Consider the following 105,414-nt stretch of genomic DNA (forward strand, 5'->3'; position numbering starts at 1 on the left):
TAATAATAATAATAATAATAATAATAATAATAATAATAATAATAATAATAATTTGTATCCCGCCCTTTTCCCAGGACTGGGACTCAGAGCGGCTTCACGGCATTAAAAACAGTACAATTAAAAACATAAAAAATTAAATTAAAAATAAAAAAGTAAATTAAAAGGAATTAAATTATTACGATTAAAACGATTAAAAGAATAAAACTTATTTAAAACAAGCTAAAATACTATCAAATAAGAAGAATAACACCCAGAATCCACAAAACCTTAATTCTAGGGCCAACCCTAAATGCGCAAAAACAGACACAAGGCGAGCTTCTGAAGCTCCATTGACAAAGCTGGCACTGTGTATTCTTGGCATTCTTGTCCCTGTTTTGAGGATGATGGGTGCTGTAGTACTTTGACATACGAATATTGCCAGGAAAACGCCATGATGAGGTTTGCCTTCTTCGGGGCCCCATAAGTTGGAAAGGACACGTGTGCATTTTATTTGGCTGAATGAAGGTATCCCTGCTTTGTGGATGATGGGTGTTGTTGTACTTTGATGTACAGCTCTTGCCTTTGGGTCACCTAAGTTGGAAATGACTCGAAGACACACAACAACATTTTTGACAACAAAGAGGTTTCCTGGAACAACAACAAGAGGCAGAGAAGGGTAAAAGACAGACAAACAAAAAACGCACTCTTTGAGAAATGTCCCTCTCCGGCTTCCCTCCGGGCCGCCAACGCGGTGGCGAGCGCGTTTTCCTATTCTCCAGTCTCCACTTGTCTCTCTGGGGCTTCCGTAGCTCTCTCCTCGTCGTAGCTCCTCCTCCTTTTAGTCGCTGGGGGAAAAGGAGGCGGCTCCAAAATGGCGGCGGCCGTGGCGCGCTTTCTCCTCTAGATGTCCTTCTTGAGCTTCCGTAGTCACCTCGTTGGAGCTCCTCCTCCTCTTCCTCTCTTTGATTGCTTGGAGACTGGTCCAAGATGGCGGCGGTTGTGTGGCGCTTTCCTCCTCTAGATGTCCCTCCGGGGCTTCCGTAGTCTATGGTTGTAGCTCCTCCTCCTCCTCCCTTTGGTTGCTTGGAGATCCTCCTGAGGGGAAAAGGGAAGGAGTCCAAGATGGCGGCGGCCGTGGCGGCTGAGGCGGAAGGGAGCGCGGCGCCGGGAGGAAGGAGCGCCGCGGCGGAGGCGGCTGCCGGAGGAGGAGCCTCTCTGCGGGGCGAGTGAGGCAGGCCTTTCCCTCCCGCCTTCCCTCCTTCCCTGCCTTGGTCGTCCAGGATGTTTTCCGCGCTGAAGAAGCTGGTGGGCTCGGAGCAGCCGGGCGCCGCGGGGAGGGAGAGGCCCATCCCGGCGGGGCTCCAGTCCATGAACCAGGCCCTCCAGCGCCGCTTCGCCAAAGGCGTCCAGTACAACAGTGAGTGGGCCCTCGGGGCTCGAGGCTGGGAGGGGATGCTGGGAGCTGTAGTTTGTTGTGGGCCCGGAGCGGAGCGGACTCCAGTTCCCAGAGTCCCACGCTCCTTACCTCTCCCGAAGCAACAGCTCAGGGCTGCTGGGAATCGTAGGGCTTTGTTGGAAGCGCATCTCTCTCTCTTTGACAGAGAAGCCTCCAAATCGCCTGGCAGGACTGCATTTCCCAGAATCCCCCGGCGCTAGTCAGCTCTGCCTTTATTCAAGAGTAGTGTTATCGTTCAGCCTTGTTTCTTTAGCGCTGTAGACTCCAAGGAAACGGGGGAAAGAGAGCGGAAACAGGGAAAGGCAAAAGACTGCCTCCAGAGACCGAAAGGGACCCTGGGGCCAGGCTCGCTTCAGGCGTCTCAACGCTGCTGCTCTCCTTCATTACCAGCCCTGATGGAGCTTTACTTAGAAAGCCCTGCAAATTCACATTCGGCTGCAATGGATAAAGCAAGCCTTCCTATGGCATGCATTCTACGGAAACAACCTAAAATCACGCGCATTGATGCATCCTTAGCGTTCAAACAATGAAACATAGCAGTCGGTACATTGAAGTGGCATTGACTAACATTGGCATGATGCCTGGGAACGCTTCTCTGCTGGGTCCCCCCTTTTCTTTCTTGGCTTGGTTTATGCAGGAGAGCGTTCTCCGCCGCGTAACATTTTGCAACAGGATGGAAAGCCTCCGTTGCGTCAAGAACAAGGAGAGCTTTGTGCCCCTGGCCTCCGCAGCCCTTGGCTTAAGAGCGCCTCCCAAGAGCCCCAAAGACAAGGAGGTCCGTTCATTTGGCCCCGACTTGCGGCAGACCTCTGCCTCCAGAGAGCTTTGGCCACGGTTCCTCACAGCTCTCCGCAGGCTTTAGTCCTGTGGACTCTACAAGGCAGGTTTAAATGCATGATTGTACGCCTTTGGTCCAAAGCACACCAGAAAGAGTCCACTTTGAGGCCACTTTAACTGCCTGGGGATCTTGGGAATCGTAGCTTCCTGTGGCACCAGAGCTCTCTTCCCGCCAACCCACTTTCCTTCTTGAATGCTGTGAGAGATTCATAGAATCGTAGAGTTGGAAGAGACCACAAGGGCCCTGATCCAGTCCAACCCCATTATGCCATGCAGGAAATCACAATCAAAGCATCCCCATTGACAGATGGCCATCCAGCCTCTGTTTGAAGACCTCTAAGGAAGGAGACTCCATTACACTTCGAGGGAGTTTGTTCCACTGTCAAACAGCCCTTACTCTCAGGAAGTTCTTCCTAATGGTGAGCTGGAATCTCTTTTCCTGCAGTTTGCATCCATTGCTCCGGGTCCTAGTCTCTGGAGCAGCAGAAAACAAGTTTGCTCCCTCCTCAATATGACATCCCTTCAAGTATTTAAACAGGGCTTTCATATCACCTCTTAACCTTCTCTTCTCCAGGCTAAACATCCCCAGCTCCCTGAGTCATTCCTCATAGGACTTTATGGTTTCCAGACCCTTCACCATTTTAGTGGCCCTCCTCTGGACACAGGGCTCCAGTTTCTCAATGTCTTTTTTGAATTGTGGTGCCCAGAACTGGACACAATATTATTCCAGGTGGGGCCTGACCAGAGCAGAATAGAGTGGCACTATGACTTCCCTTCATCTAGACACTATACTTCTATTGATGCAGCCTAAAATTGCATTGGCCTTTTTAGCTGCCGCATCACACTGTTGACTCATGTTCAACTTGTGGTCTACTTGGACTCCAAGATCCCTTTCAGACATACTTTCATTCAGCCAGGTGTCCCCCATAATCCTATATCTGTGCATTTCATTTTTCTGCTCTAAGTGCAGTACTTACATTTCTCCGTGTTGAATTTCATTTTGTTAGCTTTGGCCCAGCTTTCTAGTCTATTCAGATCATTTTGAATCTTGATCCTGTCCTCTGGAGTATTAGCTATTCCTCCTATTTTGGTGTCATCTGCAAATTTGATAAGTATGCTCCCAATTCTGTCATCCAAGTCATTGAAAAAGATGTTGAATAGCAGACTGGGCCCAGGACAGAGCCCCACTGGACACCCCACTGGTCACTTCCCTCCAGGATGAAAAGGAGCCATGGCTGACCATCCTTTGACTTCGGCCGGTCAACCAATTACAGATCCATTTAACAGTTACTTTGTCTAGTCCACCTTTTACAAGCTTGTTTGCAAGAATGTCATGGGAAACCTTGTCAAAGGCCTTACTGAAATCAAGATACACTACATCCACGGCATCCCCTTCATCTGCCAAGATAGTCATTTTATCAAAGGAAGAGATCAGATTCGCATGACTCTCTCTTAGGAAACTACTTCTGGGATGAAATGTGTGCTGCTTTCCTGTTTTCATTTCTGAGTTGGAACACTGCAGACTGTTGACTGAAATCAGGGAAGGCAGCCCTGTTTGTTCCTCTCCTTCCTCTGCATTCAAATATATAGCTGTGTTAGTCTGCAGGATCAGTACATAGAGAGATCTGGTGACACCTTTGAGATTCAGTGAAAGGAAGAAGTTGGCAGCCTGAGCTTTGCTAGACTGAAGCCTACTTCCTCAGATGCATTTGGTGGAGTGGAAGCCAGGTACGTACCAGTGGCATGTATGTGTCTGTACCTAGCTTCCACTCCACCAAATGCATCCGAAGAAGTAGACTGGAGTCTAGGAAGGCTCAGGCTGCCAACGTCTTTCTTTCAGTGAGTCTCAAAGGTGCTACAACTCCTCCGCATTGCTTATGCTGGCAAGGACTGATGGGAGTTGAAGCCCAGCATCTGGAAGGCTGCATTTGCAGAGCTTCAATCTGTATAGCTTGAAAGGGGCTGTTGAGGGTGAATGAGTGAGTTACTGCAACAGACATACTCACAGCCTCTGGCCAGGCCTTTTCAGGAGCAAACTCCAGCCATCTGGATAGAGCCCTGAGAGCATTGTTCCAGGTGAGTACCCACTTAATCCTGGGCAGGTCTTACGGTGGAGGTGGCTCCTGGCTCCGAAAAGGGCAGGAGGTTGTTGCTGCAGGAGACCCTTCTCCACTAACGTCTGACATGTCTATTGCTGCCTAAACCTTCAGTTCAGTGAGCCCAAAACTTTGGTCCTCCAGACATTTTGGACTTCAACTCCCAGAAGCCCCAGCTAACTTGACCGACAGTCAAGAACTCTGGGAACTGAAGTTCAAAACGTCAGGAAGACCAAAGTTTGAGAACCACTGCTTTAGATGCTAGTTTCTTTTGGGGTGGAGCAGAGTTTGCGATGGAGGAAAATATCTTTAAAGGCTGGGGCTTAAATGATGTGAAGTATTTCTCCAGCTCTGGAGAAGGAGGTTGGTCAGGAATCGGCTAAGAGCATCCATCTCCTTCGCAACGAAGGCTGCCTTTGCAGAAGTTGCCTCCCTCCTATCGCTTTGCTGCTGCTGCTGCTGCTGCATTTCCCAGTTCCTATGCTTTAGGTTTTGCTGCATTGCCTCCAAGAGTGTGTCTTGCTTGCGGGTCATCTTAACAACACTTGTGTTCCTCCCAGCTGCTATTTTTAACCTCAAGCCCTCCATCTCTACTTTGGCAAGAAGCTTTCCCATCTCCATAGTAACTGTCAGTCCTGTAGCTCAACCAGGTCCAGATGATACGAGTGCGATTGGTGTTTGGTTTTGTTTGGGAATGGGCGGAGTGAGGGAGAGCTGGTCCTTCTGGAGGTGGTCAGTGGGTATCCTGGTGCCCTTCTGTAGAGATGGATATCCAGAATGTACCTGACAAGGGGCAGCCCAGGAAACTGAGCCAGCCTGTTGTTCCTCTTGGGTGACAGGTGAGTGACAGTCAGGCAGTCCTGTGATGGGGGAGGCCCTGAGAACGGTTGCCGGTCTGCGCAGACACTGGCAGGCTAGGTGGGCCCACAGGCTGGCATCTTGACGTTTTGGGACCCTTGCCACACCAGAAGCCCAGCAGCGCTTCTGCGTCGGTGGACTAGACTCTTAATTGCTGCTGATTGTGATCTGCGCATGTCAGATCCCACCCCCCTGCATCTGTCAATTAATCTGTCAAAGCTTTTGGAAGTTGTGGGGCTGAAATGCCAGAGCTTGTCAGTATTTGCAGTTGGCCTCATGTTATCTCCAGCTTCATTGGGAGAGACCCTCAGTGCTCCTCTTTGCTCACAGGGCAACATTTCTTTCGGCTTCCCTTTTGGCTCTTCCCACTCTTGCACACATACTCTGGTTGCAAGCTGACTTTTTCCAGCTTTGGCTCCGTAGGTGAGACTTTTCAGATTCCTCTACTGCATTTTCAAAGGCGCCTTCTTCTGTCCCTGTCATATCTGGAATAAAAAGGTCTGTTTCCTTCACTAGGTAACCAGAGTGGCAGAGTTTTCCATACAATGCTGCCAGAAAGGAGCCCGCACCTTCTTGGCATAAAATCCTTTGCTAGGCCTAAGCAAACGTGGAGACTTTGCCAGGAAGTCTGTCGCCTGGGTGGGGTCCTGATAAACTGTACCAGCATTAAAACAAAAGCAAATATTAACTGAGCCATTAGGGGTTTTATATATATATAACGAGTGTGTATTCCTCTCCTTATGCATCTGTCTTTGCTGACATGCTGTGATAGGAATTAAACCCCACTAAGGCTAGAAGATGGTCCCAGACCAGGGCTTTGATGGACCTTTTAAACCAGTGGCAGTATTTCTTTTGGCAAGAGTATGCCAGAGCCAGGGCAAGGCAGTCTCCTCCAGCATTCTCTCTGCCTTATGGCCGATTCCTGCCTATTAGAAAGCCTTTTGATCAATGTAGCTGAGGCAAGGAGAGGTGGCAGAGGGCAATGACAGTTCCCCTTTGAGTGGTGGGCCTTGGCTCCTTGAATGGAGCATACCTGTTTTGCAAGCATGAGCTCGCAGGTTTCCTAAGGCCAATATGTTCTCTGTAGCCCTAAACTGAGTCTGAACCGTGATGAACTTCTAGGGCAGCAGACACAGAGTTGTCTTGTCGCTCCTGAATATTTCATGGCTCTCGGAGGAATGGAGGTGGCATCAGTTTCCATCAGTGGCTGCAGGGGATGAAGGTGTTCAGGGCCACTTTTTAGTGGTTTTCGTTCCTATCTGGATTCAGCCCACCTGAGATCTGCGAGTCTCTTTTCTGAGCCTTTTCTCTCTCTCCACGGGGTGAGGATTGGGGCAGGCTTGCCTGACAAATCCCTCTTGTAGTATCTATATTCAGCTGTGTCCACTGGCCTCTCTTCTCTTTGGGAAAGCCCAAGGTAGTGAAAATGTTGCCCCTTGTCCCTTAGAGGACACATTCGAAATACACACACACACACACAGAGAGAGAGAGAGAATGAGTGGGTTTTTTCCACTTTAGGATTCTTGTATTATGGCTTAGCCTTGAAGAGAGTGAGCTTTGAGTTGGATGTTCTACATCTTCATTGAAACCATTCAGCTCAAGCAAGTAGCTTTGCAAATTATTGTTCACTTCAGTATTTTCTTTCCCCTGTTAGGGGAATGAGCATAGTAAGACTGCTTACCTGACAGGCTTGTTGTGCCAGGGTGAAATGTTTTGTGAGAGCATTATCTAAAGTAGCATCTGCCTGAAGCTCAGCTTTCTCTGCCGGTCCTACCTCTGTTTCCTTGCATGCAACAGTAGCCTCCTGTTACAAGCAGGAGGAAAGCGATGGGAGCCACACCTGCAAACCGTTTTTGTGGCTTCTGCAGAAATAGCAAAGTAGAATCAGCAAAGACAAACTTGGCCCAGATCTTAAACACACGCACACTGAGTTTTGGTGCAGCCTGACAAAAGCATGTGGGTGCGCACACCTTTGCTAGTCTGTCTGGAAGTACTGTTACATGTCTGCAAAGGCCTCTTGTCTTCTATGTTGCCTCAAGGATGACTTGTTTGGAAGATGAGGCCTAAATAGCCTGAGGCATTAAATACGGTGCTGCAAAGAGGTGGCTGCATGTGCTCCTGCTTTGTTTATCATTTGGCTCCTGTAAATTTGATCTATTGCAGAGATATTAAACCTGGTTTTCTGTATTCTGGAATGGTGGCCGCAGATCCCTTCCCCTGATATAACAAGACAACCTCCTAGAAGCTGAGATTCTCTCCATCGCTTGGAGAACTGTCAGCCTGAAGGAGGTTTTGCTCAGTCTCTGGGCATGAGCAGATTCATCTCTGCTGCCACTTCTGACAGTTGGTTGCACACAAATTACCACTCTGAGGCGACCATGGAGCGTAAAGTGCTGCTTAAAAGCAATTACTCTCTGAATGTCTAGTCAAAGATTAGCTAAACAAAGATGTTTGCTACTAGATTACTTAAGTAGTTGGCTAAAGGCAGAAGGTACACTAACGTTCCCCTTGCTTTCTCCCAGCTCAGTTTTGTCAGCCAAGCAAGGTTGCCAAGCCCAGGGACCTCAGCTTGCAGGCTGCTGCTCCTCATTTCCCTTCTTCCTTCTCCTTTTTCTCCTCCATCAGTGAAAATTGTCATCCGCGGGGACAGGAACACAGGAAAGACCACTCTGTGGCATCGTCTTCAGGGAAAGAAGTTTGTTGAGGAATATATTCCGACTCAGGAGATCCAGGTCACCAGCATCCACTGGAATTATAAAAGTGAGTTGGGTTGGAAGCAGGAGAATGTGTCTGGCTGTCTTCTGCTCCTTCCCTTGTTTGCTGTCATACTTTTATCCTGAGATGATCCCACTTCATTGCCCCTTGCCCCAGCTAAAGATGTGCTGCCTGAGGCACCCACTCTCTGTGCAGAGACAGTCACTTGTGCTCTGCCACTGAGGCCAGGCAGGCCATGGTCAGGGCTCTCAGTCACCTTCCTTAATCATGTGGCCCCTTTTCCTCCTCTTGTAGCCACTGACGATATTGTGAAAGTTGAAGTCTGGGATGTTGTCGACAAAGGTAAGGTTTCCTTTTATTATTTCAATGGCACAGTTGTCCTTTCTCCCACTTTAGAATAGAAGGGGCCCTGTTTGGGAATGGAGGCTCTTCTCTTCTTCTTTTCTTCAGTTGCTAAATGTGCATCAAAGTCAGCTTAGCAAAGTAATTTTCAAACTGTTGGAGTAGTAAAGGATGCTGTGAGCTCCAGAGCTACCCCCCCGGTTCTCCATGAAGGCTGCCTACTGCATCCCTGAATATGTCACTGCTCCATCCTTGTCGCTTTTTATACAATCATAGACTCTTACAGTTAAGGGGCCCCAAAGGTCTATCTAATTCAATCCTGCCATGTGGGAGTATAGAACTAAATCATCCCTGAGAGATGGCCACCCCATGTCTATTTAGAAACTTCATAGGCATACCACCCTCTCTCTCAGGCAGTCCATCCCACAGACAAGACATTCTTTCCCCCCCAGTCCTCCTTTTCTTGAAATGCCCGGGTGTGGGCTCCTCGAGGTGTGTGCCAATAATGCTTAACTTTTTCATGCTCTAAAACTAACCCATTTTAGGCATGTAAGTAAAGTGTAGTTCCAGTTTTAATTCTGCTCAAGTCCCTGTCTCAGAGGCATAGGAACAGAGTGGCTTAACAGAATCCAAAGAGTGCGATGTTTGTGTAGCAGCAAGGGTGCTCAGAAGTATAATTTCTTACAGAAGGGCGTCTCATTCTCTAGCTCTGTTGTTTAATGCTCTTCCATCTCATGTTTGTTGTTTTTTCATTTGTCTTTTTTCTCTTTCTCTCCCTCACAATCCAACATGCTCAGGCCAAAAAGTCAACCTGCGTGACTCCTTGGGTGAGAGAGCAGCTTTAGATGAGATCCCGGTCCTTCCCTAGCAAAGCTTCCTGAGCCTTCGTAGTTTTGAACCTGACCAGGGCCAGGATCCTTGCCTCATCCTTTTCTTTTCCTTCCCTGTGTGTTTTGTGGTAGAGTTTCTACTGGCTTGCTGTGTGCTCCTCTTAGGCTTAGCTTGAAAGCATGGGTTGCAAAGCTACATTGAGTATTTCCAATATTCAAAAGCTCTCCCTTCTGCCCTGGAAGAATATGGGCACATCCACACATCACAGTCCAAAGCCCTGCTTTAGGCTAAACGTAATTGGTTGTTTAAACCACAACAATCCATGTCCTGTCTTCTTCATCTTGGGTGTGTTTCTATCCTGGCCTCCATTTTTTTCCAGCTCCTATTTCAGGAGTAGGCAGCTAGGGAAACCAAACCACGGTTGCAGGTTTGGATATCATGGCAAACCATGAGTTGAAACACTTCAGAGTGCATAAACCAGTAACAAGCCGTGGGGTCTTTTTGTGATTCATGGCTGGTTAACCATTATTTGTTAGCAGAGATTGGCTCCCATGTCACAGGAAGCCAGTTTTCAACAGACCACAATGAGGTTTGCCTGGTGTTCAAACAAGGTCCATGAATGTGAACCTGGGAACTCCCAGAGTATTTTGGCAGCCCTTTCCTTACAGACACACCTGCTCTTTGGCTGTAACTGGACACCCTCCTGATGTTGTACAAATTCCATTAAATTCAAGGAGGTTCCTGTGAATGATGATTGCCGAGCAGCAGTTCTTATAGGATTGCTGCCTTTGCTTTGTTTGGGGTTGGCTTTGTGTGAGTGTGTGTGGGAGGGGAGGGGAGGGGCGCACACCAAGCATGGCTCTTGGCTTGCTGGGAGTTTTAGTCCCCGTAACTTTCTTGTGAAAAAGAAAGCAGGGGAGTGGGAGAGGACATCAGATGCTGGGGCAAAAAAGCCAGTGTTTCCCCAGGCCCAATACAGTTTAAAACAAGTTGGCCTTTCCCCTCCTTCAGTACCTAGAGCTCTCCCCCCCCCCCAACTGTGATGCTCCACCATTTGGGCTTTTTTGGTTAAGTGTCTTGTCTTCATGACCAGGAAGGAAAAGCTTGAACATGACAGGGAATAGAGCAAATGTCAGATGTCAAAAGGCTTCAGAGAGCTGTCAGGTGGCTGTGCTGTGCCCTTGTGTGAAAACATGAATAATAAAAGAAATAAAACTCTGTGACAGGACAATCAAAGTGGCTTACAACACGTTAAAATCCACATTGACAAATGTATATCCCAAATCCCCCCCTTAAAACGGGAGGAAGCTGTCTCCTGTGGTGACATGGGGCCAGAGAGAGGTCTCCCCCATCCCTGCTACTGACAAAGCTGGGACCTTGTCTCTGCCACTGAGCTATGGATCTTTGGATCAATGGAGCTCTGGAGTGTTCCTTGAACCCAGGACTGTTGTCACCAACAACAGGAATTACCAAAGGATCCTCTCGGTAGCTACTGAGCTGTGATTTGCTTAGAGGAGATGTTGCCCTTGATTGCCTCTGGCTGTAAGGAAAGGCAGTTCTTTGGAGTTTTGTTCTTCTTTCTCTCCTCCTGCCAGCATGTGTGACCTCCTTCCCCTTTGAGCTTGCGAGGCAAAAAACATAAGGAGCGTGAGGCATCCTAAATGAGGCTGCAGAAAGAGAGCTGCATGTCCTGGGCTGCCTTTTCTGTTGGTTGTTAGGTTAGTTATGGAAGATGGCAATCTCTCTTTATGTCTTTTTTCCTTCCACCTTTTTCTTTAAACAGGCAAGTGCAAAAAGCGCGGAGAAGGCTTGAAACTAGAGAACGACCCTCAGGAGGTGAGGCTTCTTGGTCTCCGCTTCGTGCTGCAGCTGGAGGAGACAGCAGTCACAATTGTCTGAACACACACGTTTTACACTGTGGAGTGTTTCCTTTGCCTAGTGAACCCAGGGAGATGGTGACAATACTTCAGAGGCTTCTTTGGAGGAAGGGGATGGGAGGCTAGCATAAGCATTCGCCATCTTAGCAGAGGGAAGCTGTTGCCACAGTTCTGAGCCAAACTTAGGTTCTGCTCTTTTCTTCCTCTCAACAGGCAGAAGCAGAGATGGCTCTTGATGCTGAGTTCCTGGATGTTTACAAAAACTGCAATGGCGTTGTGATGATGTTTGATATTACCAAACAGTGGTAGGAGGAACCTCCCTCTCTCCCTCACCCTTGCACCTCTCTTGCACCTTGCTTCAGATCTTGAGCTTTGCCCTGAAAATAGGGTCTCTTCCACCAGGAAGAGTCACTTCTTCCCTTCTTGGGAACTTGCATTGGCTTGTTTGGTACATAGGTTCCCAAGAACAACCAGGGAAGTTCCCTAAGCATTTTGGTGTCATGTGGGAAGGGGGGGAATGGTGTTGTTCTCTCAGTGTTGGGATTGCAACTGGCCCTAGCCAGTGATGAAGAATCCGAGAAGTTGCAGCTCAACAAGCTCTGGAGGGCCACATGATTCCCACGGTGTAACACATGGCTATGCCTCCCTTCTGTGCCAGGAAATCCAGATTTTTTTTAACAAGGTGTGCTACTCTCACTGGAAGTCATACCTAGTGTGAACCTTCCCACCTGTGTTTGTGTGCCTCGCTTTAAAAATCCTGTATTAAATGCAATGCTTGGCATGCTGGACAGGGGATTCTTGGTGCTGTAGTGCAAACAAAAAACTTTTTGAAGCTGTGAATGGACATTAGGCACCTTCCGTTCCTCCTGGGGGACAGCTATTGTTTGAAGGGCCTGTAAATTGGTTGTAAGAGTTAACCCCTGGCTTTTTGTTCCCTCCAGGACTTTTAACTACATCCTGAGAGAACTTCCCAAAGTGCCGACCCACGTTCCAGTCTGCGTGCTTGGGAACTACCGGGACATGGGCGAGCACCGGGTGATCTTGCCGGACGATGTGCGGGAATTCATTGACAACCTGAACAGGCAAGAAGGAAGGCCTGAGAGGGATGGGGGGGGGTTTGGCTCTCCTTTCTCCTTCAAGCTCCTTCGCCTTCTAGCCTTCTAGCTGGGCCAAAGCTTGCAAACAGTGCACTAACAAGTAACAAAATTACCTTTAACAAATTGCAGTTGTTGTTGTTGTTGTTGTTGTAAAAGAACCAATAAACTTTGAAACAAAGTTATTGGTGTGACAAAGAATTCCAGTCGCTTTAATAAAGGGCAATTCTTTTTGTAAAAAAAGAGGCATGTTAGCTAGAGTTTTTCATCTTTTGTCATTTCTAAATGGCAAACATTGACCTTTTCAATGTTGTAATGAGTGAGGGTGAATTAACTCTTTGAAGGCTTTCCTGAGTAAGTATCCAACCTCTGGGCTAGATTTCAGCCACCAGAAGGGAAGGATAGCCTGACATTGGGAAGTTTTTACCCGTCTCCTTTCCATCCCATTCAGCAGCTGCTGCCTGCCAACTTCTCCAGCAAAGGGGTGGTGATGGGGAGGCATGTATTAATTTTCCCTTCAGAAGAGCTGAGAGTGGCACAAACCCGCCCCTTGCTTGGTGGCAGCGTTGGCCGTGATTGCAGACTTGGGAGCCGCAATGAGCAGACTCACAGATCAGCAAGTGCCTCTCCCTTGTCTGCTTTACTGAGGTGCCTTTCCTTTCCTTCCCTTCTTTCGGATGCTGGACAGGCCTCCTGGCTCTTCATATTTTCGCTATGCTGAGTCTTCCATGAAGAACAGCTTTGGCCTCAAGTACCTGCACAAATTCTTCAACATCCCCTTCTTGCAGTTGCAGGTAAGACTGGCTCCCTCTACTTGCAGAGAGCCAGGGGGAGATTGCAGATGCAGTGGGTGGGTGGGGGGCTTATGCCAGAAGATGATATATTCCTAGCACGAGAGTGCCTCTTGTTTGCAAATGTCACAGTGGCAAATTGGTAGGTCATTTTTCTGTTGAGAGCACAGCAGAGCAGCTGGGCTGCAGCTATAAAAAGCTGCTGTCCTGCTTCCTCCTGGCCTGATGTGCAGAAGGACGGGTGCAAGGATGGGCAGGAACAATGAGGCCTCTTTGGCTCAGCTGGGCAGAGGCCTGGGGCAGCTTTTCCTCCACCAGATCAGGAGGGTGATATCCGGCTGCTCTGTGCTGCTCATGGCATGTGACTGTCAGAGGGACAAACTCTGGGAACAGCAATGAGTTTGGGCTGGAGATGGGTTGGAGATTTGGGGGGGATTGGAAGAACGTTCCCGAGGGGCTGCAGAGGGAACTGTGATAGTGTAAATTGGCATTCTCAGCACCCTTCAGGTTTCTTGGTGAGAAGGCCTGGTGGGTAAACTAGTCCAATATGGTCTGGCTTCTGCAATGTGGCTGGGCCTTCCCTGCCACTTTCTCAGGTGTCTCAAAGTAGTACAAGAGATAGATCATTTGTTTTTTAAATTCTACCCAAGAATAGAGCAGCCCTGGTTGTATTCAAGGCGGAGTGGTGCAGCAGTTCAAGTCTGAATCTGGCCATGGGAACCCACTCAGTGATCTGGGGCAAGTCACACACTCTCAGTCACACATTGGGCAGCAGCTGGGTCACAGACCTGCTCATATTGAGTAGCTCCATTAGCCACACCTTGGTACTTTCTGGTCAGTCTGAGAAGGTTTTTCTGCTTTCCCTCCTCAGAGCAGAATAGGCCGTCTCTAGCTGAGCGTCGAGTTTCAGCTTTCCCTGTTACTTACTTATTTAGATTATTTCCATGCTGCCCTTTTGCCAGAGAGAAATCCTCAGGGGCAGTCTTGGGTAACGCTATCAGCCAGCGCAATTCCTGATAAAAAGGTTGCAAAATCTAGGTCTTCCTGGTAGCAGAATTTGTCTGGGTGGATTCCAGACTACAAAACTAGTGGCCAGGCCCTTCCCTTGCTATGAGACTCAGAAGATGCTCTTGGGAACTTGGCCTGTATAGGCAAACCCTTTACAATATTAATGTAATTCATTTGGTTTGGATCCAGTTTTGGTTGAATGCCATTGCCATTTTCTCCCCACTCCGTCCCCCTCTTTTTTTGCTGAGATTCCTGACACATGTCCACAGACAGAGATGCCCCTTGCCAAAATTCATTGGTGGAAGCTGCCTCTTCCTCCTCTCCCCCTTCTGTTTTCCTATGCTCCCTTCCTATGGCTCAGGGCTGCTGTTTAATTCATGCTGCTCTCTGCCTCAGCTGCCGATACCCACCCAGGACTGACACCAGATCTGCCTATATCCAGCCAGCCAGTTTCCCTTGCAAGGGATCTATTACACCTTGATCCTTTCTGATCTCACCTGCCCTCTCTCCTCTTTCCCCCTCCCATAGCGAGAAACGTTGCTGCGTCAGCTGGAGACCAACCAGCTTGACATCGACGCCACCCTGGAGGAGCTCTCAGTCCAGCAAGAGACCGAAGACCAGAACTACGAAATGTACGTTTGACAAAGCCCCTCCCCAGAAAGCCACTTGTGGGGGCTGGCTGCAACTGTGGGGCTCCTTGCCACCCCATCTCCCTCTTGGATTATCATCTTGGCCTCAAATATCAAGAATGGAAGAAAAGCCTTGAAGCTGGAATGGGCCAAACAAAGCCTGCCCCACCCGTTCTTTCTCATTCTCCGTCTACCAGCCTTTGCTTTCCTGCAGCGGCCAGCCAAATGACCCTGTAGAATATCTCTTAGGATTAGCTGCCATTGGTATTTTTTTCTTCCAAGTGTTTCAAGATTGTTCTCTCTGCATTGGGCCCACTGGGCTGTGAGCTGGGTTTGTGGGAGAGGCCACATACCTAAGTCATCAGCTGCCTTGGCAGAACAGGGTCCTGTTAGTGGGGGCCTTTTTCCCACTTATTGCCTGCTTTAAAAAAAAACAAAAACTTGGGACAGAACATCATTTATTGAGTGGCAGCATGTTTTCTGGGTGTTTGGATCTGGCGTGGGCTTTGCCAGCAGCGTTCTCTCTGAGTGCCCCCTTGTGGCACTCAAGGCTATCCGCATGAATGTAGTCCCTAAGCTCACCAGGCTCAAGCTGTTTGTTTTGTTAGTTGCTTGGTTTTTGCAGGAATGGAGGGCTAGTCTAATGTTTTCATCTCTCTTCTTCTCATGCCACCCTCCATATCACAGCTTCCTTGAAATGATGGAGGCCCGAAGCCGCGGGCACACCTCTCCTCTCGCAGCCAACGGGCAGAGTCCATCCTCAGGCTCTCAGTCTCCGGTGGTCCCTCCGGGCAATGCCTCTGGAAGCTCCAGCCCCAGCACCCCCCAGCCTCCGTTCCCCTTGTCCCAGCACAGCCCAGCCAACCCAGTTGCCCCCCCAGAACCCCTTGCGCCTCAGACACTCATCCTGCCGCCAGAGAGCCAGCCGCCCCCCATGGCCAGCCCTTCCGTGGCAGCAGCCGCTGCACCGCCTCCAAAACGCAGCATCATCTCACGGCTCTTTGGGATGGCATCTACTCCAGAGGTGCCCCCGCCACCTCCAGGTAAGCAGGTTTACTGGTTTCTCTTATCTTCCCTTTTGCATTCTGTTTGGCCAGATCATACCATTTTAAAACTAATTTTAATTGGATTTTTAAAATTATAATTACAAAGGAAAGGAGGATAAAATAAGGAGGGAATCCATAGGTTACGAATATGGGCTAGGCGTATGCATTACTACACACTGGCCATATTTCTCAAAAATACCTTTTCTTGAAGTTGCTATTTATAAAGTTCAAATTCATGCTTAGTAGAAGCTGTCCTTCCTTCTGCCCACTGGATGATAGGCGGCGAATGTAGTTTTCCATAAGTCTTCTTCTTACATACTTTTTAGAAATTATTTTGTGGTAGTAAATGTGGGAGTATCCTGTCTTAAACGTTTAAGACAAGATGCTCTGAGATTTACTGCCACAGAATCATTTCTTGGATTGAAAAGTGAAAATGAAATGACCAAGCCAGGGAACATGGAGGGCTGTGATGCAGGAGATCTATTCAGAGCTGCCATGTCACACTCTGCACATGTGCAGAAAAGATGCTTGAAAGCAAGTAGCATCTCCAGACCCACATGGGACTCCTGCGTTGTCACCATGATGTGTACAGAATTATCACACCTTGAATGTTTCATGCTAAACTCGGGCTGAACTCAGGATATGGTCTTGGGCACAGGCAGCATCTCTCCTGGGTTTGTGTCCAGCAGCTCCTCAGCCTGGATGGGTGGGTGAGTGCCAGCCAGGTGGGTGCCAAGGTGAATGGGGACTAGACTCAGCTGGCTTGGCTTCTACCCTTGTTTGTAGAGATCTTTCTCCTGTTTGAAACTGTCTCACGGTTTGTAGCAAGGGGTAAGAGGAGGAGAGAGACTGCTAAAGCTCAGGTCATGGTGTGCAGGGTGTCTGGATTTTCTCTTCCTGCCCTCAGGTTGTGGGGTTATTTCTAGTCTAGGTAAGAGATTACACCAGGGTGGAAGTCTGTTTTGCAGCGAACGGCAGGAATTCTCTTTAGTCCTATTCCTTCTAAACCAGGTTTCTATCTCTGGTGCCATTTGTAGAGAGACTAGGCTGCTTTGGGTCTCTCTCTGTTTTGGACCTGAGGTGTGAATAGAGAGGAACTCTCTCTCCTGTCCAGAGAAGGTCAGTTTGGTGTTGCGTGGGACTAAGGGGCCTCTTTCTCACCACTGCAGATCCTGCCCTCGGTGCTCCTGCTGCTGGTGTCCCTCTGAAAGTGCAGAGCGTGGAGGACTTTGTTCCTGAAGAGAGCCTGGACCGCAGCTTCCTGGAGGACCCTGCCCCACAGAGAGACAAGGGGAGGCTCATGGCAAAGGCCCCTCACGGCGATAGCGACAGGTGAAGAGAGGAGATCCAGGCGAGCAACCAGTCCTTGGAGCCACTGTTTGTGTTGACCCAAGTGGAAGCACTTTCTGGGCGTTCTCGCCTGTGTTCCTTTGCTCTGTCCTATGGAATTCTGGGATCTGTGGTTTGTGGTGTGTGTGTGTTAGAATTCTCTGCTGTAGTCCACTCTCTTGAAATGCAGTTCCCACAATGCTATGAGTGCCTACATAATCGGTCCTTCTTTTTCCAGGTTCCCCTGGTACCTTCTAAGTATTTCACTGAACTATAAATCCCAGGATTCTCTTGGGATGGTTCCTGGGCAGTTAAAATAGGATGAATGATATTTCTGATAGTTATATCTCTGAAATAGACCTTGTGTTCTTTCGTGGAACGAAGGGAGCTGCCTCAGATTGAGTGAGGCTGTTAGTCTCCATTTCGCCCAGTATTGTCTGGCAGCACATAATCATTTTGTGCAGAGTAGAGTATGGTTCCCCAGTCTGAACACTGAACACTTCGGAGAGCTCAGAGGGAGGAATTACTTTTTTACTACAGCTCCTTGAACTCTCGGTCACTTGGAGGGAGTGTTGTCCAAAAAAGTAAATTCTCCAGTATCTGGTTCGTCTTTGAATCCATCATTTCATGTTCTAATCTCTGGAGCAGCAGAAAACAGGCTGGCTCCATCTTCTATGTGACATCCCTTCAGGGATCTAAAGATGACTCTCTCATATCATCTCTCAGGCTTCTCTTCTCCAAGCTAAATATCCGTATCTCCATCCCTTCTTCCTCACAAGCCTTTGTGGTTTCCAGAACTTGGATGGCCTTAGTCTCTCTTTTCTGGAGACCTTCCAGTATCTTGCTATCCCCACATCACACACCCCTTTCACACACACTCCCTGCAAATCCCTGAGGACTGTTGGCACTTTCTTCCAGTGACCGGGATGCTCCTGGAGGGAACCCACTTGTGGCAGGCTTCCAGGATGACCTGGACCTAGATGACCGCCTCTCCGGCAGACCCTCTTCCGCCCCAGAACTGGTCCCAAGCAAAAACATCACCCTATCGAGTGAGGAGGAAGAGGAGGAGGAAGAGCAGTCCAAATTCACCGTGGCTGTGGATGAAGACGTTGGTCACGAGGAAGAGATGAAACGGTACGGAGGCCATTTGAAAGTGCTGTGGGCAATGCACATGGACAGCAGTCCTCAGCCTTTGGCCCTTCAGGTGTTTCAGGCTTTGATTCACAGATGGGCCCAAACAGCATGGCTGGTGGCCTAGGATTCTGGGAGTTGGAGTGCAAAACAACTGGACCACCAAATGTTGAGAAACTAGTATTTTATGGGGCTGAGTTGTATTGCGAGACAGGCAGCTGGTAGCCTGCTCCCTGTTTTAGGGGCCTTTTTGAATTGAAGTTATCTTTTTCTTCCCCTGCATTTTAGATCTTCCAAAAAGTCCTCAAAGCCCCCAGAGCCAGCAGCCTCTACCAAAGCATCTGACCCGAAGGCTCCCTTCTCCACGGCCCAGCTGGGGTTTGAGCAAAATAGCGGCAGCGCCTTCTCCACAGCCGTTCTGCGTCCAGAGGTTGCCCCTGCAGCAGCGTCACTCCAGCCTTTCAAAGCCCCTTCCCACAGCAAGGTCTCTGCTTCCAAACAGAAGGGGGACAGAGTCGAGGAGTCAGAGAGCGACCCTGAGGGGCCCATTGCCACGCAGATGCTCTCCTTCGTAATGGACGATCCGGACTTTGAAAGCGAAGAGTCAGACAGCCAGAAGAAGAGAGGGGTAAGGCTGCCCCATCACCATCCAGGCAGGTCTGCTCTGGGTGGGTGTCCATAGCAGTTGTCCCCCACAGTTCATCTCCTTCTGAAAGATCAGTTTGGGACTCAGGAGACCCAGTGAGAAATATAGGAAGGTGGAGGAGGGGTGCACGTGGGGCCTGATCTTTTCTCTGTCCAGCAGGCACTGGGATGCCCATCTGCATGGGGCAGGTGTCTCGTTTTTAGGTGTAGCCATTCCCCTTGATACTGGAGGGACTTGAGGTCCCCAGGAAGAAGTCTGAACTGTGCTTTGGGAGATTACAGGTGTTCTTACCTGTGAAGGGGGTTCTGGAAGGAGAGCAGAGCCTGGGAAATTAACACCACATTTGTTTGTTTTTTATTGTCCCAATTTGGGCATAATATAAGTTCAAACAAAATGTAGCTAAGACAATACATAATACAAAACTATTAAACAACCAGTTAAAGTATTCATTTAAAGTAGTTAAAAATACATTGAAAGCATAGAAAATACAGCACAAGCCATTAAAAATCCTTTTGCCCCAAACCTTTAAAAGCCCGAGGGCCTGTTTAAATAGAAAGGGGAAAGAGGGAAGGCTAAACAGGCGAATGCCATGGCCTGGGATCTGTCCCCCAAAAGGCTCTGTTTTCCTAAATCCTCCCCAGACAATCTGAGAGGATGGTGGGGAGGAAGAAAGAAAACCAAGACTCAGGCAGGCTCAGATGAGGAGAGACAGCCTTTCTGAGAGTCTGGGCCCAAGCTGTACAGGGCTTTATATATCATCGGCACTTTGAATTGTGTCTGGAAAGGGACTGGTAGGCAGTGAGGCTCGGCAGGGATGACTCTGTGCTCTGCATTTGCCCGCTTTGTGCCAAGCAGCGTGAGCAGCAACCATCCCATCCTGCTTTTGCCTGTGCCTGCTGGCTCACGTGGCAGAGCAGCTGGTGATATTCTCTCTCTCTCTCTCTCTGGCCACGATTCTGTTGCTGCCGAAAGACAGGAGATCAGCAGGAGTTGCTGGCAAGCGCTGCATTGCAGAGGGGCAGCTAGCTGCCCCTTGGCACAAAGAGTGAGAGAGAGTCTTCTCTGGTAGTGCAGAATGTTACTTTGAGCCAGGTTGCAGAGCCTTGGGGCTTTTCATTCAGAGTGGAAGCAGGAAGAGGGAATGGGGGGAGCATTATGCGGTGGCTGTGGAAAGTGGGTCACAGCGGGAGGGATTGCCCCGCTTGCCACATTTCAGCCAATTTCTCGACATCTCGCCTTTCCAGGGAGCAAGGCAGGCAGGTTACTGTCCTCCTTCATCCCTGGAGGGCTTAACAGGCTTCCCTCTGATGGCTGCACAGTGGCAGTTCTTGCCACATCCTGCAACCAATAGGCAGAGGGAGATGCTGACGGATGGCAGTGCACACTTGCTTTGCTCTCTTGAATGGTGGTTGGTTTATTGGTTGCACTGTATTTTGAAAGCACTGAGGCACTGAAAGGGCTTTGGCTAGCAGGCAAAGTGGCAGATGTGCCCACTCAAAGTGACCTCTTTGCAAGAGTCCTAATCTTAGGGAAAAGGTTGGCTATAAATGGACATTAATGATCAGCCGCAAGTTCCACTCTGTCAGCCTCAGAGGCAGGCCTCCTCTCTAAACAGATCTAGTCAAAGAGAGGCTCTGGTGGGTTGCAGTGGGTCGGGAGTTGGGGGAATGAGTTGGTGCACAGCACCAACAAGGAATAGCAGTGTGCCACCATATGGGATCATGGAGGATGCAGTTGTTTTTGACTGATGCTGGATGATGTTCATTTCATGCTCCATAGGAGGAATTTCCAGTAAGAGAGGATCTCTCGGACATCTCTGACGAAGAAACCCCTCCAAAGCCCCCACAGCCAGCCAAGCCCATAATCCACAGTTTCAAGATGAAGAACGACTCCGATCTCTTTGGTTTGGGCCTCGGCGAGCCTGGTCCCAAAGAGAGCAGCGAGGAAGGTGAATTGGGTGCTGGGGGAGCGAGGGCTCTGTGACACTCTTCTCATGGGAAAGTCTCTTGACCAGGTTTCTCCTGCCAAAGAAACTGGACCCAAATGGATGTTCAGTCTGCAGGATAACAGCTTTATAGTTAACACAGGGCTCTTCTTCTCAGTTGCACAGCACACAGGGGAGCCTTTGGACCTTTAGTTGCCCACAGGCTCCCCTGATGCCAGGCAACACTGGCTCTTTCCTTTCCCTGGATTGTTGCTTGCAATTCAGTCAGCCAAAGCTGCCGCAGAGGCATTGCCTTACACCCTGCTAGACCTGTTGGCCTCCTTTTGCAACCCCCCCCCTCTAGTTTTATGTTTTTCATCCGGCAATAAAGAAATCCAACTGTTAAGATAATAGGTTTCGACAGCCGTCAGTTCTTTTTGCAAGAACGGTCATTCCTCTGTGGCAACAACAGAGTATATTAAAGCGCTTTTGAATTAGGAAGGTGGGCACCCGGCACTCTAGCTGGACAAAAAGAAGCTTTTAGGACTGAGGTTTGTTTAAATTGGGGATTTTAAGATGGGACGATGCTGTTTTAAGTACACCCTTTTAATGTTCTGTGTGTTTGGAACTACGTTGTACTCCCTTTAATTTATAAGCCGCCTTGAATCCCAGCTTGGGTTAAAAGGTAGTCTATAAATAAAGGTGATGGTGATGATGTCGGAGATTAACACTGTGGCTGTACATACTGTCCTGTGATTATATCAGCTGTCTCAGCTGTTTTCTCATTCCTTTCCCACCTTGCCTGGTTACAGATAAAGAGAAGCAATCTTCCAAAGAGAAGAAGAAGAAAAAGAAGCGGAGCAACAAAGAGGTACGCCACACCCATGTGTGCATGTGTGCATGCGTGAGGAAGGTCCACAGTCGCTCGTAGCTGGTGCTTCCAAAACGGTGTGTTTAAGAAAGGAAAACAGGGATCAGGTCAGGGAGAGCAGGATTTTGGCTTAAAAGACTCCCCTCAAACCATCAAGAGGAGCAGGCAAGAGGCAGTTCCTCAAAGCCCAGGGGGACACAAGGAGGGTCTTCACTTCTTTAGAGTATGCAGCAACATAGAGCAACAATTTCACACATGGACAATCTGGAGTTTGGGGCAACTGCTGAAAAGGCCCTGCCCCTTATAGCATCCCCCCAGCCTTCTGTCTTTAAAGCAGGAGTGTGGGGAGCCCCAGTAGATTTAATTATTCTGAGAGGCACTGGGAAGCCCCCTCTCCCACACAAAATATCAGCCTCAGTCCTTGTCTTGCTTTTCTGGGGCATACAGACCTCCCCGAAGCCTCCTCCTTCTCTCTCGAGCTACGTCTCCTTAATCTTCAAATCCAAGCTATCAGTAAGTGTAATTATTCCTGATTAGTTTGCCTTTTGCCTGACATGTACCAGCTGTAATTGGCACTTTGTCTGGCACATGGTCTGGCAGAGGCTGGGAGCTGCCCAGTGCCAGCCAAGTTGCAAAAAACGTTCATGACCTCTTCCTGCCTCCAAACCCTTCCTTCTCCTCACCCCAAAAATGCTTCCATTGACAAACATTATTTAGCATCTAGACTTCTCTGCCCCTTTTCCTTTATCCAAGTCCACATGCTCCAATGGGTTTCATACTGTTTTTAAGAAACAAGAATTTTTCTTTCTCTCTCCTCCCCACCCTCCCCCCCAAAAAAAAACCTTGGTGCAGGAGGAAGAGAAAGCGGCGGTCAAGAAGAAGAGCAAGCCGAAGAAGGTGAAAGAGAAGGAGGAAAGCAAAGAGGAGAAGGAGAAGAAGAAGAGGAAGAAGCGGGGCAAAGAGAAGAACAGTGGCATTGACGAACTGGAGGCGTTCCTGGGGGGTGGTGGGGCCGGACCCAGCAAGCAGCGCGGAGGAGGAGACTATGAGGAACTGTAGCCCCTCTGGACAAAAAGACCCTCAGCATATCTCACACACCAGGATGATGGCCGATTGTGACTGAGCCAGAGTAATATGGAAGGGGGGGGGGATGAAGCTGCTGTGGGGTTTTCCCCCCGCTTTTTTTCCCCCCCATGGGACCGCCTTCCTCCCCCCCCCCCCACCAGCAGCAAGACTTAATTTTCTTCCTCTGGAGGAAGAGGAGGAGGCGCAAAGGTGGTGAAGATGAGGCAGCCACTTCCTGGGGCAACCTGAGTGGCATCTCCTCCTCTGGCTGCTTGGAGGCTCAGGCTCCTGGCCTTGCCTCTTCCTTGTCAAGGAGGGGGGAGCAGGCACTGAAACCCCCCAAAATGTGGAATCATGTGCCCCCATTCCCAGAGCCACAGAGAAGGGCTGATGGTGGAGCTGCTTTGGCTCTTCATGTCCCAGAGATCATCCCCCCTCTGAATTATGGATCCTCACTATTTTTGTACCCGAGAAGCGGTTATGGAGACAATATGGATACGGTTATGGAGACCATATGGATATGGGTGGCCTTGCCTGCTGCTCTTTGCTTGAGCTTTGTGTGTTGGGGTGAGAGTTTTCTTGATGACTGGAAGGATGGAGATACTTCCATTGTGCTGCAACTGGGAAGGGGTTCCCAAGGTGGACCCTCTGCTGGTGTTGAGTCTCTCGGGGGTCTCTGGCACTGCTTGCTGGCTGCTGTGCAGTTTGGGGAGAGGAGTTCCTACTTCCAAAACCTCCCCTTTGCCAGGAGTGTCAGCTTTTGCCCATTCTGAGCCACCAGCAAAGGACCTCTCGGGGACTTCCCTTTGGGTCGGGGGAGTTGCAGGGATGTAGTGTTTAGGATGGATGGTGGTGGCGTTCCTTTTTTGTTGGGATGTAATTGGAATGTTTCTTTAAGAGGACTCTTCCTCCCCCAGCAACAGTTTATGAGGAGGAGGAGGAGGAGGTGAGAGCTCTCTTTTCCTCTCTTCCCAAATAATTCCTGGTTGTGTGTGAGCCTGGCAAGTAGGCACCCTGTTCTTTTGCCATGTGAATCTTTGGGGGGTTGGGTCTTTTTTTTTTAAAGGGGGAAGCCTTTTTAAGCCCCCCTTCCCCCCCCCCCCCCAAATTGCTGCATGTTTGGACTGTGCAGATCCTAGCCAGCTCTGGATACAGGGTGAGCTGTCCCACTGTTCTCCCCCATAGTGTCTGTTCCCTCACCAGCCCTTCCTTTGCGTATGTGTTTGCATTGTGGTGTCTGACATCCCCCCAGTTACGCTCATACACACACACACCAGTATACCTTGCCTCAAGGAAACCTCTCTGCTCCTGTGCTGCTGCCGCTGCTGCTGTCTGGATTGGATTTGGGCTATCCTACCCTTTCTCCAGCCAGCCACCCATGGGAGTGAGGTCTGAGTGGGGCTCTCCCTTTGGAGTCCAGACCTCTCTCCAAAGTGGCCTCCGTGGAGAGGAAACGGCTCCTTCGCTGCCTGTCCCTCTGTCCCCCTTTGAGAAACCCCCTGTTAGCAGACCCAGCTGCCTGCAGCGTAGTAATGTTAACTGCATGAACAGATCGTCCTCCTCATCTCAGGTATTCTTTCCATCTGCCCGTCCTGTCTCTTGTTTGGTCCAGTTCTCATTTGGGGTTGGGGACATTAAATTGTCAAACAAGCCCTTGCAAGAGGAGAAGCATCCCAGGAAGACCAACCTCTGTCCCCTGACATCCAGTCACTCCTGTGGGCCTTTCCCCCACAACTGCAGCTGAGCCTGACCCAAATTCCATGCAAACAGTTGTGTTCTCTTTCTCTTTCCCTTCTTTTATTTTTTGTGGGGGAAAGGGGAATTCAGGCTGGGGGAACAACCCAAACAGTGTGCTCCTCCATTCCAACTTATAAAGCTCTTGGTTGTAAGGCTCTTGGTACATTGTGCTTTCATTAACGGATCAGGGGCTGAGGGAGAATTTGGGTCTGGGGGCACAATTCTTCCCTGACTAATCAGAGGTTCCCCTGGCGCTTGGACTTTGGAAGCTACCCAGATTCTTAGTCAGAGTAGTAGTCCATCCAAGCAGTACTGACCATAAACATTATTGCATCTTACCAGGCAGGAACCAATTCCCAGCTGTGCCTGGAGATGAGCTGCTGCAGATTGAACCCAGGACCCTCAGCGCAGGAATGCAGGGAGCCACTCTTCTCGCAGGGTGCCCAGCTCAGCTCAGGAGTTTGAACTTGAGACCTTTAACGCAGAAGCATCCAAAGCCACCCTGAAGGCAAGTCAGAATCTTAGTCAGTTCAGCCCAGTGTTGCCAACTCTCATAGTAGCAAGGGACGTAACTCTCCCTCCTGTATTGCCAAGTGACATGCCAGCTGGTTGTGCACTTGGTCGTCCTGCTGCCTGTGGTAGTGAGACCGCATACTCACCCCAGTGTTGCCCGTTCTCCATTTAACAAAAAACGTGCCACTAGTGAGCTGGCAGGATAAGGAAATTCATTGCATCTGTCAGTGCCCAAGGGCCTCTGAACTGTGTTGGGCAGCTGCCCAGTTTGTACTCCAAGTGCTGAGGTGGCAGAAGGGCACTAGGGAGGGTGGGCTGGTCATCTGGCATCTGGTGGAGGAAAAAGATGGTCCAGGAGCTGGGTGCGAGGGCATAGGGCTGACCTCTGGTCCTGAATAAAGAATCTGGAAAAGGGCAGGGGTGGCAAAACGGATGTTCTCCCTCACCTTTTTGTGTTGTCTCTGCAGAACAGCAAAGCCAACTGATTAGTAATGTTGCTGAATCCAAACTAAACTCTGGCAAGTAGTGAATAGCTCAGGGTTTGGATCCACTCTGCTGAGCCACTGAAACCCCTTGTGTGACCTCAGGCAAGTCATGCTCTCTCAGCCTCAGGAGAAGGCAGAGATAGCAGTCGTGAACGCTTTGTCAGGAAAACTATGATAGAGTTGCCATATTTTTAGAGCCAGCTTTGTACAGTGGTTTGAGTGTTGCACTAGCCTCAGAAACCCACTGGTTGAGCTTGAGCATGTCTCACTCAGCCTCAGAGGAAGGTAATTGTGGCAAACGTCTGGAGGAGTTGTGCCCAAAAAATACTAAGATAAGGTTGGCACAAGTCCACTTGAAGGTACTGTACACAAGAGAGCCAGCATGACGTTGAGGTTTGACTGTCAGGCTAGCATTTCTGGAAGACCAGGATTTGAATCGCCTTTCAGCCATGGAAACCTGCCTTCGATGAGTCGCACTTCAGATTTTGAAGTAAGCAATGATAGACCTCTGAGTACTAAACCTTACCAGCAAAACCCTAGGGGTGCCTTGAAGGCTCCTAACAGCAAGTTTAAAAGCACACGTTTCAAACAGTTTAAATCACGTTTAAAGGCGAATCTGTACTGTAGAAATAATGCTGCTTGACAACACTTTAACTACCATGACTCCATCCTACAGCATCCTGGGAGCTGCAGTTTTGGGAAGCACCAGCACTCTTTGGTCAAGAAGGCTAAAGGCCTTGCAGAACTACAACTCCCAGGGTGTGGATGCACCTTAAAGCCTAGCAAAGGTGATGTAAGAGTAGCACCCTCTTTGGCTCAGTGCAGGCTGCATTCCCTCATTCCCAGCCCTGCTTCTCCATGTTTAGGGAGTGGATGGGGAAGGGGGCTAGGGTGACACTTTGGGGGAGATCTTCCATGGGGAGCAGGGAGGCTCCCTTCTTTGCCTTTAAAGGTTTCCCCGTAAGTGATGCGCACCCACATCCCACCCACAGACTCAGCTGAGTTGCTGTGGCAACCTGGCAGGTAGGTTGCGGGTACCAAGAGGCTTCTCAGCATCATTTTTTGGGCCTGGGAAGCAGCTGGGCATTGGAGATGCTAATACTCTCCTCTAGCGGTTCATGTGTCCCACATTCTGACTGGGACAAGTTCCTTTTTTTTGGACTACGATCTCCAGAATCCTCCCCCAGCCAGCTTTGCTCAGAGTAAAAACAGTTTCTTTAAAGGGAATCCAGATAGAGCTTTTCTCCCACATTTTGTGCCATTCTCTTATCAATCCAAGGAGTCCCCCCCCCCAAATGTGACAACAGAGCAATCAATGCAATGGATTGCCCTTTAAAAACATTGTAATGAGTAACAGCCATGAAAAGTACAAACTGTCTCCAAATGACTTTTCAAAAGGGATTTTTTCAAAGGGCCTGGCTTGGGAAGCTAATAGCTTGACCGGGTCTATGGTTGCAGCCTCTTCTGAAATGTATCTAATCCACACCCCTCCTCCTAGAAGACAAAACATATTTTTAGGTACCATGTGAGCGTCTCAATTTTGGCAGGTCCCCTTTTCCTCTGCTGGGTGAAGTCAGTCTCTCCTCACCTGCAGCACCAATGGAGGGGGGGGGGATTTGGTCTGGTTCAGAGGATGCCCAGGTGGCTGGTCCTGCACTGGGGAGGACCCACTGGCCAAAAGGCCTTGTCCCCTTCCAGCCAGGCCTTCTAATCCTGCGGGAGGCGTGTGTCACACCAGGGGCAAGCCCCAGCTTGTGCGTTGCCAGGGGACTCCCTGCAGAGTCCTTCCCGTCTCCATAAACACACCTTGGAGTTGCTGCTCTTTGCCAAGTAGAAATGGCTGTGTGTTTTCCCTTTGATCCTCCAGAAATGGGAGCTAGTTTGAAATGCAGCTTTAAAGGGTGTTGGTGGTGAGGGTCAAGGCTGACCTGACTGCAGGGCAGGATGAGGACCCACAGGTGTCTTTCCTGGTTAGTCTTGTGTTGCAGTGAGTGATGGAGAGTCCATTCCAAGGCTGGGCTTTAAATGAGAGAGGCCAAGCCTGAAACCTAGTTTGGTGGCAAGGTCGCCTGCCTTGGAAAGCCCCTATTGACCCTGTGACCACTACAAAAAGAGCATGGTGGTGTGTGGGTATGGGGCTACCCCACTTTCTTGAGAGAGAGGCCAGCATGGGCCAAGCATGCCAAGTAGGCAGAGTGACCGCTGGACTGAGCAGGGTCCTTCCACCTCCATCCAGGAAGGACTGCTTGACACCCCCATCCCACACCTTGGGTGACATGGTGGCAGAGGCCACATTATGTGTTTGTGTGTGTATTTGTATGTATACATTTGTACTCCTTGACTGTGCCAAGGTGCCCACGGTGCCACATCATCCTTGCTGCGAAAAAGCATTTCCATTTTTGCTCCTCTGCTTCTCGGCTGGGCTGGAAAGAGGATACTAATGTCTAATGGCCAACGGAGCCTGGGGGGTCTCTCAGGGAATCCTAGCCCCGCTTTTTCTCCTCCTGAGAGATGGAGGTCAGCAGGCCTGCAATGCTGCTATTCATTCCCCCCTTCCTCTCTAAGAATTGCAGCTCCTTGGCTCCCCTGGGCAGCACCAGGGGCCTCCTCTGGGAAGGGCAAGGGGCAGTTCTGCCTTTCCAGATGGGTTTCCCATTGCCCTGAATGGCAGCTGGGAGACCCCCATGATGCCAGGGCAGTGGGGAAACCCAGGCTCACCAGGAGCTCTCCAAGTGCTGAAGGCCTTTCAATAGGATCAGTGTGCTGGAGAAGGCCTTGCCAGCCCCACAAAGCCTGGTATGGGCTTACTGCCCTCTTGACATGGAGGGAAATCTGGGGAGGAGGAAAGCATGGCCTCGGGAATGCCAGTGATCCTGCGCATGTGCGCAGACACGTCTCCACTCACACAACATTCACACGCACACCCACAACAAAAGTCACACAAAAGGTTGGACCTGGCTTGGGGAAAGGCATTTTTGGGGGGTGTTTTATTTTTGAGTGGAATCAGGTTGCAAACGTTCAAGGGTCCTTTGGAGGGGAGAGGTTTTAATGCCCGCTCTCTGCAGGGAGGCTGCCAAGAGAAGCCTTGAAATCTTTGCTCACGGGAGGAATATTAAGGAGATATATTGTGTTGCGTTGCATTATTTATCACAAAGCTGTGCCTGAGTCTCTCTCTTTCTCTTGCAAAGAGAAAAGTGGGGTGAAGAGATCTTGAATAAATCAACAGCCCAAACAATGAAGCGCAGGCCTTGAAAGTGTTGTGCGTTGCAGTCAGAAAGTAGACGCAGGGGCCCAATTAGACCGCAATATTCAGTCGTGTGTAACGTTTTCCTCAGTGCTCATACAGTACCTTGTTTGTTGTGTATCTTGAAGTTGTTTCTGCATCCAGGCTATGCTGGCTGGGGGATTCTGGGCATTGTAGTCCAAAAGGAGGGAGGTGGCTTGGCCAGACATTGGCACAAAGTGAGCCTTGGGCATTCTTGAAATATCCCTCTCCTTCCATTACTGCTGTTGTTAATCCATTTCAAATGTTTTGTCACCGAGAAGCATTTTGGAAAAAGCCGTGTTTCGGTTTCTGCCTGGTCCTGATGATGACCGTGGCCACAGTAGGCCTAGATCCAGCCGTGCAAAGCCACAAGAGAGGCCGGTCTTTCTTGGGCCGGCTAAAACACACAAAGCACATGATAGCAGCAGCTTGGGCGTTTTGGTGGCACCAAACACATGACACCAAGGTATTGGGGTTGCCCAAAACACACGATGCAAACTTGTGTGTTTTGTTTGCGCAAAATGCATGATGCTGCCAACTTGGGTTGCACAAATGCCAAGGTGGGTACTGTCAAACAACACACATGGTGGGCCTAAGTAAAGGTGGTTATCACTTGTGGATCTGGGATGTAGGAGTAGTAGTAATAGTAGACATTTAGTATTATTATTGGCAGTGAATGGACTCCTTCCATGTCTCCCACCTGAAGCGGGAGCTGGGCCTGAGGGTCTTCTCCCTGGCTTCCCTCCTGCGTCCAGAAGGGGGCGCCTGGGAGCCGGCGCAGAGGCTGCCCTCTTCCTCCTCCTCCTCTCTTCCTTCTTCATCCGCGCTGGACGCGGCGCAGGTTCCGCGGCGGATCCGCCTTTGCAGCGGAGAAGAAGAGGAGGAGGAGGAGGTGAGCAGCCCAGAAGGAAAGGGGTGCAGGCCCCAAACACACCCCCAGATTCCCACATTGGTGGGGGTTTGCAATGTAACGGGGGCTTGCAAATGCGAGCTTTGCAAGGGGAGGGGGGAAAAAGGGGGGGAGCAGAATTTGGCATCCTTAGGGAAAAGGGGCTTTTTATTTCCTCTTGTTGGGGGGCAGCCCTTGAACCTCAGGATGGGTGGGGTGGGGGCCATGCATTTGCAAAGCGTCCCCTCCTTTGATGGCTTCCTCAGCCTCTGCAGCTGGCACCATCCTTGGCATCAGCATCAGGGATGTGCTTGGCATCCTAGGCACCCAGGTGGGGTGGAGGGCTAAAACAGCTTTTGGGGGCAATGTAGGCTTGAATTGACCCCACTGCTGGATCGTGGACCCCCCTTTCCACCCTCCTTCATCCCTTTCCCCTCTTCTGCATCCCTTTCTATCCCTCTCCCCCTTGCTCCCCTTTTTTGAGAGCAACGAATGATGTCTTGGAAGCAGGGGGACTCCCCTCTCTTTGTGCCCCCCCTTGACTTGCCTTTCCCAAATGGGGGGGGCATCCAGACCCCCTCCCTTCCAATGCTCTTCCCACCCCTCCGTTTTCCCTTGCCAAATTGGGTCTGCCAGCTTGAGCCTTGGCAAATGGTGGCAGGAGTGGAATGGCAGGAGGAGACTGTGGAAGGGGGTTCTGTGGGATCTCTTGCACCCCCACGTTGAAGGCAATAGGGACCCCTCTGGCTCTTAACCCTGGGGCCTGAGATTCCCTGTCCAAAGGGGGCAGAATTGGGGGAGGCAAGGACAGGGACTCTCGGGGCCCAATGGCCCCTAATAGCAAAGCCATCTGAAGGGGCTAAAAACTTAGAGAACTCCAAAAGAGGGTCTTGCACCCCCATTTTGGGAAAGCGAGATGAACCCCACCTTCGTTGGAAGCACGTCTTTTTCATACTGTTACAGGTGCCTAAAATGGATATTTATACATGTAGTGGATATATGTTGCCTATAACACCGATCTGTACATCTGTAGATAGATCTAGATCTCTAGTTCAATCTATCTACCTATAGATATATTTAGATATAGCTAGATGTAGATTTGCTGCCTGTATAAAAACTGCGAAAGCAAAAGAGGAAAACAATTTTAAAACACAAAGCCCAAGTTGCAGCGGAGGATGGGAGAGGAAAGGACAGCCCCAGATGCTCATCGCCAAGGATGAAGGAGTTGCAACAGAAAGCACTCTGCACATGCTCTTTTCCTTGCCTGAGTGGTGTCCACTGGCCTCTGGGTGTATGTGTGTTTGTATTGGTGTCTAAAAGGGTTTGAGGGCTTGGATTGAAGCAGACACACGGGGGTCTCTGTGCAGAAATGGCATAGCAAATGGGCCTGAAAGGAAGCCCTGGCATCAACCTAGAGGAGGCCTTCTCTTTGTAAGTGAGTCCGATGCCAGTTGGAATCTAGGAGGGAGTCGATGTCTTCATGCCCCATGAGTCCCCACAGCTGGGGATGATGGGACAGGCTGTATTTGTTGTGAGGATGTTGCTTTGGAGGGGTTACGTTGGCTTGTTTCTGGGTAAACATGCTTCAGGTTGCACAGTTGCTTTGTGTCAGTCTCTCTCCTTCCACCCTTTATTTTTGCGATGTAGAAGTGGCATTACAGGCCTACCTGTCAGGGTTGTTGTGAGGTTTCCTTGTTGTGAGAAGAGCCCAGTGTGTGGGGACTGCAAGGCCTGGAATGACAATGTATTCGCGGTTGATTGGATTCCTGTGTTGCTGTTGCTGAAAGTTATTATCATTATCATCATCTCTGGCTATGGAGATAATTCAACAGGGACAGCATTCCTAGCCAGGAGTTGCCATACCAGAGGAAGAGAAGGGTGCCATCTTACTGTGCCATTGTATTTAATGCGACTTGCGGATCCATGGGGGTTTCTGGGACCAAACCCCAGCAGATACCAAGAACTCAGTGTAATAATAATAATAATACTCTATTGCATATAATGGGACTTGAGTATCCATGGATTTTGGCACCCGCAGGGAACCAAGCGGATATTATGAACATGGACAATAACGTTGATTTTGTAGAGAAGCCGTGGCCAGATTAACCAAGATCCTTTTCATTGCTCTTTCAGTGGAACGCGATCTTATTTTCCGCCCGGCGTGCCCTGGATTTGTGGCTGGCCCTTGGTCTTTTGAAAACCTGGCAACGTGGCTGTACCTGTCGGCGAAGGCGGTAGGCGGACATTTCTAACCAATGTGTGAATAAGTAACTTCCCCAGGCTGCCCTTGGCCTGGCTTTGCTCTTGCCAGAGAAAGAGAGAGGAGGGGGTTGCCTCTGGGGCAGCTGCCCACTTCCTCCCTTGATTGCTTTCTTTCCTTAAGATTCCTGATTAGCGGAGCAGCATTTCCCCTCCATCAATCTTTCTTTCTGAGTCTCACCATAATCTTCTCTGCAGAAGAGAAGGGCTGATTTCATACAGAGAGAAAAAACACCACGAGGATGAGGAAAATTTCCCCCCATTTATATCTCCCCCTTCTTTATATACAAGAAGGGGAAAAATCCCTCAACTTAGGAGCCTTATTTCCAATTACAGCTGCCTTTCTGAGTTTGTATAGAAAGAGAAGACACAGAAGAGCATGAGAACTCTTCCCGATCACAGTTGGTTTGCCCATGAAGAAACATGAGAGCATTTCCCCCAGTTACAGATAGGAAGCGAGGGGGGAAACCCCATTACGACATGAAAAGCCATGAGGACTAGAAGCATTCTTCCCAATTACAGCTGGCTGAGATTGTCCAGGAGAGGAAAATAGGAATAAAACACATGAAGGCAAGGATTTCCCCCCTAATTCGAACTGCTACAGAAAAAGCACGAGGCATAGTTGTTTGAGGCTGAATATTTGGAATTGAATATTCCACATTAAATGGAGAAACATCGTATTCCTTGCGAGGGGATCTTTGCGCAGGGCTGGTTCCTTTGCCCAGTTACATTCCCCTCCAAGTTGCGCAGTCCCTTTTGTGCAGAGATTATTGCATTCCCCTCCGAACGTCTGAAGCTGCCTCTCTTTTGCCCGGCGGGCTGCAAGACTTTTCAGTTAATGGTGGGGTTCATTAATTGTCTTGTTCAGTTTCCTAAAGTGGTTCTAGCTGAGCCCTTGGGAAGAGCGGAGGAGCTGGAAGAGGGCAGGAGGGACAGCGAACGAACACACGGCCGGAATGATAAACGGCCCCAAAGAATCCCAATGCTAATGATGTTGGCGTTGTTTTGTAAGAGGGGCATGTTTTTGTTTGCCAGAGGAAAGCACAGCAGAACGGAAACACCTCCAAAAAGCAGCCTTGTTCTTTGAAAGGAGATTCATCTGACGGAGTGATTAATTTGATTTGCCTTCCCACCTTTCTCCCAAAACTGGACCCGGAGCAGCTTGCGAGAGAAGTTAAAATAAAATAGCTGAAACAGTATGTTTAAAAAAAGCCTTCAACAATAAATCCCATTAAAACATAACTTTTAAAAAGAGCCTTAAACGATGACTTCCGTTCAAACGTAACTTTCAAGACACTGATTTAAAGTAACCAAAACCCGTGTCAAATACACGTTAAAAACTGCCCGCCTGATGGCCTCTCCCCAGTTGAAGGGATGAAGTCCTGTTTAAATAGGGAGGTCTTGGCCTGTTCTTCAAAAGAGAGCAAAGAGAGGCTTAGAGATTACCTGACCCACTGGTTGCAGCTTCCCAACAATTAAGGGGCAGCTGAGACCCCCAAGAGACTGGTCACCTCACGTGGCATCTGTGGCCACATTGGCATGGGACTTGGGTACGAATTCATTTTGGAAAGGGAGCCAGACTCTAGTTCCTCCTTTCCCTCTTCTTTCCTCTTCCCTTTCTTCCTCTCCTTCCTCCTCCATCTTCTCCGCTTGACCTGGGCACTGGGTCATGGAGATCTTGAGAATCTTGGTCTGGGTCAAGCCAAACTCCGAAACTTCCTTCCCTCTCCATCCCATCCATGGTTAGTGCCTTGGAATTTCCCAGCATGCATTTCTCCCCCTTAAAAGACATCACTGTGTGTGCGCATATGCGCGTGTGTGCGAGGGGAACCATGGCAACCATGTGCTCATCTCTCTCTCTCTCTCTTTCTCTCTCTCTCTCTCTGCATTTGCTCCCTGGTGGGTGCTGGCGGTGCCAATTTTGTCCACAGCTTTCACACACACACACACACACACACACACACACACATACACACACACCAGGAAAGGAAGCAGCTGGAAATGTAGGGTTTGCCAACTGACCAGAAAGTGGTTCCTTCTTCCTGCAGAAATGGGGCAGACCAGTGTGGCGTTTCCTTTCTTCTGCACCATGGTGACTAAGCACCATTCTTCATCAACCAAGGAGGCTCTGTTTAAAAGGCACGACGGCAGAGGTACCGTGGGTCTGGTCAGGGAAATTGGACATGCTAGATTGCAACTCCCATCATTGAGAGTTGCAGCCTGGCAACATTTGGGAAGAGGGGCCATAGGTCTAGAGGACCCTCCTTTTGGTCCCACATGTGCTTGGGGCAAGTGAGAGGAAAAGCACTCTGCCCATGTTTTGGACAGTCTTCTGGCCCTAATAATGAGGCATTGACAACTCTTCCCCCTCACCTGCCCACCCTTCATGGCATCTAGCCTAAAAATGCACTTGATATATACAGGGGAGTTCTGGAAATGCTGGCAGCTGTCTTGTGACTTCCCAACTGCTAGTCTGTCTCTGGGCGATGGGTTCTGTAGTCCCAATGCCCCTGGAAGCCACCAGGTTGGGCAGCCTGGGTGATGTAGACCCATCTGGTCAGCTTTGTTACTTGGAAGGTCTTGAAATGAAATGGCTCTCGGTTGCAGACTGGCAAGGATTTGCATGGCACAGGAGTGTATGTTTGCAGATGGGCAAGGATTTGTATGGCACAGAGGCTAGGATTGCACATAGGCTGGGCTTTTTTGGTATGCCTTAGAACTATTGCACTGTGGCATACCAATAACCCCACTTGCTGCTGGTGCTAAGACCCTTCTCCACTCCTGTATTATCCAACAGTCCCCACCCAAGCCCAAAAAGGACCCAGGGATTGCTTGGGCATTGTGTGATGCATGTTTTCTTTATCTGTTTGCAGCTTGGCATGGAGCCGAGAGGGGAGCTGTGGCCAGCTTTGCCCATGTATAGACCAGCTGCCCCAAAAGCAGGTAGGTGACACCTTGGGTCTCATGGAAGGGGGTGCTCTCTTCATGCACAATGCTGGATCAGGGTCAAAAGGCTGGCCCAGGAGGCCTTGTGCCTTTGGGGAAAGGGCATAGCCCAGCAGGTGAGCCCTGGCAGCTGAACCAGAACCTGCCTCTCCAAAGGTCTCCCAGTCTGGGCTCTTCAGGTTACCCCTTCCCCATCTCCCTCCTCTATAGGTTATTCACCCTGCTCTGAAAGGTTGAAAAGCCTCTTCATTACTGGTAGCAAGAGCTGTAAGATCAAAGCTTATCTTTGGCCTTTCCCTCCCCAGGACAGGACCCTCAACAACTTCTCTAAATGTGGCCCCAGCTGAAAAAGGTGCTCCTTCTTTGCCTTAAAAGGAAACCATTCTTTGCAGCAATGTGCCCCTGATTTACCTTCCTTGCTTGACTATAGACATGCAGAAAGTAGACACACACACCCCATGCATCCCCCATCGACACCCCTAAAAAACCCATTCCTCTGCCTCCTCCTCTCCTGTTTTTCTCGTTCCAGGACTCATTTTGGACTGCGCTGAGATGACGATCTGAGGCCGATCTGGAGGGAGCAGAGAGCGGACTCTAAAATGACCCGAACGGACCCGCCTGACCTCCTGGTATCAACGGTGTATCAGGATATCCGCGTGTCTTCGGTCACCCCCTCCCACTTTTCTGCCGGCCCACCCGCCAGGCCATGCGAGACCTCCATGTCTTCCTCCCTGGAAAACCAGCCCTCCCAGCACTTTAACAAGCGCCACTGCCGCAGCTTCGACTTCCTGGAGTCCCTCGACGACCCACCAGCCACCCCACCCGCTATGGAACGGATCTCCCGGAGACCCCCAACACCAGAGCCCTCCTCAGTCCCTGGGGGCAGGAAGCCGTCTGTCAGGGCGGCCGCTTTGGAGGAGTACGTCGGCAAGGCCCACTCCCGTGGGAGGGAGGCCCTCAGAGAACAGGCTGCGCAAGTGGAACCCAAGAGGCGGGCGCGGTCCAAGAGCGCCCCCCGGACCAAATCCTCCTTCATCCCAGTCGCCATCCCCATCTCCTCATGTTCCCCGCCAGCCCCGGCTCGGAGGGGTCGGGAGACGCACCGCGTGCCCAGGGAACTCGAGCGGATGGAGGTGTCCCCTCGCCGGGACGGCAGCTACGCCTCCATGAAGGCCCTTATGAATGAGGTGCACCCTATCAAGCTCCAGCCTCAGCGCAGCAGCGGCAGCCGCATCTCCCCACTCTGCGTCTCTGGCACCAACTGCTACGAGGCCGGACACCCGGCCATGCGGCCTCCACCTCCAAGTGTCCATGTCAAGCGGCGGGTGGACATCAAGCCAGATGAGGCCACCGTCATGCACGCTGCCCGCAGTGCCAAGCCTTCCCATGGGCATGGGGAAGCCCCTCTCGCCTGGCCACGTCCTCCAGGCACTGCCCACAGCCTGACTGTGCCCAGCAGCCGGCAGGTGTCTATGTCTCGGACACCCACACCCAGTGACACCTACAGCGGAGACCATCGGGTGCTGCCACTGTATCCCGCTGACCTGTACGACGGGGGTCCTGCCATGCCGGAAGGGGGCTGCATCCCCTATTCCCCATACGTGCCAACTAAGTTCTTCTATACCGAGGAGCCAGGCAGTGGCTTCCCTTTGAAAAGCTCCGGCTACGAAGGGTACCCAACCCATTATGGGGCCCCCGTCCTTCCTCCTCCATCACAGCCCTTTTACACAGATGAGCCTCCGCAAAGCAGCTTCCACCCTGTTCCTGGAAGAACGTTTTTTGTGGAGGAAAACCGGACGCATTATCCTGTCCAGGAGGCCCCCACTCGGACTTACTACAGCGATGACCCCCATTTTTACACCCCCCGGACTGTTCCCTTGAAGGCCGTTTACACTGAAGACCCCCGAGCCTATCCCGCTGTGGCAGCCAACCCCAGAGTCTTCTATGCGGAAGACTATGGGAAATACCACGAACGGGAAGCCATGTCTCGGACATACCCACATCCTCGGAGTGTCCCCCCTGTGCATTTTAATGACTGGTATTGCCCTGAGAGGGGGACACCTCCCTACCAGACGTGGCAGATGTCTCGAGTCCCTCCCCAGCAGCCTGCGCCCCATGCCATGCTGTCCTCCTGGCATGCCAGCTACAGCGTCAGCCCTCCCCGGCTTGGTGTGGACACACGGCACTACTCCAAGTCATGGGATAACATCCTGACCCCCCACGTGCGCCGGGAGGATCCTCTGTTGCGCGGGCGCAGCTATGAGAACCTCTTGGCCAGGGACCCACATCGTGCCTTATCCCCTGATGACCGGCGGCAACCCGTGGTGGTCAACCTCTCCAGTTCACCCAAGCGCTATGCTGCCCTCTCACTATCTGAGAACTCTCTTCTGGAGAAGATGCATGCAGATGGTGGGCGCCATGGCTGGTTCGTCACCCCAGAGATCACCATCACGGACAACGACATCCGGGCCAATGGGTTCTGCAAGGGCGAGAGGCGATCGGCCAGCTGGGACATCCTGGATTCGGGAGACATGCGGGAGAGGGGCTGTGGCCCACCACAGCCTTACGTTCTGGACCCCGGTGCCAAAGAAAGTGCCGCCCGGCAGCGCAGCCTGGAGCAGCTGGACGAGCTCATTACCGACCTTGTCATAGACTATAAGCCCCCATCCTTCTGCCAGCCCAGCGAAGTGAGCAATTTGGCCGACCAGCTCCGGCGACTGATCAGCGACGGCTTGGCCCTGCCGGCTAAGAAGCCGGAGTCCTGGAAGCCGCTGGAACCCCATCCCACCAAGGAGCAACCTGGGCGCAGCTCTTTCCATGCTGAGCTGCGCAAGGACCAAGGCCGGCGCTCGGCTGATGCCCCTGCGCCCACGGCCGGAGTCTTCGAGAAGCCCCCGGAGGAATGTTCCCCGGACCTCAGCGCTGATGAGGACGATGTGATGATGTGCTCCAATGCCAAGTGCCGGCGGACGGAGACCATGTTCAACGCCTGCCTCTACTTCAAGTCCTGCCACAGCTGCTACACCTACTACTGCTCCCGCAACTGCCGCCGCGAGGACTGGGACACCCACAAAGAGAGCTGCATCTACGGGCGGATCGGCAGCACCTGCCGCCACGTCCTCCAGTTCTGCCGGGAGAACGGGGAGGTCCACAAGGCCTTCTCCCGCATCGCCAAGGTGGGCTTCCTCTCTCGGGGCCGCGGCGTCCTCTTCCTGGGCTTCCCCAACTCGGGCTCGGCAGAGAACTTCCTGCAGTTCGGCCTGGAGAGCCTGCTGATGTCGCCCACCTACCTGTCCATGCGGGAGCTGGAGGGCTATTCGGACAACCTCGGGGAGTACGCCCGGGAGCTTCGGGAGGCCGGGCAGCAGTACGACCCGGAGGAGTGCTTCCTCCTGAACGTGACCGTGGCAGTTGGGCAGAACGTCCCCGAGAGGCCCTCCCCCAAGGTGCAGGTGCCCACTGTCCGCAAGTACGCCAAGGTGGCCTTAGCCTCCTCCAGCCCCGAGAAGAAGATCCTTAAGAAGGAGAGGGACATGGAGACGCTGATCCTGACGCCGCCGCCAGGGACAGCCGACATCGACAAGGATGGCGAGGAGGGGCGCAAGGCCCGCGAGGTCTGCTTCATCAACATCCAGCGGGAGCTGCGCATCCGCGGGGTCTTCTTGCGGCACGAGTTCCCCAAGGTGTACGAGCAGCTCTGCTCCTTCGTGGAGAGCAACAAGCGCTTCACGCCCACCACCATCTACCCCATCGACAAGCGGACTGGGAAGCAGTTCATGTGTATGATCATGGCGGCCTCCGAGCCGCGCACGCTTGACTGGGTGGCCAGCCCCAACCTCCTGGATGACATCATGTGATCTCTCCTTCCTTCCTTCCCTGAATCTTTCCCTCTCTTCCTTTCCCCATCCTGCCAAGGATCTTCCGCTGATCACCCTTTTCTTAGAAGTGTATTTTATTATCAGAGTACAAATGTGGTTGGTTGGTATGTTCCTCTTGTCTCTAGAAGTCACTGTCAGCTGGGTAGCGAATGGGTCAACCCAACAGGGGAGGAAAGTTCCTTGGGGGAAGATCGTGGTTGGGGCCCCTTGCACACTAGCTGCTCTAGGATACTGCCAAAATAGGCGTTCCTCATCAGATCAAAATTAGAACGTGGGACTTAGAAATGCACATTACCTTCTAAAAAAATTACTTTAAGGAATCAGTACTTTTGACGTTTTGGTGGCCGGCTGTTTTGTTGATATTGTTTAAACCTGGACCCTGTTTCTTTCTTTCTTTCATCTCTCCTTTCCACCCCTCCAGTAACAATATGAAGGGAAGACTGGGATATGTTGGGGTTAGTTGTCTTTAACTGAAGCAGGGAAATAGAAAGTAGAAGGAAAAACAGAGTTGGCAACCCACATTTCAGCTGGAATACAGTTGGGGGACTTTGGTATCTGCTGGGGGCCCCCACTGTTCCCAAAATCCAGGGATGCTCCAGTCTCCTTAAATACAGCGTCCTAGTCAAATGGCATCTCTTACATAAAATGGCAAATTCAAGGTTTGCTTTTTTTGGAATGTATATTTTTAACATATTTTCCCGCTGTGGATGGCTGAATCCGTGGATAAGGAATTGGTGGCTACAGAGGGCCAACTGCAATTTCATTGTTACTCCTTTCCACCCACCCACCCAAAAACATTTCTGCTTTATCCCGCTGCCCATCTGTCCACTCTTGGTCAAGGGCAATGGGTGGATCAACAAGGATGGCGGGAGACTATTACAAATACTTTTAACCAACTGGGCTGCGATGCCTCCAGAACTCAAGGGCTTTGGGATGGGGATGTCCTTCACATCTGGGTTTATCAGTACCAGCGTTGCCTGCCAGAGGAGGGTTCGAGAACTCTGCAAGGACTTCCAGCACAGATTTGGGGCTGCCATTTTGCTCTGTAACCACTAGACAACAGTGCTACCTCTCTCTCTGAATCTGTTCAGATATCAGGTTTGATGCCTCCTTGCCCAACTCCTGGGGAATGGACGCCCCAATGCCCTTGGCTTCTCCTCTGCAGAGATGAGACCTGTCCAGCCAGACTCTTGGCAGTGGATGCTCCATGTTGAGCCCCCATAGCTTGATGTAGAGGGGATTCTGTGGGTTGTAGTCCCCAGGAGAAGAAACACTTTATCCCAACTCTGTTCCCACTGTTGCATATCATCCTTGGATGCCTCCTCTTCCGGGCTTTGGAGTACTTTGTAAGAGAAACATTGCCTGGCTTTTCAGCCACAGGGGCTAGAAACTTGGTTTTCTTTTTGATAAAGCCCAATTTCCACTTTCTTTCCATCCATCCATCCATCCATCCATCCATCCATCCATCCATCCATCCATCCATCCATCCATCTTTCTTTCTTAGAAGGCTGGTGCAGAGCATGGATGCCTATGCTTTTGTCTGCCTTGCATTTGACCCCAATATGTCTCGCCTCCCCATCCCCATGTGCAAATGTGGTGCCATGGGTGTAGTTATGGGGTTGCAGAGTGTGCAGTTGGTACTGGGTGACAGTTCTGGGGGATGCCACCCTGTGCGCTGGTGGGTTGCCTTCTGGGTCTGGCTGCTCTGCTGTTCAAGAGGCAAAAAGAGTTGCTTGCTTTCGCTGTCTGGCTAGCAGCTTCACCAAACCTCAAAAAGGCTGTTGAAGTGGAGCATTAAAAAACGATCCGTACCAGGTGTCAAGTATAGTAAGAGCACTACTGTGCAGAACTTTAGGGGTGGAGGAAGGAAGTATCTGACATGCCCTCCGGCCTTGAGGAGGACCAGCAATCCTGGCACCTGTCCCTTCTTTTTCTCTGCCTGAACCCTCCTTTTCCCTACCCACTTGCCTGTTCGCTTTCTGCGGCCACAGCCCCATTTGGTCCAAAGGGATGCCCCCTCCGGCCAGATGGCCTTTGTGCCAGCTCTGCCTGGCAGGAGAGGGAACAGAGAGCCAATATACCATTGGCGAAATCCAGGTCAGGAGCCGCAGGAGGAGAAAAAGAAATAGGGGATGGGGTTGCCATGGAAACGCTGCACACCCGCATGCTCTATCCATCCTTCATGGAAGAGCGATGGGAGAAATGGAGGAATAGCAGGCCAGGAAAGTAGCCAAAGCCCAAATTGCGCTTCCCAGGCCTTGAAAATACAAGGGACCCTCTCCCTCCCTCTTTGGGCAAAAGCCCCAGAGGCTTGTGGCTGGTCCTCTGGTCACTCTCTTAAGAATAATTTGGGTCTCTTTCTGCATCGGGGATGATGGCTTCTCTCCCTGCGCCGAATTATGCGTCCTCAGAAGAGAGACCTCAGGACTCATAAACCATCCCTTTTCTCTCTGGGCTCTGCAAGACTGAAATGGTGCCAGTTTTAATTTAGGTAAAAGCAAACAACTCTGCTGTCACAATTTTGGGGTGTCTTGGGGATTTCTTGGCATGTTGTGGCACTGATGGGCGAAGGCTGTGTGTGTGCATATGTGTGCGTATGTGTCTTTTGGGGAGGGCTTGTGTTGAAAGTCAGGAACGGAGGGTTGGGGATGATGGGTGCATGGCAAAGTGTGCATGATGCGTGGCGTTGGTGTGGAAACATGCATACGCAGTCACTGTAGGAGCCCTGGTGGCGCAGTGGTTAAATGCCTGTACTGCAGCCATTCACTCGAAACCACAAGGTTGCGAGTTCAAGACCAGCAAAAGGGCCCAAGCTCGACTCAGGCTTGCATCCTTCCGAGGTCGCTAAAATGAGTACCCAGACTGTTGGGGGCAAATTAGCTTACTTGCTAATTAGCTTACTTGCTGTTCACCGCTATGATCTTTGGAATAGCGGTATATAAATTAAAAAAAAAACTGTGACAAGTGGCCGAAAAGGTCTCTGTGTGAGTGATTCAGTTCCTGCATTGGGCTTAGGCTCCATGACCCTTGGGGTTCAACTCAGTGAGCTAGGCAGCGAGTAACATTGGAGTAGCGGGGGGTGTTTGTTCCTTTTCCAAAGCCGTGTTTTGCTCCCAGTTTACTCATAGTTCTCATTGTGGCATCTCAAGTATTAGAAACCAACACAGAGTTGTGATTTGAGCCTTCCTTGGACCAGAGTTCAAATCCTCTTTTAGCCATGGACCAAGTCCCTCTCTCTCAGCCTCAGAGGAAGGCAGCGGCAGCAAAGTTCCTCTGAACAAACCTTGCCACGAAAACCCCGCAATAGGTTTGGCGTTAAGTCAGAGACGGATTTATGGATTTCCAGCCCCCAGATTCCTTTTTGGGACTTAGCATCTCTCAGAATAAGTCCAGAGCATGAATGTTTCACCTCTCCTCCCCTTTGCTTGCAATCTGAATTAATCGTGTTTGAGAGCACTTCTGCATCCGCACGGTCTTGCGTCTCTGCATCCGGTCTCCTGTTTTCAGTGCAAAACAATAGTATTATAATAACGATGTTGATTTATTTCTTGCCTCTCTCCATGGATTGAGGTGGGGAACAAGGCTCCAAGGCTGAGAGGAAAGGGAGGGTGCGTTTGTAGTAGGTGGGTTTAGGAAAGGCAGCATGTGCCCCTTCCTTCCTTTCTTTCCTGCTGAGTCCAATGAGTGGGTTTTGCAGCAACTGAAGAAAGCTGAGGGAAAAGGAGGAAAGTGGGAGGAAGAGAGAGAAACAGCTGAGAAAGTGGGAAGGCAGAGGGATAATTGGGGCTTCCCTGCTCTGTAAGCCCCCCAAAATAAAGCTCCCGAAAAGGGAGGATGGCTGCCCACCTTCTTCCTTCCCCAGGATCCACGTTTTTTAATTCCCTGCCTGAGAAAGATTATTTTTGGCCGCTTTTTGGGTCCCTTCTTCCCATTTTCCCCAGAGACTTTTTTTGCAAGAGTGTTTTTGTTGCTGAATGCATGCTTGGCCTGTTTCCTATCTCTCTCTCTCTCTCTATATATATATATATACCTATATCTTATTTTGGGAAAAAGATAACACAAAACAATTATATATATATAAAAATAAAATCCCAAACGTTGATACCAATAAATGTGAGAATAAATGCGGACGGAAACCCGGTCTGTGTTTTCTGACGCCGCCGTTTCTGAAAAGCGTCATCCGCTGGTTCCTCACGGCACAAAGACGAAAGACGAAGCCTATACATAGAAATAGCATATATATATTATATAAATATAATATATATATATATATAAATGAGAAGAAAAATATTTCCTTTGAATAAATATATTAAAATATAACTCGAATGTACAGCCTCCGTTTTGTTTCTGGGGTTCATGGGCAAAGATGGTGGGAGGGATGCAATTAATCATGGTTAATTAGTTAACTATAATTAAATAAAAATAAATAAATATAGTTAAATTAATATAACTAATAAGTGTAATTAAATCAATTAATTGTAATTATAATTAAATGAAATAATTAATTATAATTATCATTATTCCAGAGGGATAAATTTGTTAAGGAAAATGAATATAGCAATACTGTAATAAAAAGAAATGCTGCAGGGGCCTCTGCTGGCCTGAGAATACAATCCTGGGGCTGCACTTGGGGAACTGAGTCTTGGACTGCAACTCCCAGAATCCCCCACCGAAGTCCAAGATTACTATCCAACTAGTGACTCAGGGAAGCTCTTCTTCCTCTGGAAGCTGTGGAAGGGGATCTTTGAGGTTTCGGGCTGAGAAAGGGCTCCTCCAATGATGGCACTCTGCACATGCTTAGAGGCACTCTGGTTCCAGTCCAGAGGAACTGGCCCCCAATTTCTTCTCCATTCTGGCTCCTCTCTTAAGTCCATAAAGAAAGAACGTGCCCTATTCATCATTTATTCTTATTCTTATTATTGTTCAGCCAACAGTCCCCTTCCCTTTAAGAGCCTGCCCCTTTAAGAGCGCGCGCTCCAAACGCTGTCCCCCCTTTGACTGGGGCGCGTGACTCCAAAGCGGTGCCGTGATTGGATAGTTCGTTTTTCCTCCCTTCTCCACTGGGGCACTTTGATTGGTCAGTTTTTCGCCCATTCCCATTGGGCGAGAAAACAGCTGCAGGGATCAGGGCGTGCCCAACCAGGTGGATTCTGGCGATCCGATTGGACAATCCGACGCCGGTGCCTCTCAGCGCGCGCTGCCATTGGTCCGTCGGCCTTAGCGGGGCGCGGCTGATGCGGGGCGCGCGCTTTGCGCCGTTCATTCCCTCAGGCGGCGGCCATGGCGGCGGGAGGAGGCTTAGACCGCGTCCCAGACGTCGACATCGACCCTGACGGCGTCTTCAAGTACGTCCTGATTCGCGTCACGCCGGAGGGGGCGGGGCCTTCCAAAGACGTCGTGCGCGGATACGCTTGGGCCGAGTATCACGGTGAGCCAATCAGGCGCGTAGTGGGCGGGGCCATATGGAGTAATTCTACGTGGGGCGGGGCTTATACAAAGGTTTGGGGTGGAGCCAGAAATGGGCGGGGTCTAGAATAGCGAGTGGGCGGGGCTTAGGGTTGTGAGTAAATAGAAAAGTTGCCAATTTTTCTTGCAAGGAACTCTGGGTGTTGCCAAATAAGTAACTTCTCCAGTTGGCCCCTCTCTCAGGGGATTCTGGGTGTTGCAGTCAAAAGAAAGGAACTTCTAAAATGGCCCCTGTCTCGGGGGATTCTGGGAGTTGTAGTCAAGAAATGCACTTGCCCAAGCGCCTCGGTTCCAGGGGATTCTGGGGGTTCCAGCCAAAAAGAAGCAGCAGCTTCCCCAAGTGCCCCTTGTCTGAGGGCATTCTTGGGGCTGTAGTCACGCACCCTTCCCTCGCGAAGCCTTTGGAAGGCCAGGGCCCTCTGAGGCGGATGGAGGGTGAAGGGTGAGACCCTGAAGGCCTTCCCTCTCACCGCCTCCTCTTCCTCCTCCTTCCCCAAAGCTGACATCTTTGAGCGCGTGGCGGAGGAGCTGGAGAGGCTGGGCCTGCGCTGCCAGTGCCTGGGAGGCGGACGCATCGACCACCAGAGCGGCGCCAAGAAGATCCGCGTCTATGGCTACTCCGTGGTAAGAAGCACCAGCACAGAGAGTGCCTCCACCTCCCTGTCCCATGCCCCATGCCTGTCCTGGGGGCAGCCAGGGCTCCTGCTGTGCTTGCTCTTCTTGGGGGCTGCTGCCACCATCTCCGTCCCGCGAGGCCGAGAGACCGGAGTCTCCTGAGGCCTCTGAGGGGCTTTCCGTGGCTGAGCAGGATCCCAACCCTGGCCTCTCTCTCCTGGCCCAGCCCTCCAGCCCCTGGCTCCTCACCTGCGTCTGTCAATCTGACTGTCTTTCTGGTGTGTCTTTTGGCAGGGTTTCGGCCGAGCCAAACACTCCGTTTCCACAGAGAAGCTGAAGGCCGCTTTCCCGGACTACCAGGTCAGCTGGTCCGACGAAGGCTACTGACTGCTGTCCTGGAGAGGAGGAGGAGCAGGAGGAGGTCTCCCCGCTGGACCGGACCAGACCGGGCTGCAGCCCTGGACACCCTGAGACTGGACAGTGGGGTTTGGTTCCCATTTGGGAAGGGCAGTGGGGCAGAGGAGGGTGCCTCTCAGTCCTTGCCCTGGAGAAATAAATCCGCCTCTGGCACCGATTCTGTCACTCAGCGAGTCGTCTGTCCAGGCAAAGCCACAGTTGGGGCACATGGCTACGTTTCCCTTCTGAAAGACTGGATCTGAGAGGGCTTTTGGGGGAAGGAAGGGGCCAGAAAGCATCAGGCGGCTGTGGGCACAGGCAGCAGCGGAGGAGCTCTTTGGGGAAATAAAATCATTGCACCCCAAATAGGAATCCTTTCCCTCTTCAATGAAGCTCCGCTTCAATCCCCCAATTTCTAACACTGCAGAGAAGGAGACGCTCCAAAGCGAGAACCGCTGCTGTCCATCCCTATCCGCAATTCCTTTATCCACAAATTCAAGTATCCACAGCTTGGCAATATCATATATATTGCATATATTCCACTTTATATGGTGGACACTGTTTTCCTATGCCATTCTATCTAATGGGACCCGAGGAGCCACAGCAGATGCCCAGGACCCCTGCTGCCTCTGCTGCTTCGAGCTTCCTTGGGTAGCTTGCCTTGCCCCTTTCCTTGGGAACCCTGAGTTGTCTCAGAGGATGCCTTCCTCTGGGGCTGAGAGAGAGTCACCCAGCGGGGGCTTCCATGACCAAGTTGGGATCCTAATCTTGGTCATCTAGAGTCCTAATCCAGCAACCAGTCCACTCCACTGGTTCCCATTGGAACTGATGCTGAAGGACTATTTTTGTCCGTTCACAGGGGAGTTATATATACGTATGCAATGTATAAAAGTGTCCTAAAGTTAGCAGCCTGAAAATGCATTTAGCCCCGGCTTTAGAAACAGTGTTGTGTCTCCATCAGTTGTGGGCTGGATCTGGACTTAGTTGTGCTTAGAGTTGACCCACGGAGAACAATGGGAGTCACACACCTTCTCTCTCATTTGGGTTCAATGGATGGCAGTTTAAACTCCTGGTTCCTCATTTTTCCAGCCCTTTCCTTTTGTTTGCTTTCCTGGCACTCTCTGCAGGCCCCAGGAGCAGAAAGTTGGCCCCTGGAGCTGCCACAGTTGCCCACCTGGTCTGCTCTTGCGTGCCCTTCGGGAGTCAGCTCACTCACAATTGTGGTGAAACGGTGCACTTTTCCAACCGGAAAGTACTTGAAAGCAAAAGAGGCTTCTCTCCTCCGGTGTTGCTCTCAAGGAGACCCAGCAGATCTCCCTCTGGACTAATGGTGCAAGAAGGCAGCAAAGGAAGGCCCCAGAAGGTGGGGAGGAAGGCCTTTTGGGAGACTGTCTCCTCCTTGGAGAAGGCATGGGGCTCCTTCCAGTCGGACGGAGAGTCTGTGCTCAGCCTGGGGGTTTGGTTGCAGCTGGCTGAAAGGCCAGGGTCTAAGTTTTATGGCTTGATGGCCCTTGGTCCAGAGTCCAAGGCCGAGATTGTCTGGGAAAGGCAAGGCTGGGTTTCGTGGACTTGGGAGCGAAAGACACACAGGAGCCCAGAAAAAGAAAACATGTTTTATAGTTTGCTTCAGTCTCATTTCTTGACAAGTATTGAAATAAACGCTTCATTGCAAAACCCACAAAAGTAACCAAGAGATTGTGTTGGATTTGGAGAAGAGGGTGCCGAGTTCGATTCTTGCTCAATGACAGGATGACAGGAGACAAACTGTGTTTGTTCGCTTCGTTTTAAAACGCTTTACACAAATTTAAACATTTCAGTAAATAAATAAATAGGACAATCCCAACAACATAACATCCTGTAACAGCATTTCCCAATGTGGTGCCTTCCAGGTGTGTGACTTTGGTGTGTGGTGTGCTGCCTGGCTTTTGCCTTCAGTGGTCCACATCTACCAAAGGCATCTCTTTTGTAGTGCAGACTGTGTGTGTGTCTTTGTGCTGTCTATGTGGCATCCACTCCAGCGACCGATGCCCCGCGGTGCGTCTGAACAACCCCTTGCCCCGAAGGAGGGCAGCCGTCCTGGGCTGGAGTTTTGCCTCCCGGTTGCAGGTGATAAGAGAGGTTGAAGTCCAGGCCCAGCGTCACTTGGAGGAACCTGCCTACCTTCTTCCCCTCCGCCTTTTGCAAGAGCAGAGTCCCTTTGCGCTCAATGGGTCTTCCTCACTCCCAGGATGTCAGGGTCTTGGCGGCTGATGCTCTGGATGCTCCTTTTGGGGGAACTCACCAGTGAGCTGGATCTATTTCTCTTCTAAAGCTTGCAAACTGTTGTATAATGAAAAGTCAGCTTTTATATTTGTTATTCAAGGTTGAAATATGCTTTTGTGGGTGACTTTTTGCATAAGAGACTGAGTAGCTCTGTTGTTCCTCCCACTTTTCAACCTCGAATCCTGGTTCGAATCCTGGTTCATCCCTAAGGCTTACTGGGAGGCACTGGGTCAGGTGCTGTCTCTCAATCCAGGGCTGTTGGGAAAATTAAGGGAGGAACCATGTATGTCCTTGCCACAGATATCAGAGGAACATGATGCCGGTGGACAGTCCGCATGATCTCTCCGTTTTGGTTTCTTTCTCTCTCTCTCTCTCCCAGCGGGGCCCCAATTTTCCATCCAGGCGGTCTTCCTCAACCGATGCAGGACCCCAACCCAAAATGTGTGCAACTTCGTCTGCGATTGCTGGGATTGTTCGGATGAAAACCAGTGCGGTGAGTCCTCCCTCTCCTTCTTGTTGGTGAATTGACTGAAGACATGCATCCACACTGGAGAAACAACCCGTTTTGGCACTGCTTTTCAGCATCCTGGCTCAAGGCTATGGAATTCTGGGAGTTGGAGTTTGTTGTGGGCCCAGAGCAGAGCAGAGCTTAAGGAAGAAAGGCCCCACAACACTCCAACTCCCAGAATTCCATAGCCTTGAGCCAGGATGCTGAAAAGCGGAGCCAAACCAGGTCTAAATGAGCAAGTTTCTCTTCTCTGATGGCTGCAGTTCGTGCACCAAAGTTGTAAACTGGGACATGTCCAAAATGTCCAAAACGGGATATGATTGAGGGGAAGATTCCTATACAGTCAGCCCTCTTTATCCATGGATTATTTTTAATCCATGTATTCAAGCCTCTATGGCTTGAGAATATTAAAAAAAAGGTATATATTCCAAATATCAGACCTTGATTTCCCATTTTGCATTGGAGACACCTTTTTCCTTTTGCACTATGTTTAATGGGACTTGAGCATCCATGGATTTTGTTATCCACGGGGGGATCCTGGAACCAAACCCCAGCGGATACCAAGGGCCCACTGTTCTGTTTTTAATGGCTCCTTTCTCACAGACTGCCTCCCCGTTCCCTGGTCAAACTGTTTCAGGCTCTGACCACTGACCGCCGGACATACCGGCCTCTTCCTCGGTTTCCCCTTAGGTTACCAAAAGGAGTCGGTGGCTCTGGCGATACCCTTCACCTGCGACTTTGAAGGCAGCACCTGTGGCTGGGAAGACGTGAGCACCACGAATTTCCGATGGGGTCCAGCCAGGGCCAGCATCTCCAACTGGGGCACGGACCCCTCCTTTGACCACACGCTGGGCACCGATTTGGGTAAACAGTTTTCCTTGGCACGGTGGGTTGATGACGCTGAACATCACAGACATGGGCCGAAACTAAAGCTTTTAGGGTTACCTTTTCCTCGTTTTTGCAAGAAGCACAGCTTTTGCTTTATTAAAATTAAACCAAGGTTGTCGTCTTTAAGGGAGGATGGTAGGTAGACTTTCAGAACTAGAGAAGTGTAACATGGGGCTTCTGTTCTCTGCACCTCTCTTCTTTCCCCCTTTCCATGTATCCACTGGTCGCTTATGTGACCCCAATTATTATTTATTTTGTTATTATAATGTTATTAACTTGCTATACATTAACATTGTTGTTAATGGCCGCTGTGGATGAGACGTCTCCATCTGCCCTCCACTGCTCTGCTTAGGTCCTGTACTTTCTTGGCTTGTAGCCCTACATTAGCATTATTTTAATGTTAAATGTTTCATGTTTATTACATGATTGCCTGGCTGAGGATAGGGCTCCGAAGGGGTAGATCTTTAAAATATGGTTTACAATGGCTTCTTAATCCATTTGGGCGCTCATAATTTCTTTGCTCTGTTTTTCTGACCCACCCCTGGCTTCCCTGCAGGATGGTACATGACCACCACAAAGCAGGAGGTCAAGCCATCTGCAGTGGCCCGCCTGAGGTCCCCTGCCATGAGGGAAGCTGCCGCAACCTGCGAGATCCACGCTTGGTATCACCTGTGGGGACCAGGTAGGCACATGGCTGGAGAGACAGAGAGAGATGGGGAAAGCAGGCAACGGTTGGAAGGGTGAACACTTCCATACTGAAGCCTCCTCTCAAACGCAGGACTCAACGAGAGTCACCATCCCACGCTGACGCTGGAGCTGAGCAATGAGAATTACACCACGACGCTCTGGCGCAACCCTCTGAGTAGCGTTTCCCCCTGGAGGGAGATGGTGGCCTACACGGGCCAGATCCGGGGGACATTTCAGGTACCTGGCCGTAACAGGCCTGGCCCCTCTCTTCCTTTCTGTAGCCTCCCCTTTCATTGCTTGGGCTCCCATCCCTTCTCAGGCCATCAAGGAGACTGGTTCATCCTTGGGGCTGTCTCAGCTCAGTGCCTTCCAGGAGGGAATTTAAGCTGGACCATGTAACACGGCCGTTGCAGGGACTTGGAAATGCCACCCTTTTTTGCCCTAGAGCCTTAGACAGCTCTGGCACAGACCAAAAGTAGTTCCCTGTGAAGGAGCCTCTCTCTGTTTTGGGCTCTCAGGTTGTGCCTCTTATTCCCAAGGGGCGCCTGGAGGCATGCTAATCCACTGTAGGATATGCATTTTGTAAGCTGTAGCTCCCAAAGTTAGACTTCCTAAGTCCTGTATGGATTTCTCATCAGTTCTAGGATCAATTCTAAAGAGCTCTTTGAGAGAGGAGCTGTCCCCAGGCCCTTCTTCATTGGGGGAGGTTGAAACGGAGGCTAGATGCCCACTTTTAGGGGTGCTTTAGTGGCATTGGAAGGGGCTTGGAGTAGGTTGGCTTCAGGCATTCTTTCTGTCTCCGTTAAAAGCATTCTTAGTGGCAGGACTTTTGTGAAACCTCTTTCCGTGAGCTTGCAAACTGAAACTCTGGGGAGCCTAGATGGGAAAGTGGGGCCTCTGGAGACTCAGCTGTCGCTCCGCTGTCCCTCCGCAGGTCACCTTCTCCGTAACGCAGGACTACTCCAGACCAGCGCAAATGGCGCTTGACGACGTGGAGTTCAGGAACTGTGGCCTCCCCAGTAAGAACACACATATAATGGATGCTGTCCATTGAATCTCCCCTCCTCCTTTTCAACCCACTCCTTCTCTTTCCTCTCCTCCCCAAAAGCCCCGAGTTCAGGTCCTACCAGTTGTGGCCCAGATGAATTGCAGTGTAGTAACAGTGGCGCATGCATCGCTGCGGACCGGCGTTGTGACGGAACTGAAGACTGCCAAGACGGCGACGATGAAGACCCAGACCATTGCGGTGAGAGTTTTTCCAGTCTTATTGACTCTTTTCCCTGACTGTTTGCACAGCTTTGGGAGAAGTGGTTTTTTGGGACTACAGCTCCAAGACCCCCTGCAGCTGGCTGGGGGATTCTGGGAGTTGTAGTCCAAATCCAATACTTCTCCCTTACCTCTGTTTGCCCCTTAGAAGGGACATCTCTGCTTGATGGCTCCTTTCCCTTCCTACAGCCTCCTTCAGCGTCTGTCACTTTGAGGGCGGCTGGTGTGGATGGGCCACAGTGGCTGACCGGACCTTTTTGTGGGTCAGGAACTTCAGCCTCCAGGCTGACCAGTCATCGGCTGAACGGCCCACCCGAGACCACAGCACCAACAGCCCGGCAGGTGGGTCTGGACCGATGGGGGAGGCTATGGGACCTTTTTCGGGTTTGTCCCGGTCGCTGGAATTCATTTCCGATTATGGGATTTCTCCCTCTTTGCCAAGGGATTAATGCCAAGGGGCCTCTGGGCATGTGCAGAGTACGTTCCTGTTCTCTGCTGCTTACACAGAACTAATTGTCTATTAGTAGTGATTAGAGGGCTTTTGGAAAACAGGTCTGGAAGATGCCTCTTCTCAGAAATTTAGAGCAACGGTTGTCACACTTTAGGCCTCCTGCGTTTTTGGACTTCAGTTCCCAGAATTCCCAGCCTGTCTCTTGGGGACTTCAGGGTCTGGTTTGGACCTTGAATTTCTCTCTCTGTGTATCTTGAGTTGCATTTTACAACTCAGCGCTTGGGTCTCCTGTCCAGTCAAGACAGAATGTTCTCCTCTCTTCCGGAGAGATAAGAGCCTTCCAACCGACCAAGAGATAACAAAAAGGTCTGTGGAGTGGGCTGAAGGTTCAAGACATTGTAAACATTAACTTCAGCATTGGACAAGACTTTGTGTGTGGGGGGGATAGCATCTGGGTGGGAGACCAGTTCACAGCCTGCCATCACCCCTTTGTATTGATTCATATAATTAATTATATTTTCACAAAGATTGTTATTCCAGGAGTGACTACTAACATCTCTCCCCCACCGTCCCAAGCAAGGGACCCTCTAAAACAGAACTGGGTGACTGTCAGAGGCCAGGGACCACACTTGGCCTTCTAAAAGACCACAAATTTGGTCACCAAATGCTCCCCAAACACCTGGCAGGGGACCTGGGGGACATCATTTTCATGTTTTTGGCTCCCTCCAAGCCAAAAAGTAGCATCCAAACATCCTGTTCTCTTCCTTCTCTTTTCCCAAAAGAGCTTCTCCTGAGCCTAAAATGTCCAGAGGATGATGGAAATGGGCCTCAGAGGGTGGTGCCCCCTCTCAGTTTGGATGCCTTTAAACAGAGGTTGGATTGGCATCTCTCAGGAGTGCTTTTGCTGTGTATTCCTGCATGGCAGACTGGACTAGCTGGCCTTTGGGACCCTTTCCAGATATTTGGAAGTCCTTCTTCTGCTCCTCTGGGTGTCCTCTGGTCAAGCCTCTTGTGTGCCAATGTCCCCTTTGACCCTTTCTAGGCTACTTTGTCTATGTCCACAACCAACACCTGGGTCTCCAAGGGGGGAGCGCATGGCTGGCCAGCCCAGTCTTGACCGTGAACAACACCACGCCGTGCCACGTGAGTTCTCTGGCTCTTGCCTTCCCACCCACATTGTTTGGTGCGCTGAATCATCCCCAGGTTGGAAAACTGAGGAACTTCTTGAGTTGGGAAATTCTGATTGGTGCAGTATCACAGAGTCTGCAACATTAACTTTGGGGGACTACAACTCCCAGAATCCCTTCCCCTAGCCAGCATGGCTGCAGATTCAGTAACTCATTGGACAAACGATGTGCAAGCTTTACAGTTTCAGCGTATTGACGGTCCCTTTCAAATTTTGGGGCTACGCTGCAATGATGTAGATGGAAAAAAATGGGGAGCGTTTTTTGTGGAGGTCTGAGAAAGGAGGCTTCAGGGGCCCAGCCTTGCCCAGCCCTGGGGCCTCAGGTCCTCCCTTCCTGCATCCTGAGCCCCATCCTTTTGACCCTCTTCCTGGTCTTCCTTCCAGCTGGTTTTCTACCTCCACCTTCATGGCTCCAACACCAACATCCTCAACATTTACTACCGGACGGAGAAAGCGATGGAGCTCGTCCGGACTCGCTCTGGGGACTTGGGCAACTACTGGTTCCGGGAGAAAGTGGATTTCCAGGTGGAAGAGAAATTCCAGGTGAGCAAGGAGGGGATCTAGGGTCCCAGAGGAAAGCAAGGCAAGGCAGAGGCAGGAGAGAAAGTGGGGAAGACAGAGTCAGGGTCTGCTTGGATTTGGGTCCTGCTTGCGGATGGCGGTCCCAAGTCGGGTGGCAAAAACATCCCCTAAAATGTGCTGCTTACACCAGGAGTGAGGACTGTATGGCCCTCCAGATGTTGCCGGACTCCAATCCCCATCACTCCTCACTCTCCTGGATGATGATGTCTCACCTCAATTGTGCTTATTTTAACTAATTTTAATCTGTGTTTTTACTGTAGTTGTTTTTTGCTCAATGTAAGGGGATATGGGATTACGCAGAGTTAGTTATATATGTGTTATGCATGTTATTGATGTATTTTTGAAGTGTTTGTGTGCTGTAACCTGAGAGAGGCAGGATATAAATAAATCTTTATTGATGATGATGATGATGATGATGAGAGATTCCACCTAAACATTGGGAAGAACTTCTTGACTGTAAGAACTGTTTGACAATGGAATGGATTGCCTTGGAGGTTGATGGACTCTCCAACTCTGGAGGTCTTTAAATGGAGGTTGGAGAGGCATCTCTTGAGAGTGCTTTAATGGTGTTTACCTAGATGGGCAAGAGATTTGATGACCCCTTGGGGTCTCTTCCATGATCCTATGAGTTCTAGTCCAACAACATCTGGACGAGCATCTGGAAGGCCTCTTAAACCAAGAGCGGGGACCCTTCTTTGGCCTTATGGGACGCTCACTGGGCAAGGTGGCTACCCATGCCCTGACTTAACTCTGCCTGGTATGAAGCACCTTGGCATAGAGCTACCCACCGTCCGTTGCCTCGCTGACCCTGAGGCTTCTTGGTACCCCCAGATTGTCATTGAAGGCCTGGTTGGAGCGGGGCAGAAAGGGAGCATCGCTTTGGATGACCTCATTTTGTCTCCCGGCTGCATGGAGCAAAGCAGTGAGTATCATAGACAGAAAGGAGAGAAGTTTCAAACCTGGCCTCTGCAATCAGGATCCTCCTTTCTTTTTGGTTCCATTTCAGGTAACCTTTCTGTCCCGCTGGAGCCAGGACCGGGCAGTTCCTGTGGCCCAGACCAGTTTCCCTGCAGAAATGGCATGCTGTGTATTGGGGCCGAACTGGTCTGTGACTTTAAAGCCGACTGCGAGGATGGCTCCGATGAATGGGAGTGTGGTAAGTGAGGCTGGGACACCAGCACAGACCCACGGATGGGACACTTGCCAAATTAAAGAGGGACGCTGGGGTGACCGGTCAAGGGGTGGCAGGGGATGATGGGGGCAAAAACTAGGGGTCACTGAGCTTTCCTGTTCACTCTTCTCGTGACTCATTACTTGGACTTAGCTGTGGTTCCTTAGATGGGAGGAACGGTGTCCAAATCCTTGGTATTTCCTGGGTCTTTTATTGGATTCATTTATAAAATAATTGTTATAAAATTTATAAAGTAACTTTTTGCCTTCCTTTAAAGATAAAAGCCTTTTTTTACATCATGCAATTTAAACAAATAAGTAAAAACCGTAACAATGCAAAGATTGGTTCTCTTTGCTGCCAGCTGCTGACAAGGTTTTCTGTGTCTCTCTCCCGGAGGAATGGTTTCTGCCAACAGCTCCGGAGGATGGATGGACCTCAGCGTGGGGCGGCTGCAGTGGACGGTCCGAAACCCCAGTGGCCAAATAAATGCCACAGGTGAGAGAGATAAGGAGGGCAGAGATGTGTGTCTATCTGTGGGTATGTACCTATATATATGTAGGGCGTAATTGCTGCATTTAGGATGAGGCCGTCTGAGGCCTTGTAGGCTTATGGAGGGGTTATATTTCTGGGTGGAATTGCAGCTGAGAGAGGAATGGGTGTTATGGTGAGAATTAAGGCTGTGTGTATGTGATGCTTGGAGATGACCACTGTCCTGGCGCCATGCCCTGTTCAGGAACCAAGAAGGCAATGTCCAAATTGACAGCAGAGCTTGGAGAGGTCACTTCATAAACAGTTGCCGAAAATCACCCCCATCCAGTGCTTTTAAATTTGCCAAAGATCCCTATAGTAGGATGTTGGCACTGCTGCCACTTTGGGTGGAGATGGAGGAAAAATATGCTTATTCAGTAAACTTTCCACTTCCTCCTTGTGGTCATTTTGGTTGTGGGCAGCAGCAGCAGCACCATGGACTTTATTGCCCTCTCTGGTCTGATCTGTGTTTCTCGGCCTCCTTTCCCTTTGCAGGCCACGCTCTTGGGCTCTCTGAAGGCCCTGGGCAGATGCTGTCCGTGGCCCGAGCCGCCACGCCAGTCTTGGGTCCCTCTGGTCTGTCCTGCACTCTGGAAATGGACTTCACCACCGGTCCTCAAGGTACCTGCTTCTCTAGTCCAGCTGCTGACCGCTGGACTTGTTGTTCCTTATGACCTTCCTGGCCCATGTCCCATTAAAGCAGGGAAAGGCAATAGCAGGGGAAGTTTTTTGGAGGGCAGACATATGGGTAACCCCATGTTAAAATATCCCCCTCTTTCCCCAGGATTCTTGGCACTTGCCATCGCAGATGAGAGCTTGGGGACCCGCCGCTGGGTTTGGGCTGCCCTGGGGAATGGCACCGTCATGTGGGAATGGGCGCGGGTGCCTCTCGGTGCCAGAGCCCGGCCCTTCCAGGTAGGGTCCGCTTGCCATACAGTGCAGGAGCCAAAACTTTGGCCTTTGACAAATCCTGCTCCTTGACGTCTGTGTATTGGTTGCTTTTCTGCCCACAGCAAGTCTCCCAAAGCAACCAGTAGAACCCATTCCTTTAAAAGTTTATTTTGAAAGCCAGAGGCCACAGTGAGTAGTGCAGTTTTAGACACCTGCAGAGAGGTAGGATGGAGGAAATTTGCAGCCCTCCTACCTCCAACCGCCGAGGGTCCCCTTCCAACCTGATCTGTTCCTCTTTCCTCTCAGATTGAACTGATGGGGTCAGAAGATCTCCAAGGATCCGGGGATCCCTCGCTCCTTGCTGTGAGCAACCTGGCCTTCGTGAACTGTGATGCCAGCGCTGTCCTTGCAAACTCCTCAGGTACGGTGGTTGAGCCTCTCCTGTCCAAAGCCAAGAGACATCCCATCGCATGGATTTGGGTTATTACGTAGTCCAGCTTCAAGGAGCAAAAAAAGAGAGTTTGCATAACGTTAAATCTGACTGACACCATTGTTGTTCACCAACAACTCTCTCTCTTTCTCCCTTCTTTCTCTTTCCATCTCTTCTTCCCTTCTCTCATGCACAGGGTTGTCTTGCAACTTTGAGAAAGGCTGGTGCAACTGGTTTGTGGAGCAGAGTGACGGCTTTGAATGGGAGCTTAGTGCCAGCCCCGGGTGCGGCACGGACCACACCACCGGCTCAGGTACCCCAGGCACCTGGCCCCACATCCTCCCTTTTGATGTTGGGCAAAATCTGTACTTTGACTTTGGTCTAAAGGCCAAACCTTTCTCCTCCTTTCTCTTCTTAATTTTGTTGAAGAGCTGTAGTATTATACTGCGGTGCTTCGTAGGCTGTGCAATGTGCGGGAACAGCAGGGTCCTTTGCAAGAGCCCCAGCTATTATTATAATTATTATTACTACTACTACTATTATATTTATCTATCTCCTGCCCTTCTCCTAAGGCTGGGACTCAGGGTGGCTTACAACATTAAAAAAACACCAAACAGTTAAAAACATACAAAAATAGTATATTAAAACATTGGAGGGGAGGTGTCTTCCCCAGTTCTCCCAGGAGATACCCAGGACACACAAATATAATTCCCCCCATCCTTTCCCTAAAAAATACAGGTTCCTTCCTCTGTGCGAACCCTTCTGCTCCTGGAGTCCAAGGGTTGAGCGCGCGCCTCATCTCTTCCCCGCAGACGTCTGTGGCAGATTTCTCATGCTTTTCCTTCTGGTACCGCATGGAGGGACCCCAGATCGGTAAGGCGCATTTTGCAAAACCGGAGGGAAAATTCCAGCCTTCTCAGGGAGGGAAGAGCTGACCTGCAAGGCACTTTCAAGGGAGACACATGCCTTTTGGACCATTAGATGCCTTCTGCTTTTTGCTGGGGCTTACTAAGGGCACCAGTCTAGACCATTGAGTCAGCTGGGTTCCTCCCAGTTAGCCGGCTTCCTTCTTGTCCTGTCTATGCAGTTACTTACTGATTTTGATAAGAACCTCTGCTGCATCGTGAGAAACTCCAGCATCTCCTTGCTATGAAAGCATAACTCATCTGAGTGATGTGATTCTGTGGTGGATGCACCCCTTTGCCTCCCTATATTCCCATCCCATTTTGCTATTTCAAGTTAAGGATGGCTCTCAAAACGCTTGCAGCTGAAACTCCACATCTACAGGGAAAACGTCTGTCTTTTTGCCTGTCCATCTGCCTATTGCCTTTTCAGGAACCCTCAGCCTCCTGGTGAAATACGCTGGGGACCCAGAGCAGGTCATTTGGAGCAGGACCGGGAGCCATGGCGCAGTTTGGCACCGGGCCTTCTCCACCGTCTCCCACCGGCCGGGCCAGAAATTCCAGGTGAGCAGGGATTATTTTAATTGGTTTTATTGTTATGATATTTTTATTATAGTATAGGCCCAGGGAAGCATAAGCTGACATTCCCCCAAACGTCTTCCGCAGCTGGTCTTTGAGGCCCTTCGGGATGGCTTCCTGGGGTCCATGGCGCTGGATGATTTCGCCGTGATCGCTGGCGTCTGCGAGGCACAAAAGAGTTGCTCCTTCGAGATGGACGACTGTGGCTTTTCGGCGGGGGAATGCCAAGCGTGGGTGCGGCAGAAGGCAGCAGGAGGGCAGGGACCCCCGACAGACCACACTTTGGGCTTGCCAGAAGGTAAGCTAGACTTCTTGTTTTCTCACACTGAATTTAGTGCTCTGTAAGGATGGGGTGGTGGAAATGCCCCCAGCATCCAGAGGTTGGGGAAGTGACTTGGGGGGAATTATGGCTCCTTCTAGGACATTATATGCTCCTCAACACCAGTGAGAGCGCCCTGCCACCCAGGCAAGCGGTCACCTTGCATTCCCAAGCGTTCCCACCTCTCCGCCGCATCCACTGTATAACATTTTGGTATCACCTGAAGAGCAGCCATCCAGGTAAGATGCCTTGCCCTGTTGTTTCTCTCCCTTGTTGATGGGAAGCGAAGGGTTTGCAGTCAACGCTTTTAGATGTTATGGTGTGTGTGTGTTTTACAAAATACAGCAGACCCAAGTATCTAGCCCTTGAGACTTCCCAGTAGGTTTCCATTGCTGAGGGGAGATTTGAAACCTGGTCTCCCTAATGTGACTCCCAAGATTAAATGTATAGTCCTGTAGGATCTATTTCAGAGGGCAGATTCTTGTATTCAAAGTCTTTCCCTAGGATTTTTGAGGGCCGACATCAAAGACGGAGGCAAGCACAAGGTGTCACTGAGTGTAAACCTGGTCCCAGGGGAAGCCTGGCATTATGGCAATTTCAGTGTTCGGGTTGAAGATGAATGGCAGGTGAGCAGAGTTTCATTTCCAAGCGGAGGCTGCTGCAGAGGCCACTAGGCTGGCGTTTGGGCTCCCTTTTCCTAGGCAGAGCTTTTTATAATTAGAAAAAAGATGCTGGGAATCAATCACTCAATCATATCAATGCAGTATGGCCAAGGCAGGCAGAATAACTTAGTCTAGCATTTTATGCGGATGGATTTTGACCAAATTGGTGAAGAGTAAGATTCTTTTCAGTTTGGATCATGGAGAGCCTTGCATAGAATTACTTTTTCCTCCCTGCCTTCTTTATTCCTATGGGTCAGTGACCAGTAATTGAAGTGCTTTTGGGCTTTACCCTCCTTGAGGTGGATCTGGGATCTCCCTGGGGTCAGTCCAGCTGTCCCCAAACATATGCTTTTGTGTCTCCCTTGGGCAGGTGACCTTTGAGGTGGAAGGTTTTGGCGGAGGGCCCTCCTCTTACCTTGCCCTCGATGACCTTCACGTTAAAGAAGGAGGCTGCTCTGGAGCAGGTAATGGCAGGATGACCTCTGGTGCACATGATGGATTGTGGCATGCTTGGCCTTTGTGTGTGTAGGAAGGGGTCAGCCCCAACCCCTCCTGTACAGTTGAAGACCAGTAGCCAATGTGGTGTTTCTATGGTCCAGGCTCTTGCGACTTCGAACTGGGCACCTGCGGCTGGAGCAAGCCCCCCGGAGACTGGTACAGCTGGGACTGGAAGGAAGGGGCCACCCCGTCCCAGTCCCCGTCCCCAAGGATAGATCACACCTTTGGGACAAAAGCAGGTGAGGCCAGCAAAATAGCAAATATATATCTAGGTGGACTCCATTGTAGTGCAGAAGATGCTAATGGGAGTTGTAGTCCAACATTTGGAGGGTCTAAAGGCTCTTCATCCCAAGTGGCTAAGGTTTAGGGCAGTTTTCCCGACCCATCTTTGGTTTGCTAGGGGTTAGCCCTTGGTAACTGCCAGCAACTCAATTGTACCTCTAACCATCTGAGTTGCAAAGGAGCAGAATTTCCTTACAATGGTTCTGCAAGCCTGTCTTAATGAGCTTGTCGATGTGTATTGTTGAGCTTGGAGAGTGGCATAAACACCCAGCTAAGCTACTTAAGAGCTTTGTTGCGATGCTAATTGACGTGTAAAAGGTGCTAAGGCCTTGAGAGGGTCTTACTCCACTCCTCCTCTACCTGTTTGCTGGCCTTCTCTCTCCAGGTCACTATGCCTACGTAGACATTGCCATGCTGGGCATGGGGAGGAGCGTGGCCCGCCTGACCAGTGAGCCCCTTACCCCGGCCACCAACTCCTGCCTCCGCTTCCATTACCACATGGACTTCCTGGGACAGAGCTGTGAGTGACCGGCAGCAGATCCCCTTTGCTTTGAGGGTTCCCTTCCATTTCAGAACAGTCCATTGGAGCTAAAGGGAGTAGGTTCAAAAATCCCAGTGTATTTGTTAACTTGCAACTCTTTACTACTAGTAACTGTCCTGGGAGAGTTGAGCCTTTCAGTGGCAACATGGGAGCCTTGCTTCCCAAACAAAAATCATCCCCCACCATGAAATGTTCCCCCAAGTCCCCAAATGTCTAGCCTTGCAGTAACTAGTGCCTTTCTGTGGAACAGCAACCTTCATCAGGCTGTGCATCCATTCAGCTGTACATCCTCTCCAGGGAAGTGTTTTAAGAAAGACACCCCTCAAGGTCTGCTTTTAATTTGGATCAAACAGGAGCTTCCCAAGGCCTGGCTCCAGGGATTCAGGAGCACTGTAGCAGACTTCTCTCTTGCGTTTATGGCCGAGAGGTCTAAGAATTGACCTTTCCTCCCTTTCTCTCCTTTGGCAGCTCAAGCAGAGCTCAGGGTGAAGGTCTCCAGCCTGGAAGGGGAGCGAACGCTGTGGAGTGCTGCTGGGCACCAGAGCCAGGCTTGGCTGCACCAAACCCTCCGTGTCTCCAGTCTCACTGAGTTCCAGGTACCCCCTCAAAAGAGGCACCAGCTCTTCCCCTATTTGACTTGGGGAACCCTCTAGAAAAGGATCATACTTTCAGTCTCTGAAAATAATCTCACTTGTCTTTGCCAAGAGCAAATGCTCTCCAATTGAGTGTACATTGTCCGCTCCGCCTCAAACTTCATCAAGCCCAATTGATCCCACACGGTAGTAGTTACATATGCATTGAATCTATCCCTCCTCACCTGACAGCTATGCCTTCTTTCCCCTAGATTGTCCTGGAAGCCACAAGCGGAGCGTGGCCAAACTCAGAGACCATTGCTGTGGACGATGTCTCATACGATACTGGGCCTAGCTGTGGCAAGACAGAAGGGAGCCAAGAGACAGGTGAGTCCTGATCCTGGATGCCCACATCCTCCACACCGTCTGGTTTGGGTTCAGCTACTCACAGTGGACACTTCTCTTCCTTTCCTGTGTCCAGGTGGTTCTGGCGAGGGCTCAAGGGCAGGGATGGTGGCTGGCATTGTCTGCTCCGTCCTTCTGGCCCTCCTGGCAGCTGGGGCAGCTGTCTATTGCCTGAAAAGGTGGAGAACGCTGGGGGAGAGGATGCCCATGGAGCGCACCAGTGTCCAGGGATTTGACAACGTTGCATTTAGAGACGTAAGGAGGGCAGCTGGTTTCGACTTGGGTTCTGGGAGCAAGATATCTGTTCCCAGCATGTATCTGTGGCTGCCTATTTGCACAACTCCAAGGCCAGTTAGAACAAGGGTGGGATGGATATATAAAACAAATCATAAAATCCCCCAATAAATTTCTCTCTTGCTTTACCAGGATAGAGTCATCATCCCACCGATGCCCACGGATGGAGAAGTAGAATAGATCTGCAGCATGAAGACAAAGAAGGGGGTGACATGGGGACATTCTGGGTGGGTGACCCTTCAAAGGTTCTCTGTCTGCCTCGAGAGACCTTTTGTGTTTTGGGGAAAATCTCCATCCTCTGTATGGCAGGTCAGTGCAGTGGTCAGTAAAGTCCTTTTGCTAGTCTCTCAAGTGAGTGAGTCTCTTTCCTTGTTTGGGGTGGCAAGATTGCCTTCCAAGCTTCAGCCTCTTTTTTTAGCAGCTGGAATTCCAGAACTGCTCTGTAGCTCCTTTGAAACTAACTGTGTAGTAGACCCATAGAATCAGCTATTGGTCGACACATAGGTAACTCCCCACTGATGTAATGAATCTACTCCAGGGATTGAGGTCCAGACATTTTGGACCCTGTCTCCTAGAAATGCTGGCCATGTCTGGGAGGACCACAGACTAAGAACCATTATATTAGACAAACGTACCAGGGACTCCGTTGTGGTTTATTACAAATCTTTTGGGAATCTTTTTGGCTGACAAAGGAGGTTAAAATGCTTTTAGCAAGTCAGTAACAGCTAAGAAGGAACTTCCGGGGATACTTGCCGCATTCAGTAGTGAGGACTTTGAATTAATAATTTTTAAAAATCTGTATCCTCTGCCCTTCCTTTGTGGAAAATGCCCAGGCAGCTTACAAAAACATTGACCAAAATGGCATGCGTAACAGTAAGGAAAGGAAGAAGTGGGCAAGTTGGGCAACCATTTTTCATGTCAGTGGACTCCTGAGGGAGCAAGACTGGGAAAGGATCCGCCACTCGCCTCAAAGGTAGACAACTTTATTCCAAATCTCTCTAAATCAGTGGGAAGGAATGGAGAAGCGAAGAACGTCCGCCAAGGTAACCCATGCGCCCCCGACACCACAGCCCCATCATTCCCCCTCTGCCCTTCACCCCAAGTTCTTCAGCCAGACATTCCCCCCGAGACCAGTCCCAAAACTGCTGCTAACAAACACCAAAAGAGAAGGGCTTTGCTGTTTTTTTTGCCCCCAGCAGAATCAGTTACAGCTTTTATTAGGATTTAGATACTCAATCTCGCTTTGAGAAGGAGAGAGGCAGGACACAGAGTGTCCCATGGAGAGGTTTACTGACTTTCCCCCTAAATAGGAGGGCTGAAATTCTGGAGGTTTTCTCTCTCACCCCTGTAGAAGAAGGCAAACGCCGGCCGTTTCCGCCTGGCGAAGACAAAAGGTTCCTGGCCGCCCAGGAGAGGCGGACAGCCAGGCGAGATCAGTCGGGGCAAACTGATTTCGAGGCTTTGTCATCACTTCCCTTTCGGGCCTTTTTCGAGGGGTTTCCCGATGTCCCGTCCTCGCAGCTTGAGACCTGGAACACAAGAAGAAGGAGCGGAGTGGAAGAGCTGGAGGAGGCACCTTGCAAGACAGACAGTGGCTCCTAACTCTAGTGGACTGCAACTCCCAGAATCCATCACCACTGGCCATGGCGGGTGGGAGCTGGCAGTGCCAAGCCACCTCCCCGCAAATGGACACTGCTCCATGCTGGGAAGGGAGCTAGAATGGTCCCAGTCCCTGCAGTTGGGAGAGGCCTGTGGCCCCATTCATGGCTGGACACTAACACCAACCAAAATTTGAGGATTCCCCCACAAAGTACATAAGCATTCTGGGTAGAAGACAGAATAAATCCAATTAGTCGACCAAAACACAATCAAACATGCTAACTGGGTTCTCCCAGTGCCAGCAGAAGGGCCTGGGGGACTTATAACCACAGCTTTCTCTGCTGGCAGTGGCCAACAAGGAAATGAAAAAGAAACAGGTGTGCCTGAGATATTTCCCCTGCGCTCTCCCTTTCGGCGTCATTCCTCTGCCTCTTGGAAAGCAGGAGGGCACCCGGACCTGCCGCCAAGCGAACAGCAAGGGGAGTTTTGAGGAGGAGGAGAGAGGAAATGTACACACATGCACGCATACACGACACTCACCAATGGCTCTCTCGATCTTGCCCAGCACCTGGTTGTTGGGGATCGCCCGCCCAGATTCATAGTCAGCAATGACCTGGGGCTTTTCGTTGATTTTCTAGAGGGAAAAGGGCAACTAAGACACTGTGGCTTGGCAGGAACGCTTGCAACCCTAAATCAGAAGCCTCTCAACCCCTGTCACTGCACTGACCACATGGTGAGCGGCAAGAATAACATTAGCTGCAGAGAGGAATGCCAAAGAGCCCTGGAACCTGTTGCAAAAGGAGACAGAAATGGGGCTGTGTGCGCCTCCAAGGGCCGCTGGATGTCGTTTCCTTGCTTGTTTAGTTTCAGGAAAAACCTGTTCCTCGTCTTCATTGTTTAAATGCTTGGAAGAATGGGGCCGGCGTGTGATGAGACACCGCAAGGCAGGGAAGGGACTGGGAAAGGGCTTCCCTGGTCCCCAAACCCTTCCCTTCCCTAGTATTACACTGGGCCCTCCGCATTTGATTATTCACGGATTTGATCAATATGTTCTCTCCAGGAATCTCCAGGTCTTCCAGGGTGACTCTGCCAGAGGTTGACCATAAACTCACACCGGAGGAATAAAAACTCTTCTCTAGGCATTCGTACATTCTTCAGCACAAGTCTATGGTCAACTTCTACTGGATGATGACCACAGAGTTGTGCTGGAGGTCTAGAGAGGTGTGCTCTCGGTAAAAAACCCAGTGTTTTTGTATCTGTGGTTCACAGGGGTCCTGCGCCCCTAACCCCAGCGAATGCGGGGCCCCACTGTGATAGTGCCAGGCTGCCTTTAGGCTGGACCTTCAGCTTCAAAGAGAACACAGTTAAAATATAGGAACAAACATGGGCATTGGTTCCCTTCACCTCACTCGCCTTGTGCCCAAGGCGTCCAGGGGGGTCCAGTGTGGTTCCCCCTGCCACCTCCAGCCCCCCACCACCCTCCCTTTCGAGGCCTACCGTGGCGAGGTCCTTCTGGGTGAGCCCCTTGCTCTGCCGGCCCTGCTGGATCACCTTGCCCACCTCAAGGGGCACCCGGTCGTGGTGCAGCTCCTCCGTCTCCCGGTCCAGCTTGGCTGTGTTCTTGGTGATCGAGTGCTGCTTGTTTTGGCCGGCTGCCCCTGCAGGGTGGGACCAAGCGGGAGACGAGAATGGCACACTGGCCCCATAGAAGAAGCAGGCGGGCAAGGGAGATCATCAAAAACACACTGTAGGAATAATCCACTGCTCCAACTGCCCTGGCTCAGTGCTGGGGAATGCTGGGAACTGTAGTCTGTTGTGGCACCACAGAGAAGGCTTACTGTCTCATAAAACTACAGTTCCCAGAATTCCCTCGCACTGAGCAAAGGGAGTTAAAGCGGTCTCAGACCGGGTTGTTTCTGCAGCGTGTTCTGGACCCAAGACCATGTTTTCCTTTGCGGAGGGTCGGCCTCTGCACAGAAGTGGGCTGTCCCTTGGCTTTGTTTGCACACAACCTTTGTCCTCAGAGGACAATTCCAGGACAGAGGCATTCCTGGCCGAAGGAGGAAAGAGGGAAGGAGGGGAAGGAGAGGAGAAAGGGTTGCTTCACGCAGGGCAGGACTCAAGGCCAATGGGGTTTACTGGGCAGAGGTCCATTGCTTTCTTTCTACAGGGAATAAACCAGAATCAATGTGTGGCAGTTCAACTCTAGGGCTGGTTTTGTGTTATAATTTGTATTCTGTCTATTTTGCATATTTCTGTGTTTTATTGAAATGTATTGTAAGCTGCCTCGATCCACAGGGAGAGGCGCGATATACATTAATAAATCATCATCATTATTATTATACAAACAAACAAGCCTGGAGCGTGCAAAGATTGAGGGGCTGCTTACATTTCTTGGAGGTCTCCACATCATCGCCTCTTCTCTGAGCAGCCAGGACTGCCTAGAAAGCCAGAATCGGAGTTAGGAGCATCCGCTTCAACCATGGTCAAGTTAAGGTTCAGAGGTCCCCAAACTGTGTGCCCTCCAGCTCCCAGAATGCCAGGCTATGGGCCAAGGTGGCTGAGGCTTCTGGGGGCTGTAGTCCAAGCATTCTCTTAAAGGGAAGGCAGTTTCGGGAGCACTGTCCTAAGCGCTGAGAAGGCTGCTTCTCCATCAGAGGGTCATTGGGGAAGTGGCCTTCCTGGCAGCTGCTGCCTTGAAAAGAGTCCCAGGCGCACCAGCCCTCCGGACTGGGAACTAGCAAAGAGTCCGCTCTGCCAGGCTGGCGCAAGAGAGAAGCCCAGAGGAGGAGGAGGCTGTGTCTGTGGCCTGGCTCACCTGGGAGGCCATTTTGTGGGGAACAGAAGAAGAAACGCTGCCCTAAGAGGGTCGGTCTTCCTCTCCCGTGTTTCGAACCCAATGCAAGGCACAAAGGTCTCCTTCCACCGATGGGAATCCACACTGTCCAGGAAACCCTCCCTCCGGACTCCAGTTCCCATCATTCCTCAGGGCAGGGGATGATGGGCATTGTAAAGAAAAGGCAGGGATGGAGGTGGCTGTCCTTGGTGCTTCGTTTCTCTTCTCTTTCCCTCACAAAATGGCCTCTCGGGTGAGTCAGACTACAACTCCCATCACCCCGGATGATGAGGATTGTATTCCAACCCCTTCTTCCCTTTGTTAAAAAGAACAAGGACACGCCGGAGATAAGGAGAGGAGGCTGGAATACAACTCCCATCATCCTCAGCCCCAGCTTGTAAGACTCTTAGGGCAGCTTCTCTGCTCTTTTGCCACAAAATGGCTTCTCAGGTGAGCCAGACTACAACTCCCATCACTCCTGTACAAGAGGATGATGGGAATTGTATTCCAAAGCCCTCCTTTTAACAAGTATCACCTGGAAGGGGAAGGAAGAGAACTGGGGTACAACTCCCATCATCCCCCACCCCCTTTTAAGACTCTTTTAGGGCCCTCTCTCTTCCCTTTTCCCACAAAATGGCCTCTCAGGCGAGCCAGACTGCAACTCCCATCATCCTCCCCTCCAAGCTGACTGAGGGGGATGATGGGAATTGTATTTCCCAAAAGAAGAAAGACCAGAGGAAAGGAGACTTGGGTGGAACACAACTCCCAGCAGCTCATCCGACGCGTGGCTAAGGATGATGGGAGTTGTAGTCGCCAAAAGCCCTATTAAAACCCAATTGACAGTTGGAGGGGGCGTGGCCTGTCGGAGGGGGCGGAGTCAGGGCGTGACATGCCTAACCACGCCCCCTCCGTCGCGAAAGGCGAGGGAGGGCGGGGCGCTGCGCATGCGCGTTGCCTGCCCTCGGCCCCGTTCCCCTCAGCCGTCGCTCACCTGCTTGGACTTGGCCTGGGCCGCGCTGGGGCCCTTCTTGCGCAGCACCGTCACTGTGTCCCGGTCGCTCTCCGCCATGGCTGCCGATTCTGAACCTGCTTCTTCGTCGCCGTCGCTGCCTCTACTGCCGCCTCTTCCGCGCTCTGCCTCCGCAATAGGCCGTCCTCTGCTGGCTCCGCCTATTCACAAGGCAGGACGCGCGCTCATTGGTCCAGCCACACGCCGCTCAGAGGCAACGCTTCGCCTTGATTGGCTGGGCCCCATCGGTGCCGCCCCCAGGCTCCGCCCTCCTCTTCTTTCCCTCTGATGTCGTCATAACGGTATGTAACGTCTCGGCATTGGTCGTGCTTTTAAAATCGAGCCTGTGATAGGTCGGCGTCCCTGCCAGTCAGAGTGATCCGTTCTACCATTGGCTTTGATGAAGGAGAGGGTGGGATGAAACGCCCCCTTAAAGAACGCACTGCAATTGGTTGGGACTTAAGCCGATCAAAATGGTGTCTAACATGATTGGCTAAATTGCGTCGCTTGGGCGGGGTTTTTGTCCTTCTGCCCGCCCCAAGCGATACATAAGTAAAAGAAGGGGTTCCACTGTAACATTCTGGGGTTGGCAGTTTTTTTGAGGCACTCGGCCTGCGTCTCTCAGAGAGCTGTGGGGCCACAACGAACTACAATTCCCAGAAACCATCAAGAATGGAGCCTCGGCTTTTGAAACTGGTGTCAGACTGAATCCTGGGATTTGTAGTTTTGTGCGCTACTTAGCCTTCTCTGTCAGGTCAAGATAAAATAAAGCTGGATTCATTCTGCGGCGTTGATGCAATCTTTCTCAAAACATAAGGAGGCGAGTGGGCGGGGCTTCCCAGCTTGGCCCCTCCCACTTCCGGTTCAGAATGGAAGGGGAGGGCGTTCTTCTTCAAAGGGGAAACGGGGGCGGAGCCTAAAGGCTCACTTCCGGTCCTCGCTGGGGAGGGAGGGCGACGCGGGAATCGCCGGTGAGTTATATCTGTTTTTAAGAGAAGGAACGAGGCAAAGAAAACGGCCTTTCCTTCCATTTACTTCCCCTTTTGGGGAGACTTTTGAGGGGAAGGACTACAACTCCCACAATCCCCGGGCCACAGTTTGGACTACAACTCCCATAATTCCCCTTAACACAGCGGTTTGCGGTCCTTAAAAGAGCTCTAGATATGAGATGGTCCAAAACGAAGGGATTCTGGGAACTGTAGTCCAAGACCAAGGCTCTCCCTCATACTTTGACTGTGCCAGGGATTCTGGGAGTTGTAGTCCTAAACAAAAGAACTCCCTCAGACTTTGGCTATACTGTACTGTAGTGGTTGCCAGGGATTCTGGGAGTTGTAGTCCATGGCCTCCTTTCCCTTTATCCTCCAGAGCCTTCCTCCAAATGGATGGAGTGAAGAAGAGCAAAGCCCATCATCCACGATCCATCATGTGGGGAGCCCCTCAATGGCCCCAAAAGGCCTCAGGCAGCTGAATAGTCCCCAAAATAGGAAGCCTTTGGGCCAATACTGGCCTTTTAGTCAGAATGTAGGACTAGTTTTCATTTCCTGGGACCTTGGTTTTAGGACTTCTTTCTGGGGCTTTACATCAACGGGAAAGACGAGCTGGTTTTCATGCCTCCATCTTTCTGTGTGTGTCTATCTATATCTCTATCTATTCATCTCTCTCTATCTCTGCAATTGCTGCCAGAACTAGTAAAAGGAAACCACTGAAGACATCCTCGGTCCAGCCGTACATAATGCACTATTTACTGCTAAGGAAACAGACTGGCAGAGCCAGGGAACCTCCTCATTTGCAAACCTTTCTCTATTCTCTGCCCATTTGCACCTCGGTTTTCTTTGGCGATACATATTTTAATGTTTTAATTTTATATATATATATATATATATATATATATATATATATATATATTACCATTCAAGGATATCAGAGCGTCAGCTGAGGAATCCAGTGTGCGCCTCTGGCATTGACCGAAAGGCAGAAGTCGGAAGCGTGCGCTTTGTTTTGGGCATTGTCAGCCACACTTGCGGAGCCATTTATCCCAGGATAGTTAGAAACCATCATTTTTTAAAAGAGGGGGAGAAACGTTGTCCGTGGGGAGAGTTTGGGGGTCTTGCTTGTTCAGCGTTATAAATCGGATCAGAGGAAGGTGAGGAAGACTGAGGCCGATCCGGTACGGAAACCCCATTGAAATCCAGTGGAAGGGCTTTTCTTAAAAGGGACCAGACTCTGCTCTCTTCTCATCCGGAGCGTTATCTGATCTGTAATTCCAGTTGAAGCCAAAGGGAACAGGTTAGGCATGATCATGGGGCCACTCTAATTACTTTCATTGGGATCTGGAACTAATTGTGGCTCAGGGCCAGTTAGGGGAATGAGAGTTGTGTGGTGCCAAGACTTAACACACATATATGTGTGTGTGAGTGTATATTTGCACACTAGCAGAGCTGCCTTGATCTCATGCGACGGGCGTCATCCAGGTGAAGGAAAGCGATTGCCAGCTTAATTGCCAGTTACAGCGCCAGGCTTTTAATTGATTGCAGTGGAAAACCTGAGTGCCTCCTTCCATCTCGCCCACTGAAAGATGGATGCGGTTTCACTCTGAGTAAGTTGCCCACGATGAGACATTTGGACTCAGTAGTAGTATCAGAAGCAGAAGCCCTCCCACGTTTTCATACAAGGTGCACATCGTTGCATGACGGCAGCGACACGTGGGTTTTGAAACACGACATCCACTTCTCGCTTGTGAACCTGAGAGGCTTGGTGAGAATGGATAACCTTGGGATATAAACCTAGCATAATGCTGCTGCTAGGATCTGTTGCAAAGTAAAGGTTGTGACTGGTAGCTACTAGGGATAATACAATAGTGTAGATTTTGATAATGTAGACGTCCTTCTTCTGATAAGTCCCATATCTGTCCCTCCTATATTTACTGAAGCGTATCTGTCCATTTATGGGCTCTTTCACACAATGCAATGATAGCACTTTGATCCCACCTTAACTGCCAAGATTGCTTCATCCAATGGAATCCAGGGGAAACAGGGTCAAAATGCTATCATTGTGTAGGCTGGGGAAAAAGACCTCTATTTGGATCCCAAGGAGTGAACACAGCCCCGCATTCCTCCTTGCCTCCTGGTCCCCTTAAAGGCTGACATTGCTTATTCAAGCACTGAAATGGCTCACTTGTCTTCCTTCCCTGCCTTCATTTTTCTGAAGCAACTCTGTCAGTAAAACAATATACAGAATTCCTCCCAGACTCAACCATAAGATTTAACCACGTTTTCCTGAAGAGTCCAGGGAATGATATTCTCTCCTGGTTCTCCAGCAAATGATCTTTGGGTGCTTTCCGACCGATTCCATTCTGATTCAGGCTTGTTTCATATCCTTGTTGAGTTGGCTAAGGCTGGGAAGTACGTTTATGTTCAATACTGTGAATCACCTTCCTTGTTCTCCCTTTGCAAAGGAATGGCATTCAGGCTTCACAACCCAGCCGGCAACTCCTGGTTTCTTGTAGGTGTTTGAGCAGATTCCAAGCAAAAGTTGAAACTGTTTTCTGTAGGTATGGGATGCAAACTGCTGCGTGGGTCCTGTTTCCAGTCCCTCTTGCCTGAATACCTCTTAGCTTGACAAGGTTTTAATGGTGGAGTGTGTAAGCTACTGAGTTACACAGAGCTGTTCCTCAGAATGGAAGGAGAAGTAACTTTCCTCTTGGCCCCAGAGGCTGTGGGTCGATTCTGGTTGTGCCCATTGAGGAGGAATAGGGCCAAGGGGTAAGTAACCTCTGTTGTGGGAGCTACCTCTCTGAGAGGAACAAGCTGTTGGATTTTGTAGACTCCTTTACCTGGGAGGATGAGTAACTTACACCGAGTGCTTGCATTGCCCAGAGACTTCCAAGTTGCGTAGGGTTTTGTAAAGTGTCTCACGTAGGTGTAGCCACTGTAGGTATGCACAATGTCCTGTGTTGCAAATATTTGCCATGCTACGATACCTTTTTGTGGGATCCAGTTGCAGGATGACAGCTAAAAAGTGTACAGTACAGGTGTCAGCTAGCCAGGTGTTGGCTAAGCACCACTTTGTCGCTCTCCAGGGTCTTTTGCTAAGCGCTGTCACTTGATGCCTTTCAACTGCAGAACCGTGGGATTGGGGCTGTGGCTGTTTACATGAGGGTGTGATTTCTGTTATGTGACCACGTGGCCCCCAAATGCATAGCCAAACACCCCCACCCCAAATTCCTGAGGCACCTAGAAATTGGCTGTGCATTTATTTATTTACTATTTTGAATATTTATACCCCGCTCTTCAGCCACAAAGGCTCTCATTCAGGCAGAACGCGTCCTGAGCTGTGAAGATTCTCGTCCTTCCAGTGTTCTCCTCATCATGGCTCCTTAGGAAAACCATTTCTTTAATCTTCTTTAACATTTCCCCATCTTCCGTCTATCCCTAATGGCAAGGGGCTGCCTGGTTCCAATGGCAGACATATATACCTTATTGAACAGGGGACCAAGAAGTGCTGGACCGAGAGCTCACTGGTGCCGTTTCTCTCCCCTCTTAGGGTCGTAAAGCCTGGGTGGATGTTGCTGTTCACATGGCAGCAGCCAACTCGACTCCCCCGGGCTCCCTGGACATAAACCAGCCCGGCTTCCCAAAGGAGATCCTAGGGACCGAGTTGGAGGGCAAGTACCTGTGTTCGGAGTGCGGCAACATTTTGCGGCGGCCGTTTCAAGCCCAGTGCGGTCACCGCTACTGCTCCTGCTGCCTGAAGAAAATTATCAGGTAGCTTCCTCTTGCTTTGGATGGGATTTAGGCCTTGTGTGCATATCTTCCCAAAGGTCTCTGTGTCTCATCTCCTTTTGTCCGACAGCTCAGGGCCCCAGAAGTGTGGAGCCTGCATCCAAGAGGGAATATATGAAGATGGGGTTTCAATTCTGGAAACAAGTTCGGTAAGTAAATGAAGACTTGTTCCTCCATGGAGAGAAAATAATAATAATAATATGTAATAATAATATGTAATGTAATAATAATAATAATAATAATAATAATAATAAAAAGACAACAGTCATATTTTGGCTTCTGGTTTTCTCTGCAGCCCAATTTTTGCTGTTGGTGTTTCCTCGTGTTACTTAAAATTCCCAACATGAGCCTCTCTGATAAATGTCTTTCTCTCCTTCCCTTTTGAGGCCTTCCCGGACAACGCGGCGCGGCGGGAGGTGGAGAGTCTCCCGGCAATCTGCGTTCATGAGGGCTGTGCGTGGAAAGGGACGATAAAGGACTACGAGGTAATGGTCAGAGCCAGGAGCCTGGCTGGCGGAGGCTCTTTCCCCCCTCTTTTTCACAACTCTTTGGATTAAATAGCAACTGTTTCCTGGGCACTGGCTTCCTCCCTTGTGCTGCGAAATCCCCATCATGCCTTAAACACCGCAGCCGGTTTAACGTGGGAGAACGTGTGTCTGCTGTGAGTTTGCAGGAATGTGCAAAAGCCAACCAAATGGGTGCTCTGGTTGCAGGAATCAGCTTCTGGGAAGAGATTGTGTCCCTGCACTGATGCTGAATCAGTGCTGAGAAGTTCCTTGTGTGTTGTGTTAGGAGAAAGGCTAGATATTAAATGAAATCAAATAAAGCTCTTTGGCTCTCAGAGCATGTTTCTAGTCTCTGTTGATGCAAAGGTAGGCTCAACTGTGATTTAACAGTCCCTGGCAAGGTCTCGGGAGCCAAGGGGGCAGTTAGGCAAAGTTGGGGAGGTCAGGAAGGGGGGGTCTTCCCTTGTCTCCCCCTCCCCATGTTGCTGTGCCTCATGACCTCTAAGTCCTGAGAATTGGTAAAAGGAGATGAAATCAATGGTAAAAGCCCACATATCACTTCATGCCCTTGGGTTTTGATTGGCATAATTTGGACACATTGTAGAGACGGCTTATTCATAGAACTGAAGAGTTGGAAGGGCCCGCGGAGGCCATTTTCCCTTTTCCATAGAAGATCCTCCTCTGTCGCCTGAGGTGTCAGCCCTTCTCCACAGGGCTTTGGGGAGCTGTTCCCGGTCAAAGCTTGGGGGCCACTTGACAGGGAGGAAAGCGGACCTTTGGCTGTGCGTCTTTTGGTTGACTTGGCTCTCTTCTGCATTCCATCATTGGTGCGAAGGTGTGTTTCTGTGTCTGGGGATTGTGAGCGCAGCTACCTCTGTAAAGTTGGAAGGTGCCTCTCAACATGAATGAGGCCAGGCGACTTTGAATACTCTTGGCAGGGAGTAACTGGCCTGCAGCTGGCTCCCAGGCTTTGCCTCTTGCGTTGACCTGGAATTGACATGGTACTAGTTCTGGTTTGGGCCAATTCTGAGTTGGTTTTGGGAGGAACAGTGAGGTAGGAGATGATGGCAGACCACTGAAACCAATGAGATTTAGGGCCATTCTGCAGCAGCTTGGGCAATTGGTGTTGATTTTAGTTTGTGGAAGAGCTGGTTGTGTGCAAAAGTGCAGTATGGATTTTCCAAACTGGGTTTTCAATGAAATTGTTTTGCAGTTGTCCTGGAATCGGGGGGGGGGGGGGGTTAGGAGTCCACATCAAGGCAGCTTGTGGGCACATATGGCTCAGACTTTCTCTATCGCAAAACCAAGAGAACCAAGGGAAGGAGAAGAAGAGAGGGGCAGGTGGACTGTAGGGCACGCAGAGCTCTCCCAGCGGCCGGAGGACAATCTTTGTTTAGCTGAGCCTGCTAGCAAAGCATGAATGGCATGCCGGCAGCATGTGAGAGAGAGCCTTCCTCTTGGAAAGTCCCTGGCCAGGGCAAGCCTCTTGGAAAGTCCCTAAAATCCTGGGCTGGAGGGGTTGTGCAAGAGGAGGGAGGGAGGAAGGAAACCCACCCTCCTCTGCGCTTGAAGATCAGATATTTTGCTTGGCTCTCTTTGTCCCTTCTGGTGCCCTGGTGTCACTTTGCTTTTGCTTTCTTTTCAAGAGGGGAAGAGCTTTTGGAAGAGCAAAACAAACGCACTGTGCTAACCTTCTCCCCACAAACCCCACTGGTTCCTTGTAGGGTCACAGCTGGGTTTGTTTCTCTCTTCTAACCCCAAATTTTGGATTCAGTGACAAATTCATACCTGAACAGAATAAAATCAATTCAAATAAAAACCAGTGGTCCTCTTAGTTACAAATCGGAACAAGTTCCAGGCCCAAAATGTGGTTGGAAGAGAAGCAGACAGAGCTCTCGGTGTTGTTGTTGTTGTAATTTTGTCATTTCCCAGCCACTTCTCATAGTTAAATACATTTTGTATATCCGTGTATATACAAACATGTCTTCATAGGATGTATATCCATAACATATGAAAGTTTAAAAAGTGATTGAACTATTAGAATGAAAGTAAAAACAGTTGCAAACATAAAGCCATAACAAGCACAACAAGGACGGCAACAGCAACAATTGCTATCACTGTCCTTGCCTGTGATAGTTCAGGATGCAAGTTTCTTGTCCTTGTGGTGGTCAAGAAACGGTTGCAAAAGAAGGGCACCTAATGGTTGAATGGCCAGCCTGCTGTTATACTTCATCGCCATTATTTTGCCTTTGCTTCCTTTTCCCCGATCCCATGTCTGTCAGAATAAGGATTCATAGAATTGCAGCATCATACAATCACAGAGTTGGAAGGGACCCTAAAGGGCCACCTAGTCCAACCCGCTCTGCCATGCAAGAATGCCCAACTAAAGCATCCCTGAATGATGCCCGTTTAACCTCTGTGTTAATACCTCCAAAGGTGGAGAGCCAGCGTGGTGTGACAGTCCGAACCTTGGACTAAGAATTTGGGAGACTAGGATTTAGATCCCACTCTGCCATGCAAACCCACCGGGTGACATTGGACAGGTTACGCTCTCTCAGCCTCAGAGGAAAGCCAAGGTGGCAAACCTCCCATGAACAGATTTTGCCATGAAAACCCAGTAATAGGGTCGCCCGCCGTAAGTCAGAAACAGGAGCAACAAAGATGGGAAGTCCACCACACTTTAAAGAACCTTGTAGCCCCTGAAAGATGAAGGCGTTTACTTCTGCAAGGGTGTCCGCTGGGGCCGTGAGAGGCCCACCTGGTTCCTGCCCTGGAAGCTGTCACCATCAATTTGGGGAAGCTGTGGCAGGGTCCCTTGTGCAGGCAGAGGAGTGCTGCACTTCCAATGCTGTTGATCATGAAATGGGAAGTAATGATAAGGGAGCAAGTGGGAATAACTAGTGTCTCCATGCAAGCCTTCTGTTAGTTCTCAGCTGCCAAATCCCAGAGTGGCAGCTTCTGCACAGCCCAGTCCTTAAGAAACAGTCCCTGTCTCTTTCCACCTCTGCATTTCCCCAGCATCTCCCATTGAGTCTTGTAAGGTAGGCCCCCCCACCACAAACAACCCTCCACTTCCTCTCCCACCTTCCTTTGAATGTCAGCTTTATCACTTCTGTGTCAGTGGCATGGGGAAAAACAAACCCCCCTGGTTTCTTTTGGCCTTCACTTAGTCACCCCGGATGAGCCCCCCTTTTCATGTGGGGTGACCAGGTGAATGGCAAAGGCATCGTGCCGACTAGCTCTGGCAGCGATTCTGTTTTTCCTTTGTCTGCCTTTACTGAAGTGTGCTGCTCCCTTTTACCGCAGAGCTGCCACGAAGGGAGCTGCCCGTTCGCTCTGGTCACCTGCCCGGCGTGCCGGGGTTTGGTCCGGCTGAGCGACAAGGAGCGCCATGCCGAGCGGGAGTGCCCCGAGAGGAGCCTCAACTGTAAATACTGCAAGGTCCTTTTCTACTTCCCCGAAATTAAGGTACGACGGAGGGGGTTGAAAAGCCCCCCCTTTCCTCCCCATTTCCTCTTGAGAAGCCCCATTGCAGAAGCTGGCCCAAAGCTGCAGAAAAGTCCCCCCTTCTTTTGGACTGCAGCACCCAGAATCCCGCCCAGGCTGCGGGGGGCGGGTTTCTGGGTGTTGCAGTCCAAAAGAAGGGGACGTTTTCCCAGGTTGTGGATGCCTCTTGGAATCCCCAGAAGTAGCAAGACTTCCTACCACCTCCCTAACCGTTTAGACCAGGGACTTCCCAACTTTGGTCCTCCAGGTGTTTTGGACTTCAACTCCCAGAAGCACCAGTCAGCTTGGCCAACAGTCAGGGATTCTGGGAACTGAAGTCCAAAACATCTGGAAGACTAAAGTGTGCGAATCACTGCTTTAGCCTGGGTTTTTATGACTCTTTACCAGCATAACTCAAGACGATTTATATGTGGAAAGTAGTTGGGAAGCTAACCTAGGCATTTACTTGTTTAAAACGTTTGTTGTTGTGTGCCTTCAAGTCATTCCTGACTTACGCCGACCCTGGTTTTCTGGGGCAGAGAGAGTGTGTGATCGCCCAGGGCCATTCACTGGGTTTCCATGGCCGAACAGAGATTCGAACCCTGGTCTTTGGAGTCATAGTCTTACGCTCAAACCGCTGTACCACGCTGGCTCTATAAAACATTTACAGTCTATACATTTATTAAGCTTTGAACAAATTCCTGTCCCCAAACTCCAAAGTGGTCCCTCTTTGGTGCACAAAAGGTTTGCCTAGTCTAATATGCAGCTGCCACACTTTCAAAAGGCAAACTGTCCCATTTGTTCCTTCCACTGAAGTGGCTGAAATATTTAAAAATACATTGGCTGTGTTTTTTTTCTCTAGGCCCATGATGAAGTGTGCCCCAAATTCCCCCTCACCTGCGAAGGCTGTGGAAAGAAGAAGATCCCGAGAGAAAAGGTGAAAGTTTGTGATACTGTTGTCTGCGGAGAAAACACTTTTCTAGGCCTTTGTAGGTCCTTTAGCTCACTTCTACGGCCAGCGTCTGGTGGACGTTAACCGTAGTTTTGCACTGGAGGATTTAGAGATTCCTAGAGAGGAGTTCTCTGGGTTAATAAAAACATAGTGGTTGATTTAAAGGTTTCCCACTTTCACAGGAATCCTGCGCCTCTAACCTCAGTGAACATGGCGGGCCTACTGCAGTTGCTTAGCTGTTCTGAGGAAGCGCAGATAGAACTCACAGTGATCATGATCAAAATGGTGGCAGATTGTGTTCGTTTCATTGACAAGGGTGCCTCTTTCCTTCTTTGCAGTTTCCAGACCACGTCAAGAGTTGCAGCAAATGCAAAGCGCCCTGCAGGTTCCAGCCCGTCGGCTGCAACGAAGTGGTAAGCAGTGGCGCAGGTATTCTCTTTGTGATGCTGAGGGATCAGAAGGTGGGCCTCACCAGGCAGATAGGTTGCAGAGTCCTGGCTGACATGGTGGCCAAATGCCAACAGCCGTCCAGTGGGACAGAAAATGTATCCTCATTGATTGGCCTTAGTGACTTTCCTCTTCTGCGCAGGTGGAGAACGAGAAGCTCCCTGAGCATGAGAGCCGGTGCCTGGGGGAGCATCTCTACATGCTGCTGAATTTTGTCCTGAGCCTCCGGTCAGAGTCCCAAAAGCTCTCATCCCCGTCGGGCCTCCTCTCGGTGGAGGAGGGCTCCTCTCCCCTCCGCGGTGGGGACCCTCTGCTCTCGGAGTTGGAGTCTCCCAGCGTCCTGGAGCTCCTGGGGAGGTGCGAAGCCTTGGAGAGGAAGACGGTCACCTTCGAGAACATCGTCTGTGTCCTCAACCGGGAGGTGGAGAGGGTGGCCCTCACGGCCGAGGCCTACCACCGCCAGCACCAGCTGGACCAGGAGAAGATCGAGGCACTCAGCAGCAAGGTCTGGGTCCCTCTTCGTGATTCCTTCCGTGAGGGGCCAGAGCTTTTGGTTTGGGGGGGGGGGGGTCTAAACATCTTTTTTAAAAAGTGGCTACCAAACTCCTTTTTTGGCATTCTCCCCACATTGTTTTATGCTTAGGGGAGTCTCCCCACCCCACCCAAAGCAAGCCACTTCCTTTTCGTAAAAAGGTCTAAAATGGCCCAGAGAGGGTTGAACAAGTAAAGGAATCACCCCCCAAATCCCTGTGTCCTGCTCTGTGTATGAGAGAGAGAGAGAGTGAGGGCACTGCCCCCCAATTTACGGGGATACTTATTTATGTATTTAATTTCATTAATTAATGAAATGTCCCAAGGCAGCTCACAGATAAAACCTTTACAATTATTATAAAATTCAAAGAATTAAAATGACTATGTCTAACATCACATAAAATTAAAATATAATATTAAATCACATACAATATACTCATTTATTTATTTACAGCCCTCCAAGCTCCCTTGGTGGGGTCCATGCGGCCCATTAGTCCTCCCCAGTTGTCCACCCTTCTTCTGACCAAGCCTCTGAATTACGTATTAAATGTTCCATGAAACAACAGTATGTTTCTATTAAACAGGATGGTTTTACAGAACCTTCCTCCCTGCGGTTTAAATCATTAAAGCCAAGAAAGGTGATGTCAACCATCTTTCTGGGCCCCAGGTCCGGCAGCTGGAGCGGAGCATCGCCTTGAAGGACCTGGCCCTGTCTGAGATGGAGCACGCGATCCAGGAGATGGACGCCGCCTCGCATGATGGCATCTTCATCTGGAAGATTACCGACTTCGCCCGGAAACGCCAGGATGCCATAGCTGGGCGCTCGCCAGCCATCTTTTCCCCAGGTGGGCACAGGGACAGGGGTTTCTCTTGCCTTCTAGCCTTGAGCTAATGTTGGACCTCCTCTGTGGATTGAATGCTACGAATCATTAAAGCAAGGCTGCAGGCCATGGTAGATGGGGGCTGGTGGGGAAGACTACGATCCCCCCTCACTGACCTCTTTCAGGAGGACTAGAAATTTAAAAGCACTTGCCAAGAGGGACTCTCCATGCCTATTTATCACCAGATGAACACTCCTTGAAACCAAATCAAATCAAAATTTGTGGTGCTCTGGAGTCAGTTACACCCATTTGCTTATTAACATCTCCATGTGTGGTTGCAAGGGGTATTCATACATTTATTTAAATAGTTCTATCCTGTCTTGTTTCCAAGAACCACAGAACTTAATGCAACTTAATTGAGTCCCTGTTTTGGTACTGGGATGAGACCAGCCTTGGTACCAGTCAAGCCTCTTGGGGCAGGCGTTCTGCAACTGGGGTGACACAGCAGAGAAGGCCCTCTGGATGGATTGAACTTGCCTTTTCAAAAGGAGAACGTTTTCTGGGACAGAACTAATGTTGCTTCCTCTCCAGCCCAGGTTTTGCTCCTCTCCTCATCTTGGTTCTTTCTCTTTTTCCTTCCTGCCATTCTCCATCAGCCTTCTACACAAGCAAATATGGCTACAAGATGTGCCTCCGCATCTACCTCAATGGGGATGGCACCGGGCGCGGCACCCACCTCTCCCTCTTCTTCGTGGTCATGAAAGGACCCAGCGATGCCCTCCTGCGGTGGCCATTTAACCAAAAGGTGGGAGCAGACAGACTTTTTTTGAGATGGGGAAGCAGATTGTGCAAAGATGGTGGCTGTGACTGGGGGGGGGGGGGAGTGCTCACTTGTTGGCTGAGCCTTGGAAAGGGCTCCCAGTTCGAAACTTGTGTCCAGCTTGAACTATTTTGCTGGGCAGACAGTCTTGCCTCTCCTGTGCTCTCGTCTGTGAGAAAGGGTTGCTTTCAACCAGCCTTCCTGACAGGAACAGTGTTGTTAGGCCAAGCATGAAGCAGTCGGGGTAACCTTTTAAGAACAGGACCCCTGACAGTCTCCTGGTTGGCCAGATCTCCCGTTTGTTTTCATAGAGGCTTTGGACCAGTCTTTTTCAGCCTTTTTACTCTAGAGGAGATACTCTTGAAATAATTTCAGGTGCACAAAAATTATGAGCTCTACAACTCAGATACCACTATGTTTCTCAGGCTGCCTCCTTCTTTGCCCAGCGGTAGCAAATCTGAGCAGAGGTGGCTTTATGGTGTGAGACCCCCCTTTTGGAGAGGTGTGGGAATGACCCTCTTAGTCCCTCGGTCCTCCTCACGCGTCTTCTGTCCTCCTCTCCTCAGGTCACCCTGATGCTGCTGGACCAGAACAACCGGGAACATGTGATTGACGCCTTCCGGCCGGATGTCACCTCCTCCTCCTTCCAGCGGCCTGTCAGCGACATGAACATTGCCAGCGGGTGCCCACTCTTCTGCCCCATTGCCAAGATGGAGAACAAGAACTCATATGTGCGTGAAGACACCATCTTTGTCAAAGCCATCGTCGACCTCACGGGTCTCTAAAGGCGCTTCCTTGGTTATTCTTCCTCGGTCTGCACTTGGAGTCCAGAACCCATCATTCTCCCAGGAATGTTGGGCTGCAGGTTCTGCGCACGCGTATGTCCTCGCATCCTTGAGAGTTGTGGGGTAAGGGGCAGAGAAGGGCAGAGGCACGCCACCCCAGAGGGAAGGACCTTCTGTGTTTGGGGGGGAGACGCGCCATCCCACTGGATGATGCTTTTGGCTAAGGAACAGGCCAGTGACTTGTGGCAAAATGTGGGTTTTCCTTTTTGGGGGGGGGATTTTTTGGAGGGGGTTGTCAGTGGTGCTGCCCATGTGATGCCTTCCAAATTGTCCCCCAAAGAGGGGCATTTGTCAGATTTGTCTCTATAGGTCACTTTGAGTTTTCCTGAAAAGGGGGGGGGGAAACACCTTGACTTTTTATACTTATATCTATATTTTTGCCTGCGTTCTGTTAATTCTCTGCTGCTGCCTGGATGAGCTCTGGGGGGTTACGGATGTGGATGTGTCCAGCGGAGTCAAGGGGCCAGTTTGCTTTAGCCCCCTCTCCAGGTTATCTGGGTTGGGTTTACAAGAGGGAGGAAGGCTGCTTAAGAGAAGCAATGGGAGGCTGGGTGCGCTGGAGGAGGAGGAGGACTCCTTCTTGGAAGGAAGTTGGAGGGAGATGCCTAAAGCTGCCTTGACCACAGAGCACACCTTTGGAGTGGATCCGAGATGCTTAGACACTTCCAGAAAGGGAGCATGGCTCAGAGATGGTGCCTTTCAGGATCTAGTCTTCCGCCTCCCTCCCTCCCTCCCTTCGGGGATCCTTTCCTCAGAAGGGCAGGCAGAGGGTGGGGGGCCCAGGTCCCTGGGACTTCTCAGGTTGCCCCCAATGATTCTGAGGGTAGAATAAATGGAGCTAAAAGAACCAAATTGGTCTCACCCCTTATCCACAGTTGCCTCCCTCACTTTATTTATTATAAAATACAATAGTGCCCAATGTGGCTGCTAGCTCTGTCTTTAATACCTGAGTGAACCAAATCTGTGCAACCAGGGGTGGGCCCTGTCTTCCTTCTCCCCTCCCCTGCTTCCAACAGATAGTAGAAACCATGGATCAGGCCCCGTCCCGGTCGTGGAGACGCGGCTCCCTCCTGCGTTGTGGAAAGGCAGGCCATGGGGAGGCATTAAAGCACCCATTGAAAACTAACCCTGCTGCAGCCGTTGCTAGCCTTATACAAATGCTTGCCGTTTATCTTTTTCTGTTGCTGTGCCCTTTGTTCTCCTGGGCAATTCCCTTCAGCCTGAGTCAGTTTTTGGAGTTTACCCTGAGGTTTAAAAGTGTGTTTGAATGACCATTGGCTCCTCAAAGGAGGCTCAGTGTTTTCATTAGAGGCCAGCTCCTCCTAAGGTGCTCTTTTGTGAAATGGGAATAACCTTTGCCTTCATCCTCTTCCCCCAAAATATAGAGGGCAGGAGACAATTGGCAGGATCGTCTCTGGTGCCGGTGTGGAACCTCCAAAGCCAGACTCTGAAGGGATGGGGACGGTGAATGCGGGTGGACCCACGTCTCCCAGGGGGATTGGAGCCATGTCTGTTTGTGATATTGAGGGGTGAGGACTTGGTTTTAATGTGGGGAAAGAGGGGGAAGCTTTGGCCCAAGAGTGGATTTTGGTTGTTGCTGCCGGAAGCCCCCTTTCTGACCCCAGATGCAAAAGTTGTGTGGTGGCTAAATAAAAGATATACTAGTTTTTAAATAATGTGAGCAAGTAGCTGTCCTGATATCTTTGAGAAGCAGAAAAACAGCTTTTCTTCCCTTCTCTTTTAAGATAACAAGCGAGGGAAGACTTCCAAAAGCTTTCCAGTTTCTGCTCAGCTGCTGCTGCTGAAGGTCACCCAGAAGCCTCTTGAGCCCTCTCTCCTCCAGCCTCCCTTCCTTTTTGTTTGCAAAATGCCAGAGGCACTGCTCTGCATTTCTAGTCAAGAGGGATGAATTTAAGGGTCTGCTTGGCCCAAAATGGGGCTTCCTCCCTGCCCTGGACTGCAGTTTCCCCAGAGCTTGGGGGAAGCCTTTTTTGGAGGACTCCACTCCCAAGCCCTGGAGAAGTATGTATAGGGATATAAAGGGCAGGGGAGCTGTTGCATGTGGGCCAGATATCCCCAAAGGAATCCTTTCTCTTTCTGTGTAGCACCTGTCCATTCCTCCCTTCTTGGTGGGGAGCAGCAGAGACCCCTCCTTTCCCCAGCCACTTGCATGGAAGGTCTGGACTCAGAGGAGTTTTGTGCTCAAGGAAAGCTTTTATTGGGGCCATGTTGGACGGAGCAGCCAAGGGCATTGCGGGTGCTGGGAGCGTGGATGCCCCATGCAAAGATCCTCAGGTTCAGTGCCACACAGTTAAATAGGAGGCAAGTGCTTTGTTCTGGAGAATAATGTTCTAGGCAGCTGGGGAAAACGTCAAGCCTTTCAGCCGTGGCTTTATAAGTGTGTTTGTGGCCACGCTGTGAAGCAGAGCATCCTTTCCTGAACTCTTCCTACATAATTTTCCTCTCATTCTGCAAGTGCTTTAAAGAAAGGGAAACTGTCATTGCTTTGGCTGCGCTACCAGGGAGGGGGGATTTGGGGACATTGCCAGAGGGCTACAGAATTGCACTCTGTCCAAAAAGATGCATCCATTGCCATTAACAGGATTCTGGACATGGTTCCCCAAAATTAATTTCCCCAAGCCTTCCCTCCATTCACAGACAGGGTGTTGTCCATCCCAATTCAAACCTTGTCAGGGTCATCTTGCCGGCCAAAGCATGTGGCCAGATGTCCTCCTGATTTCCCCAGGGATCCAAGGTGCTAGTAAGCAAAGTTCAAAACTAGCATCTGTGCGTGTCAAGAAACTAAACTCTTCCATCATGTCCCTCAACAGCAGGGAACCTCTGTGCCAGGAAAGGTCTGATTTCTCCAGGGCTGCTTTTTTAAAAGAAAGGCACAGGAGCCCTGCTTGAAAGAGAGCTGGCACCTCTGTGACAGGACCCATCTAATGTCTTAACAGAAAAGGCGCCAGAGAGAGTTTCCCGCATGTGTGTGTGTGTGAGCCAAACCTACATTTAACAAAACAAGTGTCCAAGGAAGGCAGAGGAATCCCTGCAAGGCCCCGATCCTACCCCACAATCCTCTGCAGCTCTTGGCCAAGGCTTTGCGTGTCTGAGGGAGCGAAACCAACTCGTCCGCACCAAGGCACAGGCTAAGGTCAGCCGGTTGAGGGTGAATGTGGTAGCCCCCAACCTGGGTCAAGGTCTCTGGTTGGTGGCCCAAGAGAAGAGGGGCCTGTGAGGTCGGGGCTTCTCGGCCTGGAAGATCCGGACGGTGCGGGGCGAGCGCCAGACCCTGACAGTGCCGTCTGCGCTGGCAGTCAGCAAGAGTTCCTGCTCCACAGGGCTGAAGGCCACTGAGTTGACCACGTCGTTGTGCCGCAGTTTGGCCAGGCAGATGTCATAGTGCCGGTCCCAGATGTAGCCGTGGCGGTCCTCTGCCCCACTGCATGGAAGGTACATGAGAAAGAGATCAACAAAACATGAGTCTTTTTCCTTTTCCTTGAAGCAGATAATCTGGGAGCATCCCAGCCATGAAACTAGACATCCCAGGCTTCTCCAAAAGGGAAAGTGATGAGCTTTAAGCATCCTAACAAGGGCCTTATATCTGGCAAGGCTAGGAGATTCCCCCTGAACAATTCCCCAGTCCTCTCCAAGTCCCAGAAATTATCATTATATTTATATCCTGCCTTTCCCCCAGTTCTGGACTCAAGGCGGCTTACAACAGATTAACCTGTCGTTAAAATCACAAATACAAAACATAAAAATGATTCAACTATCAAAAAATAAAATAAAATGAAAACTGGTTAAAAACAGGAAACATAATAAAAAGACAGAAAGCCCAGCACCTTGTTCAAGGCCTCACAGACACAGAGAAGTCTGTTTGGGAGTAAGGAGGGTATTACAGGTAAGTTAACAGCATGATGGTGTACTGAAATGCATGGCTTGGTTATATATTTTTTAACTGCAGATAATTCAGCCCTTGTTTTACTTCCTTCTCTGTTTGTAAGCAAACGGAAAGTAGGGTTTTGCATTGTGCTCACCTGGCCACGAAGTCCTTGCTGACGTCGAGGAAGATGAAGAGCGATTCCTCGCCAGGGGTGTAGGCTCGGTGGGCCCGCAGGGCTCGCTTGACCTCCTTCATGGTCTTGAGGTCCACCACGTGGAGGTCGATCTCTTCGGCGATGGGGGGCGGCTGCAAGGGGTCCGAGATGATGCAGCCCGGGGGCCAAGACCGGCTGTTCACATACAGGTACCTGGAAAGGAGAGGGTGGCTTGGTTGGGCTTGCCAAGAAAGAAGAAGGAAGGAAGGAAGGAGCGAGCCATTGCTTGAGGCAGAGGGGTAAGATGAGGAAGGGGCTGTGAAGGGATGAGTTTTTATCAATGTATTTTTTAAGTGGCCTTTTATTTCAACATTACGACTGGCTTAAGTGTGCATTAACGTTCTTATTTGTCCTGTGTTTTTATTTCTCCTTGGCTCAGCCTTGCTGCCAGCCAGGTGTGGACCCCTCACCTGTGGTCTGGGGAGAGGCCCATGCCGATGATGTGGCCGTGGATATCGATGACATGGTCCAGCGAGTCAAAGAACCTCTCCGACTGCCTCTCCTCTCCCAGGACAGGGCCAGCGGTGGTCATCTGGTGTGGCAAGATCTGCTTAATCCCTAAAGAGGAAGGCGAGGAGGAAGAAGAAAAGAATGGAATTGGAAATGAGATGGACCTTGTTGTGCTTGGGCCCCAGGTCAGGAGGAAGGGAGGATAATAAACCAGCAAGGAAGGAGAGAAGCAGTTGTTGTGATGCTGGACGTCACCCTGCAGCCTCAAGGGACCATTAACAACTGCCTTCCTCTTTGGAGCAGAACCTAAGGTCCGTCCATCATCCTGCTAAACTGCCAGGTACCTATGGGATATGCCTTGTTTAAAAACCCAGGCCCTCTCCTCCTTTTATTCCCTGGAATTTGTCAGTCTGAGAGGGACTGCCCCTGCAGCTGGAGGCTCCCCGAACCCCTCTGCTCTTGCCCTTACCGATCTGGTGGGGGGAATAGGTGAGGCACCCCGTGGTGAAGATCAGGTACTTCTTGGTGCCACCTTCAGTGGAGAGCAGGTTGGGCTCCGGCGGCTTCGTCTTGTTCCGGGCCAGGAGCTGGGCCACTTTAGTCTCCATCTCCATCTCAGTCATAACGGGACGGATGCGGCCCTGAACCAGGTCGCTCAGGAAGTGGTTCAGCTCATCATCTGCCGCAGCCTCACTCTCGGCCCCCTCTGGACCCGGGTCTGGTTCCATTTTCCGCCTGTGGGGCAGCTGTCGTTGCCGACCATCTTCCGTTTCCTCCTCCTCATCTTCCTCCTCCTCGCTGTCACCGGAGAGGTCAATGACCTTGCAGGAGGTGGCATTGCCATCCCCTGATGGCTCCCCGTGGTCCAGCAGAAGGTCAGGGGTGGCGTAGCGGCTGCAGTCCACCACCATCACCGTCCGGATGGTGCTGGCATTGAGGTTCTGGATTTTGAACAGCCTCTTCACAACGTTTGTGTTCTCTGACTCAATGCCCTGCAAGAGGAAAGGTAGGCAGGTGGTGTTGGGAAGGGGTCAGGAAGCTCAGTCCCCTTCCAAAATCCAGCCCCACTGAGACTATTAGGGACAACCTCCTTGTGGCAAAAGGTGACTGACAGAAATGTACAGCAGCCCATTTTTTGATGCCATGAAAATGAAGGAAACAACTCAGAATAATTGCCTATTCTAGTGGTTCTCAAACTCCAAATGCGTTGGACTGCAGCTGCCAGAATTCCTGACTGTTGGCCAAATTGATAACAGGGAGTTGGAAGTCCAAAATACCCGGAAGACCAAAAGCTTGGGAACCACTAGCCAGATGGGTTTCTGCCCTCTGATCAAACCTCTGTCACTGAATATGCATTCAAACAATTCTATTGTTATATTAAACAACAATATTATGAAACAAGTATATTAAAAAATAATATCCTTCTAAGAAATGATGATGAAACACCTTCACTGGAGGCTTTTAGGCAGAGGTTAGGTGGCTTAGCATGGCATTCCTGCTCCACTGAGGGTCAGTTTAGATGACCCTTGGGGGTGCTTTGCTAATCAAGGATTCTGTAACAGCTGCTTGCCCCAGGAATGCCTTGGCTCACCTGAAAAGCGTTGTTCAGCCACAAGACAGAGCAGGAGGTCAGGTAGCCGATGCGGTGCAGGTTCCCTGAGATCAGGTTAGTCTCGTTCAGCCAGCAGCCAAAGACGTCGTAAGGCTTGTTCCGCACCCGGGACAGGAGCGTGAAGTCCTCTGAGAGGAGAGGACATGGAAGACGTTTGGCCAGGATGACAATTAAAAAACCCACAGCCAGTTGGATTTCAGTCCTTGCTGCAGCATGTTAGCCAGAAGGCCTAAATCTGGTAGCCCATCCTGGTGCCAACCCTGTGGAGCCCTTTAGACATTGCTGAGTTGTAACTACCAGCATCCCTCACCACTGATTATACTAATTGTGGTTGTTAAACAGTCCAATGATAGGAAGAGAGGGAAAGGCTATTCAGACTGTGAAGATTTGGCTGCTCTGGGCTCCAGGGAGAAGGACAAGGTGTTTGCATTTCATTTGTCCCCAGCTGAGACTGGCTGCTTCTCTATGGTCTGAATCTACTAGCCCTCCTTCCTCTCCCCAAACCTGGTGATTGACAGCTGTCAGGGAGTGAAAAGACAAGAACAGCACGTGTGGAGCTATGCACACGGCAGGATCTTGGCCACGGTTTGCTGGTGAGGCATCCCCTTTCCACTATCGTCCCTCGTTCTCCTGTCCCAGGAGGTGCCCCAAGCCAAGAGGTGGCCCTCCTACCCCCACAGTGGCCCTGCTGTCTCACCCAGGCTGATGACGGCAATCTCCCCTGAGGAGGAGGTCCGGGGCCCCACAAAGACCCCCGAGACGAGGAGGAGGGAATCGTCTGCGTTGAACTGGGAGAACTGTGTGTAGCTCCAATTGTACTTCTTCATGCTGGCACTGTGGAGCAGGGAGATCTTGAGGTCATTGTTCCAGATCTGCAAAGAAGAAGAAGAGAAGGGTACTCAAAAATGGGTAGGAATTGTGCATACGTCCGGATCTGGTTGGACTACAACTCCCAGCATTGCTCTCCACTTTTGAAGCATTGAAATACCCCAACCATTAGTGTTATTTTTAGTGTCTCCTAACGTCCATCACCTTGACGGTGCAGTCCTTGGAGCAGGAGGCGAACAGGTAGCCGTTGTGGGAGAAGCTGAGGTGGAGGACTTGGTCGCAGTGGTCCTTCAGGGTCTCCACTTCGACGCAGGGAATGGCGTCATAGAGACGCTGGAACTCGCTGTACCACGAAACGGCAGCTGCGGCAGAAGACAGTGAGGCAGGTGGGGGATAGGAAGACACTTCCATGCAAGCACCTATCGTCCCCTTTAGTCTAGGGGTGCAAATCACACAGCCCTCTGGACATTGCTGGACTGCAACTCCCACCATCCCTCACCCTTGGGGGAGTCTCTGCAGTTGTCATTAATGTTTAGGAAACTGAAACAAGGCACTAATAAACCAGTGCAACAGAAATACTACAAAATGCAAGAAACCCAACAATAAGACAACAAGAAAAATAGAGCTATAAGTAAGAAGCAAAAACAGGAAAAGGAGGCAGTTAAAGCGTTCCTGAATATTTGTCAAAAGGCTTTGAAAGGAGGAAGAGACAGGGCTGTGCATCGGGGGCAGATCTAGGTGTGGGTTTCCCACTTTTGGGGCCCAGCATCAGGGCAGCAGAGTTTCCCCAAATTTGGGGGCCAGCCTTGTGATGCCTCATTTCCAAAGCAGGTATCATCTGATGGGATGGCCTCATTCAAGAGTTATAACACAGCACTGCGGCCAGAATTGAGATCAGGCAATTAATATGTCTATGATTCTGAGGGCAGATGGAGCAAGAGAAGAAAGAGCTTGTCCATTTAGGGAGCTTCGGACACGTCTGCTCCATTCTCAAAATGAGTGGAACCCTCTGAGTTAAGAGAGCCTCCATTCTCCCAAATCTATGGGGGGGATGCTTTTTAGTTCAGCAGGACTTGCTTTGGTTCCAGCTGGACGAATCCAAGGCAAGGGTAATGATTTCCTGCACGGCAGAATGGGGTTGGACTGGGTGGCCCTTGTGGCCTCTTTCAACTCTAGGATTCCAGCGAAGGCGACCTTACCTGGGTGCCGAGGGACGTCTCTAGCCACCCGGAAATACCGGTAGAACTGCTCCTTCCAGAGGACCTCGTCCTGGGCCACGGCGCACCACTGCCGACACGTCCGTCCCGCTGAGAGCAGGTCCATGTAGTCCAAGTAGAGGAAGATCTCAAAGAGGACGCTGTCCGGGAGAAGGAGCGGGGCAACCCTGCCCTCCATGGTGGCATTCTGTTATGGCCTGGAAGAAGAGAGGGACAAGGGGTGAGAGGGATGCCGTCCAGGGGTGGACGAAGGAAGCGGCGGAGAGCACAAGAGCCAGCATTATTAGTGTCGTCGTCGTCGTCATCATCATCATCATCATCATCATCATCATCTTTTGTTCAAAGGAAGCTAAGAATGAAAGGATAGGATTCCTCCTAAGCATTAGATACTTCCTCTTCCTAATCTCACCATCATTATTATGTATTATTATATATTATATAATATAATTTATGATATGTATTATAATATAGATATATACTATGAGAACAATATCTAATAGTAATATATTCATGTATATAATATGTATTATAGTACGTAATAATTATATATGTTACACAGTATAAATAACAATAAATATAGTAATATACAAAATATGATATTATTATCATTATCATTCTATTTATTTCTATCCCACTTTCTTCCTCAAAATTGGGATCCAAAGCACAGAACTATTAAAAACTGACCATTAAAATGGAGCTAAACTATCAGGAGCCAGAATCATCTTCTGAGGGGAAGAAGTTACTTTTGGGCAGCTCCCGAAGCCCTACCCCAAGTTCCTTTTTTTTCCTTTGGAGGGAGGTGTATGAAACCCCCCAAACCCAAGACAGTTTGCAAAAGTTACTTTGGAGACTGCAACTCCCAGGGCCCCCCTTTGCTGCCTTGCGAGAGCATCTTATTCTGACCATTCCCAGCAATGGCTTTACCCCACAATTTGGGGACGTTACATTTTTTGCAGACTGGGTAAAAGAGTTCCTTCCTTGGACTACAGCTGTCCCTGTTGGTTGGGGGATGGATGCTGGGAGTCGTGATCCCCCCAAAAAGTAACTTTCCCAAGCCCTGGCCCCTCCCCCTTTGACTCTCTGCACCCCTTCCTCCCGCCCCTCCCCCAACAGAGACCCCCATTAAGGAAGGTCCCTGCCCCCACCCCACAGACCTTCCTCCAGCTGTTTCTCCGTCACTTCCGGCCCAGTGCCCATAAACCTCCGGTTTGGGGCACTGGGGCCGCTCTCGCATGGTGTGCTCTGTGGTTATTGCCGCTCTAGGCATCAAATCGGTCATTCTCTTTCCTCACAGGCCTAACTAGCTGAGCCCAGAGCGAGTGAGCGGAGAAATTCCCAGTCCGGCCACAAGGGGGAGCTTGGAGCCCTTTTTTACCTCTGGCTTCTTCATCAGGGAAAGATGTGTTTCTTTTTATATGTATATTTATTGTTTTATATATATTTACATACATACATACATACATAAAACAAACCTTGATTTTACCACTAAACATACCTTTATATATATATTTATATAGAGAGCAAACCTTGATGTTACCATATATATATAAATATATATATACACACACACACACACATATACACACCATATTATATATGTATATAGCAAACCTTGATTTTACCATTTTAGGTGTAGAGCAAACCTTGGTTTTACCATTTTACACACACATCTATATATAGTTACCATTATATATATAGAGCAAACCTTGATTTTACACACAAACACACACACACACACACACACATATATATATATAAAGAAGACAAACATTGATTCTTGATTTTATATATAGAATCATATTGAAGGATTTTAAAAAAATGTATATGTGAATATATGTATTCATATATATATATATATATATTTAAAATGTTGTCCTCCTGTCTGATGCTTATGCCCTTTGCCTGATGCAGAATCCAGTGTGGATGCATTCTGTGTGCTTTGCTTGTCCCCATAGAGACACCTCCTGCCTTGGGGATGCTGGGTGTTGTTGTCCTTTGCCCCTTGACCACTTGGGTCCTGCTTTTGCGCCTGTGAACCATTGCAGCCTCTGGGTCTTGTGCAACCGTCCAAATTCCCTGCTGACTTTGGGGCTGACCTTCTTGCCCTTTGGCCTCTCCTTTATCAAGGGCTGGCCTGGACAAAGGACTGACCAGGAGGCCACTGTCCTCTTCTGTCTTCTCTGGGCTGCAACCGGACTCAGGCCACTCCAGAGGCGTCTGTTCAGCCGCCGTCATGCCGTCCCTCCTGCGCCTCTTCCTCTGTGGCCTCCTGCTGGCCTCTCCGGCCGACGTCCAACGCACCAGGAGACCCCCCTCGGCCCAAAAGAAGGCCATCGATGCCCTCCAGGTCCAGGAGGACTTTGACCCCGAAAAGGTGAGCGGCTCCAGAAAAGGCCATTGCATTCGCGGCTTGCATTTCCAACTTAGGGCATCCCTAAGCAAACCTATCCTGGGGTCTGCTTGGCCAAACTGCTTTCCCCATATATGTATGTATGTATGTTCCTGGCAATCAATCGGATATCTATCAATCAATAATAACACAATAATTCCCTAAAATCAAAATCAAAATAGTTGATTTTCTCTTGCCAACTTCTCTTGTTCCTCTTGGAGAAAAGAAGCTTAGTTTCGGGAAGCCAAAGTGCCTTACGATTCTTCTTGCACAATTGTGGCTTTTGTCCCCCCTCCGTTGTGTATCTCTTATCTTCCTTCTCTTATCTTTTTCCTGGCCAAAGACAATGCAGTTTCGGGCCCTTTTTGATTGGATTACAAAGCCATGATCCGCATGCGAGAGAAGACGACCGCTGTGCCCTCTAAATGCACACAAACACAAATGCAAAGCTTGTCAAAAGGACACATTTAAAAGAGCATGCTTTGCAATGGTCACCAAATTAAACTGGCATCCAAAGTTGCTCTCTGGTTTGAAATCCTATTTGTTTTCGACTGAACTAAACTAAACCTTTTGGAAGGACAGAGTTTGGGGATCACTCTTGTTTTTCAAAATAAACAATTGAGCCTAAAAATAACGGGAAACTGACCTGCAATAAAGGCCTTTTGCCTTGGGATTCCTTCTCTGGTCCTGAGAAGTGGGTCCAGCAGGCCTTGGAGGTCTGGGGACTCTCATAGTGACCCAGATGACCATCCCTGGTCTGACCACTTGACCCATAGGCTTTGCAGAAGATGTGATCCTGATAAAGATGGAGGCTTCTTAACGCATCATCTGCATTAAGCATGGTGACCTGAGTATCGGCCATAGATGCTTGGAGGTCTGGGGACTTCTCTGGTGACCCAGGTGACAATTCCTGGTCTGAGGAGTTGACCATAAACTTTGCAAAAGATGTGATCTTGATAAAGACGTCTAGCTGTATTTGCTGCATGAAGCCTGATGCCCTGAGTGTCGGCCATCATCAGTGGAGGTCCAGCAGAGGCTGGGCTTTGGAGGCCTCTCATGGTCACCCAGATGACCATCCCTGGCCAGAGGGGCTGCAATGCCCCTTCCTCACTCTCTGCTTCCGCAGTTTGCAGGGAACTGGTTCCTGATCGCTGTTGCGTCCCGCTGTCCATATCTGGCCGAGAACCACCACCGCCTGGAGGCCATCAACGCCGTGGTCAGCGTCCTGCATGGGCCATCCTCCGAGAAATCCCTGGCCGTCAACACCTTCCGACCCTTGTGAGTATCCAAGGGCGACAGTGATGATGATGATGATGATGATGATAGATGCCATCTATCCTGGAGAGACATGAAAGTATAAAGAAAAGAGTCTCTATCCTGATTAAATCTTCTTTGCAAGCTTTAGTCTGATTCCAGTTTAACGGTCACTTTTTCAGGGTCCTAATGGTGCTGTGTTTTTAGACTGTAAGCCGCTTTGAGTCCCAATGCAAATAAGCGTGATAATTAATTAATAAATCAATACTGTATATATATATATATATAATTAACAGTTTCCTTTCCTTCTTTGTCTCTGCAGGGATGGCCACTGCTGGAACATCACACAGACCTACGTCCCAAGCGGCATCCGTGGCCGGTTCCACATCATAGGTATGTTTCCATGCTGGAAGCATGCATGCACCTTTGGGTCTGATTCATGTCACTTTTCTTTATGGCCCAATTGCATGAGGAGAAAGTAACTTTTCTCCCGGTGGTCCCTTTGCAGGCCGTGGGCCGACCGTGGAAGCGGCGGTCGGGGAGACGGACTACAGTGCATACGCCGTTCTCTTCCTCCAAAAGGGCCAAAGGATCTCGGCCAAACTTTACGGTGAGGAAGAGGAGGGAAGAGGCCTCCAAAACTGCGCTTTCTGAGCCTTGAGAATGTCAGCCTGACTTTGGCGTTCCAGGAAAGCAAAACTGTTGCTTAAAAGGAGGGGAAAATGAATTTTTAAAATGATTTATTAGTCCTTTTTGGCTTTTTGTCAGGACGAAGCGCCAACGTTGGAGACGCTGTCATGGCGAAATACAAGCGTCGCGTCGCGGAACTGGGAATGGATGAGGATTTCATTTATTACTACCCTGTCTATGGTGCGAACGTTGGTATATAAACTTGGCATTTGGGGGGGGAAATCGACTTTTTGGGGACTACAACCCCCAGAATCCCCAAGCCAGAGCTGACATGTTATTGTGTGTCTTCTCATCCTTTCCAACCTTAATGACGACACTATTGCGGGGTGTTTCTTGGCAAGGTTTGCCCATTTGTTTGCCATTGTGGCTGAGAGAGTGTGACTTGCCCAGGGCCACCATGGATTCGAACCCTGGTCTCCGGAGTCCAATGCCAAACAAACTTTGGGGTTCAGCAGGAAAGAGGACTTGGCTGAATTCTTTTTTCCTGAAAGGTCCCCTGGGCATGCGCAGAGTGCTGTTTTCTCTGAATACTTTCCCTGTATGGGAAGGCATTCTAGATCATGACAAGATGGAAAGGTGTGGATTTGGGGCACTCTGGACTTTTAAACATATATAAATGAGAAGGCATTTAATTGCATCCCTTTAATCCCTTTCCTGCAGGATTTTGCAACAAGGCGGACTCCTTCCACACTTTGGACGGTGAGTTGCACATATCCAAATGCCATTTTTTAATCTCAATGTCATCATCATCATTATCATCATCATCATCTCTATCCTCCCCCTGCCCCCCCCCCCCCCCCCATGAGATTTGAGGTGGGTTTTGCAAAATATGCAAACAACCAGAGCTATAAATATGAAGTCTTGGGATATGTAGTTTGCTCTTTGGCTCAGGATGCGAAATACGTCGCTGGACTACAAATCCCAGGGATCCATAAACTGGAGCCATGGCGGGATTAGGGGATTTGAGGCCGTTTTATGGGGGCCTGAGGCAACTGTCTTTAGTGCAATTTCTCTCTTTCCACCCCAAAACCTAGACTTTTTATTCTGCTTTCCAGAGTCAGAATGAATCTGGATTTTGCAAAAGTGCGCGCTCCGTGTCGGATCAGTCGAAACGCCGAACGCTTCCCAAAGCATCTCCTTCTTTGCCATTTTGAGCTTTTCTTCTGGACTGTTTGGTTTCAGATTAAAACTAAATGCAAGAAGAAAAAACAGATATTCCCCAAGTTTCCAAGGAACTGACATTAAAAAATTTGGGGCACAATCTGATGGTTTGTGTTGCCCTTTTTTTGGGTCCAAAGTAGTTTGCGATCGAAATGTCTCTGGAGTTTTGGGATTGAGGAAGATGATGTCTTGCAAAGCCAAATCGGGTCCATAACTTTATCAGTGCCGACTTGCAGAAAAGAAAGTTAAATATTAATTTTAATTAATTAATTAATTAATTAAATGATTGCCACCCCAAAAGCAACCTCTCCAAATTCTGAGCAATGATCAGAGGAGGATGCCCTGAGCAATTCTCCTTAGATTTACTCCTCTTTAAAAAGTAACTTTTTAAGCTTGGCTTAAACCTGTTGCAGGATCTTATAGGGCAGATTTTGGGGGATCTGCACCCCTTGGAGTTTTTTTTTTGGGGGGGGGGAATGGTCTTGGTTTTGCAATGTCTGCCAAAAATAAATGGATCTTCTGCTTTGCAGATATTAGTGTTTTGCTGCCGTATCTTCGAGTCACAAGTTCGAGATTTGGGACGTCCAAGAATTAATGTTTGGGATGTTTGTTTATGGAGGTGCTGAGAGAGGCAGATTTGGGGGCTTTTTGATATATATGTGTGTCTCATCCTGTTCAAACTGTTTGCACATTTTGTCGACTTGTGCAAAACCCATGCGCTAATGAGTGTCGCCCCGTGTTTTTATTTCCGAGCCGGTCATGCGCTCAGCCAGAAATCTGTCTATACAAATAAGCCTCTTGTAAGGTCAACACATCTCCAAGGATGGATAGATTTCATGCATTTGGGGTTACAAATAAGGCCAAATGGGTCTGTTTTGTCCCCCTTTTCTTGTCCTTTTGTCGCTTGCTTTGAAGCCGAGGAATGTGTGTGTTTTCTCCTGGAGAGAACAAAAAGGGTCCAATCTTTGTGCAAACATCTCTCTGACGTAAATCCTTTTTGTTTTGGCAAAGCGGAGCCAAAGCGTTCATTGGGATTGTTGTATGTCAGGGGCGATGGGATTGACAATAACATTTCCCAGCGGATCCTGCTGGGAAGGAAAGGTCTTCTTGCACAATCCAGACCTGGAACTCAGCCCCAGGAGGACCATTAAAGGCCAGAGAAGATGTTTTCCATCTCCATCAAAAGGCATTTCAAGGAGAGCTGAGCATCAATAAAAGACGACAAATGCTCCTTGCTCACCTGGCTGCAGTTTATCCCTTATCAGTCGCCTCTCCTTCTCAACATGGCTTCCTTTCTACTGCGTTTGGTCACGTCCTTCGTTTCTCTTGAATGCCCTCCATTTTGGACATGGCTAAGAAGCATGCATTGATATCTATAGGAGTGTATTTAGCTTGTATTTGTTCATGACCTTCATTTTTCTCAAATATCCTCCATTTTGCGGTGCCTCGTCTTCCTTTGCGGCTGGGACACCTGTTCGCCCTGTGGCCACTGGATGCTAGGCATTGTACTGTAGTCTGCAGGAACACAACTCTTTCCTTTGCATCTTGCTTGCACAAAGGCTTTCCAATGCATGAGGCGACGCAGGATGCTGTGTGTGGTGGTCCTCTGGTCCGATTGTGAGGTTTATAGCCTTGCAAGAGAAATGGAAACCTTCCAAACTAAGGTGAATAATGGTCCTGGGTCAAGGGCTTCGCTTGGAGCCCTGCCTTTGCTTCTGGGAGCCTTTCGATAGACGGAAAGGTCCAGCAATGGAGCCAATGGCCTCCAGAAGTGGGGTGTCTTTGGGGAGAGTCTGGACGCTCTTCCTGAAAACGGAGCACTGAGTCGGAGTTGCTGACCTCTGGGTTCCCTCCCAAATTGGGCCACTAGGATTCCCAGAGTGGTCAGCCTGATTCAGCCAACTGGTCACTGGACATCATCATCATCATCATCATCATCCTCATTGTCCCTTTTCTAGTGGTCAGTTTGGTTCCAGTCGCCTTGCAGGTTCCCAGCGTGTCTGGAGGGTCAGCTGTTGCAAAGGCCAAAGGTCCAGGGCTCCCGGCTGCGGCCGTGTCTCCAAACAAAGCCCTATGTCTGTTTGCTTTTAGAGAGGGTCATGGTTTTGAAAGAAGAGGCCACAAGGCTTGACCTTTGGACCCAGGTGGCGAAGGCGCACAGGAGCGTATGATGCGCAACAAAGCGCTTTTCCAAGTGGGGTGCGTTGTGATGCAGTGAGCCAGTGTTTTTGTGGCCTTTGTGGACTTGGACACATTTCTGGCCTGCTGTGGACTTGGCCGGGAAACCGCCTCGGTTTGCAAAGTCTGTGCCGCTGCGGGGCATTAGTTTTGGCCACAGGGCCTTGGGCCGCTCAGTCGGCGTTGTTGTGTTATTTTCCACATTCCTCCTCTCTCTTGCGTAACTGTCAGCAGGGAGAGAACTAGAGCTCTCTCTGACCATAAATAGAACTCCGGCCGCCGGAGTCCCTCCTTGGCTTGCACTTTGTTCGGCTTCACAAGTGACCGCAAGTGGACACAGGAAGGACAGCAACGCCAGCCATGCAGAGCGGCCTCCTGGCCTTCTGGGGCCTCGCCCTCGTCTCCTTGGTCCAGGCCCAGGCCCAGGTTCCAGTCCAAGCCGACTTCCAGCAAGGACAGGTAAGCGGACCCTCCAAAAGTGGCATTTGAAGGATTGCATTGCAGCTCCCAGCATCCCCTGTAGAGCCCTGCTGGCACCAGGATTCTGGGAGTTATATTTCAAAAAGGTGACCTTTCCAAACTTGGGAAAGTTGCTCTGCTGCAAAGCTGGGGAAGAGTGGCTTTTGGGGATTGCAGCTCCCAGCATCCCCTGTGGTTACTTTTTCGGGATGATAACTCCCAGAACCCCCTGCCTGCAAGGTGTCTGGACATAGTGACCAGAGACTGTGGTATATATAGTCTTAAAAATTAAATCTACTCTTAGATACGGCTTTGAAAATGGCAGGAAAATCAACAAGCTCCAGAATGAGCTCTTTGGCCCCTTTTTTGTCTTGGATTCATCAAATGTTATCCTGTTCATCTCCCACTTTTCTATGCGTTTCCTCCCCTCCTTTTCTCACAAGTGGAAAACTATAATTATAATATGATATTCATTTATAATACACTGCAATACAGTATTATAGTATAATGTCTCCATTATATCATGCTGGATTATACTGTATTCTGTTCTGTTATATAACGTAATAAGAGATGTCCAAGCAAAGCGAACAAAGAAAGACGTTCATTGCACTTGGAAAGGGTACTTTTATGTCTCAAAATCCAATATTTGGGGTGTTTTGGGCACCTATTTTGTGTAGAATATATTGTTCCCTTTCCAAAACACAAATTCTCTTTTCCATCGCAATGGAAAAGAAAGAGCAAAAAGGATCCAGAACGGTATCCAAGGCCTTTTAAATGGAAAGGTCTTTGCATTCCTTATGGAAAACATATCCAGGGCTGGCCATGTTGGCAGCATAGCAAAGTACAGCAGCACCCAAAATCCCCCCCCCCCCCAAGCCTTATGGAAGGATAGCTGGGAGGGTCTAAGACCTCTCCCCAAAAGGTATCCAAACTTGGGCAGACTCATATGGAAAAATGCATGGGTGCAAATGTGCAAACGTGTCCAAAGGAGATGTGGGAAAATGCACTCTTGCAAATGTGCAAACATGGCAGGAATATTCTGATCTGAATATTGACGTATGATTTATGGCATGATTTATGCCTGGATTTATGCCATGATTTATGGTAAGGGAATATATGCATATGTTAGATATCTGACAAGACAACATGAATGGTTTATGGCTGTCAAACTGTGATTTATGACCCGTGTACAGATAAATAAAGCTGTGGCTTTTTATTACCCACTAAAGGCGAATGGACTGCTTTGCACCAGAGCAAAAATGCTTGCAAAGGTGTGACGGTGCCCAAAGGAGATGGAAAAATGCATACTTACAAATGTACAAACGTCCAGAGGAGATGGAAAAATGCATGCATACAGATGTGCCAACGAGACAGGGGAAAATGCACACTTGCAAATGTGCAAAGGTGCCCAGAGGATGCCTTGGTTCTTTCAGGTGAGATGGATGGCAAAAGCAAAGGTCCACCCTCCTTGTCTTTCTCTCTCTGTCTCTAGTTCTTGGGGCGATGGTTCAGCGTTGGCTTTGCCTCCAATTCCCGCTGGTTCCAGGAGAAGAAGTCCTCCATGAAGATGTGCTCCACGGAAGTCACTCCGACAAGCGACGGAGACCTGGAGGTCATCTCCACTTACCCAAAGTAAGGAACCCAAGTGGCCAAGCTCTCCAAATTTTGCAATGCTGCTTTCCTGGTGTTGCAAAGTGCCACTTTGGTTATTGTCGAGTGTTGTGCCACTGAGTTACTTTTAAAAATGCAATGCCTCAAAGACCCCAAGATGCTGATTCTGGAGACCCCTTTCTTCATCCTCTCTTCCAGGGGAGACAAATGCGAGACGAGGAAAAGCCTCTTCGTCCGGACGGAGGAACCGGGGCGCTTCAGCTACACAAGTTCTTGTAAGTAAGGGATGGACCGGCTCCTAGGAGAGCAATGACATCCTTTTTTTCTCTTCCTTTCCTTCCAAAAGAAAGAGAGGGCCAGATCAGATTGCCTTTGCAGAGCTTTTGTAGAGCCTCTGGTTCCATGAAAATGTCCTTCTTTGTCTCCCCAAAAACGAGTGCATTTGCACTTCTCAGTCATTGCACTTGAACTTGATCCCACTGGGATTTGTAGTCTAGGGACAGGCACACATTAAAGAATCCCATTACACACAAACACACTCAACAACAACAAGAGCAGTGTATTTTGCTAGAAAATTATATATATATATATAATTTGCTAGCAAAATACACTGCTCTTGTTGTTCTTTTCTGCATAATGCTCATGGTTGTTCTTTTCTGCATAATATCCTGGGATTTTGTGTGCGCTGCAAATGAAATTTTGTGCAGAAAAGACCCCACAATGCAAATAATCTCATGTTTGGTGACGGTTTCCATCCGTCCTCCTCTGCTCCAATTCCAGATTCGGGAACCACTTCGGACGTTCGCGTGGTGGAGACCAACTACCATGAGTACGCCTTGCTCTTTGCCCAGAAGGTCAAGGATGGTCAGACATCCACCTGGGTGACCCTCTATGGTAGGTGAACCCATGCCTCTTGCCTACGGACAGCCATGCCTTGGCTGACTCTGGTCCACAGAGACCCCCCTGCCATGGCCAGGCCCTGGCATCTCCCTGGCACCTCTCCCTTTTCTCCCTTTCTCCATTCGATGGCCCTCTTGTTTTCTGTAGGGAGAAGCAAGGAGCTGAGACCAGAGCTGCTGGAGAAGTTCACCCGACTGGCTTTGGAGCAGGGCTTGACCCGGGAGAACATCCTCCTCCTTCCCAGGACAGGTGAGGCACCAAAGGGATGGCAGCGGTCAGTGGGGGCTTGGAGGGGGCCTTCCTCAATGGCAAAAGGGGGTTTGGGGGGGTGGCCTTTGGGGGTCCCCTCCAGATCTAGGAGTCTGCCTTCTGGATGGCAGAAGGGAATTGGGATGGGCCATGCTACCTAGTAAGGTTTCTGCTTACTTCCATGAGGCTCACAAAACTACAATTTCCAAAATTACACATCATGAAGTCGCGGCAGCTAAAGCGGTGTCAGAGTGGATTGTTTTCCCAATGCGGATGCAGCCAAGGCGTGCGACTGGCGGTTTTGGTTAAGGACCGTCCCCCAATTGATTGATTGATTATCCTACTTTCTCCCAGATGGTAACCAAGGCAGCTCACAATACGGATTAAAACAGCACCCGAGAATTAAAACATTGCGATAATACGGTTTGAAAGCAGTTAGGGAAATCGCAACACGGCTCTCAAACTTTGGTCCTCCGGTTGTTTTGGACTTCAGCTCCCAGAATTCCTGTGGCTTCTGGGATTTGGAGTCTGCAACACCGATAGAGGACCAAGGTTTGGGATCCAGAAAGTGTTTGGACCCTCCTTCTTGACCCCTTTCCCTTTCTTTTCCCCAACAGACCTCTGCATACAGGATTCGGTGTAGGTGAGTCGGGCACAAAAATCTGTGGATATGGGGAGTTGATGGTAAATAGAGAATAGAAAAATACTCAATTGTGTTTCTCCTCCCTGTCCCTCTTTTCTTCGTTTTCCAGTTGAAAACGCATCACTTGGAAGGAAGAAGGACCAAGCTCAGCCTTTAGTCTGCGATCCTGGGGGTTTCCAGCCATTGACCAGAATAGCAAACCTCCCCACCAACATCTTCCTTTCAATCCCGACATTCTCCCTTTATTCTCCCTAATCTGTAGCAACCTGTTTTGGTTAAGAATAAAAAGAATTCAAAAGGAGAAATGCAAACTCTTGGGTTGTGGCCTCAGTTGGATCTTTTGGGGGATGTGGGAGCATCTATGAAGGTGGTTGGAAGGAGACATCGCAACATTGAACATCCATTTATTCCTTGCATTGCTAGGAAAGGTCTCTTTTCCGTCCAGATTTGTGTTGGTTCTCCCACTTGTTGCTATTCCAAATTATGATGCAAAAGCATCTTTGGCCCTAACTCAGGTCAATGGTTTTAAATCCTCTCTGTCCAGGAAATCTGTCTCTTCTTTTCAAGAAAGGGATTACCTTTTGAAGGCAAGATCACCAAATGTGCATTTAGCATCCTTGTCTGCTTTGCAGATGAGGCATTTGATACCCTGGGATTATTGGAGGCTGAATGAGGGATTTAGATAAAGGTTGGGTCTTTTTGCAAAGTTGCAAGCGCTTTTGCTCCCCATTGAAGCCGGGTGGGTTGCGGGTGCGGATCCTGGGAATGGTCCCCAAAATCAGGCTGCATTGCTCTAATCCGGTTTTGCTCACCCCAGAGACACCAGAACTTTTGAAATCCACCATTTTCTATCTTTTGGGAATGCAGTTTTCCAGCAGGAAAGTTAAAGCATTAAGTGCCATTGCTCCCACAAGGTTTGCATATTAGGCAAAACGGATCAGAAAAACACACACACAATTGAAAGAAACACACAGACAGACAAATCTGTGCTGATTTGGATAAAATCATGGAATTGTACAGTTGGCAGAGAACGTAAGTGTCATACAGTCCTTTCTGCCACGCAGGAATACAGAGGACCCTAGAGTCAGAAGGGACCCTAAGGGCTATACAGTCCGACCCACCTTCCGCCATGCAGAAATATATAGGTTCCTAGAGGACATACATAGATAGGAATACATAGATCCTAAGACACCCATCCAAACTCCAAAGATGGAGACCCAACTGCCCTCCGAAGTACTCCATATCCCATATTCCACCCTCAAACAGTTCTTACAACCAAAGCTTTTAAGAGAAGAACAACTGTGGGATCTGTTCTGCCATAGAGAGGCACATTTGCCCAATAACACACAATGTCCTGGCAATGGAAATATCTGGGCCTTTTTTTGAGGGGTTTTTTCTTTCACCTAATCCTCTGGCTTCCCCTTCCTTTCTGCCAAGGCCTTGCCCCACCGAGTGCCACCTTAATCCCACTTAATGCCTTAATGAACGTGGCATTGAGGGATGCCAGCTCCCCTCCCGGACCCATGCTTGCAAAAAGGGTTATGCAACTGATGGGGAGGGAAGCCAAATGGGGGATTATGGGTTGCCCAATACCAGGGCGAAAGAGGTATAAATCAGGGCGTCTCCAAGTCTCTGGAGTCCATTCTCTTTGTGCCTTTTGGGAGCGAGGAAGATGGCCGTCCCACTGGTCAGCCTTGGCATGGCTCTGCTTTGGGCGCTTTGTGCTCAGGCCAAGGTCGCGGTGCAACCAGATTTCGACCTTGAGAAGGTATCCCCCGGGGAAAAGCAGTGGGGAACATGAGTCCACTCCTCTGCATCAACCCTAACTTTTTTGGCTGCAAGGTTGAGGGTGCTCAAAGCTCAGGCATATTGTCTCTGGGGGAAGAGTGTTATTATATTTTAGGATTACAATGCTCAGCAGTCCTAAAATGCTATAACTAAGCTGTTGTGGTTGTATGCCTTCATGCATGGAATGCAAAAAGTGGTGCACGCCTTCATGCATGGGATGAAATATGCATTGCACATCTTCATGCACAGGATGCAAAAAGTGTTGCACGCCTTCATCCATGGATGCAATACATGTTGCATGTCTTCATGCATGGGATGCAATATGTGTTGCATGCCTTCATCCATGGTTGGGCCACTCTCTGGCCAGACTGACCCCCGTCCCTCCAGTTTTCAGGGACCTGGCATGTGATGGCGGGGGCCTCCGACTGCGCCATCTTCCAGAGCATGAAGGACATCATGACCACCTCCGCCGCCATCATCCAACCCCTTCCCAACGGAGACATGCAATTCCAGACCGGATATCCTCTGTAAGTATCCCTCGGGAGCCCCTTTGCTGGTCAAGGATGGCCATTATACTGTCCAGGGGAACGTCAGGGAAGGGGCAGATTTGCTCTGGGCTTCGATCCGAACTTTAAAGGGAGGTGCTCAACCTGGGTCTCTAAACCAAGGAGTCCTTCCTAAGCTATACTGATGGACATAGAGACCTGCAGAGATTCATTCTTTGTTGTCCAAAAGAAAATTGGGGAAATATGCCAAGAGCCCAGGACATTTCTTTCCCTGTTTTTCTTCTCTTTTTATCTTTTAGACCTGAAGAATGCAAGAAAATAGAGATGCATTTTAAGAAGACGGAGCAGCCGGGACGCTTCACAAACGACGGTACGCACCGCCTTTCAATTTGCCCAAGGACTCAGTGCCCAATGATATTATTAAATTATTTATAATAATATAAATATTTAATAATAATAATAATAACTATAAATAGGTTGAGTAACTAATTGGCTAGTTTATATTTCCTATTGGGGGTATTGCACTGTAGAAATAATGCACTTTGACACCACTTTAATTGCTACGGCTCCATGCTACAGAATTCTGGGATTCCTAGTTTTGTGATACAGAAAACCAGACCTTTCTGCAAGAAAGGCCAAAGGTCTTGTAAAAGTACAGATCCCAGTTTTCCAGCCGTGGCAGCGAACGTGGCTCCAAACCGCATCATTTCTCCAATGCAGATGCATCCTTAGAAATGATTTTTTTCCAAAATGTGGGCAAAGGAGAAATTGCTTTTTAAAGAAGTCATTTTGCAAGGTCTGATGGAACTAAATGGACTCCTGACCATTTCTTCCTGCAGAGCATGGCAAGAAAGACCTTCGCGTGATGGAGACGGACTACGTATCTTTTGCCGTCCTTTACGTCTGGAAGGAGGCCGAAGGGGAGCCCAGCAGCTCCACCGTCCAGCTGCTCAGTTAAGTGTCCTAAGGCCGGACCTTTGGCCCCAGTGTCCATCTCGCTTCAAGACTTTGCAATGGCCCACACCTTCCAGCATTTTGCAGATGGAAACTGGGCTGCATGACGGTTGTGGGGTCAAGAGAGCAAAAGCTATTAATGGGGAAATACATGCACACTTTGGTGGAGCCATTGCTTGCCATCTTAAAAGGTAAGCAATGTGTTTGCGATTCTGTCCTAATACCGATCTTCTCCGGATTACAGCCCGAACTCCAGAAGTGACTCCGGAGATGGTGGAGAGGTTCAAGGTGCATTATCACAGCGTTGGGCTCCCCGATGACATGATGGTCATGCTCCCCAAATCTGGTGAGTAGAAGACATCCAGGGGTCAGTTTCCTCTCCATTTGGATCCAGAAGGACCCCCTTCATGAAGACTTTGCCACGATGGCTCCCCAAAACACACCTTTGTGCACCCTTTTGCTCATTTGTCTTTCCCTTTGCTTTGCAGATGTATGTTTCAAGGCTCTCAGGTGAGTTGGAGACGCTTTGCAAAACTGGGAAATGCTTGCATGCTTGGAAAACCCAAAAGTACAACCCATCCCTTTTGTTGTTGTTTTTGCAGTGGCTGAAGAGGGCCAATGCTTCTTCCCAAACTTGTTCCTGGCAGACGCTCCTTGGATCCAGAAACCAAGACCAGCACCAGCCATTCCTCCTTTGCCTTTCCTGCAAGCTGGGAACATCCTCACACCATCCCTTTCCTGCTGAATAATAATAATCGTCATAATAAAGTTTGATATATATATATATTACTTTGCAAGTGGTGTATATTTTTGCAATTCGCATTGGGAGCAGAGAAGATAAGGAACTTCTCTTCTGGCCATCTCCAAGAAGTAATGTTCCAAGCGCCAACTGAGCATGGGCTGCACATTTGCACTGAATGCAATACATGCACTGAATGCAATTGACATGATGCACAAAGGTGCCCAGGCCTTCCTTGTAAGAAAAATGCCAAAACGTCTTATTCCCCCCCCATCACCACCATCAATAAACCCATTCTATGTGCAAATTTGGACAAAACCAGTTTCCTTCCACCTAAACAGCCAGGTTTTAATATGGTTTGAACTTGGTGCAAGAACGAAAGCAACATTGGTGCCAATCTGGACTATCTAAAGGGAGGATATTCTGTTTCCTAACCCAAATGGTTCCCAAACTTTGTTCCTCCAAATGAATTAACTTCAGCTCCCAGAATTCCTAGTGTGGCAATGGGAGATGGCAATGGAAACATCTGGAGGAGCCACGTTTGTGTGCACCATTGTCCTAAAAGCAGAACTCAGGCTTGGGGTTTTGCTATTTTTCTCCTGATCCCTGCAAATCTGCACAACGTTTTGCCCTGGTTTGGGGTTAAGAGGGACAGGCTTTTCCTAGTCATTAGCTCACCAGCTTGAAATGACTTGTTGACATGACTTGTGTGTTGTGTGCAATTGTGCTATAGACGCACAAACCCATTTCGGCCTTGTGCCAATGCAAATGCCATCCCCGTGTTTTCCCCTAGAGCTGCGATGGTCCAGGTCCAAAAGCATGCCCATGCCAACAATAATGGTTGCTATCTGCATTTCGCACCCGTGTCCGGTGGGCATGGGAAGCTGGAGGGGAGCCAAGCTGATAAAACCGGAGGATCCTCCGAAGACTGAGCCTGCGAATATCCTTTTTGGAAGGAGAAGGGACCAAGCACACTCCCTCCAAGATGAAGGTCTGGTTGTTGATGGGGATGATGGTCTTTCTTTGCACCATCCGAGCCGCGGCTTATGATACAGACCATTGCAACCCAGAACAGGTAAATAAACCCAGGCTGCAACCTTTGCAAGGAAAGGGCAGGGATCCTTCAGGTTTGCTCTGAGTCTCCCCCCAAACTAACTTATTTGGGGGGAAGGGTCTCTAGAAATGCTCCTTTCTGTTCAAAGGGCTCCATACTCAGTGCATGAATGACATCCTTGGAAAACTGAGATGATGTACCTCCCTAGGAGTTTCATGCAGCCTCAGCTGAAATTTCTTGTGTATGGACAAGTGTGCAGTTATGCTATAGACATTCAAACCTAGGCATCTCATGCGTCCGCATTTGCAGTTCTGTGCAGACAAGTGTGCAATTATACTAAAAGTAGGGTCTCTTCCATGTGACACAACTATAGAGTTACAATTCCACTCAAACCGCTATAAATGCCAGCGTTTGGAAGGAAGGCTGTCTAATGAGGTTTTGATCATATTGTAATGCTTAGGTTTAATCTGTATGAAAAAAAAGGGAAGAGGACTGGTCAGTGGAAGCGAAACACCCATCATCCTTTTCCAGGGTTAAGGAACGGTATATATTTGCATTTACTGAATGCTTTGCCATGAGGTGGTCTCCATCCGCTTTGCCAAGTCAGCCTTGCCACTTCTCTTCTCTATCTTCCTATTTTGACTTGGTCCTCCTCATAGCACCTCCTCTTGGCTGCATCTTACCCCAAATTCCTCGTCCTCCTTGTTCTTACTCCAGGTAGTAGGGGACTGGCACATCCTGGCCTTTGCCACGGACTGCAAGGTGCTGATGAAGTACCTGGACAACATGGAGATGATGGTGGCCAGCATTGACCGCCAGGAGGACGGCCATTTCAAGATCACCTCCTCCGTCCCGACGTAAGCACCAAAACCCTCGTCCTCTCCGTCCCCATCACTGCTCCCCCAGCCACAAATGGCACAAAGTCACGCTATTGTTATTATTATTATTATTGCATAACGATGGTCAAATACAACTGTCAGGAATTCTGGGAGTTGAAGTCCGGACATCTGGAGGACCACAGTTTGGGAACCATTGCCCTGCTTTCAATTCAGAGAGATGCTGGGGAAAATAAAAGGAAGAATGTTTTGACTTCTGTTTTATTTTGAGCCACTTTATAGCCA

The 105,414-nt window shown here is 49.9% G+C and overlaps 11 protein-coding genes and 1 long non-coding RNA gene across 19 annotated transcripts in view; 9 read left to right on the forward strand and 3 right to left on the reverse strand.

Moving 5' to 3' along the window:
* LOC121936596 overlaps positions 1-821 on the reverse strand; it is a 2,902-nt gene extending 2,081 nt beyond the window's left edge. Inside the window, exon 1 of the long non-coding RNA XR_006104994.1 lies at positions 684-821. This is a non-coding gene — a long non-coding RNA (uncharacterized LOC121936596). The remainder of the gene's footprint in view (positions 1-683) is intronic.
* A 224-nt stretch (positions 822-1,045) lies between these two features.
* On the forward strand, positions 1,046-22,634 carry RABL6 (RAB, member RAS oncogene family like 6). Of its 3 annotated transcripts, XM_042478058.1 has the most exons (16): positions 1,046-1,396; positions 7,852-7,986; positions 8,236-8,283; positions 9,081-9,110; positions 10,898-10,950; positions 11,205-11,296; positions 11,933-12,073; positions 12,774-12,879; positions 14,413-14,516; positions 15,201-15,556; positions 16,729-16,891; positions 17,807-18,022; positions 18,308-18,647; positions 20,445-20,613; positions 21,402-21,460; positions 22,313-22,634. In XM_042478058.1, exons 1-16 carry the CDS (start codon positions 1,261-1,263, stop codon positions 22,517-22,519), a joined length of 2,355 nt encoding a protein of 784 aa, XP_042333992.1. In that variant the 5' UTR covers positions 1,046-1,260; the 3' UTR covers positions 22,520-22,634. The 3 variants fall into 3 exon arrangements, with proteins under 3 accessions (XP_042333992.1, XP_042333993.1, XP_042333994.1); XM_042478059.1 differs by lacking the exon at positions 9,081-9,110 and having other exon boundaries at positions 1,047-1,396; XM_042478060.1 differs by lacking the exons at positions 1,046-1,396; positions 7,852-7,986; positions 8,236-8,283; positions 9,081-9,110 and adding an exon at positions 9,119-9,229.
* Positions 22,635-26,177: 3,543 nt separating this feature from the next.
* Positions 26,178-41,336, forward strand: AJM1 (apical junction component 1 homolog). 3 transcript variants are annotated; one of them, XM_042478055.1, is made up of 5 exons: positions 26,178-29,417; positions 31,548-31,648; positions 33,722-33,826; positions 34,547-34,616; positions 35,149-41,336. In XM_042478055.1, exon 5 carries the CDS (start codon positions 35,219-35,221, stop codon positions 38,474-38,476), a length of 3,258 nt encoding a protein of 1,085 aa, XP_042333989.1. In that variant the 5' UTR covers positions 26,178-29,417; positions 31,548-31,648; positions 33,722-33,826; positions 34,547-34,616; positions 35,149-35,218; the 3' UTR covers positions 38,477-41,336. The 3 variants fall into 3 exon arrangements, with proteins under 3 accessions (XP_042333989.1, XP_042333990.1, XP_042333991.1); XM_042478056.1 differs by lacking the exon at positions 33,722-33,826; XM_042478057.1 differs by lacking the exons at positions 31,548-31,648; positions 33,722-33,826.
* A 2,391-nt stretch (positions 41,337-43,727) lies between these two features.
* PHPT1 (phosphohistidine phosphatase 1) lies at positions 43,728-45,152 on the forward strand. Its single transcript, XM_042478934.1, has 3 exons — positions 43,728-43,925; positions 44,463-44,587; positions 44,873-45,152. The coding sequence occupies exons 1-3, from the start codon at positions 43,778-43,780 to the stop codon at positions 44,963-44,965; spliced, it is 366 nt and encodes a 121-aa protein (XP_042334868.1). The 5' UTR covers positions 43,728-43,777; the 3' UTR covers positions 44,966-45,152.
* A 143-nt stretch (positions 45,153-45,295) lies between these two features.
* On the forward strand, positions 45,296-61,223 carry MAMDC4 (MAM domain containing 4). The gene is made up of 29 exons (XM_042478924.1): positions 45,296-47,257; positions 47,616-47,729; positions 48,435-48,608; positions 49,189-49,314; positions 49,411-49,556; positions 50,254-50,338; positions 50,428-50,565; positions 50,775-50,927; positions 52,079-52,179; positions 52,607-52,765; positions 53,636-53,726; positions 53,811-53,960; positions 54,372-54,470; positions 54,999-55,124; positions 55,288-55,418; positions 55,701-55,815; positions 56,021-56,137; positions 56,563-56,697; positions 57,160-57,290; positions 57,393-57,603; positions 57,726-57,863; positions 58,129-58,250; positions 58,657-58,750; positions 58,886-59,023; positions 59,452-59,586; positions 60,076-60,203; positions 60,452-60,566; positions 60,661-60,839; positions 61,011-61,223. Exons 1-29 carry the CDS (start codon positions 47,203-47,205, stop codon positions 61,056-61,058), a joined length of 3,654 nt encoding a protein of 1,217 aa, XP_042334858.1. The 5' UTR covers positions 45,296-47,202; the 3' UTR covers positions 61,059-61,223.
* An 828-nt stretch (positions 61,224-62,051) lies between these two features.
* EDF1 (endothelial differentiation related factor 1) lies at positions 62,052-66,471 on the reverse strand. Its single transcript, XM_042478933.1, has 5 exons — positions 66,305-66,471; positions 64,867-64,918; positions 63,975-64,135; positions 63,018-63,111; positions 62,052-62,407 (listed from the first exon to the last, which is right to left on the reverse strand). The coding sequence occupies exons 1-5, from the start codon at positions 66,380-66,382 to the stop codon at positions 62,346-62,348; spliced, it is 447 nt and encodes a 148-aa protein (XP_042334867.1). The 5' UTR covers positions 66,383-66,471; the 3' UTR covers positions 62,052-62,345.
* Positions 66,472-66,493: 22 nt separating this feature from the next.
* On the forward strand, positions 66,494-83,655 carry TRAF2 (TNF receptor associated factor 2). Of its 4 annotated transcripts, XR_006104993.1 has the most exons (12): positions 66,494-66,624; positions 70,865-71,085; positions 71,174-71,252; positions 71,490-71,588; positions 74,916-75,077; positions 75,958-76,032; positions 76,386-76,460; positions 76,637-76,999; positions 77,693-77,870; positions 78,503-78,651; positions 79,233-81,040; positions 83,519-83,655. XR_006104993.1 is itself a non-coding variant. In XM_042478926.1 (11 exons), the coding sequence occupies exons 2-11, from the start codon at positions 70,898-70,900 to the stop codon at positions 79,449-79,451; spliced, it is 1,587 nt and encodes a 528-aa protein (XP_042334860.1). In that variant the 5' UTR covers positions 66,494-66,624; positions 70,865-70,897; the 3' UTR covers positions 79,452-81,606. The 4 variants fall into 4 exon arrangements, 3 of the variants coding, with proteins under 3 accessions (XP_042334860.1, XP_042334862.1, XP_042334861.1); XM_042478926.1 differs by lacking the exon at positions 83,519-83,655 and having other exon boundaries at positions 79,233-81,606; XM_042478927.1 differs by lacking the exons at positions 66,494-66,624; positions 83,519-83,655 and adding an exon at positions 67,227-67,293 and having other exon boundaries at positions 79,233-81,606.
* On the reverse strand, positions 81,706-87,896 carry FBXW5 (F-box and WD repeat domain containing 5). Its single transcript, XM_042478925.1, has 8 exons — positions 87,701-87,896; positions 86,706-86,863; positions 86,371-86,545; positions 85,653-85,801; positions 84,531-85,053; positions 84,022-84,169; positions 83,552-83,764; positions 81,706-82,953 (listed from the first exon to the last, which is right to left on the reverse strand). Exons 1-8 carry the CDS (start codon positions 87,894-87,896, stop codon positions 82,707-82,709), a joined length of 1,809 nt encoding a protein of 602 aa, XP_042334859.1. The 3' UTR covers positions 81,706-82,706.
* Positions 87,897-89,942: 2,046 nt separating this feature from the next.
* On the forward strand, positions 89,943-93,312 carry C8G (complement C8 gamma chain). Its single transcript, XM_042478931.1, has 7 exons — positions 89,943-90,092; positions 91,234-91,385; positions 91,684-91,754; positions 91,870-91,971; positions 92,130-92,231; positions 92,712-92,750; positions 93,107-93,312. Exons 1-7 carry the CDS (start codon positions 89,952-89,954, stop codon positions 93,115-93,117), a joined length of 618 nt encoding a protein of 205 aa, XP_042334865.1. The 5' UTR covers positions 89,943-89,951; the 3' UTR covers positions 93,118-93,312.
* A 2,021-nt stretch (positions 93,313-95,333) lies between these two features.
* LOC121936589 (lipocalin-like) lies at positions 95,334-99,563 on the forward strand. The gene is made up of 7 exons (XM_042478932.1): positions 95,334-95,849; positions 97,342-97,481; positions 97,659-97,735; positions 98,241-98,354; positions 98,508-98,609; positions 99,227-99,252; positions 99,362-99,563. Exons 1-6 carry the CDS (start codon positions 95,751-95,753, stop codon positions 99,250-99,252), a joined length of 558 nt encoding a protein of 185 aa, XP_042334866.1. The 5' UTR covers positions 95,334-95,750; the 3' UTR covers positions 99,362-99,563.
* A 140-nt stretch (positions 99,564-99,703) lies between these two features.
* On the forward strand, positions 99,704-103,278 carry LOC121936592 (lipocalin-15-like). Its single transcript, XM_042478935.1, has 7 exons — positions 99,704-101,020; positions 101,428-101,567; positions 101,846-101,916; positions 102,386-102,499; positions 102,745-102,846; positions 102,989-103,010; positions 103,103-103,278. Exons 1-7 carry the CDS (start codon positions 100,925-100,927, stop codon positions 103,107-103,109), a joined length of 552 nt encoding a protein of 183 aa, XP_042334869.1. The 5' UTR covers positions 99,704-100,924; the 3' UTR covers positions 103,110-103,278.
* Positions 103,279-104,224: 946 nt separating this feature from the next.
* The window catches only part of LOC121936435, a 6,675-nt gene continuing 5,485 nt past the window's right edge, over positions 104,225-105,414 (forward strand). The window contains exons 1-2 of the mRNA XM_042478676.1: positions 104,225-104,314; positions 105,011-105,150. Of these exons, the coding sequence (XP_042334610.1) occupies positions 104,225-104,314; positions 105,011-105,150 (230 nt within the window). The remainder of the gene's footprint in view (positions 104,315-105,010; positions 105,151-105,414) is intronic.

Source organism: Sceloporus undulatus, chromosome 7, assembly GCF_019175285.1.
Source record: "Sceloporus undulatus isolate JIND9_A2432 ecotype Alabama chromosome 7, SceUnd_v1.1, whole genome shotgun sequence".
Taxonomy (NCBI): Eukaryota; Metazoa; Chordata; class Lepidosauria; order Squamata; family Phrynosomatidae; genus Sceloporus; species Sceloporus undulatus.

Coding starts and splice junctions, on each gene's coding strand:
- RABL6 (XM_042478058.1), top strand. CDS start 1,261: ATGTTTTCCGCGCTGAAGAAGCTGGTGGGCTCGGAGCAGCCGGGCGCC. Junction 8,284..9,080: donor CTGGGATGTTGTCGACAAAG/GTAAGGTTTCCT, acceptor CAACATGCTCAG/GCCAAAAAGTCAACCTGCGT. Junction 16,892..17,806: donor CCTCACGGCGATAGCGACAG/GTGAAGAGAGGA, acceptor ACTTTCTTCCAG/TGACCGGGATGCTCCTGGAG.
- TRAF2 (XM_042478926.1), top strand. CDS start 70,898: ATGGCAGCAGCCAACTCGACTCCCCCGGGCTCCCTGGACATAAACCAG. Junction 71,589..74,915: donor GGACGATAAAGGACTACGAG/GTAATGGTCAGA, acceptor CTTTTACCGCAG/AGCTGCCACGAAGGGAGCTG. Junction 77,000..77,692: donor TCGAGGCACTCAGCAGCAAG/GTCTGGGTCCCT, acceptor TCTGGGCCCCAG/GTCCGGCAGCTGGAGCGGAG.
- LOC121936592 (XM_042478935.1), top strand. CDS start 100,925: ATGGCCGTCCCACTGGTCAGCCTTGGCATGGCTCTGCTTTGGGCGCTT. Junction 101,021..101,427: donor CAGATTTCGACCTTGAGAAG/GTATCCCCCGGG, acceptor CCGTCCCTCCAG/TTTTCAGGGACCTGGCATGT. Junction 102,847..102,988: donor GGTCATGCTCCCCAAATCTG/GTGAGTAGAAGA, acceptor TTTGCTTTGCAG/ATGTATGTTTCAAGGCTCTC.
- LOC121936589 (XM_042478932.1), top strand. CDS start 95,751: ATGCAGAGCGGCCTCCTGGCCTTCTGGGGCCTCGCCCTCGTCTCCTTG. Junction 97,482..97,658: donor GTCATCTCCACTTACCCAAA/GTAAGGAACCCA, acceptor CCTCTCTTCCAG/GGGAGACAAATGCGAGACGA. Junction 98,355..98,507: donor CACCTGGGTGACCCTCTATG/GTAGGTGAACCC, acceptor TGTTTTCTGTAG/GGAGAAGCAAGGAGCTGAGA.
- AJM1 (XM_042478055.1), top strand. CDS start 35,219: ATGACCCGAACGGACCCGCCTGACCTCCTGGTATCAACGGTGTATCAG.
- FBXW5 (XM_042478925.1), bottom strand. CDS start 87,896: ATGGAGGGCAGGGTTGCCCCGCTCCTTCTCCCGGACAGCGTCCTCTTT. Junction 85,054..85,652: donor GGCTGAACAACGCTTTTCAG/GTGAGCCAAGGC, acceptor TTCCTCTTGCAG/GGCATTGAGTCAGAGAACAC. Junction 84,170..84,530: donor CTATTCCCCCCACCAGATCG/GTAAGGGCAAGA, acceptor CTTCCTCTTTAG/GGATTAAGCAGATCTTGCCA.
- C8G (XM_042478931.1), top strand. CDS start 89,952: ATGCCGTCCCTCCTGCGCCTCTTCCTCTGTGGCCTCCTGCTGGCCTCT. Junction 91,386..91,683: donor GTCAACACCTTCCGACCCTT/GTGAGTATCCAA, acceptor TTGTCTCTGCAG/GGATGGCCACTGCTGGAACA. Junction 92,232..92,711: donor TTATTACTACCCTGTCTATG/GTGCGAACGTTG, acceptor CCTTTCCTGCAG/GATTTTGCAACAAGGCGGAC.
- PHPT1 (XM_042478934.1), top strand. CDS start 43,778: ATGGCGGCGGGAGGAGGCTTAGACCGCGTCCCAGACGTCGACATCGAC. Junction 43,926..44,462: donor CGCTTGGGCCGAGTATCACG/GTGAGCCAATCA, acceptor CCTTCCCCAAAG/CTGACATCTTTGAGCGCGTG. Junction 44,588..44,872: donor GCGTCTATGGCTACTCCGTG/GTAAGAAGCACC, acceptor GTCTTTTGGCAG/GGTTTCGGCCGAGCCAAACA.
- EDF1 (XM_042478933.1), bottom strand. CDS start 66,382: ATGGCGGAGAGCGACCGGGACACAGTGACGGTGCTGCGCAAGAAGGGC. Junction 64,919..66,304: donor CCCAGGCCAAGTCCAAGCAG/GTGAGCGACGGC, acceptor CTGGCTTTCTAG/GCAGTCCTGGCTGCTCAGAG. Junction 63,112..63,974: donor CCCAGAAGGACCTCGCCACG/GTAGGCCTCGAA, acceptor TTTTCCCTCTAG/AAAATCAACGAAAAGCCCCA.
- MAMDC4 (XM_042478924.1), top strand. CDS start 47,203: ATGTCAGGGTCTTGGCGGCTGATGCTCTGGATGCTCCTTTTGGGGGAA. Junction 49,315..49,410: donor GTATCACCTGTGGGGACCAG/GTAGGCACATGG, acceptor TCTCAAACGCAG/GACTCAACGAGAGTCACCAT. Junction 50,566..50,774: donor TGAAGACCCAGACCATTGCG/GTGAGAGTTTTT, acceptor CCCTTCCTACAG/CCTCCTTCAGCGTCTGTCAC.